Genomic DNA, 108,182 nt, shown 5'->3' with positions numbered 1-108,182 from the left:
CTTGGAGCTGGATTGGGTGGCTCCTGAAGACCAATCAGACTGCTGCATTCTGGATCCTATTGTTCTAGGTCCAATCCGACTGCTGCATTTTGGATCCTATTCAACTCAGTACATAACAGTAACTTACTCCCAAGCAGGTGGGAAGTACTCAGTGACGTATTATTTGTGGACTGAAAGCAACTGCAATAGTGAATACGGATCGCATTCGCTGGCTTAAGAACAAAATAATATAAGAAGAGCCTTTGGGATCAGGCCAATGACCTATCTAGCCCAGCATCCTGTTCTCAAAGTGGCCAACCAGATGCCTGTGGGAAACCAGCAAGCAGGACCAGAGCACAAGAGCTCTCTCCCTTCCTGTGGGTTCCAGAAACTGGTATTCAGAAGCATTACTGCCTCCAGTTGTGAAGGAAAAGCACAGTAGCCTTCAACAGCTCCTCCCTCTATGGAGTTTCATCCTGGACATGGGATGAATAAGCAAACAATAGGAATTCCCACTCCTATTTCTGTTTTCATAGGAATTCGCCAACATCCCTACAGGCTAGACAACCACCACTATGCTTTTCTGAAACTGGAACCAAGAATTGTCAGAAAGACTGACTGCCAAAAAGTTTCATTGCTAGGATGTACAAGTTTGGTGAAATATTTATAGCATTCCTTTGAAAACCATCAGTAGCACTTTCATAACATGATGGCGATCTTAGAAGTGACATTGAGATTTTGAAGTGCAGAAATTGGAGCTGAAACTGGAGGTTCCTCTTTAAGGTGAAACCTTGGTTGGAATGTAGAGGTACTCTGGGGATCAATCTTTGTTTTCAGAAGAATAAAATCACTTCACTTTCAGAGTATGTAAGAAACGCTATCCGAATGGAGGAAACAAAAGCCTCCAGAGGCACAATACTTCAGAGATAGCCTACACTCTTCCCCATATTCCTCCTGCTTATGAAAAAAGCAAGTGTAAGGAAAATTGAACACTGTTTGTTTTTTTTAAACAACAACAACAGCAACAACAACAGCAACAGCTACTTGTCCCTGGCTCTTGCCTTTCATGCCTGCTTGTCAATAGAATTTGGTCCATTAGATTAGTCCATTAGAATGGGTCACTTTCCCCAATCCTGCATCCCATGACAGCACAAATTACTGGGTATCTAAGGAAAGTGGGACTTAGGACATCCCTTGAGTGAAGTCAGTAAGATGGCAGGACTCTTATGCTCAGAAGTGACCCACAACAATGAGAAATCCCAGAGACAAAAGTGTAAATGAAGAAGAAGAAGAAGAAGAAGAGTTTGGATTTGATATCCCGCCTTTCACTCCCCTTCAGGAGTCTCAAAGCGGCTAACATTCTCCTTTCCCTTCCTCCCCCACAACAAACACTTTGTGAGGTGAAACATCATAAGAAGCACACTCTAAATTAAAGAAATTGTTTTAGTTCTATATAAAACCATTCAGCTTAAAGTATTTTCAACATGCTTATAAATCCTAGTTTGAAATTAATGATGCAAAAATAAAGTATCCAGACAAGTGAGTGGGAAAAATGTTTCTGCTCCAAGGTCCAACATCTAATTAAAAATTACTCCATTAAGTTATATTTAGAAGCATATTAAAAACTGTTTCTGGCATCTTTGAATGGAAATTTCATTACTTTCAATATAATGATCTTAGACAAAAAAAGCAATGCTTACACAAATGAGTTGAAGGTTGTATGTAGTTACATTGAAAAACTGCATAGCATATGTACATATAACTGTTAACAGTTCCTGCTACAACAGTATACTTTCCAACTTTTTAAAAAACAACTTTTCATGTCAGAAAAATGCATGAATAATTTAAGGTAAACTATGCTTCCAAGTGTCATGACAGTGTGTTAAAAATGTATGCTTTATTTAGATAAAATGAAATCCTTAATGTTATCTAAATTGGAAGTTATTGGGTGATATCCAACTAACTCATATTTAGAGTAGACTCATGGAGACCCAATGCACTTAAGGCACTTAAGTCTATTGATTTCAGTGGGTCTATGTGGAAAATGCTGGGATGCGGGTGGTGCTGTGGTCTAAACCACAGAGCCTAGGGCATGCCAATCAGAAGGTCGGCGGTTCGAATCCCCATGATGGGGTAAACTCCCGTTGCTCAGTCCCTGCTCCTGCCAACCTAGGAGTTTGAAAGCACATCAAAGTGCAAGTAGATAAATAGGTACCACTCTGGCGGGAAGCTAAACGGCGTTTCCGTGTGTTGCGGCTTAGTCATGCTTAGTCATGCTGGCCACATGACCTGGAAGCTGTACGCCGGCTCCCTCGGCCAGTAAAGCGAGATGAGCTCTTCAACCCCAGAGTCATCCACGACTGAACCTAACAGTCAGGGGTCCCTTTACCTTTTATGTGGAAAATGACAAACCGAAGGATTTCACCCAGCATTTTCTTTCCATAGTTGTTTGACCAAATCATCAAATGATGTATTATCCTACATATTAGCCCCCCAAATGGTGCTACCTTAGAGAAAACAAAACAGCTGCAACCACACCTTTCCCACCTCTAATAATCCTTTTGACTCAGAGCCATTTTTTTTTTGCACCATGGCAATATTAGAGTCAGTGGAGACAGCAGTGATTTGCGGTCCAATGGTTGAGCTAAAAACAATTCTGCAATTTCAGGAGATCCATTTACTGGATCCAACATGTGCATTTGTTGCTTTGCCCACCCTCCCTCTCCCTCCTGTCTCTCTTTTCCTCCTCCCGCCGACTCCTAAGGAACACCACTTTCTCCTCAATGACTGCTTCATTTCCTTCCCTCCAATTATCCCAGATTGGTTCCCTTTGCTTCATACCCTTTCACCTACTCTGCTTTTTGTTTCTCCCATAGTACTGAAAGAGGATGCTCATCCTCTTTGTGTGCTTTTCAAGGCTCAGATCAGCAGCTGGATGGGCTGAAACTTCAAAAGCCCATAGAGCTGAACAGGAAGTGGGAAAGAGTGTCACTCTTCCAAATTCCTCCTTCAGCTCTATGCACTTTTCAAGAGCGGGGGAGGGTAACCCCCCTTACCTCCTCTTGATGAAAGGATCAGTAGTGGAGGGAGCTGCTAACTGGCTGTACAGGTGTCAGAGGGCATCCCATTGCAGCCATGGGCACCATGATGGAAATATCATGAGTAGGAAGCTGGAACATATATAATCTCCTCTCACAAAAGAGCCCCCATCTTGCAAGTGTAATTTCATGGACCCTTAATTAGCTACTGAACTGCACGTAACTATGAAAAAGTGTTTCCATTATAACTAGTGAAATATCAGCACTCTTCAACAACAGAACCAAAGTTATTTTAGGTGAAAAGGCAACCAGATTGGAATTAACATTAGATGCATCATAAACCACAAATAAGTTTGGTTCAATGGAGGTTTTCCGCAGAGGATTAAGTCAATGTGATTCTTAGGCTGCATATTGGAACTGCTTTATCCTTCCTTTGAACCAAATAACTACTTAAAGGAAGAACTTATTTTCAAAGTGAAGCCAAGGGAATTCTATTTCAAAGAAAGGAACGAGCAAAGCAGAGGGCCATGCACGCATATATAACTTCAATACGATACTATGTTCACATCCAAATCTGCCAGTATGGAAAATATACCAGGAAACTGGTAAATCACTTAAAGCAAGGGAAACTGTGAATTAATTTCAAGATGCTTTGTGGGAAAGTTACTTGAACAAGTTTGAACTCAGATGAGATAACAGGCAAACCTCTGCAACAGGGTGGGTTTCTGGTGACCCTCCAGATGGAGCTGGGGGAGAAACTGGATTCAGATTGCATTTAAAGGTGAACTTGCAAAAATTGCACTTTCCAAAGCAAGGTGCGAACCAAAACACAGCTGTCCTTTGAAATTTGCACTTCTCCAAATTTTGCAATGCAAAAATGTATAACTAGGGCAAAGGGCGCATAAGAATGCATATATCACTAAAAGTGCCATAAAATCCATTAGAAGGGATGTGCAAACTTGCATACAAAAACGTGTTTATTAGGAGAAAGGGCACCTTCCATGAGGCTTTAAAAATATATATACACAGACTGTAATCATTTACAAATAGCTGCAGAAGTATAGAGAACTGAATTTAGGACAGGAAAGGTGTCAAACTGAGAGAAGTGGAACTGACAGATCCATCCATCCCCAGCCCAAAGTTTCCATCATCCCTGACCATTGACCATGTTGGCTGAGGCTGATGGGTTTTAGAGTCCAACAGATGCTGGAGGCCTTGCTTTACAAGGAGGCTTGCTGGAAGAGCAAATCTCTTTTTCAAATGCTACCTAATAACCTCCCTGCCACATTGTCAAACTAATTAAATTATGCCTTTGCATGTGTGCCTTGCTGTTTCTACATTTCTGCCTATTCCAATGAGTCAGGAATGATGCTTGGAAGGGGAACAGCTCACAATTCAGCCAAATCATTGCTCATGTTTATGGGAAATAGGCTGTAGTCATTACTGGTGAAACCCCTTTGAAACTTGTAGGGTGTGATTTGTCAAGGACTGGGCAAGGCTGCTGGAAGGCACTATTTTAGCTTCACATGAAAACCCATTTTCTTCTTCTTGAGCGTAGGAGTCACTGTAAATCTGCATATACCCTAAAGCTAGAAAAAGCTGTAGCTTGGCACTTGGTGAAGAAAAGCTGGATCTCATGGTAGACTAGACTAGTAATGGGTGAGAAACCTGGGCAAAGTGGTTGTTTTAGCTTATTTCAAATCCAAATCATATACCTAGGAAACCCGAAATTCCTGTCCCCTTACCAATAGTCTAGCCACTAGGTCCCCCAAACCCTTCCCCCTTGCTTTTAAACTCTACTTAGTGGCTGGGCTGGCAGGAATAATGACAAGGTTGGCATTCCACCTGAAGGAAAAGAAGATGTCTCTTCTTCCCTCCCTAGCACCAGGACACAGTTGTCCTTTGAAAATGTACACATTCCAGCAGCCTTTAGGAAAACTACATTTCTAAGGGGCCACTGAAACTCTTTATGCTGGCACACTGCCATGTAGCAAACAGAGTAGAAGGGTAAGGAGGGAGACATACTGCCTTTCTTTTCCCTGCAGCTTGAGCAGCACTGCTTTTTCAGCTACCCATGGCATAGTTAGCAAGTCGGGTTTAAAGACAGGAAGGTTGGGGAATGAGGGGGATTGGATTGGGAAGGGCCAACTTAGAATTCTTCTCCAACACAGATTTGAAGAAGGCCTTGTGGGTAGTAGGCGGGCAGTAAAGGTGGGTTGGCAGCAGAGAACTTTCCTACTCAGATTTCCAGTTCTTGGGGGACATTCAGGGGTTGGAAAAATCACATCTGGTTTGGAATTGTGTCTCTCTGTGTTTAGATCTGAGCCAGACAAATGCTTACATCATCCCCTCTGCACAACTCCTGCATTTCAAATTCTTCCAGCCCATCCTACGCCAGCAGTCTTGAAAGGACATGCCATTGGTGGTGCCACACCAAAGTGACATACAATGTTTCTTTCCTATGACTCATTCTAGCTGGACAAAACCATGTTGTTCAATGAGTTGCTTAGGAAATTCTAGTATGACCTAGAATCTGATTCAACATTTCTGTTACCTACATTTTCAATTTTCCAAGGATAACTCTTTTTTTTCCACTGGGGAGGACCAATGCAGTTGTGAGGATGGAGGGAGAAAACAAGGCAATTTGTCAGCCAGCACATTTATATTTGGAATTTAAGTTTATTGCTTTTCCTATCTTTTAGGACTAATGATAATCCCTCCACTGCAAAATGGATATAAGCACAAAACAAAATTTAAAAAGGAGGGCAAAATCTGAGACCACTTTTATTAGCTCAGGGAGGTAAACTCTTGGCTTATGGAATGGTTGATACACCAGTGAAATCCCTGCTGATATGATTGCCTAATATTAGATGCAAACACACCTAGAGAGTGATCCTGGCTAGGGAGATAATATTCCAGCACCAGGCACCACTAGTTGGTACTGCACCGAGAAATGATGTGGAATTCAGTAGATGAGCATTAAGTCCACCCAGCCCACATACTCAGCTCATAGTGAGACAAGCCAGGTTGACTCATATATGCAAAGATAGACTCCTAGCCTCTTTGATAAGGACCGGCAGTGAACAGCAGCACTGCACTGCTGCAGATCAAGTTGACAGAGTAGCTCCATGTCACCTTAGCTGGGGGATGGGCCATTAAGGGAGACAGATATCTGAGACACGCCCCCCATCCCATTAACTGGTAAGCCAATCTCTCACCAACCATGCCCAAAATGACTTGAACTAGGGGGGGCCCCACTCAGGTAATTCTGATTAATATTGCTCAGGCAGAGGACCAGATAAAATTTGATATTCAGGAAAGTGCATTCATAATGGTGATACACTTGCAACAAAAGCAATACCCCATCCATCCCAGGATTGTAGTTCTTTTAACCTTAACTCATTATACATAATGTCAAGTTTTCATTAAGACCCCCAATGCAAGGGGCAATTGCCAGTTTGCCAATGATTAAAAACTAATGGATATGGTCTTTCCTTGTATATTTCTTCCTTATTCCAGAGAGGGTCACTGATAAACTAAAGACCTGCAGCAGCGTCTTTTCCAGATACTAATAAATTTCATCTACCATTTAATTGCAGTCCAGAAAGTTTATACTGCTCGGATTTAAGATCAAACTGGCTTGTTTCATCTTTTTTTCCACCAGCAGCTGTAGATGCTCCACTTGCTTTTCAACACCCTTTCAATAGATAACCCATTGCGTGTATTTACTACACAAACCAAGAATCTTAGTTCCAGTTCCAAGAACAGGGATGGAGAGGATACATACCATTCATTTATAAAGGCTTATAGCCTGGCTTCAGACATGCCTTTTAAAGTTCCAAATGCTTTTTTTAAAATTCTCCTGGCTGGATTTAGTTTAATCCACCAGTCTACTGGCCTGAGAGTCAGGGCCCCCCTCCCCAACCAACAGTATAATTTAAAAGCAGGACACATGCATATATGCTTAATAGAGTTCACATATTGTGTTAGGCGTTGGTTCCATAACTCAGGATCCCCTCTGGGCCAAAAGAAAATAACACCGAATGCTCTAGAAGGTGCATCCTGCCAGAATGGTTGTAGCTATAGCTGTGGACATGCCAGTTCACACTAACCCTTTCCCATACAAACTTCATTCAGATAAAGGCTTGAGAAATCAGTAGCAGACTTAGGTAATTTTAGACTCTCTGGACCAATGACACAGGCAGAGGCAACAGCAACTGAAAAAGGTGAGGCAGTTTTGTGTAACCCTTTGCCTACTGAAACCCACCAATTTCAAGACAACAGTTTCCCTAAAAAGAACCCCACCTTTTGACTCAGTCTTAATACATATTTGTGCTACATGTCATACTGAAATCCTCCGGATGTTGAGGGAAACGCATGGCTTGATAAATCATCATTAAAGTGCTTAAGAACACTTCTTGATTGACAGGTCTTCAGCATAACAAGAAGTATTTTGTTATTACTCTAATAGGAGGAATAAGTGCTTTCTAGCTCAGGGATCAAGGACATGTATTCTTCCAGATATCTTTGGAATCCAGCTCCCATTAACCCCAGCCAACACGGGCAATGATCAGAAATGGAGTCAGTCTGGAGGGCCATAGGTTCTGAACCTTATTCCTGGCTGAATTGCTCCGTTAGATCCAGGGGACTGTTATCTGATTGGCACTTTATTTGTTTTCATATTGAATATGCATATTGATAAATCAGCATCATCTCACTTGAACCCATTTTCCCCTCTTGATTCAGTGCCAAAGCTCATCACTAACCACAACACCCAAAGCATAAGGAGAACATTCCTTACAGCAGAAATCCTTTCTGAGGTCATATTTTAATCAGATTCATGCTCCCTGCTCCACTCTGTGGGTGCATTCCAATGTTCAGAAAGGAAATAAATCAGATCTAGCATCTTATATTAAAATCAAACCACAAATATCATCAGAAAGTACCCAGCATTTGATGTTGGTGGGAATATTCTCTCACACAAAAATGCTTGGAAATAGAAATATCAATGTGACATTGCTTTGTTTCTGGTTTGTCACCCATCTGATAATAAAAAATAACAAACGGTTATATCTCTCTGTGCGGACTTACCAAGACACTTAATATTTGCTGTTGAAACCAAGGAGGAACATAGATGATGTGGTTTTCTTTATATTATAGAGTGCGTAGTAGTCTGCCTCATTTTCACACAGATAAAATGCTTAAATAATCAAGACACTGTTTTTTTGTTAAAATGTTAAAATATCTGCACGGTGCAATCCTATTATGAATTAAGTCCTATTGAATTTAAATGGGCTTACTTCCAGGCTCAAGATCATAAAGCACAGTTTGTGGCTGCCTGGGGATTTGAAACAGTAACCTTGGGGCCTGCGTTCAAAATTTCCATTCACAATGGAATATGGGAAGAAATGTCCAATACAGTGGTACCTCGGGTTAAGTACTCAATTTGTTCCGGAGGTCCGTTCTTAACCTAAAACTGTTCTTAACCTGAAGCACCACTTTAGCTAATGGGGCCTCCCGCTGCTGCCGCGCCGCCGGAGCATGATTTCTGTTCTCATTCTGAAGCAAAATTCTTAACCCGAGGTACTATTTCTGGGTTAGCGGAGTCTGTAACCTGAAGCATATGTAACCTGAAGCGTATGTAACCCGAGGTACCACTGTATATGTGCACTTTTGCAGAATACACTATATAACAATCATTCCAAACATCATAATGTTGTTTTCTCATATTAGCATGGACAAGCAATAGCTCAAGATCAGGCAGTTCTTACATTTCACCACAGAGAGGCTTTTGCAAGTTGACAAAGTCATTTTTCAGGCTTCACGCAGGATAATTGGGGCCAAATATTATTCAGGTGACCTAGCAGTACCAGCATCATGCTCTAAATGTTTGCTTTAGCCTTCTGTACTCTGAAAGAAAATGAAAAGCTCTAGGACAGGGATGGGAAATCTTTGTTTGTCCATATGTTATTGGAATTCAACTCCTATCAGTCTCAGCCAGCATAGTCAATAGCCGGGAATAATGGGAAATTTGTCAAACAGCATCTGGAGGGCCAGAGGTTCCTCATCCCAGTTGTAGCAGAATAAAGCCTTCTTCAAAGTCCTTGTAAAAAATGATTGCCAGGTGGTGAAGATTTGGCCAAAAATGGATAGCTGTCCTTTCCGGCATTGATAACAAATGGATGAAGCAGAGAAGAACGAGATCAGAGAGGTGTTGGTATCTTGGCTTTTTGTCTCTGAAACAAGTAACTCTGAACCACAAATGAGGAGAGTGGATGAGCTCAGGCCATGCTTGTGAACTTCCCAAAGGCTGTGAGAAAAGCATGCTAGATTAAATATGCCTTTGACCTGATCCAGCAGGGCTTTTCTTATGTTCTCATGCTCCATATAGCTGCATGTGTACTTTCCAGGAACAGGTTTCCAATTTTATGTAAAAGTAGGTTAAAAGATGAGGTAATGTGGGACATCACTTCATCATGTGAAGGCAAGACTCAAGAGCAAGGATCTGAGAGAGCAGAACTGACCTTTACATAATTTTCATGGAATGTCTTTCCAACAGTTTGCTTGAAATATCATTCGGAAGAAAATACTAAAGCCAAAAACAGAGGAAAGGAGCATAAAGGAGTTCAAGAAACTCCAGCAAGTCTTTGGATGTAGGAGTATGCTGTTTGCTAGCTGTTCCAGAGATGATGCCATCAGCTCAGTCTTATGAACTGGTTATCACAGTGCAATAAATGGCCATCTGAATGACATGTTAGCTTTGTGGGATATGCCTACAAGTTTTGATTCAATGTCCAAAGCATCAATTCTTGACCAAATGCAATGAATGGAGACAAAGAAAGAGGTGGTATCCAAATAAGAGCTACATTACACAAATACAAAATAGAATCTCAGTCAAAGACCTCCCTATATAACACATGACTGCAGAAAGTTTCCAGTGACTCTCAGTCAGTTATGACTTTAACTATGTGCTGGATTACAACCCATGCAAATCTATAAAGGTGGCACTTGTCAACTAGGAATCTGAGAGCATGTTTACACTAAAAAAAATAAAAATATTGAGAAATGTAGTTCATTGTGAGGGCCCTAAGAAAACAAGAGTTCCCAGAATTCCTTGGGGAAACACATGTCTGTTAAACTATTTCAAAAGGTTTTAGCTCATAACACACCCATATGTTGGCTGTCACAATGGATAAATGGTATGGATGAGTAGAGTGCCCTTTTACATTTTTTACAAACACACATTGATTCCCCTGTTCCAGGTTCAACAGCAGTTTAGCTTCCTACAATGAATCCCCAAGTTGACCTCCCTGTTTTCAAACCCAGCTATGCTGCCAGACAAAACTTCTGCTCCCACCAGGCGGTAGGTGAAGGATAGTTTTCCCTGAATGCCTCTGTTTGGGCCTGGTAAGTGTCCAGTGAAAGCAATGGAGCAATGTATACTATGAAGGTCTGGATATTTCTTGCCAGGAGTCTGACCCAAATGGCTTCTGCAGACATCACAGGACTAACAAAGAACAGAAATGCAACCTTGGAGTTAACAAATATTTCAAAAACAACTATGGTCTTCATTCTTGGCAATGCTGGGATGTGTTTGTGTCTACCAACTTAAATATATAAGTGAATTTTGTCATAAACTGTATGTCAAACCCCAAAGATATCCCAAAAGTGTATGCAAGAGAATTGCAACATTGATTCCTGCTGCATTTTTCATAACTCCACAGCACAGAAACATTAACTTTCAGTTAATCAGTTTTGCAGCAAATACAGTGTGGGATCCAAAACTAGGACATAGATCTTGATTTCTTTCCCTGCCCTTTGAATCAGACCCAGACAACTCTGGAGCCAGATCTAAAATGGGTCTGTTTTTGTATTGTGGAAGAACATTTTCAAATACTCCAGCACCCCCAAAATTACCATGCAAACTACTACATTACCGTAAGTCCTTAAGCTTCTGGAACTCAGTGCTGCTCTGATCACTAAATACAAATTGGAATGCTAGCTTCATCAGTTAGAATCACCACTTACTGTGAAAAAAGCAGACAAGTTAAAGGGCGTAAAAAGGGCAACTAATCCACACTCAAGACTAAACAGCGCATTAGGCAGGAAATTAATGATTTCCTGGTGTTTCCGTTTTAAATTGCCCTTTCCCAGATTGTTGTTTGCACCATTATATATGCCTTCCCCGGTGAGGCAAACAGCAGCTTTGTGGAATGGTAGAAGGTATAGATTGGGTAAATAGTACAGCTGGATAATGCTAGCCCCAATTTCTGTTTCTAAGAAACAATAAAAACTTGGGGAGATCCAGTCACATTTCCCCCAGATCCAGTCACATTTCCCCCTAAGTGACCGTGAGTATTCTTTGCATGCTGAGACAGATGTAAATGTTCCCCACTCACATACGAGAGAGAGAGAGAGAGAGAGAGAGAGAGAGAGAGAGAGAGAGATATTACAAATTTAGAGAGCCAGCTGCAATATTCAAATGCTCAAAAGTGGGGGAAGCCTTTTTGCTGTTGTGTAAAAAATTACACACATTACTGTTTCAACAAAAAAGTACAAAAAATATAAACTTTTTAAAAAATTCCCCTTAAGATACGACTGCAAATAATAAACCATTTCACATCTCTTTTGTTAACGAATCATTTTAGTTCCATATATTTAGCACAACAATCTATACAGTTACATTTCATTTAGTAAGTATGCAGTTGACAACATAAATTTCTCCCATCTTTCGAGGAATGTGCTCTAGTATTGCAAATAGTAATAAAGGTTTCCCAGTGCTGTACATATTTAATATTCTTTGGTTGACCTTCTTTATCTTATATAATGAGGAGGTTTTGCCATTAATGGTGTCCTCATACAACTTTGATCCCCATTCAACATTTGCTGGAATGACTGAATGTTCTGAGCGCTCTTTGACTGTTGCCTCTATATCCTTTGTGCTGTATGCCCACCTACACATTTGAGATTTTCCACTAAGGCACACATTAAACGGTTCAGCAGATGCAATGTTATTTTGGTCAGTCAACTCAACAATGTACTTCTGTTGCTCTTCTGTATTTTATATTTTCAGTGTTCCAAGTGACTTCCCACTCCATCAAAACGTTGCATCATGCATCTTTTAGCATAAGGAAGCTGGACAGACATCACCAGCGGTAGGACTTGGATCCAAAGATTGCCTTTAATTAAAACCTTCATGTGACAAACAAAAGGGAAAACAAAAGAGTAGGCTTTTCCACCCAGCCAAATGGAATCTATTCAATGTGCTTTATAACCCAGGCACCCTTTTTAAACACAGCGCCATGTGTGTGAAGGGGAACTCTTGTCTCTCGCCTGTCTTAGATTAGCATGGGACTGGAGCCATTACAGTGGTCTGCTTTCTGCAAGCTTGAAGCTGAAATTTACACAATGCAGAGAACTGGCCCAGCTCCTCAGCCACTTTAGACTTGCATCTTGCGCTACATAAAAGCCAATGTTCCACACGCCGTTCTTTCAAAAGCCACCATTGTTCTCATCCATAACTGAGCAATTCAGCCTTTGCTTTAAAGGCGGGAACTCAACCAAGCTACTGCTTACAAATTCCAGATCTTCTCCGACTGCACACACAGAATAACGTTTTGTTACACTGTGCTTTTGTCATGGGTTTGGTTATTATTATGTGAAGCCAAGGTTCATTTTTCATATATTTTAAGAAACAAGACATTGTCAGCTGAAACCTTTAATGATTTCAAGGCTCTGGGTTAGCATTAAATATAGCAACTGTGTCATTCCTCTTGCAATTGTCTCAGTTTACTTGGGATAATTGCATCTGGAATCATTTCTAATAAAGGGTATAAAGAGCATCTGAAGAGAATGGTGATGCTACTGGTCTTCCATTGTTTTTTAAAAAATAGCCTGAAACATTCCAGTATCACATATGCATATAATGGTTCCTGCCACACCTTCTCCAAAAGTAGAAGGTCATTTCCCCTGAAATTTCTTATAGAATACAGTGGTGCCCCGCAAGACGAACGCCTCGCAAGACGGAAAACCCGCTAGATGAAAGGGTTTTCCATTTTGGAGGCGCTTCGCAAAACGAATTTCCCTATGGGCTTGCTTCGCAAGACGAAAATGTCTTGCGAGTTCCTGCGGTTCCCCCCCTTTCCCCCCCTTTTCCTAAGCCGTTAAGCCGCTTATCAGCTGATCCGCTGATAAGCCGCTTAACAGCTGATCGCTAAAAGCCGCTAAACCGCTAATAGCGCTAATCCGCTAAGCTGTCAATGGGCTTGCTTCGCAAGACGAAAAAACCGCTATGCAAAGAGCCTCACGGAATGGATTAATTTCGTCTTGCGAGGCACCACTGTATTTATAAGAAGCTCATTTACAAATGCAAATGTACAGTTTGAATAGGAATTATGGGGTGCAGAGGCAAGCTGCACAGGAAATACAAGATTTAGAAGACTTTTTCTCACATTTCTCCTCTCATGACAAACCCTGCTGCTTTTGTGCTCTACTGTCCTAGAAGATCTCCCAGACAGAACCAGAAGCTCTGCCAGAGATGGAAAAAAATGTTTAGTTTCATTGGTGGGTGGAAAAGATTCAATATGCAACCAAAGTTGGTTTGCGGAAAAAAGAATACAATTAAGTTATCTATGGTTTAACATTAGCTGACACATAGATAAAACCTCACATGCGACCTTCTCTTTGGATCAAACAACAGAACACTGTGGCTATAATAATATTTAAGGCAGGGCAGAGCAGGAGCCAGCCTCACAAGTTGATTGAGGGAGCCCAACCCTATGTAGTGATATTATGAGGAGCCAGGGGCAGAGCTGAACACCCTCTGAACACTGAGGGGGCCTGGCCCCCCCTTTTTAAAAAAACTGCCTTGGGCCCTAGGAGTTGGCATGTATGGGGCAGGCTAACTTATAGCTCTCCAGATGTTGTAGGACTAAGGTCCTGACCATTGACAGTGCTGGCTGTGGCAGATGTGAGTTGGAGTCCATCAACATTTCGAAGGTTGCAGGTTCCTTGTCTCTGATTTAAAGAAAGGATTCTTTATAAAGATCATCTACAGATTCAATATATTTCCAGAAAACACTGTTTTCCATTTCTATCCTGTGAAATAGAAGGATTAAGGGGAAAATCCTAACAGGCTATAGCCTGGGAGGGCCAGAAGGTAGAATATATGCAGATCCTTGTGTCAGCCTGGAGCTGTCGCAGAGATGATGCTGTCACCTGATCTAATGGTTCCTAGACAAGCTCAGATGGTTACTCAGCATTAACTCAAAGTAGGGCTTCTAGTGTAGCTGCCCCTATCCTGTGGAATAGAATTCCTTTCAAAATACAACTGTATTTTCTGGAAACATCTGAACATATTTTTTGTTCCAACAGATTTTCTCAGCTGGATAATTGGGTCTTTGCCAGGAGTGTATATTTTGTGTGGTTTTAGTTTTGTTTTAAATGTATGTGTTGTTTGCATGTGTTTAATTGTTTTTGCTGTTTTTATTGTACATCATACATCACCTTGAGACAATTGCATAGAAGGGGATTAATATAATAATAATAATAATAATAATAATAATGCTTTTTATTATATTATAATGCTTTTTCTTCTATGGAGGTATAGCAACAGCATCAGAGACCCCCAGCCCACCCCCAAGGGCTGCAGCTATCAAACCTAGCTGTAAATATTTAAGTCTCTCACATTTCGGAAGGGCTCATTAATAAATTGAGTCTCAAATGCTGCTAGGTTGTGCTTCTGGGCTCAGGGAAGTCTAGAATGGACTGTCAGACATTGCCTCAGGACACAAGGATGCACAGTTGTTTTTTTTCTGCCCTTCTGGGTTTCTGCAGTACGCCTCCTAATCCCACACAGCAGTTCCCAGTGAAATGTGATCAGTCACTGGGGAGCACTTTCATGTAGTTTATACGTCTGAATCTCTCTCCCCCACCTCCAGCTACACATACATACAATATCAAATGCAGTGGCTAATTCAGGTTCAAAATGTCTGACACGGGGGCGGGGGAGGGAGTCACAGGGAGTTACAAGGAGAAATATACATGACTCATTATTTCAAAACAAGAGATTATCTACTTTAATGACCATATAGAACTTTTCAAGTGGTAAACATAAAATGGTCTGTGGCTTGCTGCAAATATCACATCCAGAATTTGAATTAGCATCTCCTGTATTGTTCTGGTTTATGATACAGTACTATTTTATATTCCACATAAATAAACCTTGGATGACATTTTGACCTCTTCTGTAGCTTTTATATAGCTAAGAGCATCTTTCCCTCTATAGACACATATCTACTCTAAAAGTTTTTGTTTTAACAACCTCCACCTGGTTTACCTCACTGTCTTCCTAGAAAAATCATACATCTGAATATAATCACCAAGGAATGACGTACCATTTCATTATAAAAGCTTGGCTAAGGACTTTTAGAAATTCTGAATTTTTAACATTCTTACTCTTCCAGCTCTGAACAATCTTTCTCAGTGAGAAGAAAGTGAGATCTGCTGATTTCTGTCATAAGATTCTTAACTGAAAATTCTGAGACCTACATGCATGTGAGAGGGATGGCTAAACCTCCTTCCAAAAAAGAATTTAAATGAGTTCAGATATGATATGTGGAAGCTGTCAGCATTACTTATGGCCAGGGCAGCCAGCATGGTGCCCTGCAGATGTTTTGGATTACAACTTGAATCAGCCTCGATCCACATGGCCGATGGTCAGGGATGTTGATGTGGGTTGTAGTTCACAACATCTAGAGAGCAACATATTGGCCTAGTAACCTATGGTTAATATGGAGCATCTGAATGAATCAAAGAGTTGTAATGCAGCAAATGTATATATGTGCAATTCTGAGTTGGGTTGAAAGGAGCACCTTATCAAATGGAAACTACCAACTGAATCAAAGATGGGGTGCTATCTTACGAAATACATTGACAAACTGGACAAGAGAGGAGTCTCTCTCTCTCCCCCACAGTTGCAATCAAAATTATTCAGCTCCCATTGCAAATCAGGTTTATCATCAAAATTTACAGACTTCCAGCTGTTTGCAATGAGCAAATCAAACAAAAGCAATTGAAATAGCTCAACCCAATGGATGCTTCCAGTGGCTCCCCCAAAGTCAACTGAAATTGCATGTTCACTGTTGTGATTTCCCCCTAGCAAAAGCCACAGTGGCTTGATGATGAATGAATTGGCACGATCGTTTCTGATGGGTGGGCAGTTTCCAAGGTTGATGTCTTGCTTACAGATGCTACACAACACCAGGCAAATGTAAGAGTTATAGAATCATAGAATCACAGTTGAAAGGGACTTGAGGGTCATCTGGTTCAACCCCTGCAATGTGGGAGTCTCACCTAAAGCATCCAAGATAGATGGCCATCCAAACACTGCTTGAAAACCTTCAAGGAAGGAGAGTCCACCATCTCCCAAGGGAGATTGTTCCACTGTCAAACAGCTCTTACTATGAGAAAGTTTTTGCTGGTGTTTAATCGGAATCTCCTTTCTTGTAACTTGTCACAACTCTGGTTCCACCCACCACTTTTGCCAATGACCCTGCCCACTGCTGGCATGTGGTTTAAAAAAAGATTCCCTACCCCTGTCTTAGCCCAATGGTGGATTGGAACCTTCTGCTGTTCTATCTGCTGTGCAGCTGAATCCAACCTATTTGACAAATGGGTTCTTCAAACTTTCCTTCCCCACCCCTCCCAACATTTCGTTCAACATATGAAAAACTGGCAGGAGGGTTATTTACAACTTTAGCAGCATTCGAGATACGGTTGCCTGCTGGTAGTTTAGAGATGGACAAGACACCCCTTAACTTCACAGACTGCCATAGGAAGCCTCCAGTGGTTTTGTATTCCAGATTTATGGAGTTATGGAGCAGCTTGTTCAGCTATACAACAACTCATCCATCCCTAAACTTCCAGCAGACATTTTTCTCTCTACTGCTAAAGAAATACATCTATAGGCACCCTATGAATAGTGGGGCGGGGGTGGAATGCATGCTATATTTTTAAGATGTTTAACCTACATTTGTCATTTGGGAGCTAAGAACTAAGCACAAGCCTTTTTTTTAAAAAAAAAAACACATTTAGCACTGCAAAACTCTGGCTGCTATTATGGGAACTGATCCACGGAGCAGAAGGGTGTCACATAAATCACTATCTGTTGGTGAGCACCGTATAAATTTAGAAGATAAAGGCAATTTATCGTTTAAATGATGTAACCATTAAACTATCGAACATCTGAGTTTAGCTGAGCTGTGTTTACTAATTCAGATGTCCCCTGGAGGATTCCTGAGCCTTCCCACAAAAGAACTTCAGATGTTTGGGATTACTGCTGCTGACTTTTGCCAACATCACTTACATTTCCTGTTTCTTGGAGCACCCTAAGCGATTAATTGATGTTCTCTATAAAGAGGCTGAAGGACTTTAATGCTTCATCTTTTACACATGCAGCAGCATCCAGAGAGAGCACGGAAATTGTCAGCATGATGAAAGAAGTGTTTCTCTTCTTTCTGAGCCAAAGCACTGCAAATTAGAACAAGCCAAAGAGGGCTATACTAACCTTTTCGCACATTTCCTTCCATGGTACCATAGTGGTCGCACAATAAAAATGACTGCACATTATTATTATTATTATTATTATTATTATTATTACAGTATATTATTATACAGTTGCAGTGGAGAATTAGAAAGAAATCTTGCTCACAGGTAATTTTATATCCTAGATAAGAGTTTGGCAGCAATATCAGCCCAAATTGGATACAGTGGTACCTCGGGTTAAGTACTTAATTCATTCCGGAGGTCTCTTCTTAACCCTGAAACTGTTCTTAACCTGAGGTACCACTTTAGCTAATGGGGCCTCCTGCTGCTGCTGTGCTGCCGGAGCCCGATTTCTGTTCTCATCCTGAAGCAAAGTTCTTAACCTGAGGTAAAATTTCTGGGTTAGCAGAGTCTGTAACCTGAAGCGTATGTAACCTGAAGCATATGTAACCCAAGGTACCACTGTACTTTAGCATCCCCAGAATAGCTGCTAGATTGTTGACCAGAACATCTGACCCCATCATAAGCAGCAGCGTGACTGGCTGCTGGTTCATTTCAGAGCAGCATTCAATGTGCTGGTTTTAACTTTTGAAGACTATGTGGCCCTGGACCTCAACATCCTTCTCCCCCACCAATTTTGCTCCAGTGCTGAGATCAGTCTTAGGGACTTTTCTCTGGGTAGTTATATTTGAAGGTAACCAGGGAAAAGTTCAAGGCTCCTGTAGAACTCTCCCCAAAGAGGCTCACTGTTCTTTTGCTTAGCCCTTTGAATTTAGTTTCGACTTATATGCTACTGATATTTTTACAGTGTCCCACTGCTTTTGCATTTGTTATTTAAAATATGTTTATTTTTACCTTTTCCTGCCTATTCTCAAAAGTTTTATCCCCCTGCCTCTAACATTTCCTTGACTTCCACTTCATGATACTTTTCTCTTGCAGTTTCCCTTCTGTCTCCCTACCTATTCCTTCTCCTTTGGCAAACTTTTAGACTATATCCTTTATTGTTATTAAGACTTGAAAGTACAAAGAAAAAACAGTAAACAGAAATAAACATCAAATATCAAGCCTTTTTAAAAGTCTAGAATAGTAAAGATTTCCCACATCTACATTTTCACCTGAGAGCATCTAGACATGGGGGGAAATGCTATAAATAAGTCAGAAATTAGATCATTATAACAAAAGAAAGAAATTTCTATGGAAAAACCACGTTTTATATTTTCCTGCTCTCTGGCACCATCTGGTGTTGCATGTTTATAGCGCATTCAAATTGCTGCATCTTTACTAATGTAGCTGAGTCCTCTGTGTCCAGCCCTGTCTCTTGAACCAGTTTACTGATTCTCAGAGGTTCCAGAAAGAAATTGAATAGGTGCAGCTTGCATGACAGCCTATACCTGCCAAAATTGCCTTTTCTAGTCATCACTGAAGGTGCAGAAAACCTTTCTGCTTTTTCATCTTGCCACCTTCATCGCATCCACCCTGGGAATGTGGCAGTGACACTAGGAGGAAGGGTTGCAGCAGTTGGACCTCTTTAATTTAGAAAAAAAGGCAAATAAGAGGGGGCATGATAGAAGTTTATAAAATTGTGTTGTGCATGGAGAAAGTGGATAGTGGTTTTAACCTTTAAAGCCCTATATGGCCTAGGGCCCTTGTAAACACGAGACCATGTCTCCTGGTATGTCCCACAGAGGACCTTAGGGTCTTCAAATGAAAACATCTTGGAGATCCCGGGCCACAGGGAGGTTAGTCTGGCCTCAAGCAGAGCCAGGGCTTTTTTGGCTGTGGCCCCGATCTGGTGGAACACTCTGTCACAAGAGACTAGGGCCCTGCAGGACTTGACATCTTTCCGCAGGGCCTGCAAGACAGAGCTGTTCCACCAGGCCTTTGGCCAGGGCACAGCCTGACTCCCACCTTTGGCAATCTTCACAGAACTCTAGCCCAATGGTTGCCATCAATTTGACACTGAATTGATTTTAGAATGAATTGATTTTATAATGTATTTCAATTAATTGATTGTGATTTTAAGTAAACTGTGCTATTTTTACTGTTGTTAGCCGCTCTGAGCCCGGCTTCAGCTGGGAAGGGTAGGATATAAATAATTTATTATTGTTGTTATTATTATTATTAAGAAAAGTATTTAACTTTCTCTCATAATGCTAGAACTTTTGGCATCCACTGATACTTAAGGTTGGGAGATTCAGGGCAGGCAAAACAAATTCCTTCTTCATGGGCTCCGTTCCCACAAGAGGCAGTGATGGAGAACTTGGATGGCTTTAAAAGAGGATTAGACAAATTCATGGAGAAGATTGCTAGCCAGGATGGCTATGCTCTGCCTCCACAGTCAGAGGCAGTAATGCTTCTGAATACCAGTTCCTGGAAACTATAGCAGAAGAGAGTGCTCTTGAGCTTATCTGCTGCCTTCAGGCTTTCCTCTGGCATCTGGTTGGTCACTAACAAGATGCTGGACTCGATAGACCAATGGCTAAACCAGTGGCTCTTCTTGTGTCCTTCTTATGCTCTTATACATTTAAATCACATGGCTTCCCCCAAGAATCTTGGGGATTGCAGTTTACTCCCTCACAGGGATAAAAGTGCAAGCACAGTTAATAAAACTACAGTTCCCAGGATTCTTTGGGGGAAGCTGTGTACTTTGAATGAGTGAGTTGGAAGTACATCAGCTAGTCTACAGACACCCCTCATGCTGGTGCCCTACAGGTATTTTGGACTACATCTCCCATCAACCCCAATTAGCCAGGGCTGATGGGAGCTGTAGTCCAAACAGGAAATCTATCTATCTATGAGTTAAGAACTTAATTCATTCTGGAGATCTGCTCTTAACCTGAAGCACCACATTAGCTAATGGGGCCTCCTGCTGCCGCTGCGCCACCGCCACGTGATTTCTGTTCTCATCCTGAAGCAAAGTTCTTAACCTGAGGTAATATTTCTGGGTTAGTGGAGTCTGTAACCTGAAGCGTATGTAACCTGAAGCGCCTGTAACCCGAGGTACCACTGTAGTATTCTTGATAGGTGGCCATCCAACCCCGGCTTAAAAACTTCCATCGATGGAGAGTTCCCTGACTTCTGAAGCAGTCTGCAGCTTTTTAGAAAGTTAAACTGTCATGCTGGAAAAAGGGATGTGATTGAAGTCAAGGCACTGGGGTTAATCCCCATGCTGTTTTCCGAGTCTAAATGTCATCTGCTGGGAGCTGCTATTTCCCCTGTAAGACGAGAGTGGGAAAACATTCCCCACCCCCCAACAGCACTTTTCACCATGGGCAACCTTACAGGGGCCATATGTCACTGGTGAGTGGGGTCAGAGGTAAAAGTGGCTAGACAAACAGATACGAGTCTTAACCTTTGTACAACAAGATACATTGCACCCGCGCAAAAGCCACACACACCTTCTTCCAGGCAAGCAGAGGTGTGTTCATAGTTCAAGGGCACATTTGAGCCAGCCAAAAACATTCAAGGAGAATGCAGAGGAGACAGGGGTGGTGGAGGTCTGAGGAGATGGGGTTGCCCTGGTCCTGAGGACTGAAAAGACAGTCCTGAGCAGGGTCATATTTAGTCCTCTCGTCAGAAATTCTCCATGCCTGCAATAGAGGAATGCATAAAGGTAAAGGGTAAAGGGACCCCTGACCATTAGGTCCAGTTGTGGACGACTCTGGGGTTGTGGCGCTCATCTCACTTTATTGCCCGAGGAAGCCAGTGTACAGCTTCCAAGTCATGTGGCCAGCATGACTAAGCCGCTTCTGGCAAACCAGAGCAGCGCACAGAAATGCCGTTTACCTTCCCGCTGGAGCGGTACCTATTTATCTACTTGCACTGCATGCTTTCGAACTGCTAGGTTGGCAGGAGCTGGGACTGAGCAACGGGAGCTCACCCCGTCGCAGGGATTCGAACCGCTGACCTTCTGATCAGCAAGTCCTAGGCTCTGTGGTTTAACCCACAGAGTCACCCACGTCTCCATAGGGGAATGCATACAGGTGCCCATCTCTGCAGAATCCATAATGATTCACTGTGCAGTCAACAATTTCTAGCAAATATTATAGGAGCCTTTTGGATTATCTTGGCTTCTCCTGCTACAAACGCTAAGGAAGATGCAGCCCCATAACATATATGGGAAAGCATCTAGTAGAAACAAACAAAACTTTGATATTTCCAAGTCCTTGAAGAGATAGTCATACAAATTAAACCCCACACTCTTGAGAACATTTATATGAAGACTGGGAATCACTTTGAGGACAAAAACGTCAAAGTGCAAGAATATCTCTCTCCACCACTCATATCTAATAGGGAGAGTACCATATTTTTCTGTCTACAAGATGCCCCCATGTATAAGATTATCCCTATTTTGTGGGACTCCAAAGTAAGAAAACATCCCTTAGCACTACCCGTGTATAAGATTTTAAACCTAATTTTTGGGTAAAAAATCCCCATGTCTTATACAAGCAAAAATACGGTATTTCATGAATACAAACAGCTTATCCCTACTTCGGAAGGTGGAGGCACAACAAAAAATACAAGCCAGGTTAAGAGCAAAATTAAACCATTAGTCATTTGCATTGGCTTGCAACCATCAACACAATGTTTCTCTCAAACATCTTGGCAGGTGAAGGTTTTGACCCGGTTACATCCCATCCATAAATGAAACGCAGAACTGTACACAAAAAGCTAACCCACCAGTGTAGTCAAACAGAGGTTCAACAGCCGCAAAGTCATTTCTTTGCTGCTGAGCAAAAGCAGTTGCTATCCTGGTTCACACCAGAAAGTTTCTGTTATTCATACATCTTATTACCTTCAACTTTCCTGTTGATCAAAGTATCACCTTCTAGTAATGCTTAGCAGAGACTATGACTTCTTGGCTGATGTATCCAAGCATTGCACTACTTGGAATTAACAGATGTTCCTGCTTTTTCAAAAAAGTGATCTCATCTTGATGTATTGCTTCCATTTCTCTAAATCCCTTTGTTTCCTACAGGAGGAATGAGATCAGTGATGCAACGTACCAGAGAAGGAAAGAGAAAATGGAGGCTCCACGTCCTGTTCAGTGATGAGGCAGGCGTGAGTTCTCATTCCATGACTATAAAAATAAACTTACCTAGGGGATTGGGGAGATTCAGCTCACTTCTAAATATGAACCCGGCTAATTCACACTTTCCAAAACAATATGCGAACCAAAATACAGCCAATCTCTGAAATTCACACTTCCCCTGAATTTTGCAATGCAGTTCTCCAGCCAAGCAATTTGCAGCAATTTGCATATTCTAAGGTACGGTGTACATGAGAATGCATTTGTTAGTGAAAATAGCATACGAAAGGCATTAGATTAGGGGAATTTCACTGCAAAAATGCTTATTGAGCAAAGCTGCATACAAAAATGTGTATATTAGGAGAAATCCGCACTATAATGTTAATTTTCATGAAGAAGTTTATGCTTGATGGTTTCCTGCTTCTAGTGTGGTCACAACATTTTCACTGTTGCAATCAAAGATGTTACTACATGTGTAGGGTGTGTGTGTGAATGGTTATGATTAAATGCATATGTATTGGGGCCCAGTTGTAAAGTTATTTTACAAAATAAAAATGGTTACACGGACTTTCTCAGAAGGTGGTGGACTCTCCTTATATTGGAGGTTTTAAGCAAAGCTTGGATGGCCATCTCTCTTGGATACTTTGGTCGAGATTCCTGCATTGCTGGGGGTTAGGCTAGATGACCCTTAGGGTCCCTTCCAACTCTACAATTCTACGATTCTATGTGTAACCAATGCCTAGATGAAATGTCAAGCTAGAGAAAGGAGTGAGCAATACTTCCCATGGTTAGCAGGCAGGCATCCCATGACCTGCATGGTTCAAACCCTTCATTGCAGCTAACAAAAGCAAAACTATGCAAATATGCTGAATGCACGTGCTTTAAATAGGCTACAGAGTTCAGCTGTTCTTGGCACAGAACTTGCTTTACCTTGATGTTGAGCAAACTGAGCCCTGGGCGCTGCAAATATCTTTTAAAGATTAATTATTTTCACTGCTCCTCTATCAAACCTCCACTCCTCTCCAGCTGTTTTAGTGTTTTGCTCAGCCCTCCCCCATTTCCTGTCTATTTTGAACGTTCAACAACACTCCCTGAGCCATTGTCTGCATCTGCATTTCACCTTAAAAGAATCCTGAAGCATTTGGGTCTTATTGGCACTCTTTCCCTATATCTTCAAATTTCACTATAATACACTTCCTTCAGCCTCTGGACCAAATTTACTGCTGCTTACTCAAGCAAGAAACTTCCCAATGAATCTGAAGAGGAGACGCATGTGTCCACCACTGGTGACATGTGCAAAATGCCAGAGACCGCTATCTTTCCATGATATTCTTCAGATATAGCCTTCTGAAAGATTTCAGCTTGGTTTTACAGAACACCAGAAATTGATGATCTAGAACTGCTTTAGCTGGAAAAGAAATTATATACAGTGGAGAGCTGAAGGAAAGAGAGAAGTTAAATAACGCCCTTTGTGTGGAACACCAGGGTTTATACTGGCTGCTGCTACTTCAGCAAGTGGTGGCAATTTTCCAGTTCTCTCTCTCTGCAAAACCACAGGGTTGTTATGATGTAGTGGGAAGGTGGACATGTATACCACTTTAAACTCCTTGGATACCTAGTGGTAGAAAGTATCATTGCACCCAATGCAACTAATGAGTCCTGCAAGTGGAATGAAATCCATAGACCTCAGCCCTAACTCCCCCAATTTAAGTTACATCTTGCTCTGCCCCCCCAGCCCCTTGGCTCCCCCCCCCCTGATAAATATCCACCAAAAAATGTAAGCGGACTGTGCCCTCTTTTGCCACCTTCTAATTTGGGTACTGACAATATCATCATCATCATCATCATCATCATCATCATCATCATCATTATTATTATTTTGTATACTGCCATATACCCATGGATCTCAGGGCAGTTTGCAACATAAAATCACAATATATATAAAAAAGAAAATACATAATAAAAACAAAGACAAACCAATAATCTTCTCTTCTGTTTCTTCTGTAGAAAGCAAGGTTTCATACATTCATTTTCAAAACTGTCTCCCATTCAGGTACTTAGGTTGCACCAATTTTGCTGCATCACACTGATTTGCTTGGGACTTGAGAAATTTTGCAGTGATTCCTTCTTTTTAACTAGACTGTGGTTTTGACAGTAAGGGTGCTTTCAGACAACCTGTTTATTGAGCATGCTTCCTAATTTGTTTACAGCCAAACACGGCAACATTAATCATTCAATGCGTATTCATTCTGATCCATTTTCTAGTTCATTTTCCAGTGCACTTTCCTTATCTCAAAAAGACCATTCTTTTGGGGAAGTGGATTGATTGCACAAGGCTTCCAGATCAACTATAATTGCACAAGCTGAATTGTCCAGTATGTGATTGAATTCGACCTGAAAATAGTGAAAATCAGGAAAGGCCCTAGCAGAAAACAAAGGCCAAAGAAGCAGTGGGAAAACACAGTAGGGTTATAATTGGTTTACAGCATAATTTGGACCCCCCCCCCCCGCAAAAAAATATCTGAAGGAGAGAGGCATGACAACTATTATCTATGACAATTGCATATTAAAGTCTTCATTGGAAGCCCTCTAAGTCAGCAGGAGAAGCTTCAGAAGAATTGGATTAAGTTGTGTACATTCTTCTGGCACATAGCTGTACCACTTCAGTTACGCTTGTGTTTTTGCTTAGCCAAAACAGAACATTAAAAAGTTTCCAAGTAAAAGTATTATCACAGAACTGCATCCAGTGGGAGTAACTGAGATGCATGGAAAACGACATTCTAAAATGTTCTGATCTAGCTTTCAGCTCTCAGGTCTCTTGGAAATAAGTGTTCTGATTGGTTACTGGAAGCTGAACAGTTCATTTTAGAATCTACATCTTCTAGGACATGACGGTGGGGAAAGATGAAATCAGAAGATGAGGTTTTGGACATATAAAATAAAAGCATCCTTGAGGTGGATGGATTTTTTTAGTCTGCTAAGTCCAAAAATGTTTTCCTTAGTATTAATATACAGAAGCTGGATATGAAAAAATACCTAGTGTATTAGGAAAGCTTTTCTGTTCTATGAGGTCATGTCAAGAAGCAGCCATATTATGAATCATAACAAATCCTTCACTTCCTGGTGCTCCCTTTGGAAAATATAGACAGGAGGAAAAATGGAAATTGTGAGGCCCTGTTGTGTCAACTGTTCGGGATCACCAGTACACATTCAAAATCCCCCATTATTTACAATGGGCAGTAAAAGAGCAGTAAAAAGAAGGTTCATGGGAATCATTTTGTTCGCTTTACAAACACCATGCATCCTGTAATTCATTCTCCTATCAAATATTATTTAAGTGACAGTGTATCACGTGAGTTTAGGCTTATGAGATAGGCCAGGAGCTTTGAATGACTCTGTCCAAGTTGTTAGCCTGAGGGAAAATTAAAATAGAAACAAAAAAGAAATCCTAGAAGCTAAAACATTAAAATTATGAAGGAGTAAGACTGGGAGAGAGCTTTGGGGAACATCCACTGCAAAATGGGTATTCTGTTTCAGTAGTCTTTAGGGAACACACAGCAGGGATAAAAATGTTTGCAATAGCTTCCCCTCTCTCTTGGACATTTTCCAAATAAGGGGTGGGAGAATCTGTTGACATTTCATACTTGACCACTGTAGTCCAGGGACTCAGCTACACTGGCAAAGAAAAAGCACTTTATATGTGCTTTATATGTATTATACATGTATTATACATTATGTAACACTGTGATCCCCTTCATGGATCACTGCCTTGCCGTGGCGAAGGGGCTTGAATAACTCAGAGAAGCTATGAGCTATGCCGTGCAGGGCCACCCAAGATGGACAGGTCATAGTGGAGAGTTTTGACCAAACATGATCCACCTGGAGGAGGAACCGGCAAGCCACTCCAGTATCCCCGCTCAGTTGCGGATATGCCTGGAAGCGAAAGGAAAGTCCAATGCTGTAAAGAAAAATATTGCATAGGAACCTGGAATGTAAGAACCATGAACCTGGGTAAGTTGGATGTGGTCAAAAATGAGATGGCAAGAATAAATATTGACATCCTGGGCATCAGTGAACTAAAATGGACGGGAATGGGCGAATTCAGTTCGGATGACCATCATATCTATTACTGTGGGCAAGAATCCCGTAAAAGAAATGGAGTGGCCCTCATAGTTAACAAAAGAGTGGCGAAAGCTGTACTGGGATGTAATCTCAAAAATGATAGAATGATCTCGATATGAATCCAAGGCAGACCTTTTAACATCACAGTAATCCAAGTTTATGCACCAACCACTGGTGCTGAAGAAACTGAAATTGACCAGTTCTATGAAGACTTACAACACCTTATAGAAATGACACCAAAGAAGGATGTTCTTCTCATTATAGGGGATTGGAATGCTAAAGTAGGGAGTCAAGAGATAAAAGGAACAACTGACAAGTTTGGCCTTGGAGTTCAAAACGAAGCAGGGCATAGGCTAATAGAGTTCTGCCAAGAGAACAAGCTGGTCATCACAAACACTCTTTTCCAACAGCACAAGAGATGACTCTATACATGGACATCACCAGATGGGCAGCATCGAAATCAGATTGATTATATTCTCTGCAGCCAAAGATAGAGAAGCTCTATAAAGTCAGCAAAAACAAGACCTGGAGCTGACTGTGGCTCCGATCATCAGCTTCTTATAGCAAAATTCAAGCTTAAACTGAAGAAAGTAGGAAAAACCACTGGGCCTGTAAGATACAGTCTAAGTCAAATCCCTTATGAATACACAGTGGAAGTGAGGAACAGGTTTAAGGATTTAGATTTGGTGGACAGAGTGCCTGAAGAACTATGGATGGAGGCTCGTAACATTATACAGGAGGCAGCAACAAAAACCATCCTAACGAAAAGGAAATGCAAGAAAGCAAAGTGGCTGTCCAACGAGGCCTTACAAATAGCGGGGGAGAGAAGGCAAGCAAAATGCGAGGGAGATAGTGAAAGATACAGGAAATTGAATGCAGATTTCCAAAGAATAGCAAGGAGAGACAAGAAGGCCTTCTTAAATGAGCAATGCAGAGAAATAGAGGAAAACAATAGAATGGGAAAAACCAGAGATCTGTTCAAGAAAATTGGAGATATGAAAGGAACATTTCGTACAAAGATTGCCAATAATAAAAGACAAAAGTGGAAAGGACCTAACAGAAGCAGAAGACATCAAGATAAGGTGGCAAGAATGCACAGAGGAACTATACCAGAAAGAAATGGATGTCTCGTACACCCCAGGTAGTGTGGTTGCTGACCTTGAGCCAGACATCCTGGAGAGTGAAGTCAAATGGGCCTTAGAAAGCACTGCTAATAACAAGGCTAGTGGAAGTGATGGTATTCCAGCTGAACTATTTAAAATTTTAAACGATGATGCTGTTAAGGTGCTACACTCAATATGCCAGCAAGTTTGGAAAACTCAGCAGTGGCCAGAGGATTGGAGAAGATCAGTCTACATCCCAATCCCAATCCCAAAGAAGGGCAGTGCCAAAGAATGCTCCAACTACCGCACAATTGCACTCATTTCACATGCTAGCAAGGTTATGCTTAAAATTCTACAAGGCAGGCTTAAGCAGTATGTGGACCGAGAACTCCCAGAAGTGCAAGCTGGATTTCGAAGGCGCCGAGGAACCAGAGACCACATTGCAAACATGCGCTGGATTATGGAGAAAGCTAGAGAGTTCCAGAAAGACATCTACTTCTGCTTCATTGACTATGCAAAAGCCTTTGACTGTGTCGACTACAGCAAACTATGGCAAGCTCTTAAAGAAATGGGAGTGCCTGATCACCTCATCTGTCTCCTGAGAAATCTCTATGTGGGACAAGAAGCTACAGTTAGAACTGGATATGGAACAACTGATTGGTTCAAAATTGGGAAAGGAGTACGGCAAGGTTGTATATTGTCTCCCTGCTTATTTAACTTATATGCAGAATTCATCATGCGAAAGGCTGGGCTGGATGAATCCCAATCTGGAATTAAGATTGCCGGAAGAAATATCAACAACCTCAGATATGCAGATGACACAACCTTGATGGCAGAAAGTGAGGAGGAATTAAAGAACCTTTTAATGAGGGTGAAAGAGGAGAGCACAAAATATGGTCTGAAGCTCAACATCAAAAAAACGAAGATCGTGGCCACTGGTCCCATCACCGCCTGGCAAACAGAAGGGGAAGAAATGGAGGCAATGAGAGATTTTACTTTTCTGGGCTCCATGATCACTGCAGATGGTGACAGCAGTCACGAAATTAAAAGACGCCTGCTCCTTGGGAGAAAGGCGATGGCAAACCTAGATAGTATCTTAAAAAGCAGAGACATCACCTTGCCAACAAAGGTCCGTATAGTTAAAGCCATGGTTTTCCCAGTAGTGATGTATGGAAGTGAGAGTTGGACCATAAAGAAGGCTGATCGCCGAAGAATTGATGCTTTTGAATTGTGGTGCTGGAGGAGACTCTTGAGAGTCCCATGGACTGCAAGAAGATCAAACCTCTCCATTCTTAAGGAAATCAGCCCCGAGTGCTCACTAGAAGGACAGATCCTGAAGCTGAGGCTCCAGTACTTTGGCCACCTCATGAGAAGAGAAGACTCCCTGGAAAAGACCCTGATGTTGGGAAAGATAGAGGGTACAAGGAGAAGGGGACGGCAGAGGACGAGATGGTTGGACAGTGTTCTCGAAGCTACAAACTTGAGTCTGACCAAACTGCGGGAGGCAGTGGAAGACAGGAGTGCCTGGCGTGCTCTGGTCCATGGGGTCACGAAGTGTTGGACACGACTAAATGACTAAACAACAACAACACTGTGACACCAGATGGCGCTGTGGAGTTCCATTTTTGCCAACCTGATTTCTCATACAAAGATTACAACACGTTTAACTGAAACGCTTCTTTGTTATGTCTCGATCCAGCCCAGGTTGCAAATGATGCCACCTCCAAAGACAGGGAGCCAAGGCTTTTGAAGGGGAAAATAGCCTTGAAAAAGCCATATTCAGCCCCAAATTGTTTGCAGGCAATCATTCAATATAGCCCAAATTAAAATGCATCCTAGTTTAGCTGAGCTATAAATGGATTTAACGTTAGAGGTGGAGGGAAAAAGATCAAAGTCACTGCCTGGAGTTACACGAACAGAACAGAAAATTAACAATGCATGTTTGAATGCCATCATCTCCTCCTGTGGAAAAGGAGCTGTTTTTACGCACACAAAATCATGTTGTGTATCCATAGACACTTCTTTGAGGTATGCAAAATTGAATACAAAAAGGTATTCATACTCCCCTTGGAAAAGAAAACATTTAAGATTTAGAGTAAAAAGCATCAGAGCCTAGGGATTTAGAGCCTTTAGGAAGCATTTTAGTTCCTTTTTCAAAGTAACGAGAGAGATGAGTCACAGCTCTGCAAGTACAAAAGTCAATAAACTTAAAGGTTTACTATTACACATTAAGGGACAAGGGTGGCACTGTGGGTTAAACCACAGAGCCTAGGACTTGCTGATCAGAAGGTTGGCGGTTCGAATCCCCGCGACGGGGTGAGCTCCCGTTGCTCAGTCCCTGCTCCTGCCAACCTAGCAGTTCAAAAGCACGTCAAAGTGCAAGTAGATAAATAGGTACCGCACCGGTGGGAAGGTAAAGAGCGTCTCCGTGCATTGCTCTGGTTTGCCAGAAGCCTTTACCTTATTACACATAGGCCATGGGTACAAATAAGGTGTAGTAGGTGTCTAGAGATGATATCTGCCAAGCAACAGCACATGAGATCTTTACAACACACAACAAAAGCCTTTACCAGACCTGCTATTAAATCTAAAAGCTTCCAGTTTCGTCAAAAGATGCCATTAATAATGCAGAAAAGCCGTATATTTTGTCTTGTCCACTTTATGCAAGGGCCCCCCACAAATTATAATCCACATTATACAAGGGAAACACAGTAGGGTGAACAAAATAGGAGACCCACTGTTTCAGAACTGCGCTTTAAACTCACACACCTTATTTTGCTAGCTAACACTGCGAAATAGGAAACTGTTTTCATACCAAGCAAGAACATTGGTGCATCTAGTTCAGAATGGTTGACACTGAATGGCAGCAGCTTTCTGGATTTCCAGATGGGGAACTTCCCCATGCTGGTACTAGGCATTGTATCTATGAGCTAGGTATGCAAAGCTAGATGCTCTGTCGCTGAGCTATAGTCCTTTAATCTGTAACAGAAGCCCATGGTGTTTTCTTGGAGACATAGGTCGGTGGCAGAGGATCTGCTTAGCACACAGAAAGTCCCAGATTCGATCTCCAGCCTCTCCAAGTAGGGGCTGAGATCGACTCCTTACCTGAAACCTTGGAGAGCCTTTGCCACTCAACACAGACAGTGCAGAGCTAGATGGACCCATCTTCTGACTCAGCATAATGCTCTGTATTGCAGTGTTCACTGGCTAAAGCTGACATGTGGTTTTAAAGCATATGTCTGCTCTATACCTGGGATACACTCGATTGCTTTTGATGCCATGCTAATAGCACAGGAGAGAATCAATGGTATCTAGCTTTAAGTAGCCTCAAGCTGAGATACATCACCATCATATTTAAGCTGAAAGAACTTGAAAGGAAGCTACTTAGGCTCTGGATTGCATTGCCCAGAGTTTAAATATTCAAATATTAATTCATGTCTACCCCATAAAATGCTTTCCCCATTCATCTAGGAATCTTTTACAGCAGAAAGATAATATTTTTTGATACAGAAGCGCGCTCTTAAACTACTTGGCTGACCAAACAAGGATGAAAGGGAACACAGAAATATGTGTTCCCTTTCATCCTCTCTAGATTCTAATTTTAGCTTTTCCCACCCGAGCACCTAGCTTATATTTAACCCAATATCGCTTATGTTACCTATCTTTTATTTAACTCTATTTTATATTTAACCCAGCACCTTAGTGATGATGATGATGATTAACATTTATATAGCACCATAAAATGGGGCCCCAGGATTGCTCATGGAACTCAATGTGTAGCCTTGGAAAAGTCATTGTTTACTGCATTGAGCTGTTAGGAAGATAATGCCGCATAACCACTGGGACTCTGGCCTCAGATAAGGATGTAATTCAAGTGTGATGACTGAAATTCCCCATTCTTAGAGATCTTAGCCTTAAGTGATGACTGGAAATCTATCGTTAGAAGAGCATCGCTGGCATAAATTGTTCAATCTTGGTACGCTGCAATCCATTTCCTTTTTGAAACACTTCAGTGGGATGCACAAGAATATCAAAGTAGGATTTCACTCTGAAGTTTCTTGCCCCTAACTTGTTGGACTAGTTTGGTGAGGAGGCACAGATGAAGGACTTCTTGATCAAACAAGAATAACTTAACGTCCCTGAGTATAGCCTGGGGGGCAATCATGAAAATGAAGCAGGCGCTTCCCAAACGAAAGAGGAACAATGAAGTATTGATTTTTGTAAAGGAAGCCACGTAAAGGGGAAATAATAACTGTGGCCATACATATATTTTAGGTGCAAAAACAGGCAATCTGATTGTCAAGACATACGTACCACATGGCTTTTTTCAAGGTACAGGATGTTACGATGAGGTTATAGTTAGTAAAACAAAATTCACAAGAGGGGGAAAACTTTAGGCAACACATGTTTTGAGAATCACTTATTGTTTCCACTCACTTTTTGAAGCTTTTGTCTTTTCAGTTGTTTCAAAGTGTGCCAAGACGTTTTAAAGATGTTATTAATGGACTATATTTTCCTGCAATTTTTAATAGAAACAAAAAAGTGGGGGAGAAGCAGCTTAAAGTTTCATAGGTAACTGCTGTTCGCTGTTCATATTTTGGTGAATAAAAGGCATTAGAGAATTGTGTTAAAATCGAAGAGATATTTATAAGCATCTGTATTTTTAAAAATATGAGGAATAAATAGCAATAGGCAGTCATGAGATTTAAATTCAGGAAATGTTTTACCACACACACACACACAATTAAAGCACTTATCTTCCACCCTTGTAGCATAATCACTCAGATTTATAACATTACAGTTCAATAAAGCAATGTCAAATAATGGCCAAAGAAGTCAGGATCAGCAGTTAAAAACATCAGTAAGACATTTTATGCCTTGTAAAATAAATGTCTGCTGGAATATAAAGGTCTCTGGTAATCAGAAAGATGTTGAGGGACCAACCACATTTTATGGGGTGAAATGTTCCATGATCTGATTGCAGCCACTGAGAAGCTCTCAGATTCAGAATTTAAAAGCCCCCAAAATCCTCTGGGACCAAAGTGTACATTGGGTATTCTGAAATGAGAAATATTTATCTATTTTGCTTTACATTTATATCCCACTTTTTCTATAAGGTGCTCAAGCTGCTACTCATGGTTCTCCGTATCCTAATTTTACTCTCATAACAACCTTGTGAAGTAAATCAGAGAGTCTATGAAGTAAATCAAGGTCTCCCAGTGAGATTCATGACTGACAATTTGAAACCGGGTCTCTCAGACCCTAGTCTGATGCTCTAACCACTATACCACACTTATTATCACAATATACCCTAAAACATGTATACTATCACTTTCCTCAAGCAGCACAAGCATGGCACTCCTCATGTTTGGCCTCAGTATATAGTATATAATAAAAGGTTGTATTAAATGAAAGTGTAAGGAGAATATAGAATATATGAAATCCTATTTATGTCAGAAGACAAAGAGTGAATATTGTGATATTGGAAGGATGTTTATGGATGAGGATGATGGTGGATAGAGAAAGAGATGATATGAAAGACCCAGGAGTGTAGAACCATTGCAAGTTAGCATAGCTCATTCTGACCTACCTAGAGAAATCATCTAGTCAGGTAGATAGACGCTTCCTATGTTCCAAGCAGATCAAAAACAACCGGTGGTTGCACACCAGTTGTGTCCCAATGTTCTGAGCTCCAAATTTTCCTCTTCTGACCAGTGTAAAAATAAGCAAAAGTGAATGCCCATAGGGAACATTCATACAGTGTCATCAATCCACTGCAGTAGCCACAGATCTCTCAGTCTGAATATTCTAACTCGAATGGTTGTAAGGAGCATGTTCTGCATACTTGTATAGAAGTACTTCTGCATTATATGGCTGAAACATGCAGTGTGTTTCTATATTGTTACCTTTCCTCACACATCAACAAGCCCTTCACCCTAGCACAGTAGAAGGGGGCACTTCTGAAGTGTTTCATAAAAAGGTGCCATATGTGATGGGAATACAGTGGTACCTCGTGTTAAGTACTTAATTCGTTCCGGAGGTCCGTACTTAATCCGAAACTGTTCTTAACCTCAAGACCACTTTAGCTAATGGGGCCTCCTGCTGCTGCCGTGCCACCGGAGCACAATTTTTGTTCTCATCCTGAAGCAAAGTTCTTAACCTGAAGCACTATTTCTGGGTTAGTGGAGTCTGCAACCTGAAGCGTATGTAACCTGAGGTACCACTGTACAGTGATACCATGGTTTATTAACTTAATCTGTTCTGGAAGTCCGTTCTTAAACCAAGGCCTTCTTAAACCAAAGCATGCTTTTCCATAGCAGTGGGGGACTCAATGTACAAATGGAACACACTCAACAGGAAGCGGAACATGTTCTGCTTCCAAGGCAAAGTTCGCAAACAAAAACACTTACTTCCAGGTTTGCAGCATTCTTAATCCAAGTTGTTCATAAACTAAGCTGTTCTTAAAGCAAAGTACCACTGTACAACTCCCAGGATCCTTGGCTATTGACTGTGCTGGTTGAGGATGATGGGTGTTGGTGTCTGACATCATCTGGAGGGCCACAGGTTCCCCAAGTTTGATAAACTTGCATGCTGTCCCAGTGCCTTGGTGTGCTTTTAACCTTTATACCACTTCCAACACCCATGCCACTGTGTTTCTCACAGCTAGTAACAGAGCACACCATTGTGCACATAAATTTGCAATCAAATTCCACAGGGCCAATTGCCCCTTTCCAAAGAAACTTGGCTTCCACGAAACATAGTTCTGATAGAAATGTTGCATTTATGAATAGAATAAGATTTCTAACCATAACCAGGGTTGCAGTAAGTAGCACAGGGTAGAGGAAGAGATAATGGACATGCCACCCCAGCTTTAGAATGACATCAGAAGGTTTTGCCATGGAAGGAGACATGGCTGAGAAATTCCAGATAAGTGCATCTAGCTCTGACATGGAAGCTCTGGAAGTTATTTAAAACATCACTTTTGATTTATTTTAATCTGTGGGCCATGCGTATTACGAGTAGGACTGTTGCCAAGAGCAGACATGGCCCCCAATGCTCCCAGCCAAACGGGTTGCAGTAATGCATTTGATGAGGTTCACATCAAAATGTAGCTTTCCCAAAAACACCCAGGAGGAAAGCTGCCAAGAATGGGCTCTCCATTCTGTTCCACATAACTTGAAAATAATGGATAAATGGAGCGATGTGACAAGAATATGCCATATCATGCCAACAATCTCCACCCCCCCCCCCATTATTGCAGATTTTGTTTTAAGAATATTGTGATGAACTAGCCTTTGTATTTAAAGAGGGAATAAGAAAAGGATGTGGCTTTTGCTTTTTATGTGGGGTGGTTAAAATGAGACCACCAGGAATAGTCATTCTAAGAATCCATTTTCATTGTCTATGCAACATTCTACTGTATGGAATTTACCCTCAATATCCATTTCAAAATAAATGGGTCATTTCCAGTGTAAGTTCTATTCAGAAAACAAATGGACATGACAAACTTGGGTTCATTACTTGCAATGAGTCTACTCTAATTTAAAGTGAGTATGAAAAATGAAAAAGCATACAGATGCAGTCAAACATTTAAGAAATTACGACCTATATTCCTTCTGGGAAACATGGTCTGATTGCAGATTTAAAGCCATGCCTTCATTTTTCTTCTTTTTATTATTAGACAATGTTTCTTTCTTTGCCTTCCTCTTCTTGGCTCAACATACTACAGATGTATATATGCCTATTTATTTTTATTTAATTCAGCAAATCAACACAGTGGGTGAGGTCCAATGTCAGACTAGTGCAAAAGGTTGGTGAATTATCATTGTTGTGGAAATGACTGCACAAGCCAGCCACGGGTTTCACAAGTGCAAGAAACCAATTGCAATCAATCAATCAATCAATTACAAGCAACCAATTCCCAATAGGGAAATGTGGCAGGAGCAGGTTGTTGCTACAGTTGTAGATTTCCCAGTAACAGTGAGCAAATTTCTCTGCGCCTGTCATTTTGTTTCTTCTTTGAAGTTAAGAGGATGGATGGCAAAGGAGAATCTGCCTACAGGGTCTGTTATATTCCAAGGTTGTAGATAACAGAGCAGATCCCACAAGATGAACTCTTATTATATTTTATCCACTTGATTTTGTCTAAAAGGTTCATGCCCACAAGGAATGAATAGATTTGGTCTATGAAGTTACTAATACTTTAAGAAGGATTCATCATCCAATAAATGACAGCACAACCTGTCTCTTTCTTCTACGGTGTGCTGCTAGTTTTTAATTCTGAGAGTAGATTGCAGTCTCTTGGGAATTGGCCACCCCTGTTATAAGAGATTCAAAACACTTTGAGACATTTTTTTACCCTACTGGAAGTTACAAAGGTCAAATATAATTAATTTCAGAACTGATATACAATTAAAGAGCTGAAGAATTTTTGGACTAAGTTTTATTTACAGATCACAGTGATTTTCATTGTGCAATGAGGACTGACTTATATATTTGTACAGTACTTATACACATGAGTTCAAACAAACAAGCAAGCAACTTCTCCGACATCAGTCCAAGTCAGCGTTGGAAGTCAAATCTGTTCAATTTGGTTTTTTACACAAATGTAACTATCCCTTACTTACTGTACAACAGAGTATTTATAAAGCTGTCATGTTTGCCATAGAAAAGTGCAAAACATAGGAAATCTGTACACAGTACAGTACAAAGGAATTATGCTACAGTTCTTGAAAGCTGAAAAATTCTGTAGTATAGGAATCACTGAATCTTAGTTTTCCAGGATGGCAAGATGACTGGCTTGCTATTTTCCACTTTCCAAGATTTGTCCATCCAGTTAAACAGTTTAGTACCTACATTTCAATAAATTAAATTTGCTCTTCTACAGCAGATCACCTTTGTTAAATTCAACAACAGCACAAACGTTTGAGCAAGCAAGTACATCTAGGCAATTTAAGGCATAACCCCCATTTCAATTATACTGCATCATGTTTGGTTACAAAATTATGCCCATTATCCACCTTATAACTGAATACAGAGAAGGCTGTAGGGGCGATTTGTTTTGGTTTCATCTATATCACGAAAGCTGTGTGTTGATGTGAAAAGGGGAATTTTTGTTTCGAGTCCCTTAAAAAAGATCTAACCATTATAAAAATAAGGCATGAAGAATAAGAATTCTAATAAAAATAAATCAATAGGTGTGTGAAAAATTTTAAGTGGAATTTTGGAGAAGCTAGGGCTATGAAATGAATCTGTGGCCTGTCACATGTTGTTTGACTACAAACCCTCTCATTCCTGATCACTGGACATGAGGGTTGCAGCTATGAAATAGGAATCCAACATCTGGAGAGAAACAGGTTTCCTCTTCCTGGCATATAGGACTGCAGCCTAAGCCACCTTCGGGCATTATAGCTCCCATATAAAAAGCAAGATGGGAGCAGCAAAACTGGGCTGTGGTTCCAGATCACATGGAAGCTTTTGTACGCACCTTTGCATTTGAAAAGGTACAGTTCCCTGTAGATGCCATGCTGTATGTGCAGACACGAGGGGCATAGATACTCACTGATCCTGCATTGCTCCTTCATAGGGGCTATAATGCCCGAATAGAGGTTTAGATGAACTTGATACCCACTGATTTCAATGATAACCAAGTCAAAGCTAAATTGTTCAATTTACTTCAACTGGACCAAGTTTAACTAACTCAGTCTGGATCCAGCCCAGTGTGTGAAGCTCCAGTTGATATTTTTTAATTTATTCATTTTATTTATATAAACTGTCAATAACTATTTCCCCAGGGCAGCTTACAGCAGAAAATTGGAACATAAAAGCACAACACCCATATTGCATTATCACTTTTCGAGGCAGCCTTTTGCTGTTTCCAGTTTGGTGGTATCCTGCTAAATTAACCATAAGGCAGCTTCAGACTTCAGTGCACAATATTTGCGAAGCATCACTAGTGCCTTGTGAACAGATGCACCAGAACAGCTCCTTTATATTGTTGTTTATGCTAAGGGAAGCTATATTCTAAAATGCACCTGTCTTTCATACAAATGAAGATTCAGTTTCTTCCTGTGCAGAATTTAATTTACAATACATAATTGATTTCTTTTATGGATGATTAACTTGCCAAATGAAAGCCACAATTCTCTGGTATAACTTTTACAGCTAAGGAAATGTTACTGTCCTACTTACTTATCAGAAGCACTATTTCAGTATTATTATTTTTTCCTTGAAAAAGAAGTTGTAATAGTATAACTGAATTCAGAGGATATAAATTTATGGAATAGCAGACCAACTCATGGGATACATTGGCTCAATTTACATATAACAATAAGGCAAATCACGGCTTAGCATGAACACGCATACTCCCACAGAAGAGGCTGTTCCATTCTTCCTGTTTTGAGCTACCCATGGTTTGGCTTAGTGTGTCATGCAAACCTGGGCTGATTGTTTCTTTTGCTTTAGACAAATTATGAGCTGCACCAAGGTTTGTTCTTGGTTTACAGCTCACAACCTCCTGTCCGGGAACATGTGCATTCATGCCAAGTTGTGGTTTGGCTGACTGTTATGTGCAAATTAAGCAGTATGTCTTCCTGTATCTACTGTTTTTCTTGCTTAGCGTGGTTCCAACTGTTAAAACTGCTGCAAGCTAGAAACAAACAGAAGTATTCTGTTTGCAAGCACCTTAATATACTGCACATCAAATGCCAAGATTCTGCAACACAGGAAGTCAAGGTTTGGAAGGTTCATCTCAGAAGAATTATGCAAGACACACAAACGTTGTGTGTTCAGAATCAGTAGATGAAGTAACAGCAAAACAGTCACTTATTCTCTGGCGGATAGATTGTACTAACTGCGAAAAGTACAGAAGGAAAAGCACTAGAGCTCATTTGGAAACTGTGAAAAGTTTCACAGGAAACTGTGAAAAGTTTCAATCCCCTGCCACTTGCAAGATACACTATCTCCTCTTTTTGGAGTCAGTTTTCCTCACAATGTGGTCTAAAAAAATGTGATCTTATGTACAATAAGAGAAATATGGGGTTTTTGTAGCATCTCAGGTTCAAATAGTCACAGTAAAGGTCTGTGGGGAAAACTGACCAGAAGAGAGCAGAAAGATGGACAAGTCTTTACATTTATAAATTGCATATGCATGAGCCACCTAACAGTGAGGATTTGCAGACTATGGGGAGAAGAATCAGTCATTGATTTTTTTAAACAACTTCTTCAAATGTACAGACCAAACATCTATAACCATGGTAGGTGTCTAAAGCCATCATTAGAGAGAATTTCACATACAACAAATCTTTCTCTTAATGCACAACTGCTGAAATTTTATTTTTAAACTTACATGCCAGTTCAAAGTTAAGCTTGCCAGAAATAAGTAAGCTTAAATCCTAGTAGTGGTACTAGGTGTGAACAGCTCAAAGAACACATCATAACCCTTCATATGTTGGATTTCCAACTCTAGTCAGTCCCAGCTGATATGGCCAATGATCAAAGGGATGGGACTTGTAGCTCAGCCTTGACTGTTGAGATCAACCTTGGGATCATGTAAGTATATAGTCCCAATTCTACATATTCTGGTTTATTTCAGCACTATAAATGACATTAATTGACATGTGGAAGATTTTACTTCAGAATCTGTAGAATTTTAATTTACACACAAGGAAGTTCATTAATTTTCATGATGATGACTCAGAAGACCATGTGAATAGCCTTGTTTCCTGAAGTGATACTTATGTAATGTGGAAATCTGATTGTAGCAGTTGATCTGTGGTGAATGTTTCACGCACCAAGCCATCACCTTAGGTTGCAGTTGTTCAGTGATGGTAATTCATGTATGAAACAGTGCATATCGTGGAAGATTTATTAGATGATCTTCAGGTCCCTGTAAGTGCAATGATTCTAAACCTAAACTCAGAGAACACATCTTACCAATAGGTACGATTTTGACCATGATTTCATATAGTTAACGAAAAACACTTTACATAGTCTGCAGTAATCAAGAATCATGATTTGCATCGACAAAATTTCAACTCAACTTCATAAAGAAAACATTGTGTAATCTAAACAAACTATAAAGGCCCTTTATCTTTCAGCTTTCAAATAGTAGGGCTGCAGGTGTGGAGCACTGGAAATGATACAATTTTCTCAAAATTTACTTGTATATTTCTTTTTACAAAGAATTATAAAATGTATAGAAGATGCTGAAAAACCTATTGATCATTTTAAGATTTTCTTCTTCTAGGGGGCATCTTGAAAAAACATTTAAGAATAAAAACCATAGACTCTGTAAAGTACAAAAATTTACATTTCAGCACAGTTTCTGTGCCTTTTTCTGTATTGATTTCTTTATATACACATATTCTAATCTGTGCTTTAAATGACAATCTTAGTATAAACTTATAAAGTTAGTCAATGAGATAACTATGCAAAAATATTTGGGCATAGCAAGAAACAAAACTAAAAATAACTGTTTCTTTTTTAAAAAAAACAACCCCAAAAAACTATAACAGTTTCAAAGTCTACACCTCAGGGTAGGTGCTTCAGTATTTTAGTTTACTGAACTAATGCCAAATCCATACAACTAAACTTATCGACCCTTTCCCAACTTTTAACATTATTTCTTTATGAATAATGAAGTAACATTCTTTCACTCATTTCAAAGAAATTCTTCATAACTTTTTTCAAGTTCTTCTTTGCCGGTTCCCAACTAGCACATTAATAATCATCCAGTTTCTACAAAATAAATAAAAACAAGTGTTCGATTAATTGATATTTTAGAGTAGTGGATACTTGAATCTCCTTATTCAAAGTTCTGTACTTTATGCATTGTAGGAGACATAACCACAAGAAAATCTCTGCAGGGAAAGGGTGATTCTATAAAGTACGAGAGTGGACATTCATAAACGTTATCTGCTGAAAAATGTGTAAGTGCAACAGGAATGAATAAAAACATCAAGATCATCATGGATGCTTTTACAATGCAGAGGAAGCGGATCTGATTCTTTTCATTTCTTTATCCCCAACAGATAAGTTTGACAAGTGAGTGGGCCTACCAACCTGCCAATCGTGTGACATCACAATGTCAGGTGACCTGTTTTCACCAGTGTGTCTTGAAATCACTCCATGAAGGCAAATGTTCAGTGCTTTGCAAGCCCTGACAATCAGCTGATCATTGGGACTTTGTGTGCCTGCAAAGCCCCCTTTTGGCCCAGCTGCATCTTTACCTGCCTCGCAGCTGATACAATATATGATAGGTGTGGCTTGGAAAGGTGGGTCTAATTAGGTCATGTGCCAGAGCTTTCCTATAGATGTTATAATGGAATAAAAAGGAAGTAGAACTTAGGGAAGATGAGTATCCAATACCTTAATGACATTTTGTGTCTCACATTTAGAAGTTCTTGAAAATTTCTAAATCTTTAGGAGGTACAGGAGGCATTTTGTTCCAGTCATCTTCAGGATATGCTTCAAAGTTGGATGTATCACCATCATTTGATACCTTCGGGACTATAGGAGGCTGAATTAAAAAAGGAAAATAATCATCAATTTAAATCCCATGTCAAATGAAGTATAGTCTAGAATTTTTCACCCCCTCCCCAATTTTTTTTGCTTGGCATAAAGTTAGCTCATTATCACAGATTAGTTTTAGCACAATTGCTTGGCCTGATCAGTTATTTATCTATATTACAGTACATTTATATCCCACCTTTCTTTCATTATGGAACTTAAGTTCCTATCTAGGCTCTGATTTGAACCCAAATCTGCTTTGCTCCAGCTGGGTGGATATCTTACCTGCCTCCTGAGAGTCCTATCACTAACTTCTTTTTGTCCATTGGAATCCTAACTTATAGTAAGTTTGGGAAATGTTTGGTGTGATGGCTCTGGGATTTCAACATAAAGAACTCAGGCATATGACCTTCACTATAATTCTAGGACAACCTTCCAAACAGATTTTTTTTTTAGCTGAAAAAGAATCAAATGAAGCAGAAGTATAATGAATTATCTCAAAGCTGCATTTGTTTTTGCACAATTCACCTTTAATTTTCTCTGTGGTACAGCATCCCAGTCTACAGACCTGAACCATCTGTGCCTCTTCACATCATCAGCTCCATTCTTTTGAAGAAAAATCAAATTAGATGTTTATTCACTGACAGGAAATGCCAAAATATATTCTAGCAAACACTTTATGCAGACCCATATGTATTTCTGCCATCTGCATTTTGAAGGCACACTGTAGTGCACACAATTTTTCTGGTTCTCTCTTAAATACTGGATTCCCCAGCAGTTTTTCCTGTACCAAATTTGGATTCTGCTGGTCACAAATCATCCTTTTACATACTGAATGCAAGTAATATTGTGAGATTGGGACTGATTTCTACAAAGCATATACTGAGTAAGGTTTTGATTCTTTTACCCTTAAGTAGCAGACCCACATGCAATAGTACAAGTTTTTGAAACTGATCTCAAATTTGAAATTGGTATACTATGGGTTGTTCCTTTTTGAGGAACACATGACTGGAGTCCTACTGAATGAACAGAACTGCACACAGTATTCCAAATGCAGTTAGATCAGACTGGAATAGCAGCAGTTTCATTTTAAAATTGTCTCCTAATGATCTCCAGCATGAAATTTGCCTTTCTCATAGCTGCTTTCTACATAGAATCAACATCTCCACCAAACTATCCACTATGACCCCAAGGTTTCATTCCTGGCCAAGTCATTGCCAGTTTAGGTCCCATCAGCATATATGTGAAACTAAGGTGTCTTGCACTAACATGCATAACTTTATGCTTGTTTACACCGAATGGCATTTGCTACCTATTCACTCAAGTTTGGAGATGCCTGTTTGGAACATTTTGCAATCCCTTTTTCTTTTAGGGATCTTGGACCAGGGCTTTCTTTCCATCCAGAACTTGCTGGAACTCAGTTCTGGCACCTCTCAGGTGGGCACCATTGCCATTATAAGACAACAAGGGAGGCAGTCATGGTGAGTTCCGGCACCTCTTTTTCTAGAAAAATAGCATTGCCTCGAGCCCCACTGCTCACCCCTAACTCTAGAACGATACAGCTTTCCCACACTTAAGAATACATTAATAAGATCCCCCCCCCCCACAAAATAAATCAAATGTGTTAGAATTTGGTTTTAAGCAAAAAGAGCATTTCTGGAAACCGAAGATAAGGAAAACGTTTTATGCCAATGGTTAGGATGTGCTGAGATTTAAAAGTAGCATTTAAAGCTTACCTTCATGTTTCCTAGCCGTCTTGTTCGGTCAACCACAAGAAGTTTTTTAATAAGGTCCCTGGACAAGGGGTGGTAAAAATTAATTTTTGAAGTTGTATTTGGGTTCAAGATGACAGAAAATATATAAAGGCATGTAATAATAGTGAAAGTAGTAGTAGTAGTAGTAATGTAATAAGGCTAACATTTTCCCTGCAGTTATCAGCTTTCAAATGGAGAGAGATTGTAGCTTGAGCAACAAACCTCCAATGCTTAATACTCCAGTTGAGATAACTGGGGTGCAGCTGGGGAAGGTGAGGAATAAATCCACCTTTCAACACACCTTTGACAGGGATGCAGACAGAGTAACTGAAAGCTGAGTTGCCAAGAAAACATATGGGGAGGGCAGGTACATATTTCACAATTATTAAATTCTTCGCTGATCTACTCAAACCATTTAGTCAGCATTCCAGTTTGATTAAGTGACCCCTTATAAATACATATTAAGCACACAGCTGCCACCAGCTGAACTAGTATAGTTGTATCGTTTTTCAGCCATGTGATATATAGTTTCTACTCTATTAATCCTTGCTGCAGACTGGGGAGGGGCATGGTCTGGGAGAGGCATTTCCTGCAGAGAGGTCCCCATACTTGCTCTAGTGGTTTAGGAGCAAAGGAACTGTGCAGTTGGTGAAGGTCAGGCAGACACCTTGAAGATATTCTCTGTAAAGCCCTACTCTCAAGCCCACTTGGCTGAGTCAGGGCTATGACCCGACTGCTTACATAAAGTATAGACAAAAAGATCCTGCTCGGGTTTCAGTTCACACTGGAAAGCTTCCCAAAGGCTTTGTCAGAAAAGCTCAGGGGTTCTACGCCTCCCTTGTTCTCAAGGGTTGTCAGTTTCCCTGAGCTGTGCCCTATATGCCAGCTCAGGGACGACAGAGCTCCCTGGAGTCTTAAAAATAGGCTCTGTCTGAGCTATAGAAGGCAAAGTAGTGTCTGATTTTATGAGATTTGCTAAGCTGTTGGGTGGAAATCTTCATCAAACATGCAAATTGCTATATGAAAACCAGAACTAATGCTACTAATTAGGCTCAGCTCTAATTAAAGTTAAATATCTAAAACTCTGAGCAAGCTTTCTGAATTCACATTAGAGCCCCCTAGAATTTAATTAATGTCAAGTATATAAATTAGAGCGTTCTCTCCCCAGAATCCATAGACAGTGTGCACTGTACAAATAGTGGCTGCATGTGACAAGCGGCTTCATACACTGTACTTTGAATGGCACTTTAAAGTAAAGCTAAGGTAGAACCAAAATAGAATAAACCAGCGATTAAGGTGAATGCACTTACTTTACATATAAATCCAGATGCCTGGGGAAATCTATTTTACCAGCAAGAATCTTCTGATATATTCCAAAAGGGTTGTCATCAAAAAATGGAGGAAACCTAATCAAGAGGAGGAAGACACACGAAACCACACAGCTATAAGTTTAAAAATCTTTGAAAGTATAATAATAATAATAATAATAATAATAATAATAATTTATTATTTGTACCCCGCCCATCTGGCTGGGTCTCCCCAGCCACTCTGGGCGGCTTCCATAAAAACCAAAAATACACTAAAATATCACAGATTAAAAACTTCCCTGAACAGGGCTGCCTTAAGATGTCTTCTGAATGTCAGGTAGTTATTTATTGCTTTGACATCTGATGGGAGGGCGTTCCACAGGGCAGGCGCCACTACCGAAAAGGCCCTCTGCCTGGTTCCCTGTAGCTTTGCTTCTCGCAATGAGGGAACCGCCAGAAGGCCCTCGGCACTGGACCTCAGCGTCCGGGCAGAACGATGGAGGTGGAGACGCTCCTTCAGGTATACTGGGCCGAGGCCGTTTAGGGCTTTAAAGGTCAACACCAGCACTTTGAATTGTGCTCGGAAACGTACTGGGAGCCAATGTAGGTCTTTCAAGACCGGTGTTATGTGGTCTCGGCGGCCGCCCCCAGTCACCAGTCTAGCTGCCGCATTCTGGATTAGTCACCTTCAACCGAGTCACCTTCAAAGGTAGCCCCACGTAGAGCGCATTGCAGTAGTCCAAGCGGGAGATAACTAGAGCATGCACCACTCTGGCGAGACAGTCCGCAGGCAGGTAGGGTCTCAGCCTGCGTACCAGGTGGAGTTGGTAGACAGCTGCCCTGGATACAGAATTGACCTGCGCCTCCATGGACAGCTGTGAGTCCAAAATGACTCCCAGGCTGCGCACCTGGTCCTTCAGGGGCACAGTTACCCTATTCAGGACCAGGGAGTCCTCCACACCAGCCCGCCCCCTGTCCCCCAAAAACAGTACTTCTGTCTTGTCAGGATTCAACCTCAATCCATTAGCCGCCATCCATCCTCCAACCGCCTCCAGGCACTCACACAGGACCTTCACCGCCTTCACTGGTTCTGATTTGAAAGAGAGGTAGAGCTGGGTATCATCTGCATATTGATGAACACCCAGTCCAAACCCCCTGATGATCTCTCCCAGCGGCTTCATATAGATGTTAAAAAGCATGGGGGAGAGGACGGAACCTTGAGGCACCCCACAAGTGAGGGCCCAGGGGTCTGAACACTCATCCCCCACCACCACTTTCTGAACACGGCCCAGGAGGAAGGAGAGAAACCACTGTATAACAGTGCCCCCAGCTCCCAGCCCCTCTAGACGGTCCAGAAGGATGTTATGGTCAATTGTATCAAAGGCCGCTGAGAGATCCAGCAGAACTAGGAAACAACTCTCACCTTTGTCCCTAGCTCGCCGGAGATCATCAACCAGCGCGACCAAGGCAGTTTCAGTCCCATGATGAGGCCTGAATCCCGATTGGAAGGGATCCAAATGGTCCGCATCCTCCAGGCGTGCCTGGAGTTGTTCAGCAACCACGCGCTCAATCACCTTGCCCAAGAAAGGAAGATTTGAGACTGGGCGATAGTTGGCCATACTGGCCGGGTCTAAAGATGGTTTTTTAAGAAGCGGTTTAATGACCACCTCTTTCAGCGGATCTGGGAATGTTCCCTCACAGAGGGAAGCATTCACCACCCCACAGAGCCCATCACCCAGCCCTTCCCGGCTTGCTTTTATTAGCCAGGATGGGCAAGGATCCAGGAGACAGGTGGTTGGTTTCACGCGTCCAAGCAGTATATTGCGAAAGCCATAGCCTACTTGCAATGCCATCTGCTTCCCAATATTAGACCTGCAATTATTTATGCATACAGCTGTACTGTACTTACTGAAGTCCAGAAAAGTGACTTAAACACATACACATATTGACTACTTCTGCTGCCCCTTGGCCTGGTGTAAACCAAAGAATACACTTTCTAGAGACATACATAAAGCATAGAGAATGACAGTATGCTTATACCATGCAACGAGTGACAAAATTATAGATAGGTAGCCGTGTTGGTCTGCCATAGTCAAAACAAAAAATTCCTTCCAGTAGCACCTTAAAGACCAACTAAGTTAGTTCTAGGTATGAGCTTTCGTGTGCATGCACACTTCTTCAAATACACTGAAACAGAAGTCACCAGACCCTTGCTTTTTCCTGTAAGACCTATTGCAGTCGTTAAGAGTCGTCAACAGGCTCATCACAGCTATCTGCCAATGACCCATTCCCACCACCCTTCTGAGCAATACCCCTCCCCACCTTCTCACTATATAGAAGGGTCTGGTGACTTCTGTTTCAGTGTATTTGAAGAAGTGTGCATGCACACGAAAGCTCATACCTAGAACTAACTTAGTTGGTCTTTAAGGTGCTACTGGAAGGAATTTTTTGTTTTGACAAAATTATGAATGGGTTTTTTTAAAACACTTTGGGTTGCCTTGCAGCCTTCACTTTTGCCCTCTGAAGCACCCTGCGTCACAGTGAAGTCAATTCTCTTGTTAACAGGCTGGGGGTTTTATGCCTTGGTATATGCATTCCTCACAATTGAGGTACAGGGCATCTGTTAAAGAAATAGGTCTGATTTATTAAGTGCTAGCTTGTGATGAATAGGGGTCTGATCATAAAGCTTGCTATGCTAGCAAGACCTGGGGTGGCATGTTTTAAATACTGGTGAAGTAGCATATCTGTGCCATGAGGATATTACTTTAGTTAATAAACTTAGTACAAATATTTAGCACTTAAGTATAAAGGAGCTCTAACAAAACACCCAAGACCTCTTCAGAAACATGTTTTTAAGCCTTAGATCCTCATGTGTCTAGTAAATTTTGTCCATCTTGGGAATAATTCCTCCTGCTGTTCAAATTTAAGAAATCAGCTTCATGGGTATTTTGGAATGGTTGATGTTAGGTAGTAATAGATCAGTTAAAAATGGAAGTGTTTGTTTTATTGTTGGAGAAGTCGACTCCAGTTTAATGGCTAACACTATTATAAGACCAGCTATTGAGGGGCAGGAAAAACCTTTTCTTTCCAAATCAGTTAGGTGGGATTGGAAAGTATCTTTCAACTAATTCCTCATGGTCAAAAGAACTCAGGGTATAAATAAAGCCAAATAAAGCCTAGCTGGTGACTTGGAACCGAAGTGTCCTAATCCTTATTTCTAGAGCCACAAGGATCGTTGTTGCATATATATTTTTACAAAGCTTTTCTCTGAAGGAACACTGTTGAAGTAAGGTGAAGAAGAAGAGCTGGTTTGGCAAGCAGGCAAGAATCGAGTAGCCAGCAAAAAGCATAATTTATAGGAGCGCATTTGTAAGGAATTATTTTATACAGTCGTATCCCGAAAGTCGAACGCTTTGCTACTAGAACGTTTTGGCATCCAAATGCCGCAACCCAAAAGTGAGTGTTCCGGTTTTAAAACGTTTTTTGGAACCTGAATGTCCAACACGGCTTCCGCGGCTTCCGATTGGCTCCAGGAGGAAGGCGGGTGGATCTTTGCAACCCAACACCACATATGCTTAAGATGGCCCTGACAACAGGTCTCTTTTGTCTGCCCTTCAAAAATGCCCAAGCCAAACACCTCAATGGCTCATCTTTGTACTCGTGGGTGAGTTTTTGCCTGGCTGAAATGTATCCTTGAACTCTTAATGCCTTTTGCTTGTGCGAGTGGAGGAGGATGTTGGTGTCTGTAGAAACTAGGGTACTGTACAAAGGGGGAAATGTATATCAGTTGCTCCTCCATCCACTATTGCCTCTGGCCACACTCATCACTGGAATGTGGTCCTCAAAAGGCTGCCCAGAAGGAAATGTGGCCTCTGGCCCAAAAAAGGCTCCCAACTCTGCTCTAGTATTTGCCTACAGGTCGAAATATCATTAGTGTATCTTCCAGTTCAGGGATAAGGCATGCCAAAGGTTGCTGGCATGTACTGAAACATTCTGATCCAACTGAGAGAACTAACAAATTAAATAAAAATTGAAGTTCTCCAGATTTTAATAAGCCCCTCTAGCCTGCCCTCCCCTTTAAGTGATGTTTTCCTTTGTCACATAAGTTTGGTATCAAGCAAGCACAGCTGGCGTTTAGGAATTGGTTTTTTTAGTGTGCCGTCTGCTGACTGCAGTACTGGGACCTGTGAGCCAAAGCAGAAGTGGAATTTTCTTTATTAATGGAAGATTCCATCAATCAAGCTTTTCAGATTCTTTAAACATAATTCAGAGTAAGATACAGCTCAGATCAGCTTTAAAAGCCTATGGTATAATATTCTTTTGATGTGCATTTAATCAGGCAACACCGTGTGGGTGTGTTAAAAATACTACTTAGGAAATTGCTTCTATTTTTAAAAAACATGTCTGTGCCTCTTTAGCTGATTTGTATAACAGATTCACAGTAATGTTTCTGCAGGAAGTACTTTGATACTAGCAGACCACATGTTGGTTTGACTTGTTTTTATCTTTTTATAGGTTCTTCTATAAGAAAAAGCCAGTAAAAAAAGAAAAAAAGAAAGGAAAAGACTGCAGGCCTCATTTAAGTCTTATGTGCATAGGCTCTCTATTTTAGACTGTTTATGAAAAGCATACAATTATGTCAGAAACCTAATGAATCCATATTATTCAGGGGAATTATTCTTAATATTTAAAACCAGATTTTTGCACTGATTCCTGAGAATTGTTTGTAGCTGATTGAGTAGATTAATGCCTTAAGTTTGACCATCTTTTTAGCTGGTTTGCTTGTAAAAAAAAGCCAACATCGCTTTAACTGTAGGAATGAAAATTGGTGTGCACATTCAAGACACAGATCTATGTTTGAAGTGCCTTACTAGTTACCTCCAAGAGATAATAAGAGTTGAAGGGAAAATGTATGGATAAATTATCTGGTACGCATACCATTTCTGCAGAGTTATACTAATGCAACATTAAGCAATGATACTTTACACAATTCTTTTATAACTGCACCTCCATCTTTTTTCAAATGCAAAGGATTAGATCTAGATTAAGTTAGCTGAACTGAAATCATGATTTCTCAATGAGAATATAGTTCAGCTAACTTGGATCCAACCCTATTGACTTTGCTGGGATAAATCTAATCCAAATTCCAGCTTAACAAATTTATCTTTTACTAGTGCAGGAAATTTCTAAGAAAGCCTTTCTGCAACAAAGCTAGTTAAATCATCTACACATTATTCTGAAAATGCTGCCATCTAGTGGATTCAAATATTCATGGATTTATGCGATATTGAATTATAATATTCTCGCTGTAACACATACACACAGAGGTGTACATGCAGCAAAAAATGTTGATTAAACAGGTACCAGCAAGAAGCCCAACGAACTCAAACAGCATGAGCCCCAATCTAGCATAGAAACTTAAGATTATCAGATGTATCTTCTCATACTGAAATACTGAATGCATATATGGGATTTGTTCTCTTTTCCCAAAACAGATTCTCTTTGAAAATAGCATGCCTGATGAGTTAAAAATTCTTAAAATAAATGTGAGAATGTCTTTAAAAGATGCATTGATTTTTTAAAATTAAAAGTGTGATCTATTTCAATTAAAACTTGTTAGCGAGGCATGAAACCTACCACCCAATGACACAAGTGGATCTAAGTGTTGAACATGGGATTCTTTTTGAATTCCAAGTTACTGGTAATATATGTGCCCCTGAATCATCATCCAACTGAAATATTCTTGCATTTGTCTATGGGTGGCTATGACATGGCTACAGGATGTATCTAAAACAGGGATGGGGAACCTGTGACTGTCTAGATCAGAGCTTTCCAAACTGTGTGTCACAACATGTTAGTGTGTCAGTTGCAGTGTGTAGATGTGTCATGTGAATGCACTTCCCTGGCTGGAAAGGGGTTAGTTTAACCTCCGGTTTGCTAGTAAAACTGAATTACTGTGTCACGAAATGATGCATGTCCAAAAAGTGTGTCATCAACATGAAAAGTTTGGAAAGCTCTGGAAAGCTCTAGATGTTATTTGACTCCAGCTCCTATCAACCCCAACCAGGATGGCTGATGATCAGGGATGATGGAACTGCAATGCAACAACATCTGCAAAGCCACAGGTCCCCTACTCCTGCCACAAACAATTCAGCCATATGAGGGCACCAATTACATGGTTCTATTCTATGAAACTGGCACCTTGCCAGGAAGGGGCCACTACCTATTGCATGGGAAAGGCACACACAATTAGTCCCAACCTAGGTCACTTAGATGTCGTTCCAGTTGTGTGGGAGTCTCCCATGGATACGTAATACCATGAGACTGAATGTTAAAAGGCACTGTTTTCTCACAAGGAAACAAATATTTATCATCTCAATTTTAGAAGACGGGAATTCTGTGCAGTTAAGTATGCTGATGTTGTGCAGAACAGTCTCATTTTCTGTCTCCAAAATTGCTTTTCCATACAACACGAAAGCAAAGCTGGGACATGTAAAAGAACCAGATTTTCCATATTAGTTCACTGTGAGAAAACAAAAAATATCTGTACTTCACTTAATACTATATTCCCCATTCAACTTACCCAGACAGCATCTCAAATATCAGAATGCCGAGGGCCCACCAATCTACTGCTCTTCCGTGACCTTTACTCTGGATGACTTCTGGGGCAAGATATTCTGGGGTCCCACAGAGCGTCCATGTCCTAAGAAAAAAATAACAAGAAACAGGAAGCTAAAATTACATTTCATATTTGTGATGGATTGAGCTTTCATTGAAACTGGGCTACCCAAGACCTAAAGGCTTGTAATCAGAAACAGTTCAGCATGTTTAAAGTTTTAGGAGAATCACAGCCACATTACAATCCCATATAAATGGCATAACCTCTTATAAAATTGATGAGGCTTTGAGAACTGTTCTGGTTACTGAATTTATGGTTATTTGTATTTATTGTAATGCTGCTTATATTAGTTTAACATTTTTGTTTATTTGGTTTTTTTAAAGGTTGTAAACCACCTTGGTATTGTTATGGATGAGAATATATAAAAGATTACAAAAAGATAGATAAATGAAGTTAATACTTAGTGAATACAATTAGAATTTCCTCCTAAATGTTTATACTCCACACTGAAAGCAAGTGAGCAGTAACTCTCACAGACTAAGTGGAGCAGAACTCCAATTTATCACCTGAAGCAGGAGGCTTAAGCAAAATGGCCACGGTCACAGCTCAGGGATAACAGTGTACCCAGAACCAAATGGTACTGATTTTATTCCAGGGATTTTGGCCACCAGACCATTCTGTCCAATCAGATTCCTAACCTGTTGCTGTACTAGTAAGTATTGAATAGGTTAAGCTAGGTATTTTGAACAAAATTTACAAAAAGAGAGAAGACCTCGACTTAGCACAAGAAGAAAATATATTTATGATAACTATCTTAATCAATGATGTAGCTATCTAGTATTTGTAACTATCTAGTATGGAATAGGAAAGTGTCCCGTTGACAGTGAGTGCATGAATGACAAAATGAGCCTAACTGCACACCTGATGTTATTCTCCACTTCAAAATATACACCAAGATTCTGCAAATCCACTTACAAAGCTGCTTTTTAGGCACACATGTCTGTTTTAATGAGGGAGAATCTTTTACTGGAATAGAAAAGCCAATCAAACAGATTCTGAGGGCATTTCTCTGCTGGTAGATTCAATTTACTTTAGTCCCAGACAAAAGTAATTTACACTGGAGTTATGCAAACAAGGATAATTTTAATGCTATAGGGAACCAAGGAAAAACCCAAGGAAGCTCACGGAAACTGTGAACAAGGATCTGTGAAATCCTTGAGCTTGTCTGACCAAACTCCAGGAAGCTCCCTGATCTAGATAACTGACAGATTTTGAAAAGACCATCTATATACTCTATGGTGGGTCTCCTCTTCCTCCTTTATTAGAAAGATAATGATCAAGTCTGCCTTTTTAAGGCACAACATCAACTCCTGACTAGAAGTTTATCAACTTCTGCACATTTGAACTTAACATCACTCTTCAATATGAAGTTCAAAATCAACTTTTGAAAACAGGAAATCATAGCAGCACTAATGCTTGTACACTGGGTAGCATACTTTAATACGAGCTGCAGGGATTGACGATATGGTGTGTTCTGGATGTTGCTGGGACTCCACATCCCATCAGCCATAGTCAGCATGGACACTGGTCAGGGTTGATGGGAGTTGTAGTCCAACAGCATCTGGAGGGTATTTACATTGGCTACCTATTCTTACTGACACTATTATAGTAATCTGTCATCTACAAGATCTACTCAACCGATCACAGCTGCCAATAAATACACTATGCATATGAAGACTTTTGTCACAATGTAAGTGGACCGTGCAAATTTATACAAGGCAAGCTCCTTTTTAAAAGTTTTAGAGATCAAACACATGCTGCATAAAAAACATTATCCATTGCAAAAAGTAGCCAAGGGCCAATCACTAATCCATTTAAAATACTTATTGAAGCTAGAAACAACCCTGGATTTAAAACTCTCTAATATGCTACACAGCAGCTAGGTTAGAGGTCCCAGAGGTTAATGCACTCTACCATTCCAAGTTTTCTATAGGAACTTATCTCAGTTTCATATAAGAGTTATAAGCTGTCCCAATGAGCAATCACACTTAATATTTCTGAGTGTACCAAACCAAAGACCAAATATACTCAATCTCTTTTTTTGAGGCAATAATTCTGCAATTCATGCAGGATGCTTTACCAAAGGTTTTCAAGCCTGCTTCTAAGATTGCATTTACTTACTTCAACAATTTATATATTGCTTACTACTGTAGTTTCTAAGCTGTGTACCAAGAAGTTATAAAAGAGATGCAAAAGATTAAAAATGAGTTAAAATTAACCATAATCCAGGAAAGTTTACTTAAAATGCTTCCTGAATTTTTTTAAAAATGTCTGTACTTAGGCTATATTTATTTACAAACAATCATGTTTTAGTTATTCCAGCAACTGGCTAGTAACATGCTTCCAATAAAATAAGGATATTGCAAAAACAAAAACAAAAAATGATTTAAATCAAGTACAGTATTTAGATGAGAATATTTTTCTTGGCAATTTAAATCTGGATATAAACCACGCTTCACTTAAAATCCATCCATCCTGGAAAACTGTATATTCAAATTAGAAGGAATGAAGTGTTCTGAATTTATGATACATTGTTTCCTCATGTTATTACCTTTGAAAAAATGAAAAATCCCTCTTATTGGATTTTTTTTACCTCCTTCCTAAGAACTTCAGCCCAATAGCAACACTAAATTCAAAACTCAATAGATCAATAAAATATTAAACATCAGAATAGATTATCAGGATTAAAATTGCCCTATCGCTGCTTAACACCCCCATCCCCCAAAAAGCATGCCAAATAAAACAAAGCAGTATTACAGCACTTAAATACAGCTTCAAAGCCTGAACTTAGCAAGTCTCGAGGATATATATTTTTTTAATCCAAGGCAGTCATTAAGCACATCCATCTTCAAGGGTCCACAGGTTTTGACTACAAGTCTATTCAAACATTACTCCCATGGTGTCCAGTGGGGCGTTCTCCCAAGTTAATGTACAGAGCATTGCTTCCTTAGTCTGTAGCCTTGTGCTGGACCTCCACTGGAAGAAGGGGCTATGCCTTGCTCTCCTCTTCAGCCCAATCTTTTGGAGCTGCAGGAGGGGAACAGAGTTGTTTCTGTGCTGTCCCATTAAGATGTTCTGCACCCTCTGTTACTAAAACTTCCAGCCGCATCCTTCCTCTGTAGCTTGCAGCTGGAAAGGGGAGAGGAGTCCTTTTCATATTTGCACTGAGCCTTCTGAAGCCCCATGCAACTATAGGCACAATCCCCAACCCACTATCTTCCTCTGCAGAGGATGAGCTGCAGCTCCCTCTCATCCTTTTTGCCCAAGGATGCTAAAACACTTGCCATGTCAAGAATCAGCTAGCTTTTAAATCCTGCAATGTAAAATCAGAGAGGTGATAGTATCTGCAGCATTTAGTACACAAGCAGTTCATAGGCAGGCATGTGCGTGCATGCACGGGGAGCCAATTAACAGGTGCAATGTGCTCTCTGCAATCCAACCCCATGAGGATACTATGCTCTACATCAGCTGAAGCCACTACTGCAAGTCACAAAACCTGCTAGCTAGCCTTATCTGAGCCTTATATGGATTAAATGAACTGTCCCATATCCAGTCCATTCTCACGGCCAGATGCTGGGTAGTCAGCACTGCAAGACTTGGATCACAGGGAAATAATACCTTGTGAACTTTTCCCATGTGTAGAAGTGGCAGCGGTGAGCAAGACTTGGTCACATCTGTTGCCAAGGTGGGCTTACAGTGTTGTGAATGTGTCACAGGCCCTTTCTGTGTTCTATCAATCTTCAGCCAGTGTCTCAACCATCAATGATTAATAGAGCAATCATTGGCTTGTTCACCTAATAACCCTGTCTCTCTGTGTTTAGTGGGTTTACTTTCATGAAAATATATGGAAGACTGCAACTGTGTTCTGCACAGCAACAGGCAACTATAACAGTGAGAAGGGGATGGTTTCAGCCTCCAGGTAGAGAGGCAGCTTAGCTTTTGACAGGCCATTCATAACCTAGGGCCTATCTGCTGGATGGCATTTCACCCAGAGAGTAAAGTCGCCTTTGCTTCTGTAAACACTGTGGCACTCATAACCTTAAAAACACACACACACCGCAATCTGTTAGCAGCATGAATCAAGCACCAACTGCTCTGTAGTCATCTGCCCTCCTACTTAATCCCCCTCAGTTCCCCAGTAAATCACACTAAGCATAAAGACGAAAGATGCCCAAGAGACACTGAGTCATGACTGTTGCACAAAGGATAACACAACAAGGCAGATTATCCAGGAGCTTGACCTTGTAATAATGAGCAATGGTTTTACTTAACACACACACAGCCTAATAGTTGGTGGCTCTTTCTCACATAGGACTAAAATAGATTTATTTCTATTTTCAGTTGTATTACAGCAAGCCTTCCATTTAGCTCCACTGCCTGACTTTGTGCTTCCACAGGAGGTTCCCTTTCCCAGCACCAAGCTACAGAAGGAAGCTAGGGGTCCTCTCCTTGCTCTCACCAGAGGGCTATGAAAACACTCAGCTCTGGCGAGGGGGCTGGCAAGAATGTGGACCACAGGTGTAGAACTTTCACATTGTACCTTCAGTTTAATATAGTCTCCAATCACGATTGTATTAACATCCAAACTAAAACCTACAGAAGTCATTTTCAAACTTTCTGCTTTCAAGTAGCAGTTTCCATAATATTTTGGGCAGCTGAAGAATCCTTGCACATAGAGCATAGGCACTATGTCCCAGCTGAATCAATGAGATCATTTGTAGGAGCTTTACTTGAATTGGTGAGGCTCATTTGACCTCAACGCAAAATCCAGCTTTCAATGCTAGTGGTCCACTTTCATGGAATGCTCTTCCAATACAGATTCAGCAGCAACTTTCCATATTAACCTTCAGACTTCTGCTGAAAACTTTTCTCTACTGCCAGGCTGATGCAGGAAATTGAGATAAATGTTTCCCATAATAGTAAGCTGATGATCTTTTGTGTGTGGTTTTTTAATTGCATAACCATTGTTGTAAACTGTTTTGATTTTTTCAAAAAATGAAATTTCAGCATGCAAGTATTTTTAAATATATAAACAAGGTTTTCAAAAGCTACTAGCCATGGCGGCTATGTTCCACCTCCACTGTTGGATGAAGGATGCCTTTGAATACCAGTTTCTGGGAATCACAAGTACTACTGAACTCTGGTTCTCCTATTGTGCTTCCCATAAGCATGTGGCTGGCCACTGTGAGGACAGGGTAGTCTTATAAGAGTTCTCTCCAGGAGCCTCATGAAGCTGAAGAGGACCAGTAATGGTGGGCAGTCTGCCTTTTAGGTAAGTATGCCTGTAATGCTCACCTTCTCCTGGAAGAACTGAAGGTAAACTTGCAAGTAAACTTAAACACCCAGTATCTTACTTTAGATCTTCCCTTGTCAGATGGTATACTTCTAAGCTCACTGATGATACATGGGAGACAAAACACCTTACAGAGTATGGGATGGGGAGTTATGGACTACAGTGGTATCTCGGTTTAAGAAGAGTCCGGTTTAAGAATGAATTGGTTTACAAACTCGGAAATAGTGTCCCAGTCTGAGAACTTTTCCTCGGTCTAAGAGCGGAATCCAAATGGTAGAAGGCCACCGGGGGCAGGAGGCCTCATATGGGAAAGCACACCTTGGTTTAAGAACTGTTTCGGTTTAGGAACAGACTCCTAGAATGGATTAAGTTTGTAAACCGAGGTACTGCTGTATTTACATTTTGAATGTGGTTAATACTGAGGAGCATACATGCATTGTCAACATCCCACAAATGCTGTGATCCAGGCAAACATTAAGCCCTTGTAAATCCCATTGATTAAAGAATGCACTTAACTCTTACCGGGGGGGGGGGGGGAGGGTTAAAAATGCTCGACTCTGGGTGGATTACAGCCAACAGCTTCATATCCTCTATCTCTAACCAGACCTTTTGTAAGCAATGCTTATCCTCAGATGTAACTGGGCATAGATTAATACCTGTATAGTATTTTACTTTAAAAAAATATCTATCTAACGAAGGCTTGCTGCCTCCTCATTAGGATACAGATGCAATCTTCATTTATTTCTGGAGTACAAGTTGACTCACAATCTGGCTACCTGCAACCTGATGATATTTTACAAGCCTTGTTCGGTATGCATTGGATTCAACAGTAAAACTGACTTCCTAATGAAGGCATAATCTGCCCATCACTACTAAAAGTAATATTGTAACCAGCACCTACACAACTTTCTATGGAAGACAGAGCAATTTTTCCCCATGCTTATACAAAATACTTTGAAAATCCGAATGCAAACATTCCAGGAAGCTGACGACAAGTTGTGACTTCTGCACAACAGTTAAAAACAAATATTAAAACTCTCTGCAGTTGCAAGGCCAACTTCAGAGATGCAAACAAACAAGAGAACACAGATCAAACCACTCTGTTGCAACATATATTTCCCAAATAACTCCAAAAGATTGTCAGTAATTTGCAGTATGTAAACCTTTTTTTTTTCTCATTCCGTCTAGCTTAGCATTGCAATACCAATCATTCCTCCATAAAAAAGAATGCTAGTTAAAAATTTAAAGAGCTAGATATCATTTTTTTGCCTAACGAATTAGACTGAACAACATCTAGATTTCAAACATCTAGATTTCATCTCATGTTTTTAGGACAAGCTACTGCCAAATATATGCACCGTACTGTCTGGATAGGAGATAGCCTGGAATCATATGCACACTGCCTTATCCAGAATACGAATAAGAAAAAGCACTTTACACTGACTGATTTCAGTAGCAGGGAAAGAAGCAAGGCTGAAAAATGTGTAGCTTTGGTAGGGCTGCATATTTAAGGTATTAAATTAAGTGAGCCAATTTCACTAAGCTTTAGCAATAATTGTTGGTCAATTAATATTTTTAACCTGCATCCATAGAAATTAATGGATGGGCCTGGAGAGCAAAGTTGTATTTTTCTCACCAAGGAAGGGTAGACAAGTGCTGGTCTTCTGCAATGTTTCTCTAAGCATCTGAGACATTTGTGACCCAACATGATTGTGAGGGGAAGCTCATCACCCCTTCCCCCAACCTTAGAATCACAGAATCATAGAGTTGGAAGAGACCACAAGGGCCATCGAGTCCAACCCCCTGCCAAGCAAGAAACACCATCAGAGCACTCCTGACATATGGTTGTCAAGCCTCTGCTTAAAGACCTCCAAAGAAGGAGACTCCACCACACTCCTTGGCAGCAAATTCCACTGTCAAACAGCTCTTACTGTCAGGAAGTTCTTCCTAATGTTTAGGTGGAATCTTCTTTCTTGTAGTTTGGAACCATTGCTCCGTGTCCGCTTCTCTGGAGCAGCAGAAAACAACCTTTCTCCCTCCTCTATGTGACATCCTTTTATATATTTGAACATGGCTATCATATCACCCCTTAACCTCCTCTTCTCTAGGCTAAACATGCCCAGCTCCCTTAGTCGTTCTTCATAAGGCATCGTTTCCAGGCCTTTGACCTGGAGAGGAAGGCTTAGAGGGGTTTGGGAGACAGCAATTCATTTTTCTGTTTTCCCAAGTCTCTCATACTAATTTTGGAGATCAGGGAGAGCTTCTGCTCTTCTACAGATTTTTAGGGTGAAGGGAAAGTATACATTAAAGCACATGTGCTCACAAGAGGTGAGCTGGACAGTGTGGCGATTACACACACACATGGGTCTCAGGATAACCTTCACAAGAGGGGTATTTATACTGAGTGGATATTTACAGAAGGCAGTACAGATATTCAGATGTTTCCCTGTTACATAAAACAGTGGTGGGGGTGAGTTGTAAGCACAAAATGAAACAGCTACCTATCTTGTGTATACTTACACTGTTTTTGAACTGCAGTCTCTTTTGTCTCCCTTTCATATTCCCTCATCATTTGTTCAAAACTACTACTTATTCACCCACAAATTACAATAATTGCTGTTTTCATATACATACAAATTATTTGGCTTGTGCATTAGAAGTTTTTAGATGGGGATAGAAGTATTTTTGGATTTCAGGAATAATAGTAGTAATAATAAATAATAACAACAAGAACCAAGGCATGATTTCCACAACATGAGGAGAAGGTACCAGTTTATATCGACATCTTAAATCTAACCAGTGCTCTATTTAATACAGTAATATGTACCCTGAGAGGCAACAGTTCTTTAACATTGTAGGGAAAGATCCTATTGCCAGGTAAGATATGTGAACTTGAAGGGTAGCCTAGAAAACTTTAAATGTGATTAATAATAATAATAATACCTCATCCATCTAATGATTTACTGTGCTTATTGCTTTTAGATGTTTATGTTTTTAAATACATTTTAATTTTAATTGTTGTATCACAGATGTGCTTACTAACCTCGGCTCCTTTAGCAGAAAGTGTAGTATATAATTTATTTATTTTTAAAAATATAAAGTTAAGAAAATCTCTGAGGATTTGCAAGACATGTTAATCTAGTGGTACCCTGATTATTGAATGCTCTGCCGCAGAAGGTCTGTTGGAGCCTACTTTGTCATCTTTCGCAGGCTATGTGAAACCTTCTTAATAAATATAAATACATATGTTTTAATGCATGTTGCATGTATGTATAGCAGTTAACCAAACAGACTAAAAACTGAAAATGTTAATCATGGTTGGTACCACTAGTCATGTTCAAAATTTCATTCTCTGTCCTCTTCCCACCATACTTGCATACTCCCAAAAAATAATAAAGTAAAATAAAATTTCAGTTAAAAAAAGAGCTTACCTATCAACCAGCTTTTTAGCAAATCCAAAATCGGTGAGTTTTATATGCCCCTCTTTGTCTAATAAAATATTTTCAGGCTTTAAGTCTCTGTAAACAATTTCTTTTGAGTGAAGATATTCTATTGCACAAATAATCTCTGCAGAGTAAAACAGTCCAGTGCTGTTATTAAAGCGTCCCATGTTGCGCAGATAACTAAAAAGTTCACCCCCAGGTACATATTCCATCAGCATATATAGAAAGCGTTCATCATGGTAAGTCCAAAATCTGCAATGAAAGAGATACGTGTTTAAAAAAATACTAAGAGAACAACTTGTCAGAAAAGCATAAAATGATTTATTTGTTTTTTAAGGGTTCGAAATATGAATGAAGAACTTCCAATATTCAAAACAGAAGATGTAGTGAAGCACAAGCTCAGCAGTGTGGTCATGAGAAACTGTTCTGCCACCCAAGGCCTGAAACCGCTCAAGATATTTTCGGCATTTGTGGAGGTCCCGACACTGGACCTCAATTGGCTCATGGAGCTCCTGTGGGTTGATAGATGCATCATAGCTCAAAATGGAAGAGAAGCTCCACAGCAAAAAGCAGTTGGGGGATTTGGGGGGAAATGTGACACATGGCAGCTCTGTGAATATTCTCAGTTGGTTTAGACAGGATTGAATTACAGCTATGGGTTAATCACCTGTGCATTTTGGCATCACAAATGAAGTGCCACCACCAGTATAAACAGGGGAAAGACATAAAAGTAACAGACTGCTAAGGAATTTTGAGGCCATTCTTCAGGTGTCATTGCCAAGGAATTGATCATGTAGTTGTATACTGCTTTTAAGTCATTTTGGCAAATAAATGGCATATAAAAGTAAAGTAAAAGTAAAAGTAAAAACAAAACAAAACAGTAACAGCAGCAGCAGCAGCAGCAGCAGCAAAAGCAGCAGCTACAGCAGAAGGGGCATTTCAGTCACAACACCCAGACAATGCACATTTCTTTCCTCTAACATTTCATTATAATCTGCTCTAGATCTAAATTGTATTTTTTTTATTTGTGACTTGTTTTTATGTTGCTTATATACATTAGTCTATCAAACTGTTTTACTGTATCTGTTTTTAGATTTGCTTTTATTCTTCTTGTGTGAGCCATCCCGAAATTTGTTTTGTAAGGCTTTATGCAAACACTTGGAAATGGATTATTATTAGTAGTAGATTGCATTGAGAAAAGATCATTTATTTTTATTTTTCTGGCCGCAGGGATTTCTATACTTTGTTAATTAAGGAGTAATTTTCATCCTTGCTGCTGTTTAACCTGGGAAACTTATTGACATGTAAATAAAAAGCTATATACTGGGAGGGGAGAGAAAGCAAGCAGATACAGGTTCAGTGCACCCGATACAGGTTATATCCGCTTTTGGCTAGCATAAAGCGCAAGGTAGGACACACCTTTTTTTGCTGGTCCTACCTACCTATGGTAGCGCTTTGTGCTCTACCCTAGTCTGTTGTTTGAGGGTCTCCCAATCTTCAGGAACAGTTTTTCAGGGGTGCAGCAGCTATAATGGGTAGAGGGAATGAGTAAAAACAGGATGTACCATCTGGTATGAGTTCTGTTTGCTTGAGGTTCCTAGTGGATGTGCTTTCTGCTGGCACAAAGCTGTCCACTAGAAACAATCCTATAACTCTTCAGTCATCAGGTGCTTCTCTGCTTTATGTTTTCTCTTGCCACTCTACCTCTTTCAAAACTTTCACCCATAATTGCTTAACAGGTTGTCATGAAAAACTAGTTGTGGTGAGCTCAGAATTAATGCATTCATTTCCCCCTGGTTTAATTAACTTGGGAGTCTTTACTTGAACACTGGACAGGACTTTTCATTTTAACTGGGTTTGCTTTGTATTTTCTTCCTCCCCTTTGCCTTATCAGGAAGCAATCTTGCTATGTCGAAATTACTTTTGCAATACGTACCCACACCCCTTCTGTTCCTATCAGTTTTCAGTGAAATGCTGACATTTCCGGTGGCATGCATTACTCCACCCTTTACCACAAGATATTCAAAACAAGCAATGAAGCATATGCACAGGGATCAGATTTCATGCAGTTTTCAAACGCAGGGAAACAGAGTGGCATGTTAAATCCACTGTACCACCAGCAAGTGCAATGGTCAATATTAAAGTCCTCCATGGACTGCTGCCACATTTCCTCTGGGGTCAGGATAGAACCAAAGTCCTTTCTTTGCCAATGAAGGCTATCAACAACTCTTAGGTTGCTCTATTAAACACATGAAAGAACATAGGGATGCATGACCAAAAATGAGCTTATGATTTGTCAGAGATGCATCAAAGACTGTGAGAGATGAATAAAATTCTGCCTAGAATGCACTGATTCCCCCTTCTTTCTACAGCACTCTGTTCACCCCCCACCCCACCCCAAAATATGTTCAAGAAGGTTGCGGGATCTCTGGAACACTGTAGTAGTAGACGTATTTGAATAATTAGCATATAAGACCACATCGTTAATAGCTATAGGAATCACCCTAATTTGAAGGGTGGCAGCTTCCATTAATATGTCACCACCTATGGCATATTTTCCCCTTACTATAGCTTTTGTTTGTTTGCTTGCTTAACCACAACAGCTGTTAGTGCAGTTTGTGAACACTTGCGCCTTAGTAAAAAGACAATGGAACATTCTGAAGTGGAATCAAACACACAACGGGCAGCCACGACTACTACATCATGTTGTGTATGTTCCAAGGAGCAGTTCTCCATCAAATAAATTTTCTGTAACACATTTTGTTTCCTAGCTTTTCTAGATTATTCCCCCCTTTAAAAAATATGAACACAATATTGTTTAAAGTATTTCTTCAAAAGAAAGATAAAACAAGTGTAGCATTTGCCACCCAAAAGACTTTGAATTAATCCAAACTGACGAGAGATCGAATGCTAGAATTGAACATTATACCACAAAAGATATAAAGGGGGGGGGGGAGAGAAGAGAGCTTACAATCTGATCAGAAATGGATGATTCACTTCTTTCAAGACCGCTTTTTCATTGTGCACATGCTGTTCTTGTTTTAGTCGAATGACATCTGGAATGCTCATTACTTTCAATGCAAAGTAGCATTTGGCCGATTTCTCTTTCACCAGATGAACCCGCCCAAAAGTACCTGTCCCTGAAAATTAAAGAGCAAAATGTGTCAGTTGCAAAGAACATTATCTTGCAGTTAAGATGTATAAGGAATGTACAAATGCAAGAAATCAATATGAAAGCAAGTGGTAGGCATTATATATTCCTTCATATCTTTGGCCCTTCTAATCCTATATACTTCATGACAATTTTAACAGGGAACAGGCTAAACAGTCAGCTCCACCTACTCCCTCACATCTACAGAAATCAAGGCAAAGAACTCTTTACCCCCCTCATCCATCAACAGTGGCTACAGCCCTTCCTTCAGATACCTCTACTGCCCACTGCCCTTCCCTAGGCTTTGGGTTTGTGAATGGATGTGAGCATATCAGATACCTAAGAAGCTACCGTATACCAAGCTGGACCACTGGTGCATCCACATCAGGAGTAGACAAGTAGACCATCAGATGTTGTGGACTATAACTCCCATCACCCATGTTATTGGCTGTACTGACTGGGGCCAATATAGTCCAAAACATCTGGAAAGGATTAAGTTGGCTATACCCCCAATTTACACTTATTGGTAGCAGCTCTCCAGGGTTTTTGACAGGACTCATTCCTAGTCCTCCTTGGAGATGTTGGGGCATTTTAAATGCTGGGTTTGTGAGCAATAGACCTCTATAATAGCTAGAATGTATCTAACCATATTTCTCTTGCTTGCTGTTCATACTAAGAAGAGGTGCCTGAAGTGCTTTTTAACTTTCTCTCTGGTCAGGCTAGTTATCAGCATGCTGACAAACACACAGGGTGGCTTTGTCTGCACAAAAATCTGTGTTCCTCTTTCTGTACGGGAAGGAGTGCTGTAGCAGCAGGGAGGGATCGGAAATGAGAAGAGCTAAATGCAACCATTTATGTTTTCTCCCTCACTCTAGAAATTGCTGCTCAGAGTAAAGTTGCACATTGCATATATTTTGTATTATCTATCTGGAATTAAGCATTTTGTGGAGTCTGATGAAAATGAAAAAAAGCATTGCAAGACATTGTGCATTTAAATATTTATACCCTGCTTGTTAACTGAGGTCCTTGCAGCAGCTTAAAGGTAAAGGTAAAGGTACCCCTGCCCGTACGGGCCAGTCTTGACAGACTCTGGGGTTGTGCGCCCATCTCACTTAAGAGGCCAGGGGCCAGCGCTGTCCGGAGACACTTCCGGGTCACGTGGCCAGCGTGACATCGCTGCTCTGGCCAGAGCCAGAGCCGCACACGGAAACGCCGTTTACCTTCCCGCTGGTAAGCGGTCCCTATTTATCTACTTGCACCCGGAGGTGCTTTCGAACTGCTAGGTTGGCAGGCGCTGGGACCGAGCAGCGGGAGCGCACCCCGCCGCAGGGATTCGAACCGCCGACCTTTCAATCGGCAAGTCCTAGGCGCTGAGGCTTTAACCCACAGCGCCACCTGCGTCCCATGTCCACCTGCGTCCCATGTCCACCTGCGTCTTACAAAATAGCTAAAAGACAATGAAACAGCTAGTAGCACAACTGTTAGTAATGCCGGGCAAATGCATGTAAAAGCTTTCCTCCCAGTCCAACTGCCACTCAGCAGCCTGGAAATACCTCCACTATTGGAGGCAGCATGTCTCTGAATATGAGCTGCTGGGAACCACCAGTGGAAAGTATGCTGCTGAGTTCAGGTGCTGCTTGTGAGCTTCACACAGGAATCTGGTTGGCTGTTGCGAGGAAAGCATGCTGGACTAGATGGACCACTGGCTAATCCAGCAGGCTTTTCCTATGCTCTTATTGCTGCAAGATGGGCCAACAGCCAGATGTTAATTTCTCACTGAACTGCTATGGTCTGGCCCTAGTGGCAGCTGAACAATGCATTTGGGGAGCCAAGCTGCCATAACCCTCTTCACGGTCCTCAGACTATTATTTTCCGTGTCAAACATATATTGCCCATAGATTGGATATCCACCCTCGGTATCGCTTGCAGAGCAATATCCCTTGGTTATTTTTCACTTTCTTCACAATTCTCTCAACAAATCCAATTAATTTAAGGAGGAGCAGATGGAACAGCTTCTGTACACCAGCATTAAAAAGACACACAGAGAGACAAAGAAAATCTGCAGTTGGATTTAGTTAGCAAGCATTCGAGTAGATGAGCAGCACACTGTTATAAACACAGAGCAGCCTATGACTATCTTTCGCTAGCTAAGAAACTCAAGAGGCATGCTTCTGAAGTGAGATGCATTCCATTTGAAAACAGCTAGCTGTCTACAGAGCACTTAATACCAAGGATAAGGTTATCAGTTGAAGAGGTACAAAACCAAACTAGGAGCAAAGCAGGCAAGATCTAAGCATTCTAATTTAAAAGCACTTGAGAGTCCATATCACAAAAAGGTGTTTCCTAGTTATGAGTAGAGTAAACCCTGATTCATACAAATAGCAATGTAGTGGCGGTTTTAAGTGGAACCACAGACAAGCTGCTCTGTGCAGAAACCTGATCACATTAAATGATTCAGCACCCGGTTCTGGCATCAGGCAGAAAACATTCCTCCATAATCAGGCCTTTGACTAATTAAACAATCTATGGACTCTTAAATGTGTTTGTGGAATTGTTCTTTTGGTTTTTCTGTTTGCTTGTTTTTATTATGTTAACCTCTTTTGTATTTACATTTTTTACTTTTATGCTGTTGTCAGAGCTGCCTCTAGGTCCCAGCTCACAGAGGACCAACGCTAGGCTGTCGTAATGTACAAAAGTCTTTATTGAAGTTCAATTTCCATTTCAAAGCCGCAGCGTGCAGCCCTACATCTTAAACCCTAGATTGGCGAAGTCCCGTCTGAATCTCCTCCCCTCTTACACCAGTTTAAGATCCTAGCCCTGCTCCACCTTTTCCGCTGCTCTCTTCTCCTCTGGGTCCTCCTGCCCACTGGGGCATTCCCCTTTCTGGACTCCTCAGACGCTGAGTTGCTTAGCTCCTCCCCCTGCCTCCGGCGGGCTTTAGGACCCAGTTCCCAATCCTCATTCTCTGCTGTCCCACGCTCCTGTACATTTGAACTTGCCTCTCGCGCCAACCCAGTGACCTTCCTCCTGACCGTTACACTACTTCTGTCACTGCTTCCCTCTTCCGGGATACTGGCCGGATCTGACCTCCCCTCCGTTGTCTGACTCTCCGATGGAGGCGTGGTCAGCCCTGACTCCTCTCCTCTCCCTGCTGGGGGAGACGCTACTCCCGATACCTGTGACTCTTCCCCCCCACTATGCTCTGGTGGGGAAGCTGGTCCTGATTTCCAACTGCTGCTCTGGGAGTCCCCGCTGGCCCCTTGCTTCTGGGGTGTCCCCCTTGGGACCCCCCTTGCCCTGGCCACCGGCGCCCCCTTCTGTGAATCTTCCGATTCGCTGGAGAGGCTCATGGAATCTCTCGGGCCATTGTCATCTTCTCCTATGCTGCCCTCAGATTCTTCCCCTTCGCTCTCCATCTCCCCTCTTCCCTGTGCTTCTGCTCCTGAACCCCTGACAGCTGTAAACTGCCCTGTGATTTTTGGATGAAGGGTGGTATAAAAATTTAATAAAATAAATAAATATTGCCATCTCTTTTCTTGGATTGTAGCAATGTGTCAGAAATAAAGCCTAGTTCTGGCTTCCCAAACTTCTTAGACTCAATGACCCATTGATGAGCTTGTAAAGTTGTCATCAACCTCAACCCAGATTCTTAGGAATGTACATGAAATAGGCAAGAAATATCTATCCATCTATCTATAATCACCGTTTATTAATCACCAATCACCAATAAAAATGTGTGTGTTTTACATATGGAAGTAAAACAAGTGAAAATAATGATACCGTATTTTTCATCTTCCCTAATGAGATAGAAGATAGAGGTTCCTTTTGTACATACGCTTGCCCTCTATTTCCAAGGCTCATAGTTCCTAATTAAAATTTTCACAGTATACTTTTTTTCTATCCCATGCCCTTTTTAACACTCCACCCACATTTCATCCCCTGCCCAGTCCCACTGTCCCCAGGGAGTCAATATCAACCACTTTTGGAAACCCTAAAATAGATGGAATAGACAGATGACAAAAGTCTTGATTTGAAAATAAATTCATAGGAAATTATGGATGTATTCTGTACTTATAGCACCCATTACAACACAAAAGGCCAGGGGATGTCATATAATGTACTTCCTGTCTTGCCAGCTTCATATTGATAGCTGAGAATACAGCAACAAATTATTACACCATTGTTTACCTCATTAGGAAGTTTCTTTGTTTTACACTTGTACTATATTTTTATGCATACACAGAGTGAGATCTTTAATAGTTTTTTAAAAAAGGTGTTAATGCTGAATGCAAGATTTAAGCTAGTGATTATAATCTTCTGAAGCACATCAAAATCCTGTTCTCTAAAATAAGGTAGTTCAAATTAATGAGGAAAGAAGCTGAAAGCAGAAGCTTCCCTGAGGCAATCATCAAGGTTAAAAAGGGCACATTCATCTTCCACCCCACCCACATATTAATTCTTAAAAATACAGCATCATCAGTTATCCATAGCTATAATGCAAGTACATAGAGGGGGAACATATATGTGAAGCTGCACAGACAGATGGATAAGAGCTTAACTCTTGGGGCATTTTCAGCCCCAAGTGGAAAGCTCCACCCTACGAAGTCAAATCATAACTCTGATTAAGACTCTTCAACTTAAAAGATTAAACAGAATCTCACCACAGACTGATCCTGAGGTGAAGATTTCCTGCTATGCAACTTAGCTAGATTTGCTATATGAATCTACATGTTTAATTTTTTTAGCTTGCTTCTCTCAGTTGTATACTTTTAAAATGGTTTTCAATGAAGTACAATGCATGCATGATAAAACAGTTGTCCATATACCAACTACTCCCAAGAAATAAGTTATTATGCTTTAAAACAGAGGTGTACAATCTAAGGTCCCAGGGAGAAAATGTTGCCCTTGGTCTAGCTTCGTGATGGTAGCTAGGAAAAGGGGGTGTCACAGAGAAAGTGGGGTGGCAGAGAGAAGACGGGGGCACTGCATACTTTTGCCTCCATCATTGGTTTCAGCCCATTCCATCATGGACATGCAATCTGCACCCTTGACAGATCATCATGAAGGGGTGTGTGGCCTTCCTCAGACCTACATAAAAATCAGGACCACACAAATGTATCTCCCTCTATGCAGAACTGCTAAAGAGTTATTTAACACACTTGTCAAGAAATAAACGGGAAAACTATAGCCATGCAAAGTCATGGAATACTGAAAAAGCCTCTAAATGCAAACTGATTTGACAGCAGTAGCTTATCACATCCTGCTTGAGCTACAGTGCTTTGATTTAAACATAGAACTATAAACAGCGTTCAGAAAAGGCTTCTTAACATATTCAACTATGTCATCTAACTACCCTGGGAAATTGAACATGTGATTAAATCCCTTAATACTGTTGTCACGTTGCATGCAGATACCAGTAAACAACCTTGTTTTCACGGTGGGCTTGCAACAAAATAATAATTTGGTCAACACTGTACCTGACTAACACAACTGAAACAATGATCTATGCCGTTGTGAGTCCCTTACAGATTTAAATAGTGGAAGAGTTAAGTGTTCAACTTTTTAAACATAGTAGTTCTGCTGCCAATTGTTAAGTAGAAACTTTTAAAAAAATAATTACATAGTAGCAAAGCAGTGTGAAGAAGTTGTTAAGAGAAATGCATGGAAGTGCACAGGTTTGTTACAGAAGCATTTGCAGAAATATATGTGCAAGTCAAATGATGTCAGCAGTCCTATGTTTATAGGATTCTGTGATTTGGGAAACACTAAAACAAGTCACTTTATGTGAGCCTCTTAATTTGCAAGAGTCTGAATGTGCAAACCAATAATTCTCACAGGTTGATTCTCACAGGTCATCTAGTCCAAACCCTGAAATGCAGGAATCTTTTGCCTAACATTGCCTTGAATCCATGACCCTGAGATTAGGAATCTCATGCTCTATCAACTGGTAGATGCCAGAAATGTCAGCCTTTGCTTCCCTCTGGGATGGTCATAATAGGAATATGTTTGTGACAAGTCCCATGGCATGAAGTTTTGCTTTTGCAACTAGTTATACAGTAGTACCTTGGGTTACATACGCTTCAGGTTACAGACTCCGCTAACCCGGAAATAGTATCTCGGGTTAAGAACTTTGCTTCAGAATGAGAACAGAAATCGGGCAGCAGGATGCCCCATTAGCTAAAGTAATGCTTCAGGTTAAGAACAGTTTCAGGTTAAGAACGGACCTCCGGAATGAATTAAGTACTTAACCTGAGGTACCACTGTATTACCATCCTTCCAGCAGAGCATTCCTAAATGATGGATACTGAAATACTTGCTCCAAGCAAGGTTCTAATACCCTTCTATTAAATAAAAATAGCTTTGCTATTTATAAATCTACAGAAACAATTTGACAGGTTATTTCAGACACGTGGCACACCACCTTGCTTTCTATCCTCTAGGGGTGGAAGAGAAGCCAGTAGCCATGCAAGAATGCACAACCATCCCAAGCAGCCTTCTGCCTGACGAGAGAGACCAAACAAGGTCATGGTCTTTTAAACAAACCTATTACTTCTATACTGACTACTGAAAAAATGTCTGTGTCTGAGCCAATATTAACACAGAAAAAGCATACAACAAGCAAACTCTTTTGTACAGAATTCAGTTTTATCTTGAAGAATTCAGCCAATTACACTCAATCCTATTTTCCTCTGAGGAAAATGCATCCAAGAAGTTATTAAATTTGCCTACAGCAAAGTGGCTACTTTAATGACAAAGTAGGAAACAACAATGGTCCCTCACACACCTTTCAAAACTTGTGATTTTAATTGTATGCTTGTTGAAGGCCTCAAGCATTAGTGTCATTACTTTTACAGAGGGTGCTGCAATAAACTGCTGCTTTAAACATACTGTAAACATTTTAGCTAAGTGGAGAGCATTGATGCTCACAGGAATGTGCAAGACATTGATGCTGAAAGCATTTAGCATGCCTTCTTTTACTCACCTTGCCTTCCCTCTCCACCCAGCACTCAAATTTCTAATCTCTATGGGACTGTCTTGCATAACATAGTTATATGGTTACGAAGCCAGACACTGATAAGGTTCACAGTGCTGTGGGATGTCAGAATGCAGTTTCTTACTTGCCATTATAAACTAAGCCATATGAGGTTTTCACGCATTACTAGTACTAAGGAACAGGTACACAGTCTGGGGTGATCCTGAACCCAACGTTATTATTACTTGAAGCCCATGTGGCCTTAGTGGTTAGGAGTGCCTTTGGCTAGCTTTGGCTGATAAGACAGCTACAGCCATTGCTGGTCTGAGGCAGCTTAACCACCATGGTCCTGGCACTGTATGCTCTGTATGCTCTGTATGGTGCTTCCCTTGGGATACCCTCTCAACACCATATAACCCCTCAGCAAAGAGAGCTGGATTGACTGCCAATTCTAGAACTTCACCATGGTTTGCTTTAATTGATCAGACCTAGAATGTTAATTCAGACACAGATCTGCTCTACATCTTCCGCTGTGAAGAAAGTCGCTAATAATTTATTCAGCTTCTCTGCAATCCCCTTTAGCACACCTATGACTTCCTCATCGTTCAAAGGTACAACTGTCTCCCTAGCTCTTCTCATGCTAACACAGAGTAAATAAAGTGTTTTGTTGCTGTCTTCTATGCTTCTCTTATTCTATTTGGCATTCCTTATTGTCTCCTTGCATTTCTTTTTCCAAAGTATGTGGTAGCTTTCATTTTCCTCATTGGAACATGATTTGCATTGGGGCCTGGCATCACCACCCACACCAATTCTGTGGTAGAGCGTGCCCCTTTAGGGATTTTTAACTTGTTGGGATTGCAACAGAGTGACACTGCATCCAGGATACCCTACCCTATCCTTTCTATAGAGTTTGTATTCAGAAAAAACTATGTTCCACTGCTTCTCTCCATTCCACAAGGTTCCTGTTATGAGCACTATTTCTGTATTCCTCTCCAAGATGAAGAATTCCAACCTCCTATCCAGCAACCAGCTTAGAGTCAGTGTCAACATTTCACTTCCTACATTGAAATTTCAATGAACAGTGTGTGTGTGTGTGTGTGTGTGTGTGTGTGTGTTGTTGCTAGAAAGGGACATAATGGGACATAATGTCGGGTCAGCTAAATCGTAAGCTTGCAAATATGTGATTGATATGGTTGCCACATTCAGGAACCTTAAAGAGAAATATGCTCCTAAGCTTGATAAATTGGTAAGATCCCCCACTATGCAAATTGTCTATAGCACATATAAGATTGGAAAACTGAAAACTGAATTGGAAATCTGAAATCAATGAACTCATCTGAATTAGAAGAATCCTTTCTTAGAATAGTTATTTTTACACCAGAATATCTTACCTAATAATCTTAAATGGGTCCTTGAGAAAGCAAACACAAGTCTTGGAATGTACAAAGGCTTTTTATTACTGTTGAAGAGCAATAAAAAACCACTTTGTATTGTGCGGGAACAATGTTCTGCTTTGCCAGTGTTATAAGGAAGCTAATCTTTTTTTAAAAAAAGAAGATGCTTAAAATATTATAAAAGTTTATCTTCATTTTAATCAAGCACAAGCATGGGAAACAAGTTCTATCACAAGTATTTTAATTTAGTACTTAATGAGGAACTACTGGTATTTTCAGTTTGCTTTGTAAACTGCTGAATGTTGACAGCTCTCAACTATTCCAGTGATATCTAACAACGTCATTTAATTATGTACTCGGAACGTAATTCCTTCATTGCTCAAACACTTCAGATGCGTGGATAGCCAGTATTGTTTACATAATAGTGTTCAGAATTGGCTCATTGCAATGTGTCTAGCCTTCGTTCATATAACAACAAGTTCTGGATATAAACAAAACATCTGCCAAAAAAACTGACCAGATCCACAATTTAGCAAGAAATATGCACTCAAGCCAGAACATATTAAGCAGTAGTGATCTTCCAGCCAGCTTAATGTGTCAAGAATTAAACAAATTTGAAGTAAAAGCATTAAGGCAGCCCTGTTCAGGGAAGTTTTTAATCTGTGATATTTTACTGTATTTTTGGTTTCTATGGAAGCCACCCAGAGTGGCTGGGGAAACCCAGCCAGATGGGCGGGGTACAAATAATAAATTATTATTATTATTATTATTATTATTATTATTATTATTATTAAGTTACAAAAACAAACAAACCAGGGATATGCAACTATAATATCATTGCCACCTGTTTTAAAATCCACATGGTTCAGGGTTAAGATTCCAAAATACATTTGAAGAACAGGGACAAATTTGTACTGCAATGAATTGGAACAGACATGAAGCACTTTTGAGAGATACACCTTGAGTTGAACAAGTGCAACTCAAAATGCTTTGCTCAACAAAATTATCACTTTGTCATCAAGATTTACATTAGCTCAGTAGTCAAGTTTGTCTACTTCAGTTCAAATGTGTTTAATGAGTAAAATTGTCTTGTGGTTGTACTACGGAGGGGGGAACCTTTTAAAAAAGCTACTACTAGCTTTAGGAACCTACATTAAAGATGAGGAGGAAGGGCCTTATTAATTTTAAAGAGTGCTGCAATTTTTTTCAGTGAAAAATACCAAGTGGTGTTGTTTTCCAGGCACAGTCTTGAGCTAACTGAGCTGCCTTTGAGGGCCAAACTATTACACTACAGGGGACTGAATGTTTCAAAGGTGTACTAGTAGAGTGGGATGGTTATGGAAGTTTTTAGCAGCACTACACACTAATGGAAACAAAACTGCTGCCCCAACATGGTAAACAGTCCAAAACTTGGAGCAAATTTTGCATACCCCTTCAATAATGAAAAAAATAGTCACCCAAATAAGGAGGAGGAAGAAGGGAGATTTGGGGTAGCTCTACATTAAAGGGCAAGGAAATCGTCCCGACAGAAGAGACTAGTACAGTGGTACCTCGGGTTAAGTACTTAATTCGTTCTGGAGGTCCGTTCTTAACCTGAAACTGTTCTTAACCTGAAGCACCACTTTAGCTAATGGGGCCTCCTGCTGCTGTCACGCCACTGGAGCATGATTTCTTTTCTTATCCTGAAGCAAAGTTCTTAATTTGAAACACTTTTTCTGGGTTAGCGGAGTGTGTAACCTGAAGCGTATGTAACCTGAAGCGTATGTAACCCGAGGTACCACTGTACATAGAAAAGGAACGCAAATTTGAACATCAGCTTCACTGAGTGCTTCTTCATTGGAATGCCAGATGCAGTCACATGGCCATATGTGATCACATAGTTCTAAAGGTGGGAACAGACTAGCAGTGCTATGGTACTATGAAGAGCCAAAGGAAACAGTGGAGAGACTAAGAAAAATAATGTACTGCAAACACTATGAAGCCATTCAGGACTATTTCAATCACTCGACTTTCAGATATGTGAGTGCATGAAGAAGTGACTGCCACAGCAGGGGGAAGGAGTGGCCATCACACAGTCCCCTTTGATATATCAGGCAAAGTGCTGTGCAAACAAGACAGTGCGAATGTAAAAAAAAGGAAGAAGTATGTACTATGCACGAATAGCTGAAATGAACACACCACTGAAATAATATTCCATACATCATTCTCAACTAAATGTGGAGGGTGTGGCTCTAACCTAATCACAAACAGTAGGCCAGGAAGAGTGGCATGGATAGTCAGTTGCAGTCAGTAGTCCCACTACTGCTTCAAAGCTCAATCCTAAACTATGCCTGATGGACTGTAAGCTATTTCCATTGCAAGGGGAGGCAGGTGTGAAGTAGTTTCCCCAAATGAATCACCTAAAACTTTATGGTCGTATGATCCCTTCATAACCCTGGAAACCACCCCCAGTCTCAACCAAAGTGGACTTCACAGACACCTTCCTATTCATGCTAACGTGGGGGCAATTTTCCCATCCAGACTGGCGCTTCAGTTGAAGTTAGAATCATAGAATCATAGAGTTGGAAGAGACCACAAGGGCCATCGAGTCCAACCCCCTGCCAAGCAAGAAACACCATCAGAGCACTCCTGACATATGGTTGTCAAGCCTCTGCTTAAAGACCTCCAAAGAAGGAGACTCCACCATACACCTTGGCAGCAAATTCCACTGTCGAACAGCTCTTACTGTCAGGAAGTTCTTCCTAATGTTTAGGTGGAATCTTTTTTCTTGTAGTTTGGAACCATTGCTCCGTGTCCGCTTCTCTGGAGCAGCAGAAAACAACCTTTCTCCCTCCTCTATGTGACATCCTTTTATATATTTGAACATGGCTATCATATCACCCCTTAACCTCCTCTTCTCCAGGCTAAACATGCCCAGCTCCCTTAGCCGTTCTTCATAAGGCACCGTTTCCAGGCCTTTGACCATTTTGGTTGCCCTCCTCTGGACACGTTCCAGTTTGTCAGTGTCCTTCTTGAACTGTGGTGCGTAGAACTGGACACAGTACTCCAGGTAAGGTCTGACCAGAGCAGAATACAGTGGCACTATTACTTCCCTTGATCTAGATGCAATACTCCTATTGATGCAGCCCAGAATTGCATTGGCTTTTTTAGCTGCCGCGTCACACTGTTGGCTCATGTCAAGTTTGTGGTCAACCAAGACTCCTAGATCCTTTTCACATGTACTACTCTCAAGCTAGGTGTCACCCATCTTGTATTTGTGCCTCTCATTTTTTTTGCCCAAGTGCAATACTTTACATTTCTCCCTGTTAAAATTCATCTTGTTTGTTTAGTCCCAGTTCTCTAATCTGTCAAGGTCGTTTTGAAGTGTGATCCTGTCCTCTGGGGTGTTAGCCACCCCTCCCAGTTTGGTGTCATCTGCAAATTTGATCAGGGTGCCCTTGAGTCCATCATCCAAGTCGTTGATAAAGATGTTGAATAAGACTGGGCCCAAGACAGAACCCTGTGGCACCCCACTAGTCACTCTTCTCCAGGATGAAGAGGAACCATTGATGAGCACCCTTTGGGTTCGGTCAGTCAGCCAGTTACAAATCCACTGAGTGGTAGCATAGTCAAGACTGCATTTTACCAGCTTCTTTACAAGAATATCATGGGGCACCTTGTCAAATGCCTTGCTGAAATCAAGGTAGGCTACAAGTTGGCAGAAGCCAGACCACAAACACCACCTGGAAGAAACAATACCAGCCTAATAGCCAAAAAGAATTTTTAAAAACCCTTCCCATCTTTTATGCAGAGTGATTAGTCACAGGCTTTGTTGCCCAAGTGGCTAGATGGAGTCAGTTATATCAACTGACATCCCAGTCTTGCAAGACCATAGCTAATTGCACCCTAGAGCTTTGCTATATGCAGTGGCAGAGCTAGCTGCTCCGGCACCTGAAGTGGTGCACATGCTGGGCGGGGCTAGCTGCCCACGGGGGTGCCCCAGTGGTGGCTAGCCTCACAGTGATGTCACCCCTCCTCAGGGATGACACCCAGGGTGGACTGCCCCCACTGCATCCTCCTTGCTTTGCCTCTGGCGACATGGGGCCAAAGCAAAGCCATTATTTCCCTAGGCCCCATCTTTCCCTCCATGCAGGCTCTGCTAATAGAGGAATGGGCCCCCTTTCCTCAAAAGCATCAGAGAGATTTTGTAGTTGATACAATGTCCCAAACGATCCCTTAGAACTCTTAGCCTTAAACAGGTTTTGCAGTTACAGTGGTATCTCGGGTTAAGAACTTAATTCGTTCTGGAGGTTCGTTCTTAACCTGAAATTGTTCTTAAGCTGAGGTACCACTTTAGCTAATGGGGCCTCCCGTGGCTGCCGCACTGCCGCCACACAATTTCTGTTCTCATCCTGAAGCAAAGTTCTTAACCTGAAGCACTATTTCTGGGTTAGTGGAGTCTGTAACCTGAAGCATCTGTAACCTGAAGCGTCTGTAACCCGAGGCACCACTGTATTAGGGTTGATGAGCTGTTGACAAACAACAATTCAGAAAGGCTAAAAATACAGAAGCATTTAATTTTGGGGGGTTGTATCCAATGGTGGTGTTCTGCTATAGAGAAGTGGTTTCACTTGTGAAAGGCATGGCACCTGATTTTCCATGATCCCTTCCATCCAATGCAGACCAACCTCCCTTCCCAATATGCACTTTTCCTAAGGGAGGGGGAGGGCCCTCTGGAACAGTTTGCGGTGTGGCAGAGGGCTGCAAATTGTGTGGGGAATTAGTGAAAAAGAGATGCCTCACCTTACACTAGCAGAAGCCCAATGCAGTGGCGTAGCGTGGGTTGTCAGCACCCGGGGCAAGGCACGTAATTTGCGCCCCCTAACCCGTGGATTTGCGCCCCCTAACCCTACTCCTAACCCTAACCCCCAGATGTTGCGCCCGGTGCGGCCGCCCCCCGTGCACCCCACGCTACGCCACTGGCCCAATGCTTCCATGAGATACAACCAATTCTATGGTGCATTCTAGACATTTTACTCTACAAAAGACTCTTTCTACAATCTTCATCTTGTTCAGGCCATGCAATATAACTGTTGAGGACAATTTTCACAGCCTGGAGTTTGTATTAAAATGACTGGACCTAATGATCAGTGGTCCCTTTACCTTTACCTTTCATATTTAGGACAGCCATCAGAGGTGCTACAGAGTTTCCTAATCCATATCCATAGGGAGCAGGCTAGTCTCTTTACCAGCAGGTCTTTAGTTGAGACCTAGAATCAAGAAAAATAGACTTCTCTGGGAACTTGGCAGCAAGTATGGTGAATCTGCAAGTCATGTGGCTAATAGGTTACAGAAACACACTCTTTTCTTTCATGTAAATCTTTCTTTCATGTAAATCTTTTGATTTTGATGGATTTGTAATTTTTGGAGTTTTTTATTTGTATTGTTTTTTGTTTTTTGGGGTTTCTTTTTTGTTTTGTTTTCATTGTTTTAAGGTCTTATTTTGTTCTTAAGGGGAGGGGTCAGGGCTGCCGGGGAGTGGGTCCCAGCCAACAAAATGGCTGCGGAATGTTCCACAGGGGGGGATGCGTTGGGACAACCGATCTCAGTGATCTCGGGTAGGAGGAGGAGTTACGCTAAGACCAGACCATGTCATTACAGAGGAGGCAGGTTTAGTCGTTGTCTGAGGACTATCCCTGCCTCCAGGTCTGGTCCTGACCAGATGGATACTAGAATCAGCAAGGGATACCCACATGACCTGAAGGTGCTGCTGTGCAATGCCAGGTCAATGATTCATAAGACCACTGCCATCCATGACCTGATCATGGATGGGGGATTTGACCTGGCATGTGTAACAGAGACTTGGTTGAATGAAGCGGACGGGCCTGTTCTTGCTGCTGCTTGTCCACCAGGTTTCTCTTACGCACAGCAACCCAGGCCTTGTGGGCGGGGAGGGGGGGTTGCAGTGATTTTTAGGAAGTCATTAGTTTGCACCAGGCGTCCTATTGGGAAGACCCAGTTCTCTGAGTGCATGTTCTGGAAGTTGGGCAATAGGGGCAGTACAGGATTCCTTTTGGTGTACCGACCTCCCCGCTGCACCAAGGATTCCCTGCCCGAGCTGCTTCAGGTCGTGGCGGATGTTCTCCTGGAGACACCTAGTTTGGTTGTCCTAGGGGATTTTAATATCCATGCCGACACGACCTTACAAGGGGCCGCTCGGGACTTCATGGAAAGCATGGCCTCCATGGGGCTGTCCCTGAATAAGTTTGGCCCAACCCATAGCCGCGGACATGCCTTGGACCTGGTGTTTACCTCTACGGATGTTGGTGACCTGACACTAACTAAAAGTGAAACAAAAGAAGTGCCATGGTCAGATCACTTCCTGGTGCAACTGGACTTCTCCGCGACCCTTCCCCTCTGCAGGGAGGTGGGACCGATTCGGATGGTCCGCCCCCGCCACTTAATGGATCCAAATGGTTTCCAGAGAGTGGTAGGGGATGCTTTATCCCATGTTGATGGCCTTTCAGCTGATTCCCTGGTGGCCCGCTGGAATGTGGAGTTAACCAGGGCTATTGACTGTTTGGCTCCGAAGCGCCCTCTCCGATTGCATGGAGCCCGGAGAGCCCCGTGGTTTTCCACGGATCTGAGGGCAATGAAACAATCGTTGAGACGGCTAGAGCGCCGGTGGCGGATAACTCATTCTGAAGCTGACCGGACACAGGTTAGAGCTCAATGTCGAGCCTACCAAGTGGCGGTAGCGACGGCGAAGAAGACTTTCTTCACCGCCTCTATTGCATCTGCAGAAAACAGCAGCAGGAGACTTTTTCAGGTGGTCCGCAATTTAGCGGAACCACCTGCTACATCAGGGCCCAGTACGGGCCACATGATCTCCTGCAATGATTTTGCAAAGTTTTTTGCAGATAAAGTTGCTCAGATTCGGGAAGAGGTAGACGCCACCGTGGGAGCAGGGCCGGGGCGGGAGAGTGCTAGAGTCCTGTCTAGTCAAATTGCATGGGATCAATTCCAATCTGTTACCTCCGAGGATGTGGACAGGCTGCTTGGACGAGTGAAACCAACCACCTGCCTCCTTGATCCTTGCCCATCCTGGCTTATAAAAGCTAGCCGGGAAGGACTGGGCGATGGGCTTCGTGGGGTGGTGAATGCTTCCCTCCGTGAGGGAGCCTTCCCAGACCCGCTGAAAGAGGTGGTTATCAAACCACTTCTTAAAAAACCATCTTTAGATGCGGCCACGATGGCCAGCTATCGCCCAGTCTCAAATCTTCCATTCTTGGGCAAGGTGATTGAGCGAGTGGTTGCTGAACAACTCCAGGCATGCCTGGAAGAAGCGGACCATTTGGATCCCTTCCAGTCGGGATTCAGGCCTCATCATGGGACTGAAACTGCCTTGGTCGCACTGGTTGATGATCTCCGGCGGTCTAGGGACAAAGGTGAGAGCTGTTTCCTAGTTCTGCTGGATCTCTCAGCGGCGTTTGATACCATCGACCATAACATCCTTCTGGACCGTCTTGAGGGGCTGGGAGCTGGGGGCACTGTCCTACAGTGGTTCCGCTCCTTCCTCCTGGGCCGTGTTCAGAAAGTGGTGGGGGGGGATGAGTGTTCAGACCCCTGGGCTCTCACTTGTGGGGTGCCTCAGGGTTCTGTCCTCTCCCCCATGCTTTTCAACATTTACATGCAGCCGCTGGGAGAGATCATCAGGGGGTTTGGGCTGGGTGTTCATCAGTATGCGGATGATACCCAGCTCTACCTCTCTTTCAAATCAGAACCAGTGAAGGCGGTGAAGGTCCTGTGTGAGTGTCTGGAGGCGGTTGGAGGATGGATGGCGGCTAACAGATTGAGATTGAATCCTGACAAGACAGAAGTACTGTTTCTGGGGGACAGGAGGCGGGCAGGTGTGGAGGACTCCCTGGTCCTGAATGGGGTAACTGTGCCCCTGAAGGACCAGGTGCGCAGCCTGGGAGTCATTTTGGACTCACAGCTGTCCATGGAGGCACAGGTTAAATCCGTGTCCAGGGCAGCTGTGTACCAGCTCCATCTGGTACGCAGGCTGAGACCCTATCTGCCTGTGGACTGCCTCGCCAGAGTGGTGCATGCTCTGGTTATCTCCCGCTTGGATTACTGCAATGCACTCTACGTGGGGCTACCTTTGAAGGTGACCCGGAAACTACAACTAATCCAGAACGCAGCAGCCAGACTGGTGACAGGGAGCGGCCACCGAGACCATATAACACCGGTCTTGAAAGACCTACATTGGCTCCCAGTACGTTTCCGAGCACAATTCAAAGTGTTGGTGTTGACCTTTAAAGCCCTAAATGGCCTCGGTCCAGTATACCTGAAGGAGCGTCTCCACCCCCATCGTTCTACCCGGACACTGAGGTCCAGCACCAAGGGCCTTCTGGCGGTTCCCTCACTGCGAGAAGCCAAGTTACAGGGAACCAGGCAGAGGGCCTTTTTGGTAGTGGCGCCCTCCTTGTGGAATGCCCTCCCACCAGATGTCAAAGAGAACAACAACTACCAGACTTTTAGAAGACATCTGAAGGCAGCCCTGTTCAGGGATGCTTTTAATGTTTGATGTATCATAGTATTTTAATATTCTTTTGGAAGCCGCCCAGAGTGGCTGGGGAGGCCCAGCCAGATGGGCGGGGTATAAATAAATTAATTATTATTATTATTATTATTATTATTATTATTATTATTATTATTATTATTATTATTATTCTGGATGTTGTCAGCTCTGCATTCTGAGTAACTCCAGCATAACCTACAATGCTCAACACCGGACATGTATCTTCTCCTAAACACCATCCCTTCCTCTCCATGCTTCAATCCTACTCTTACCTTCACTAACCATTTACCTCACTTTGATATTTTTGGAACTGCAACTACAATGAACTCACAGACATCATGCATGGCTGTCATATGGCTTGCCACATTTTTCTTAAGTTTGACATCCTGCTTTCATGGCCATGCTTCATTTTGTTGACCAGATCTCTCAACACCTTTCTCAACCACAATTTGAGTATACAATGCTCCAGAGTATACATTTCCATCCCTACAAGTCACAAGTTCAAACCCAGCAAAATAGTGACCTGTTTATTGCCATCTCATTGTTCTTTGGTGTCTCATTTCACAACAGCTGAGATGTGGGAAATGGCTCTCTAGACAAATGAACCCTTGATTCTTCCCTGTGACAAGTGACAAGTAGATATGAAAACAGGATATCAGACATAAGCAAAGTGTGACCAGTAATATGACAAGCATGTGTGATGCTGAGTTTCATTCCAATTATAATTCCTGGAAGACTGATGTCAACACAAACCATTATTAGATGCCAGGACACTAATGCACGAACAATTCTTTAATCCCTAAATTTCACTCACCATGTTACACACCCATTCATTCCATAAGCGTCCTATCTGAATGGCATTGCTATTCACACGTTCCTAAAATAAAATATTTGTTTTACCCTTTGATCATAGCAACAAAGGAGGGGAAATGGCCATTAAAAAACCTCAACCTATCGTCATCTGCAAAGTCATACAACAGTGCTTTCAGACTCTTAAATAGTATCAGTGCAACATTTAACAAAAAAGATACAGCTAGACTTTGATTGGAAACTCAGAATGTTACTGAAAACTATGAGCTTTCCAGGGTCCACAACTATAGTACAAATACCCCCACCCAAACACTATTGATTTCATTTTCAAAATATCCCCACCAACACCAGGAATAAAAGGGGGTGCCCAATGAAGAATACTCCAAGTAAACCCAGTGAAAATGAATCAACGTCAGTAACTTAAGACAAGTTATTTCAACAGATCTACTCTTAGTATGAATTAGCACTGGGTATAACTCTGAATGACTGGTTCCACACTAACTTGGTTCCTCACCACCTCTTCTTCACTTCAAATGCTGCTCAAATTTGGGCAATATGCATCCAACCTGCACCCAAACTGGTGTGTGTGTGTGCATGCTACAACAGGTTTGTAACAAGAGACAGATGTGTGGATGAAAGTGGTATCTCCGTTTTGTGGGTGTCACTTCCTCACCAACTGTTTCATACTTTGCACTTTTAAATTCCCTGTTCAGATTTGGTATGTGTGTGTGTGTTTTTTAAAACCTTCACCCTGACCATCTGTGGCTGTTTAATAACTTACAACTTTTATATAGTTATGAGAGAGGAGTTGCTAGATCATCAGTGCCTCTTTCAAAGAGGCATGTGCTGGTATCTTGTGCTAGTACACAGCATCCATATCACATATTGGAAGGGTGGGTTGCTACAAATGCACAAATCCCTCACATTGCTCACCCCTTGTAAAATCCCCTTCTTTGTAGAGGAAGTCAAACAGCCATAGAATCATGAAATTGTAACATTGGAAGGGACCACAAGGGTCATCTAGTCCAACTCCTTGCAATGCAGGCATCTTTTTGCCCACTGTGGGACTCAAACCCACAACCCTGAGACTAAGAGTCTCATTCTATACTGACTGTACTATTTTATACACTCCCCCTATCTAACACAAGGTCAAGATCATCCACCAATATTGTGCAACCAAACTGGCTTATACTCTGAAACCGACGTGGGTGGCACTGTGGTCTAAACCCACTGAGCCTCTTGGGCTTGCTGATCAGAAAGTTGACGGTTCGAATCCCTGCAATGGGGTGAGCTCCCGTTGCTCTGTCCCGGCTCCTGCCAAACTAGCAGTTCGAAAGCATGTCAAAGTGCAAGTAGATAAATAAGTACCGCTGCGGCAGGAAGGTAAATGCCATTTCTGTGCGCTCTGGTTTCCGTCGTGCGAGAAGCGGTTTAGCCATGCTGGCCTCATGACCCGGAAAGCTCCCTTGGCCTGAAAGTGAGATGAGCGTCGCAACCCCATAGTCGCCTTTGACTGGATGTAACCGTCCAGGGGTCATTTACCTTTTTTACCTAACTCTGAAACTACTCAGAAGTTAGATGTACCCGGGCCTGTTTCAACTTATAGCATAGCACACTAGACAATCAAACTCCTGCTTATTTGCTCTTGCAGATAGACCATACTGTACCCAATGAGGGAATAAATAGAGAAAAATAATACATTTTACATAGTAAGAGGAAGTCAACACATCAGCCTGGAGAGGGGCTCAGCAGACAACATGAGGTGGGAAAAGGTGAATGAATGCTTACATCAATTTTTCACTTAAAGACATGTAACCTCAGAATTTTTCACTTAAAGACATGTATTTACAGAAAGAAAATATGCACAGAAGCAATATATGATCATATTACCTCTTGCTTACTAATACAAGCGTCAGCCAGACAGGTTCTAATGTTATCAAATGTGCATTTATAGAAACACATATACCTCTATAAGAATATCAACTTATGCCCCAATTCACTGGGACTGGATCAAAGTGTTGTCTAAGTGTACACTAAGTATTTTAATGACATAATTTTGAATCCACTGATACAAAAGGGGCAATTTGCCAAATAGGAATAGATGATAAATATATACCCTGAATCCCCATAAAAGGGGCAAATTAAGTGCTACCAACACTTCCCTAAAGATGCTGATATGGAAAAATTAGATGGAAATAGGTGTATTGACATTGGACCAACTGATAGATGGGGAAGATGAATTTTATACTTTTGCTGTTTTAAGACAAAAATATCATCAGATACAGCCCAATGGCATTATCTTCAATTACAACATCTCCTAACAAGTGTGTTTGAGCTATCAGCCCTTTCACCTTCCAAGATACCAGAGATATTGGAGCAACTGGACCACTCATTCAAAAATAAAAAGCCAACAATTACTGTTTATAGATATCTATTAACAATACACAAGTTCATTATGCAGACTGTAAGAGATAATTGGAATAAAGAATTGGGACTATCAACTTCCCAGACATGTATTAACTTCAACACCTAAGGTGTCATTAGATTTAAAATTAAGACTAATACAACAGAAAATAATATTTAGAGTTTATTGGACTCCTTTACAGTTGTATAAAAAAGGGTTAGTTAAGACAGCTCAGTGTTGGAGATGTGGCAAGGACAATGCCTCTCTGAAACATGTTTAGACAATTTTCTTTACATAACAAGCTTTAGGAGAAAGTGATGGACCGTGTAACTATGACTGCAGAAAAAGTTAAATCTTTCAGCAGAGAATATTTTATTGAACTATATACCTGCAGTATGAAAACTATCAATGGGACAATGCAAATGGATTTTCTGTGCCCCAATGGTGGCAATAGACTGATACTGAGGAATTGGAAAAATAAAGATATGGTACCCTCCAATCAATGAACTGACAATATGAGATCACTCGCAGTTTATGAATGGACTGCTTATAGGTGTAGTCTGTATGGATAAATATATAATTTGGAATGAATTTATACAAAATGTAGTACACTATTAACATTTACATAAGAGCTAGGACAATAACACTATCCCAATTTATACAAGAATATACAGGAATATCGTATATTGCTCTCTTTTTTGCATATTTTCTCTTTTATATGTATCTTTGTTGTTGTTTTTCTCCATCTCACTTTTCCTTCTTTTTCTGTATCACTTTATTTCTTTTAACTGAAACCACCTTAATAAAATATAAATATTAAAAAAAAAAACACTTCCCTGAAGCAAGCGTTCAACTGATAAAAGACCTTTACTTCTTAAGGTTTTGTCTTAAAGCTGTAAAAGCTTAGATATCAAGATGAAGGCATTTTCGCACTCTTTTGAAGGTGATATATTTAGCCACTTAAATTTAGCCAAATTTGCTGTATTCGAGAAGTAATTATTTGCAAAGCATGTATTGCAGTAAAAAAGAAGAAGTGTTAATTGTGTGCCCTTTTGTCACTATAGCAAATGAATTCCTCCAGTCTCAATGAGTCATCTTCCTTTTCTTTACATTAGAAAAGGTTACAAAATAATTTGCAAATATTTTTTGAAAAGAAGCAAGCTAATCAAACTCTTAGCAATCTGCTTGGATAGTAATATATAAACACACCAAAAACAATAACAAAAAAACCCCCATAGTAATATAAAAGTCCTATTTCTTTTCTCCTCAAGCATCTCAAACTATACTGCAAATTCCCACATAGTGGCAGTGAAAGCTCTTCAGTTATTGGTCAAATTGATGTGATGCCATAACAGTTTCACACACATTCTGACTGATGAGATCATGAAACTGAACAGATTGATCGAATGCTACAACTCCTGTCAGGGACTTTGGAGGTTATGTTGCAACCTTGATTATGTTCTAGTAGCTGAAGAGTCACACAGTAACACGGAAGTGAGCTACCGTCATACTGCGGAGATAAGGATGTTCACCCACTCCCCTCTTAACCAATATGATGTGAATATCAGAGAGGTTAAACATTCACTTGGGAAGGGAGAACAAAGCAGTCGTGCTCATGGGCAGCTTTTCATTCTCTTTACGTAAATGCTTATATGCTGCAATAGAGAAGTGTTCACTGCTAGGGTGTTGGTTTAAATAAAACAAAGCAGAGGCATTAGGAAGAAAGATAGTAACTGTTCCCCAGGAGTCCAAAAAATTGTGGATAAGCCTGGTACCAAGCCATAATTTGTGCTACCACAAATCATGTTTCTCCTTCAAGAAGGAAAAAGTAGACTCTTGATTGTGACATCACTCTGCACTTTTGAAAGACACTCAAAACACCTATTACACCCCATAATAGGTCAAACTCTTGCCTCCTCCCCAGCTTTACGCTGTGGAAATGGTTTATCTTTGTCACACTAAGGCTTGGAGGGGTATTAACATGAGTTATTGGAGATTCTCCTCATCTTTTTCAGAATAGGCAGGTGTTCACCAGAAGTAAACTTTTGGGTGGATCCCTACTCTTATGACTGATTGCCAAAGGCACTATCCAATAGGTGTTTGCAAAACAGACAGAACCTGTACATCGCAGAAGTAACTTAAATTACCAGGAAAACTCAAATTAGAATCTAAGCCAGCCTGCATCATGCATAAACACACATTTTGATCTTTGATGTACCTTCCTGTCTCCGTATCTCAAGACTTCTAACCTGGAAAGTTCTAAATTTGCCATATTGTGAGTGAATTGGCAATCTCCAGTTTCCTAAAAGCTTGACATCCTGATGACTCAAAATACCTCTAGGATGCTTCAGAATTTAGAATAATTTTCTCTTTTAAATGTTCATTCCTTAGCAATATTACTACATATGTGGGCTGGGAGATCAGGTTTTATCAATTCCCAGCTTTGGCTAGTGTTTGACAAGGGATTTCATTATGACATTGGATTATGACAAACACAACATTTTTGGTGCATTCTTTCAGATACTATCTGCACAGTGATTACCAGCACAGGGTTTGTAAAGTTCAAAATTCAAAGAAGAACACAGTAACTAATTCTAGAATTAAGTGCAGCCATATGCTAATAGTGACACTTCTCTTGTCTGTCTGTTGTGTTTGTCTTCATCCTATTTGGTGCATTATGCAGGATATAAAAGGTAGAGAGGGGAACATTAAAGTGCATGAATTATTGTAGGCACTATGTCAAACACACTGATCTTACAAGACCAGTATAGCCATCACTTTCTGCCTTCAATTCCTGCTCAGGAGTTCAAATCGTTAAGAGAATCTGAAATGCACTTCCAGACTTACACACAGAACAGCTGAAGACAAGGCATAATATCAATGGCCACAACACAAGATAATGGACTCCATGTTACTGTTCTGCTCCATCAGCAAATAAGTAGTCTAAAAAGCCTCTTATCTGGTAGACATATCTAGAAAGAGTGTATGTACCTGTTCAACTCTGGCAAGCACCTTAGGACAAATTCCATCTCAGTGAAGTGCTGCAGGTGTTATCTTGCCAGAAACCCGCAAGTACATACAACATTCCACTGTGTGCACATTCACGTAGGCCACATTTTATGCTACGATTGTCCTCCCTCTTTCTTTCGCTTTCACACTTAAAAAGTGTCATTATATGAGTGCATTTTAATGCCTGTACATGATTAACTACACCAAACATTTCATTTCATTCCATTCCATTTCATTTAATTAAACACCATGAACTAGTGTAAGGTGGCTCTTTAGGACTTTTCAAACAATTCTTTTTCCAGCATAAAAATATACAGATTAGTTGCAAGAAGGCTTAAACTCATACCAGAGCTCCACCTGCAGCAGTCCCCAAGTACTCGTGCTACAGTGTGGTGTAGTGGTTAGATTGCTAGACTAAGACCTGGGAGACCTGGGTTCTACTCCCCACTCAACCACAAAGCTCACTGGGTGACCTTGGGCCAGTCACAGTCTCTCAGCCTAACCTACCCCATTAGGTTTTTGTGATGATAAAATGGAGTGGGTGAGGACTATGTATACCACCTTGAGCTCCTTGGAGGCAAAATGGGATATAATAATAATAATAATAATAATAATAATAGAAGATATTTTTCCGGGGAAGATGTAATTCTTCTCCTCTTTTTTGTCCACTACAGTTATGAGTGCTATGGAAGACATGTTTGTATAATGTCATTTGGGCTGAGCAAAAATATTCCCATTCATTTTTATATCATTATGTGAACATTTGGTTGATGTTTGGTTGTATTATCTGTGCTTCCCATTTTGTTTTTCTAATGATTTGTTACTTAAAAGTCCAAAGCAAATACATAGGAAACCTTTAGTTTCATTCTGGCTTGGATACATAACTTAATTTAGGAAGGGAACTGGCTCACAGCACTGACTGAGATTTCCAAGTTCCACTTCACACTATGAAGGATGTCAAACCCTGTCAGTCTCACTTCCCAGTTTTGACAGCAGAAGTGAAACTGACAGACCTCACTCGCACAGTTTTAAGGCAGGAATCAGAAGGGGATCTTCCTCCCTTCTCCTTCATCATCTAAGGCAAATCTCCCCCACCTCCTACTCAAGCCTGTCTCATGTGAAGCAAGACATTCCACACCTTGTCCATCTACTAATGAGTGCATGCTATAGTAATTAAAGTGCACAGCAAGAAAGGAGGCTGATGCACCCTTTGGAGGAGGATGCAGCTAAGTGTCTCCAAGTTATGCCTTGCTCTCCACCCTTCTTTCCTAATTTGAATGTCGCAAAACAAGTTCTGCCCATTCCAAAACAGAGGAGTCCCACACATTTTAAAAGAGTATCCCAAATTACTAGTGGTGCTATTGTATCCAGGCAAGCTAAAATTCCTTGCAGTATACTGTAATACAGTGGTACCTCGGGTTACAGACGCTTCAGGTTACAGACTCTGCTAACCCAGAAATAGCTCCTCGGGTTAAGAACTTTGCTTCAGGATGAGAACAGAAATTGCGCGGCAGCGGCTCAGCGGCAGCAGGAGGCCCCATTAGCTGAAGTGGTACTTCAGGTTAACAACAGTTTCAGGTTAAGAATGGACCTCCAGAGCGAATTAAGTTCTTAACCTGAGGTACCACTGTAACTGGTTAGGCATTCACAAGGGAAAAAGCGTATGATCCTGTTCTCTTCAGTACAGTCAAGAGTCTCTTGAACATATTCCCTGAAGCATTACTGGAGAACTTTAAACCTTTATTAAGAGTATTACTTTTCTGTTTGTAATCTTGGTCACACATCTGTAGCATAAAAAATTAAAAAAAATGTGGAATTAAAAAAGGATGGTATGTATCTCTCTCTCTCTCTCTCTCTCTCTCTCACACACACACACACACACACACACACCCCTTCAAATTCATTGTCAAATTGCTACTCCTGGCTCACATTAGGGAGAACAGTACAGAATTCAGTAAGACATAATTAGTGAATTATTCTCATGGGACAGAACACGATTCTTCTAACAGCCAAGGCAAAAACATGGTGACAGGTACTTAAACAACTCAAAGCTGCTCCTTTAAATTCACTCACCACGAACCATGATTCCATCAACGATATTCTGTTTCTTATATGGAACAAAGCTATGATCTTCCAAAATTAAAGCATGTTTGTCATTCCAAACAAGTTCAACTTTGCCGAATTTTGTAAGCCTATAAGAACTCATTCAGCTAAACAGGAAGGAGATTTAGATTTTACTCATGGCTGTTTGGGCACAGGGAACTTGAAACCTATCAGGATTGACATATACAAAATACTCCAGACAGACACCCTTTGTGACCTAATACATTTAGTACCAGACCAATTAAAACATAATATTTTATTGTTGCTAAACCGATAAAAAGTTACACCTGCAAATGCAAATTGGGAAGTGCTTTGGAAGATTTGGGAAAGGGAGAGGAAACCACAGTTCCCGGACACCACAAGCATTATATTCAAATTCATAAGGACAAGAAATATCATGCTTAAAAATCTCTGTAATTTCAAACTTCTTGTGCTTTTGCATGATCGTAAGAGAAAGCCTACTGGGTCAGATCAAAGGCCATCTAGTTGTAAGCATCTTGTGCTTACAGTGGCCAACCAGGTGCCCTCGAGAAGCACACAAATAGGACATGAGTGCAACAGCTATTAAGAGGCATATTGCCTCAGACACCGAAAGTATCACACAACCAAATGATTAGTAGCTATTGGTCGCCTTATTATTTATCAGCAAGCAATACCTGAAAGCCATGTCATCTAATTTATATTGCTTTTTTAATGGGAGAAGAAGGGTACAAAATGTTCTTCATAGCCAAACTGGGGTGGGGATGGGGAATGCAACCAGGAACTCATGAAGAGACAGCAGTACCTAATATCATCAGCATCCAGTATGGAAGCCTTCATAACAGTGGCAATGCCATTTTACATGTGTGTTCTCAGGAGACACATCTCAGCCGAAGGTGCCTGAAAGCTGAATGCTGGAGCTTTAACTGTGCACATCGATCTCAAGGAAAATATGTGTGGGGTCTAGTGCAAGTCTTGACATACAGCAGGCTTCTACTCATGTTTAAGAACTGCCTCCAGACAAAGTGGGCCATATGTTTCACCTTTTAGACAACTGGTGGTAATAACAACAACAACAAATAATAATAATAACAAATAATAATAATAAATAGTAGTAGCAGTAGTAGCAATTTACCACCTTTTCCCCTCACATGACTCAAGGCAACTCACAGATAACAACAAGAACTGTGCTAAAAAGACATATGAGTTCATTTGTTATATGTGATCAAATGAGAAAATAAAAACATTTGGGGCTAGTAATGTTTGTGGATTGACTGGCAAGGCTGGGCAATATGTATTGTCTCCTCTACGAAAGCACATGCTTTGCAGTGTCAGTTCCACACTAATAACTGAAAACACAGAGAGACATCTGGCTGTATTTCCCAAAATTGCATGAGAACTCTGGAGGAAGTTAAGCAGTAGACCTTGAATAAACTTTGCAGTTGTGTCATTGATATTACCACAATGCAACACTGGCCATGCTTTGTCCCTTGCAGAACATGAACTCAGAGAAAATGCTGCTGAACTGGTTTGGTAGTGGATTGGACCACACATATGCAGATATTAAGTTGCCAAGCTACTTACTTTTTTAAAATGTAGTTTTGCAGACAAAAATCTGATATGTACTGGTCTTTTGAGCAAACGTTGTCCATCAGTATGAAACATTGCAAGAAGAGCAGGGATAATACAGCTCAGAGCTATGCAAGCTCTCTTACGCCAACAAGCAATATGCAATTCCATGGCAAATGCTCCAAAGTCCACCGGTTATTAAAATTATAAATATGTTGCAAAACTAAGCAGAGTTCAAAGCTACAATCCCATGCACGAAGTAAGCAAATGAAAGTCCCACTGCCTTTAATGAAGTTGCTGCACCTAATTATGGGCTGGGCTGCAGCTTAATTCAAAGCAACGTTTAAATGAATATCACAGAGAACATTTCATCTATGGAAGATTTGAATGAAAACCACTTCAAACTCATATTAAACATGCTATTTCACTTGGAGCAACCTGAGTAGTAGGCAACAGAGCTCAAAACTCAAATTTAATTCAGGCACTTAAGACTGACAAGTCACTGCAGAAAGCGAAATACTAAAAATAAATGTGGTTAAGAAAGATCATTTGACGTTCAGCAGTTTAGCATTATGGTTTACCAGTATACAACACAATCTAACTTATTTAATTTTATTTATTTACTGTACTTAATTTATCTCCTGCCCTGCAAAAGGCAAGAATCAAGAAAAATACAGAAGATGTCACTGTTCCTCTAGAGCAGGAGTGGGGGAACTTTGGTCCTCCAGATGTTGCTGAACTACAATTCACATCAGCCCTAGCAAGCATGGCCACTAGCCAAGGATTATGGAAACTGTAGTTCAGCAACATCTGGAGAACTAAAGGTTCCCCATGTCCACTCTAGAGCCACATTTCTCCTAGCATAAGGTTGGTCTACAAAGGAACATATAACTAGTTCCATGTTTCCTTTCAAAACTGTTTTCTCTCTATTGCCTTTAGCCAAGAGGCAAAACATTCACCCATTCATTCCTTTCTAAATGCAAGCAGACTTTGTGACCTTTTGCCTACCAAATCTTAACTGACAGGACAGGGGAAGGATGGTCAACACAACCCCTTCCTCAGGCATTAGTTTTAAACATTTAAACAATCCTCACACATCTATAGAATTCTTTTGATTTTAGGATCTACTCCGGGATGACTTTGAGGGACAAGTAGACCCAACTTGGAGAAGTCATTAGTCCAAAATATGGCAATAGCTGCTACCCTAGAAGCCTTTTGAAAATGATGTGGCAAATTTGTGTGGAGCAGGTCTATCGATACATAAATCAGCCACAGTCATTAAGCAACAGCACAAATGTTGAAAAGCTATTTCTCTCAGAATGTCAGATCATAGGGATGGAAGGGAACAATCACCTCCACTGCCCTGCTGGTAACCTTCTTAAAGGTGCCTGGCTGACTACTAGAAACACATTGCTCAACCTCATTCCAGGGGTGGATAAGCTGTAGTTCATCAGCCCCACCCTGCAAGGGCAGGCTGGGATAATGGGAGCTGGAAGACTTCTGGGGTGCCACAGCCTTTAGAGATGGATCATTCTTTCCTTTACCTTACACATACGTTCAGTCCATAAAGACAGGTGTTTTTAAACAACATCTGTATTTTTCATGCTATAGAAACATACCCAATTTTAATTGTTTGCTTCTAAAAAAAGACTTCTGTGTGAAGAGGCCTTCTTCCCACTTGTGTGTTTGCTGCGTCTTTCTGCTATTTATAGCTTGTCAGAATGAATACATTAATATTTGATACTAAGTTACATTGAAAGTGACTCAAGAAAAAAATAAATAACGGAACTATTGTGAACATGTTCCATTTCAGCACCATTCTGTTAAAAGATAATCGCACAACTTATCTACAGTTGATCCGAGGTTTAATGAGAATCATATAAGCTAATAACTCTCCTCAAATGCAAGGAATGCTCCACAGACAAGGTCCTTGATGGTTAAAAAATATCATGCAAGAGTGGTTCATTCTAGGTTGGGGAAACTGAACCCAGTATTACCCATGCTCACTAAGAAAACCAATGGTACATAACAATCCAGCTTTATTTTCTGTGTTAGATATCCACTAACACTATTCTTATTTAGGCCATTGGTAGAACTTTGGAACATGAACCATTGAGTTACCATAAAGAAACCAATGTGAAACTTGGAATAAAAAGGGAGCAACTCAATACTGTAAGGTGAAACACCTGCTTCAGTTTGTTTCTTAACCTTAAAGCAGAATTTTCATATCTCAATTTTGTTATCTTAACTACTATTAACTGAAGAACATAAGGCTTGTTCTATGGTTTGGCTTTAATGTGCAGACCAGCTTACAGGATGATCTTTAGCTGAGAGTGGTGGTGGGGGGACGAATTATGGTATACAAAAGAAGAACAAAAAGCAGTCTTAAGATTTTAGCATTGCAACAGCTGTTGAGGAGTAGAGAGATGATATTGTGTTTATTCATAGTTCTAGAAAGCAACTCCCTATTATTAATGTTGTTTCTATCTGTGCTCAATCCTTTGGATCAGGTTAGATATTAAAATACTTAGTTAATAATAAATTATATAAATACATTGAATTCAACTATTATTTATTCCACTGTTATTTGCCCCATTTATTAGTTATAGCCACTGAAAACAGGATGGTGCGTTTGTGTGTTGTTTAAAGTCTTCTTCCTCTCTGAAAATGATCAAGCTCACATGCTTTCACAATTCCCAATCCAGAGGGCATTTTCAAGACTAAGCACAGGGCAACCTAAGCAATGCTAGGAGGTAACTGTGACAAAAAAAGAAAACAAAACAATTCAACAAAAGGAAACAAGAGTTTTCTTGAAACTAAACACACAAGTCTACGATAGTTTGCATCAGTGAATGTGTGCCAAGCGACAACAAAGAAAGATAATAAATAAATAAATTTAATGCTACACTGTAGATCTCAGGACATAAAGGGAGTAAGGAAACGATGCAACTGTGTATCACAAACATAAAAAAGAGGATGAGGCTATAAATATGCTAGCTTCCTGTTGAAGAAAAGTTACATTTCCATAGCATTTGAGCCTTTTAAACTTGCAACACAACCATACCCCCCCCCCAAAAAAAACCCAGATAAAAGCCCAGTCTCCCTCTGAGGCTGCATTCCTATATCCATTTAACTGAGGGTAACCCTCATGGAAATCAATGTGACTAACTTCTGAATAAACATGTATAGCAGAGCTTTCCAAACTATTCATATTTGGACATGCATCATTTCGCAACACAGTAATTCAGTTTTGCATCATTTCGTGACATAGTAATTCAGTTTTACTAGCAAACCAGAGGTTAAACTAACCCCTTTTGAGCCATGAGATGAGTGTGGGGAGTGTTTGCATGACACAACTACTGTACACACTGCAGCTGACACACTAATGTGTCACAACACACAGTTTGGAAAGCTCTGATGTATAGGATTGTGCTGCGAGTGTCCTTTCCAATACCTCTTCTCTTTTAATAGAACATGCCCTGCAACATAGCATAACACTTCACTTATGAAAATAAAGATGCGGCAATATAATAGTTTTTTAAAAGGCTGAAATCCAGGCTTGAACTCTGATAAATATATCAGAAAAGGAACATTCTGAGAACTATCTGGTAATATACTTTTCTTTGGAACACAACACATATACACCCCACAAAAAAAGAAACCCAAATATGTTAAAGGATGTCCCAGCAGAATAGTTCTCCTGATTTCTCCATGAATATGTGGTAGATGTGTGCAGTGACTACAAGATTCACCTTATATCTGCAATCTCCCTTGTCATTCAAGCTCTGTGAGTTTTCCTGGTCAGCTTGGTTTCATTTCTCAGAAAATGTGGGGGGTTGTTGCAACTTTGGGGGGAAACTATTCAAAAGGTTTGGGATTCTAGGGTCCATCACAACATTCCATGTTAACAGAACAATCCAACTCGGGAATATGTGCATTTGCCCCGAAATCATTGCATTTTGCCTTGATATTTAGGACATGCACAGAGCTGATACAATTTCCCAGTATGCAGAATGGGGAATTCTGAGTACAACTGTATATCCAGCCCAATATAGTTTAAAATTTGCTGAAGGAAAAAAATGGGTTTAATGCAGGACTGTCAGCTTGGCCCCGCGACCATGGGTGCCCAGGGCCATGGGTGCCATGCAATGTGCATGGTCCTGGCACTGAAATTTGTGGGTGCCCGGCCCCTTCATGGGGAATTTTGTGGGTGCTCGGGCACCCAGGAAGTTGGCACTTATGGTTTGATGCTACTCCTTCATGTCTTACTCTTACAACATGGAGTCCTTTATCTATCAATATAAACAACAGTGTTTCATTTAACATTAAGTTTGGGGGGGGGGGAATCACAAGATGACTTTTCTGTGCTTTTTGGTTTTCCCCCCTATACAAACTGTTGGAGAATTCAACCTCCTCATCCTAGAGAATATTAAGCAAAAATGGCCCCTCTAAATTTTGTCACCCACAAATAGCATGGATAATTTGGAATGCTTTTCACTCAGCCCTAAGAAAAAGCCGTAACATTACAGATCTGTGACCACTGCACCCATAAGGTATCATTCAGGAGTCCATAATGTAAATATCCTCCAGCACAATTTCACTTAGATGAAGGATCTTTGAACAGAAAATCAAAGGTTTGGCCAATGCCCTTAAGCAATCTGCTCCCTCAGCAACTATACAAGGCCCTTTTTAACAAGGGAAAAGCAAGAAAAAGCAGATGAGAAGTCTATGACAGTTCGGGGATAATATCACAAAGAGACTTGTAAACATAGGGTCAGGCAGCAGACACTAAAAGCAGAGCAGTACTTCACGGCATCAAAAAAGCTGAAGCATGTAGAGAAAGGTGCATTGCAGACCAGATACTGCAGGACCACTGAGGGAAAAGAGGACTCAACAACACTTAAGGCCCATTGAATCAATGGACCTCTTATCTTATAGGCATAAAAACTAGCCGGCTAAAGTCTACAATTACAATACATGCATGTAGACAGTAACATTATTTATTACTATTATTATTTATTAAATTTCTATACTGCCCTTCATCCAAGGATCACAGGGCAGTTTACAAAATAGAAATTCAAAAATATATACCATAGTGACAAACAATAGCAATACGGGGCCACAAACATGGCCACTGGGAGATACTTCCTTTCCAACATTCCCCAACTCCAAAGATTCTCTCTATCAAGTCTTTACTTTGCTCTAAACTTTAGAAAGGCACAAGTGATAGGAGAGACTAAGCCAGCAAGCTCAGTGCTAGATGGTTCTCACTGCCAGATGGTTCAGGATTATCAGTGGAGATGTGGATCTTTTCTTCCACTTCACATGCCTGGCATAGGAAAAGGTAAGCAGCAGTGAGCCTCTTGCTGTTTTTGCTCTCCTTCAATGCCTGTTGCAAAGCAAGACATAAAAGAACTCTTCCCCTGAGAAGAGGGACTTTGCAGAAGTCAGAAACAACTAACTACATAAGCGTAGCCAAAATCTGTGGACCAATCTATAGACAAATTTGCACTTTCAAGATCAGGGTAGCCAACACGGTGGACTCCATGTGTTTTTGATTGTAACTCCCATCCGATCCAGCCAGCATAGCAAGTGGTTAGGCATTAGAGTTGTAGTCCACAATATTGACTCAAACTTGGGTCCCCATATGTTGTTAGACTACAACCCTGACAACTGATCCTGCAAGCTAGGGATGATGGGAGTTGTAGTCCAACATATGTGGACCCACAGTTGAGAAAGCCTGTTCAAGGTCGTACCACCTATCAGAGCATGTTTAAACTTCAACATATAGTAGTTCTTAGAGCCTTGGACTAGGATCAGGCAGACCCAGGTTCAACTCCCCATTCAGATATATCATGTACTGAGTGAAATTGGACCAGTAATTGTCTCTCAACCTAACCTACTTCACAGGTCTGTGAATACAAAGAATGATAAAAGAAGAACCAAGTATGCTGCCATGAGCTCTATGGGGGAAGGGTGGGATAGAAATGTAATTACCATATTTTTCGCCCTATAGGACGCACCGGCCCATAGGACGCACCTAGATTTTTTTTTGGGGGGGGAATAAAGGGGGAAAAATATTTCCCCCCCCCCAGGCGCAGGGCTGGGGCGGGGGAAGCCTGAGCTTCCCCCGACCCCAGCTCCCAGAACAGGAAGCTCTCCGCAAGCCTGAGCTCCCCCCGACCCCAGAACAGGACCCAGAGCCATGCCGAAGCTGCGTGCAGCTTTGGCATCGCTCTGGGAGCTTGCGGGGCTGGGGGAGGGGGAAGCCCTCTGACAGCCTCCAAACCAGGTCGGGAGACAGTGGGATGTCCCCTTCATTTTTGGAGGGGGAAAAGTGTGTCCTATAGGGCAAAAAATACGGTAATAATACAGTTGTACCTTGGTTTTCAAACGCCTTGGTACTCATAAGTTTTGGCTCCTGAATGCCAAAAACCTGGAAGTGTTCCAATTTTTGAACGTTTTTCGGAAGCTAATGTCTGACGCAGCTTCCATTTGAGTGCAGGAAGCTCCTGCAGCCAATCAGAAGGCGTGCCTTGGTTTTCAAATGTTTTGGAAATCAAATGGACTTCCGGAATAGATTTTGTTCAAGAACCAAGGTATGACTGTTTCTAGTGTAGCTCAGTACAACTTGAAAGCAATTGTGTTGGAAACATATGGGTAAAACAAGACATAAGGATTAATTGCCTTTGCCTGAACCTTTTTGCAGTATGCTATGTTGTGGAAATGAAAAGCCTGTGTCTTTATTCTATAGCTGAAACAATCACCCAATTCACTATTTTTATAATTCCTTGTTTAAGGATTGTATCAGCCAATTTTCTATTTCCTAACTATTCACAGGGATTCCTGAATGACAATAGGATCTTTATTTTTGAAGATTAAAGCATACATAATTGGGCTGGTTCAATCCCACTTAAATCCATGGGACTTAAACAACTTGTCTACAGAATTGTAGCCATTGTTACATTATAGGTTCGGCCAATAGAAAGAAAGTCAACACCATAACACCTTTTGGTTATGTCACAAATTTACAGTGCAATCCAGGGTATGTTTGTTCATAGTTAAGTTCCACTTTGTTCAAGAGAGTTTATTGCCAGATAAGTGTGCCATGTTTTTCATAGGGGAATCATGCAAATAACCCTAGCAAGTGATCTTACTTATTCTGCAAGTTCTGACTGCCAATAAAAGCCATGTGTTTGAGGCATAGCTAGAAAAATTTGTATCCAGTCCAGATGTTACACCCACTAAAAAGAACCATAAATAATGACAATATTTGAAGAGATAAATCCCAAACTTCAGAGAAACACTGCTACTTAAGATTATATATATATATATTTGTTCAATTAATTGAAGAGTATGCCTCCTTCACCCTCAATTCTCTTGTGCAGTCACAAATACTGTTTCATCAAATGAATGCGAGAACTTGCTCCAAGCATCAAAATGAATGCAGATATGTAGTTCTGCTTGCATTTGATGTAGCACATGTCAGAATTCAAATATCTGACTAGGTATGTAGGAGTGATATTACCTCTGCTGTGCACAAAGCTATACTTTATATAAATTCCCTTTGGTATCAATGGGAGGACACCCAAGTGCTCAGAGAATTAAAGATCAAATCTACTCTTTAAGATGACAGTTTCCTAGTTGAAATGTTCAGTAAATGGATAGAGCACAACACATTTTCTCAGCATATCCATCCCACTCATTTGAGATAACACTCTGCAGGATAATAAAACTGATGTTTTAAGGGAAAACTTTGGTGAAAATGTAAGACATAGGTGTGAACATGGTTTTCTTTAAATACACGAAGAAGCAAATAAAATAAGTAATTTCATCTTTTTCTTCCAGCAAAAAAAAAAAAAAAAAAAACATTTCAAAAGCTTGTTTGGAAAACGCTCATTTTGCCCCATCAAAATATGTGTTATTCTGCCTTTGTCATGGTTCCATTTGTTAAGTGCAGTGTCTACCTGAGTATGTTTAACTGCATCTTTAAAAGTGTCAAGTAGTCCTCCATATCTTGAAAAAATATTTGGATGCAAAAACAAAATCCTAGGATTCTAAACAAGGCACGCACTAACTCATGAGCCAATAAGCACATTACACATATGAAATGGGTCCACACACTGAATGTCATCCTGCTGGTCCCACCTTGAATGTCATAAAGCTTCCTAGTTCTCACTCTTTATGTTTGCTCATGGGCATCTAAACAAGTTGACCAACGGGTGTATATCTCTGCATGCAAAGGGTTCCATTGCTTAGATACCCATTCAAATGTGTGAATGTCATGTAGCAGGGCCTTTATTTCTTTATTCCAACCCCACAGCATTTGAAATTCACCAGGCACATTTTACACCTGGCTATTAGCCACTTGTGACCACTTGGTACCTGACGTCTCCACCATCTGGAGGTGCATGCTGGGGATTCCTTGGATCCTGACTGTTTTCATATACTAGCAACACATTCTGTAGAATCCTATCCATTATATTTTATCTCCACAATCAGAATGAATTTCAGGAACCTAAAGGTCGTATTGAAAATGACTTTCGAAGCGTCTGGCCCAAAATGGCAATGAGGCATTTCGTTTTGGCGACTGTCAACTTAGTTTAAGGAGCCATTTATCACCTAGCTTATATATCTGAGTTTCTAGCACTGCTACCCCACCTTTGTCCATGACAGAACTCAAGGTAGCTTAGCTTACAGATAAAAATAGAGTCATGAAAGTCACAACCACTTTGATAGTATGTCTGAAGTGAGTTACTGTCATTATGTATTTTAGCACCGCCTGCAGGAGGTATACACACAATACATGAACAACTGGTGGCAGGAAATACAAAGATGGCTTAACAGCCCATCCAAAGCTCTGCCTGGCTCTACCCACAGGGCAGAAGCAAGGATGGAGGGATGTTCCTATATCCATTCACATATCATGTGAATAGTATTCATTTTCTCTCCCATTGTTTCCCATGGATAGATTTAGCGCCTGTTCAGAAGTGTGTTTAAATCTTCCACCCGTTTGTGGTGTGTTGTTGGTATGTATGTTGGTATGTTGGGCATTCTATCATTCAGATCCAAGCCACTTCCTAGCACACACCCCTTTTGGCTCTACTGCAATCAATGCCAGTTGGACAAGGAGCTGGGACAGTTGGGGAAGGAGGCTTTGATATCAGAACTCCCTCTCCAATGCCAGAGGGAAAGATGCAACCTATCACATGGCCCCCAGGGATGCCCTTACTGCACACGCTCTTAGTTGACCCAGGGTATCCAATAATGATCATGCCTCTTGACCCATTCAACACATATATAGTTTACAGCTCCCTCCTAGTTGCCAGAACTTTTTTAGGAGGTTCACCTTACATGAAAACCATGTGCCTAGCAGGCAAATCAAGCCATGCTATAAATTCCTTTATTTGAAGACAAAACAGTTTGTTTATTCACCAGCTGAGACCCAAATTGATCAGAATAACACTGGCACACAAAATTAATATAGCTTCCCAAGAGCTGTAGCAGGAAGATTATGGGCCAATCTTGTAGATAAACCCCGAAGTTACCAGCCAGGTAAGACCCTAGTACCCTGTGTTTTCATTGTGGCTGTGAAGTACTACTGTCTTACCCTTCTCTGCAGACAGAAAGGATACTAGCTTCATAGCAAGCTATATTCCTGCCCACAGTCTTGCACAGGGGCAGAGCGATACACCCCTTCACTGCCAGCCTGATCATTCACCTGTATGAATTCCTTGCTACCAGATGTTACTCTGTCACTAAACAAATGCACATATGTGGGATGGGGTATCTTCAATATGGCTGGCTGTGCCCCTAAACCTACACCAATTCATTTTACTATATCAAATGACACTTATGGACATACACTTTTCTCCAAGGGCAGCATTTGTGCATTAGTGTAAGTACAGTGGTACCTCAGGTTACATACGCTTCAGGTTACATACGCTTCAGGTTACAGACTCCGTTAACCCAGAAATAGTGCTTCAGGTTAAAAACTTTGCTTCAGGATGAGAACAGAAATCGGGCTCTGGCGGCACGGCAGCAGCAGGAGGCCCCATTAGCTAAAGTGGTGCTTCAGGTTAAGAACAGTTTCAGGTTAAGTACGGACCTCTGGAACTTAACCTGAGGTACCACTGTATTAGCGCCAATGCAACGAGATCCCCCCTCCTCCTTCATGGACCCTGAGCCATCCCCAAATGCGCTCCAGAGGATTGGGGGGAAATCCTGAGCAGTTGGGGGGTGGGCTCCAAAGCCAGGGGGAGGAGACAAGCAGAACATTCTGTTCTGCAAGAAGAAATCACCTTAGAGCCATACTGAATACAACCCATGTAAGGAGGAACTCTGCCCCTCCCCCTCCTATGCACTTTTATAAATATGAACTCAGATGGCAGGTTTTATTTGGTGTTCGCCACCCTAAGCAGTGCTAGGCACCAAGAGGTTGGGATCTACTGTACAAAATACACAGAGTAATGTATGAAAGGGCCTTTTAAGTCGAAACAAATGGCAGCGGTTGTTTATGTCAGGTGCCCTCTCTTACAGAGTATTTCACATCAGATTTCCCCATGTGTCATATGGCACTGTAATCATATCCTCTCCTCCCCTGTGTCCCTTCTCCTTCCTCTCCCACTGCAGCCAATGCCTGCTAACAAAACCATCTACGCAGATCAGATGCAAACATCCCTCAAGAGGGGAAATTTGGGGAAGAAAGTCATGTCCAAGTCAAGGACTCCCTTGGTCCTGGTCCTGTTTAAGATTCTACAGATTATCTGCCTTTAAAAAGGAATACACATTCCAGCTCATCACGTGAACAATACTAAAATGCTTTAGATATCATGAAACCCGAGCCGCTGAACAGAAGAACAAGCCCACAGTTGCAAGCCATGTTTAATATTAACAGGAGCTTGGATGGAATTTGCAAGTGAACTGTAGGAAGAGCGCAAACACTCAGTATAAGCATAAAGAGCTATAAACATACATCAACTTACATAATTACTTCACACACACAACACTTGTGAAAGCAAGCATCAAAGTTACTTGCAACATAAGGTTATGACTGATGCACTGCTTAAACAGCATATTATTCAGTTAAACAGGCTGAACGCTCAATGATGTCGCCAGGACTCAGAGCAATTTACATGCAAATATTTTTGTTCAAAGGGTTTGTGGGTTGCAAACTCAGAGTAGTTTCTGGGATAAACAGGACCACACACTGTTTACAAAACCAGTTCAGCTTTTTGCCACCAGACAGATTTGGGCAAAATCCAGACTACTGGCAGATAAACAGAGACCAAACAGCAGACTTCTCCACATTGGGTTTGACAGTTCTCAAGCACCACTGGGCACCTGCCTGCTTCTCAACTGCCATCTGCAAAAAGCTTGTTCTGTTTCTCTCTGATAAAAAGTACTGGGGAAGCTTTCCGGATACAAAAACAGGAAGGAAGACACCAAGCCCAGATCGTGTTTAAGAAGTGAGCCTGGACGCCAAAGAAACAAACTGTTTCCTGGGCATGAGGTGCGCCCATCCATGCTTGTGGAGATGGCACAGTGTTAGCAGCTGGCAGCATCCTTTGGGGCTCTGCCCTGGGGAAGGAAAGCAATAGCAACAGCTTTCCGGTTGCCTTGGCTCTCAGAGAGAATGATCTCCAAAAGGAGGGGCACCGCAAGGTTGTATTTCACTACCTGGTCTAGGGAGCGCCCCAGAGGTATGGCATTGTGAGCACAGAGGTGACCAGAATTGCGTATCGCGAGGGCGCTAAAAAGAAGGGGGGGTGTCCCTTGCCAGTCAGAGACGCCTCTTAAACCTGGTGGGTGGTCATGGGGGGGCGGCTGCAGACGAGCACGTTCTATCCCCCCTTCCTTTGTTTTTCATTGGCTGGCGCCCAGCCTCACTCACCAACAGTGGCTAAGGTCTCCAGATCCTCCAGTCGATAAGCCGGCGAGTCCGGCGCCGGGTGCGCCGGAGAGCCTCGGCCGGCAGGACTGGAAGACGGCGCGGGCTGGGGCTCGCCGGTGCCGCCCGCCTCGCAGCCGCCGGGGCTCCTGGCCCCTACTTTCGCCCGCACGGCGCTCAGCGTCTCCATGGGGCGGCGAGGGGAGGGAGGAAGAAAAGGCGCGCCCTGTCAAGGCAAAAGGGCGAAGTTTGGGGCGCCGGCGCCGGCCCGGCCTCCTTCCCTCTTCAGCAGCTGCCGCTGCCCCGAGCCCGGCCCGGGTGTCGGAGGAGCCTCTCGGCAGCTGCAAAGCGGCGGCTGGCGCCCCGCATCGCGCCCGGGCGCAGCTTCTTGGCTTGCCTGGTTGCGTGTGCGTGTGATGTGCGCGCGCGCTCGCCTCGCTCTCTGGAGACCGGTCGTGCGCCTTCGCTCCTCGCGCGCTTCCCGCCGGCGCCTCAGCGCAGACAATGGGGCTTGCCCGAGTCTCGCTCTCTGCCTCACTCGCCCGCCCGCCAGCCAGCCGGTCGGTCGGTCGCACGCGGGGATGAGAGGGCGGGGCTTGGCTTCCTGCAGCTGCGGCAAGAGCCGGAGAGAGGGCGGGGCGCGCGGGCGAGGCGAGGCGAGAGAGAAAAGCGGGAGGAGGAGCAACAAACGACCGGCTGGAGGGAGCTGCTGCTTGAAATTTACAACGAAAACACGCCGCAACGCTGCTGCCTGCCTTTCGCACATGGCTCTTGCAGCTGCTGAGGCGGTCTCCCCCTGCCCTCCTTTTTAAAATAATCCTGTCAGAAGCTGAAGGGCGAGGGGTGCCCCCCCCGCACACCCCGGCCCTTTTCGTGCACCTTTCTTGGTGCTTTGGAGGAGCTGTGAGAATTCCTGAGAAGCGCGCGCTTCTCTTCCCCTTAGGTTTAGACGCCGCCAGTTGCATTTTCTTTGATTGGTCTTCAAGGCAATCCTCCCGCCCCCGTCTGAGAGTGGGAGACCTCATTACCTCAGTGGCTATTGGACAAAGAGGTGTGCGTGGGCGGAGCCAAGAGAGGCAGGCGGGGCAGTTGTCCCCCCCCCCCCATCAAGTAAATCAATAAAAGTACTTAAACTAACTGAGGATCTTCGTCCCCCAACTTAAAACCCGGCTACACCCATGGAAGGTTTTAAAGCACAATTATTTTAGCTCTGCATTTTGACCCTCAAAGCCATTTTTCTCGATGTCCATTGGGTGTTTCCACTGCTCAAACCAGCTTCAATGCTGGAAGCCTGGCATAATAAAAAGGGGTTTATAAATAGATTATATATAAATTTGCCTGCTGTTTAATAGGGGCAATTTCACCAGGCAATTTGCTCACCTTGTAAGAAAATGGTCATGAGGATTAGGCCCGAATTACAGCTGCCATCCAGTGAATTATTGTTAATTGGGGCTATTAGCAGTAAATGTTTGAATCAAGGCCACTGGCTAACTATGGATGATTTTTCTTGACTAATAGCCACAGATTTGTCAATGTGCGCTTTTGGGGAGGGATAGTGATAGAATGTTCAAATGTGCAGGGAGCAACAAAAATAGTGCAATGGGAGGAAATGAAGCTATTTAAAATGAAATTTAAAAACACAGCACCACGTTTTCCAAAGCTTGAAGTAAGGGGTTGAAGGTTAGGTCTGAAAACCTGCATACAGGTTTGCTCAGTCCTATTTGCTCAACCTATGCATGCCCCTAATATAGATTTGAAACCTAGAACAAAAGGTAAGCCCTAAGCTCCATCCAAATTTCCATATTGCAAAAGTATGGTGGGGGAATCTTGATTTGTTGAGTATTATACAGTGTGTGTGTGTGTGTGTATAATCTTATACGTTGCTGTGTGCTAATGCAGTTTTCATGAGGAGCAGTAATCTTGATAATGCAAATGTTCATAAATATTTAAAGATGCCTCTCACCCTAGTAATTGATTGTACCTAATGAGCAAAGGTCATTCTACATACAGTGAAACTAATAGGATGAAGCCAGGATTGCAGCAAACAAGTTTTCAGGAAGTGGTGCCTGAATTACATCACAGTTAAATAGGCAAATAACATAACCATTTTAAATCCAAGCATAAATAAAAGAATAAGATGTGCTATGTTTCATTCTTCAACAAGGTTTTATTCTGGTAACATAACTTCTGTTTAATTTACTTAGGTAACTCCTAGTTTCCCTTTACTCATCCATATATACATTCTGTGTTTCACCCTGTAATCTCAGTATGTAAAATACCAGACAAGACAGAATAAAGTGGGTGTCTCTGCTGGCTTCTGATGTGTTGGATTGAAAACTTTAGTTTGAGTTGGAAAATGGCTTAGAGGTTGTTATGGTCTGCTTCCAGTTTAGGTGGGGCTCAGCCAGTTACGAAACAAAATGTGTTCCGCTGATTTTTCTTGATGTCATACCAAGTGAAATTAAAAATGGCACTTTGCGGGGTGGTGGGCTCTAAGACACATTAACAGTTCATGTAATCATCCAGCCAGTTTGACTGGAGGCAGTGTTGACCGACACCATTTCTGTATCACAGACTCCTTTCTTGCCATATAAGATCTTAGAGGAATTATTTCAGTTATTTGTTCACTACTACTGATTTGGCTGGGTCTGCTTGTACCCACTACAACCATATCATTGGATATCTGGGGCATTTGTGTGAACAACTGTACAATTGCTCCCAAGACCACTAGGGAGACCTACTGCCTGAGATGCCATGATCTAATAAAAAAACTGCAACTAGCCCTATTGTAAACATTCAGTATGCAAAAGCTTTTCTGCATGTGTGAAATCACACTTAGCTGAAGTCAACAGGAAGAGCACTGCTCAAGAATGTCAATTGCTACGGGCAAGCCAGGCCAAAGTGTAGTACTATTAACTGCCACTGAATTAAACTAGCAGACTTAACCACCTGCTTAAATATTTTCTATTGTCATAATTTTAAAATTGCTTTATTTTGGATAGATTGTGCGCTGTGTATTTCATTGCTGTCATTTATATAAAGGCAATAAAATATTATTTGCTTTTATCAGTCTGACTTTTCTGGCTGGAAATTTTCAAAATCGTTTTTTTTCTTTTTCATACGTAATGGTTTTCCAATATGACTCATGTTTTAACAAGCCTCCTTCTGTGACACATTTGCATTCCACTGAACTGGAGGCAGAAGCCCAAATAGTTGCAATGAATCAATAGAAGAGCCTTCAGTCTCCATGTGGTGTCCTAACAGCATCCTGTTACAATATCTTTTTTCATCAGACAAATAAGAATGATAATATGCTGGTTCCCATAGACCAGATCATCTGCACATGTGTCACAGCTTACAGAAGCTTGTGCAGCAGGCATAGCAGGCTAGTTGCCCAGAAGGAATTGCTAGTTGTCCCAAGTAAATAATTAACTGCAAGGCTAGCACTGCAATTCTGTTAAGTACATACTTGAGAGTAAGCTTTCCTGAACAAAGTGGAGCTTACTTCTATATAAACAAACACAGAACTGGGCTGCACAACTGCAGTTCTATGCATGTTTGCTTAAGAGTATTTTCCTCTGAGTTCAGTGGGTCAGTCGTACCTCCAGGTAAAACATGAACTTTGGGCTGCATTTTTATAAAATACATAACTCAGCCTTGCATTTAAACATGCAAATGGTAGCCATAAACTAGGAAGTGGGAACCTCCAGACCATGGGTTGAATAAAGCCTGCCAGTGGTCCTAGTTTGGCCCATAAGACAATTTCCCTCACCACATCCGTCTGCCCCACAGCTGGCATTATATGACATCATTTGGAGCATAGGGTTTGCATTCAGCACCTTTTGAATTTGGTGCCAAATGCAAGCATTGCCGGGATTGGTTCTATGCAGGAGGTTCTGCATCTTTTTTATTTCTGTGCCAGCTGCAAGTCCCATCGAGATCGACTCCACTTAGCAGCTCCTGGGTGGAGCCTGCTGAAAGCAAGAGTTATATTTTGCTTTTGGCAGGAATTTGTGGAGTGGAAACTTGAATTCAAGCCATGACTGCAAAGGAAGAAAGGAACAATTGGGAGAATGCTCTTAGAGTGTGCTCCCAATTCTTCCTTTGAATGGAATCATTGATACCATAGGAGCCATCCATCTGTCCAAAGTGAGCTGTGGAGGGTGGGACAGTTCTGTCACCACTAGATTTGCCTAGTGAGGGTGGGCACACCTGTCAATGCTGAGAACTGTGCCACTGACAATGGCTGATGTCTATCACAAACTTAGATACTGTGTTATGTGAAGATGGGGAGAAATTCAATGGGGAGAAATTCAATGCAGTTCACATTTATAGGTAACTGCCCAATTCACACCTTCCAAAACACTATGAAAATCAAAGCAGTCATCCTCTAAAACTTGACTTAATCTGAATTTTGCAATGCAGTTTTCAAACCAGTATTTACAAAATGCATGTACAGTGGTACCTCGGGTTACATATGCTTCAGGTTACAGACTCTGCTAACCCAGAAATAGTACCTCAGGTTAAGAACTTTGCTTCAGGATGAGAACAGAAATCATGCTCCGGCATCACAGCAGCAGCGGAAGGCCCTGTTAGCTAAAGTGGTGCTTCAAGTTAAGAACAGTTTCAGGTTAAGAACGGACCTCCGGAACAAATTAAGTACTTAACCCGAGGTACCACTGTATTAGCAGAAAGCATGCATAAACAAATCACTCAAGAGAGCATACAAAAATGCTTGTAGTCTCAGGAAAATTGCTAGCAAAAATATGCATATTGGTTAAAACTGCATACAAAACTGGGTTTATTAGGAGAAAGTCAAACTAAAGTGCTGGTGAATGTTCATTCCTTTTTTTAAAATGGCAAGTTGCTGTAGAAATGTGAAGAACTAAATTTAAGATTGGGAAAAATTAGAAACTGGAGAATGGAAATTGGCAGATCCTTCCATTCCTAGTTGTGAGCCTCCCTAGCTCCTGGATTCCTGCCTGTCATTTTCAAAGGCATTACATTAGTTTTCAATATCATACATTTTCTGATTGCATCCAATTCAAATACCTTAAGAACAGGGGTACATTATTCAAAACTTATCTGCTTATTGACCTACACCAACCATATTGCTACTCTCCAGAGTAAGTAAAAGTTACATTTGCTTTCTTACTGAAAATGGGAGAGGAATGTCATCTCAGTTTCTTAATAAAGATGTATATGAGGGAATAACTGAATTATCCTTTTCTGACTGTGTGCCTAGTTGAACAGTGAAGCATCAAGGCCAATGGACCTGTCTTGACATTTGAACTCATTGTCAAACAGGCTGTTATTTGTTTGGAAATCAATGAGGTTCACATGATTGTACAACGTGGGGACCATGGTGAAGTTTCTTTTCATATATATATAAGGAAGAAGGATGGGGAGCGGACTGTATGGTGTTTCTATTTGTGACTCTGCATTGTTTGACTTCTGTGATTCATGAGTTATGTCAAGTTTACCATCCAATTTATCATATAAACACAACCACTAGACTCTGGACCTTGTTCAAACATACGCACGAGATTAATGAGTCAGAGTTTCTTCTGCAGATGGCAATTGTGCTAGTCCAGAGTTTACATATGATTTCAATTAATCATGTTTTATTTTCTAATTTAATGTTCATTTTGCTTTAAAACCGCCTTAACGATGACAAAAATGAATATAAATTTTATAACATTTCTTGTGACTATTTCCTCATTTTAGTATTTATTGTATAAATTTTGTTAGTGTGTGAATTAGGGTGAAAGGACTAATACTTTGAACGATATAATATTCATGAGATATGCGGGCACAGGCAACTTCTTCAATTACTTGTCAACTCAGTATGCATTGACTTTTTTTTAGAATTAGCTAGTCTAGTAAGAATTGTTTTTTGATGGGTTTGTAGATTGAGTTGAGAACTCATATCTAGATAATGTTCTGTATGCCTGTATTACTGCATGCCCTCTTCTACTGAACCACTTTGCAAGCACAGGTTGGAGCAATCTTTATTCGAAAAAAACTCCTATACTGTCCTTTATTATCTATTGCAAGGCAGTGTGCAATGTATTAAAACAATGTGCAGCCATCAGCAAAACAAACAGCATAAAACAACAGCAGAAGGTGATTACTCAAAAGTACTTAAAAAAACCTTAAGGCCCTAGGTAAGCACTAGGTGAACCCCACAGATGGAGTTCTGCATGTGGGGTCTCACAGCCCAACAAGAGAAAAGCTATGATATAAAAAATCTGAAAGGAAGGGAGACTTAATAGTCCGGAGGGAACATTTAACATCCAAGAATAACGTCCTCAACTTCCCCTATTAAGAACTGCAGTGGTTAAAAAATAGTGTAGCTGACAGAATAAGTAGGCCTGCAAGTATTTGTACCAATGGCAGTCAGGTCCATAACAGTGAGCAGAAGAGGAATAACTACTGTGAGGGGCACAGAGAGAAGAAACACCATGGTGCATCTGCATCAACACAACTAGCTGCCTCCATCTGCCCCAGCTGCAACAAAACATCTCTCTCCCATAG

At 41.3% G+C, this 108,182-nt stretch overlaps 1 protein-coding gene across 1 annotated transcript; it reads right to left on the bottom strand.

Moving 5' to 3' along the window:
- Nucleotides 1–36,241: 36,241 nt before the first annotated feature.
- On the bottom strand, nucleotides 36,242–102,236 carry PRKX (protein kinase cAMP-dependent X-linked catalytic subunit). The gene is made up of 9 exons (XM_079972952.1): nucleotides 101,649–102,236; nucleotides 62,772–62,940; nucleotides 59,789–60,052; nucleotides 50,969–51,088; nucleotides 44,389–44,484; nucleotides 43,061–43,118; nucleotides 41,853–41,930; nucleotides 41,184–41,334; nucleotides 36,242–40,553 (listed from the first exon to the last, which is right to left on the bottom strand). Exons 1-8 carry the CDS (start codon nucleotides 101,833–101,835, stop codon nucleotides 41,209–41,211), a joined length of 1,098 nt encoding a protein of 365 aa, XP_079829078.1. The 5' UTR covers nucleotides 101,836–102,236; the 3' UTR covers nucleotides 36,242–40,553; nucleotides 41,184–41,208.
- Between the last annotated feature and the right edge of the window lie 5,946 nt (nucleotides 102,237–108,182).

This window comes from Podarcis cretensis (assembly GCF_951804945.1).
Source record: "Podarcis cretensis genome assembly, chromosome: 4".
In the NCBI taxonomy this organism is placed as follows: Eukaryota; Metazoa; Chordata; class Lepidosauria; order Squamata; family Lacertidae; genus Podarcis; species Podarcis cretensis.
This window is presented reverse-complemented; position numbering and strand designations above follow the sequence as displayed.

Coding starts and splice junctions, on each gene's coding strand:
- PRKX (XM_079972952.1), bottom strand. CDS start 101,835: ATGGAGACGCTGAGCGCCGTGCGGGCGAAAGTAGGGGCCAGGAGCCCC. Junction 44,485..50,968: donor ATATTTGAGATGCTGTCTGG/GTAAGTTGAATG, acceptor CCTCTTGATTAG/GTTTCCTCCATTTTTTGATG. Junction 41,335..41,852: donor TACCACAGAGAAAATTAAAG/GTGAATTGTGCA, acceptor TTTTTAATTCAG/CCTCCTATAGTCCCGAAGGT.